General features: G+C 38.1%; 1 long non-coding RNA gene and 1 other non-coding gene across 3 annotated transcripts; both read right to left on the bottom strand.

Moving 5' to 3' along the window:
* Nucleotides 1-19,827: 19,827 nt before the first annotated feature.
* On the bottom strand, nucleotides 19,828-74,604 carry LOC106004499. Of its 2 annotated transcripts, none has more exons than XR_001177519.2 (4): nucleotides 73,350-74,604; nucleotides 55,765-55,848; nucleotides 48,011-48,125; nucleotides 19,828-19,972 (listed from the first exon to the last, which is right to left on the bottom strand). It is a non-coding gene; the product is annotated as an uncharacterized LOC106004499 (long non-coding RNA). The 2 variants fall into 2 exon arrangements; XR_006601422.1 differs by lacking the exon at nucleotides 19,828-19,972 and adding an exon at nucleotides 46,906-47,376.
* Nucleotides 61,946-62,091, bottom strand: LOC123387155. The gene has a single exon (XR_006601493.1). It is a non-coding gene; the product is annotated as a U4 spliceosomal RNA (small nuclear RNA).
* Nucleotides 74,605-129,658: the final 55,054 nt, after the last annotated feature.

Below are 129,658 nucleotides of genomic sequence, written 5' to 3'. Positions count from 1 at the left end.
GGTCTCGGCAGAGGCCAACCCAGGGGGGCCCCTGGGCTCATAGAGGGAGGGGCTGCGTTTCCAGAAAGTGCGGTGGCCACCTAGGTGAAAGGGAATGTGGGAGGTTGGACATCCTGGCCAACTACCTTTAAAAGGACCAATTCCAGGATTACCTGCATTTTGTGAAAATGAAGTGAGTGCTCCTCACTGCGCAGCAAAAGCTGGGCAACAAGCTCAAACCCGGAAAAACCAGGAGTAAGTCAGCTGTGTGCTGGAGGTTCTTGCCTCGGATTTCATTCCTAAGGCAGGGGCCCTGGCTCTGCCCCCAAAGCTGGCAAGTGAAATGACGCTTGATGGGGGATGTACTTTCGGTGGTACTTTACCAACATGAACTTCCTCTAAACTTTAACCTCTTCTGAACTACCCAACCAAAAGATTACCTTTATGTCAACCTGATTTAATCTAAAAATGTTGGATATAACCCAGCGTTTAAACTACATAGGTTATTGGCGGGCAGCTCACCCCTGGGTGGCTCAGTCAGTAGAGAGTGGGACTCTTGATTTCAGCTCAAGTCATGATCTCAAGGTGGTGGGATCAAGCTCCGTGCTCATCAGGGAGTCTATTTGGGATTCTCTCTCTCCCTCTCCTTCATCTGCCCCTCCCCACTTTCGCTCTCTCTAAAATAAATAAATCTTTTACATATATATAATATATATTAGTAATAATAATAAATACACACACACACATATATACACTATATCAGTTAATGGGGTTATTCTGGATAAAAGGAAACAATTCTATCCTGGAAGAAACCAGGGTTTTCTTTCTCTCCCTTCATGAATGATCCGTGAGAGCTTGAATGCTACTGGGAACTTAACCCCTTTCTATTATTATTTTGTAGTAGAAAGATACTTAATGAAAGTGTGAGAACTGTTGGAGGACATCTGGTTGTTTAGTTTTTAAAAGGCAGAGGCAACATAGATCAGTATGTGTCACCCCCAGGAATGTATCCATATTCTTTGCCTGTGGGCATTGTACCCTGAGGACAAGTAGAGTACTCATTAAAAGCTTTAAAGCCTTAAAAAGTAACATAGATAGAGAAGAAAATTGTAGAGCCTTGAACATTGTTAGTATTTATATTTTTAAGAATGAAAAAGATCATTAAGTTTGTGTGCTAACCACATATTTTATTCTATTTTGGAGTAGACATAGACAATTATGTTTGAGTTACGTATTTTGTGAAAACCTTAATGAAATGAAGAATTCTAAAGATAGTTTAAAAAAAGTTAAAATCCTAAGTATAATATAAATGAGACTTTAAAAAAAAAAGAGCAGCATATAATGTGTACTTCAATATGCAAAAGATTAAATGGCAGACATAACAAAGAAAAGAGATGATTGCACCTATATGTAAAATCTCCATTAACACACCAACATCAAAAGTCAGCTGATATAGAAGTGAATAGTATGACTAGCAGTGACATAATTTTCTGAACTTGTAGATAGCTACCAGTAAAGTTCTGTTCAAAAACCAAAATATAAGCTCCCTTTTTACACATAGTATATACCTGAAAAATTAACACCTTATAATCATACTTTAAGATTTTATATTAACTGTAGTTGGGTTTTAAGTCTAAGTGATTCTAAACAACGTTTACCCATAATAATATCCTGTGGGACATTTCATGGTAATAAATGACAGAAGAAAACTCTTTGAAGTCTTGACCTGGCTCATGTATTATTGGATACATAGCATGGCTGGGTAGTAATGCTTCCTATGTCAAAAGCATGGAATTATTTTAAAAAATTATATATACACACACACACACACATATATACCCACAATTTAAAAACAAGACAAAACAAAATAAAACTCTACTAAGAATCACTGTTTTAAAGGTTCCAGATCTATCTGTACTCCTAATCTTTATCTGAGCGATTATTTTAGGCCAACTGAAGTACCATTTCGGTGACTTCTTGGCAAGTTGTGAATTTTGAATCACTCCTTAGAGAAATGTCCTCAATTTTACCCTTTACAACAAGCCATATCTGCCATATTGAGGTAAATTACATTAAAACTCAATTCCATAACTTATATTTATTTTTGCTGAATTTCATTTTCTCTATTTCAGTCTATCTCTTCAGTCTATCATTTTGAATCTTGATTCTGACATATCATATTATCTCAGGTTGATTTTCATCACCTGCAAATTAGATAAGCATTTTTCATCTGTCTCTATTCAAGTTGCTACTAAAAATGAAGAAAAGAGAAACAATGACAAAGGTGTTGGAACTTGACTAGAAATTTCCACCAAGTTGATATAGCTCCTACCCTTTTATTTTAAGTATGTGGCTAAAAGTGACCATGAGAAACATGGTCAATAATCTTGGTAAAACTGAAGCAGACTACATCTATAGTATTTCTCTTATATGTGAAGTTAATGTTATCAGCTATGTCATAATTTTAGGGCACAATGCTCAATAAACTTATTTTGGCCTTTAGTGGCAATAATCCTCTTTTCTAAATTATTTCACAGGCTTAATCTCAATAACTTTAAGAATTCTGACATAAATACATACAGCCTTAAAATATTACCATATTAATTTAGCTACTATAACAGGTAGGCTCCGAAAACTCAGTGGTATCATGCAATAGAAGTGTATTTCTTTCTCCAAATTCAATCTGCCATGGGGTTAGAGGGTTCTGCTTCACTAAATGATTCAGAAAATGAAGACAAGGTAGGTCATCTGTGAAGCATAGCTCCCAAGCCTATCCTGAATTTGGAGATATATCCTATAAGTGTATGGGTTAGGTCAGGAAGTGGCATATCTCATTTCTTTATAAACAATTCACCAACTAGAACTCACAGGGTCACACCTAACACTAAGGAAACCTGGAAAATGCAATCTTGCTGTCTGCCTACAAGAAAAGGAAATGGATTTTCGTAAACTAATGGTCTGTGCCAATATCTTTCTTCGACCTGTGCTAGAGGGGCTCCTGCTCTGTGCCCCCATGCTTTGGGCATCCCCGTGTTTTGGAATGCCTTCCCAAAAATGTTCTAATATACTTTCTATGCCTGGAACTCACCAGGGCCAGCAGTGTTCTCTAGGCAGTGCACCTCGAGCCTACACTTGGTCCCAGGTGAGTATAATCGGAAGCATCAACCTCAAAACTTTCTAAGTCCCATTCCAGTAGCTCAAGCCTGCCAGAGCCAGTAGTACTCTCCAGTTGGGGTCCCCTGAGTCAATATCAGGGGCCATGTGGGCCACAGACTCTGCTTCCACCTCAGGTATTTGACCCTCTAATGAGACTATGGGATTGACTAGATACTCCAATGGGACTGGGCCACCAGAATAGTGCTGACACACTGGTTTGGGATGACTTTTATCCCATGAGAGAAGGCAGGAGACGCTCAGATATCTGGGCTAACAATGGTCCGCTGTAAGCCCTTGGGACCTACCCTGAATAAGTCCCTTTGTGGATTCTTACTCCTCTGTGTTGGACCATGGTTATGCCTCAAGTCTGTAGCAGCCAAGGGCAGCAGGGAAGGCAGCAGTCAATATTTATTGTTAGGATCTCCACCATCAGTACCTAGGAGGTCATCCACCTTCTTCACAAGTTCTGCACCATGTTCCAGGCAATCTCTAAGGAATGGCTTTGCCGAATACCTCTGAAGGCAATAGGATGTTTACTCCACAATGCCAAAGGGATTTTCTGATTACTTGATGTGGTGAGGTTATACCTTCATCAGTCAGGATTATACCATGCTCAATGACGGATGGATATTCCATGCATGAAGGGATCCATTCTTGTTTTGAACACTGGGTCTTTGCCTCTCTTCTCCATTGGTGGCAGTGTATGGAAGGCAGGGGTATGGACAACATAAAATGCGATCACATTCTAGGAGTGCAGCCTAAAGAGTTCAAGAGAAGATGCGGTTGGAGAGGTGTTGTTTTATGCTCTCAAATCATAAAGTTAATATGACCAGAAAAATAATTGTTTATACTTTCCTTTGTACTCTGCATAATATTTACCTTTGTGGTTATCATCAATGAAGCACAGTAACCACTTTTGAGTCATTGGGAAACAATATTCATGGGCTGCACAATGAAGATGCTGTCCCATGGTCAATAACACAACTGGCATTAAATAAATGGTATTAGGGAACTGCAGGAACAAGAAGATCATACTGTTTCCATACAAGCAGAATTCTAAGGGCCATGGTATTGTATTACTACCCTTTTCTCTCAGTGGGGCATATAAAATATCCAGGAATGATGCTTTTGACAATGAATTGCATTGACCCATCAATAAATTTAGAGAGTTTTTCATTTGGACCGTTTTAATTCCTCAGGACTATAGGATGTTGTTCTATTTTTTTTTTTTTTAAAGAGACGGGGGTGGGTAGAGGGAGAGGAAGAGAATCCCAAGTAGGCTCCACACCCAGTGCAGAGCTTGACACAGGGCTCAATCTCATGACATTAAGATCATGACCTGACCCAAAATCAAGAGCCGGATGCTTAACTGACTGAACCACCCAGGTGCCTCTGTTTTTCTTTTTATGTAGATATAATTTCTTTCAATAATGTTTTGTAGTTTTCAGTGCATGCCTTGTGTTTAAGTGTTTCTGAAGTATTTAGTTTTTTGATGCTCTTTAAAGTAATTCTTTTCCCAATTTCTTTTCCAGATTGTTCATTACTAGTATTCTGAAATACAACTGATACTGGTATATTGATTATGTGTTCTGCACCCTTGCTAGACCTGATTATTGTATGTTTAATATACATTGGGACTTGTTTTCATGCTCCAGGAGGGAGTTTATGACTCTGCATTAGTCTTTACTTCTTGTTCCTACAGAGCCTCAAGGTCAACCAAAGGTGAGAGATTGGGGCCCTCTCAGGTCTTTCCTGGACATGTGTATAGCTTTGCACATGTTCTCAGTTCTGTGTATGTATGTGACCTTCTAGATTCCCAGGAATAAACTAGAGCTTCTCCAAGCTTCTTAGGGATGGCTTATTCCCCAGGTTTTATTTTCCTTTCAAGGTTTCCCATCAGGCTTTTCATAGCCCAACTAGTAATGCTTCCTCAAGCAGCTTCAAATTAAACATTGACTAATGATTTTTTTTGTTTGTTTTTGTAAAATGCCTTGTAGGTAGCTCACTTAGAGAGAGCTCTAAGTCAGGTAAAATAAAAACATGATCTGAGAATGAAGCTTATCCAGAATGGTCAAATGTGGCAAATCTGTGGGAATGGGCTTTGGGGGTGCCCCAAATTTATTCTTCTGTACCCTCTGGATGCTAGGCTCTTGGTTTTCACAGCTACTATAGTTGTTTTTCAAAGTTACTATGGAGCTGGGCAGAAGGGATGCGAATAGGACAAGTTAAAAAAGCCACAAGAAAAAAAAAAAAAGGAGAATATAAATTAAAAAAAAAAAAAGCCACAAGACTCCCTGTTTACTAAGATTCTACTGTTTATCTTGAGTAAAAACATTACTCAAATTGCTTCACATTGTTCCAAAATTCTGAAACTACTGATTTTAACAGTTTTTGCCAGTGTTCTTTTTCTTATATGGAGGAGGACATTTTCAGAAAACCTTACTCCAACATTCTGGAAATAAGATAAGCCACACATACAATGCTTAGAAAGAAGTGAGAGACACACGAGTATACATACGATGTGAATTGATGTATGCAATGTTCAAAATCAGGCATAACTAATTATGATATTAGAAGTCAGAATAATGACATAATCCTTTAGGGAGAAGCACAAGGAGTAGAAGCCTCCTTGGGGAAGGCTTCTTATGTTCAGTTTGATGATTTAGATGCTGGTTATGTCCACTTATAATATTCAAACCTGCAGATGTATGATTTGGGCATCTTTCTTTATGTATTTTACACTTCAGTAATACCATAAACATAACCAAGAAATTAGGGATAGGTTTCTGTATACTAGTTGAACAGGTAAAAGTCCAGTAGCTACCTACTGGTAGCTTCAGTGATATTTGAGAATGTTCTAGTACTTACATTATTAAGTGGTTCATGCATGTACTTTTAATAATGCATCAAATTATACATACATGTGACAGATATTCTTTCTTGTGCATCCAGTATTGCATAATAAAAGTTATTTAAAATACTGTCAGTGTTGGGGTGCCTGGGTGGCTTAGTGGGTTAAGCTTCTGCCTTCGGCTCAGGTCATGATCTCAGGGTCCTGGGATCGAGTCCTGCATCGGGCTCTCTGCTTGGCAGGGAGTCTGCTTCCCTCTCTCTCTCTGTCTGCCTCTCTGCCTACTTGTGATCTCTGTCTGTCAAAATAAATAAATAAAATCTTTGTGAAAAAAAAAAAAAGTACTGTCAGTGTTGTCCAGTATCCTTTAATAGACTTGGAGGTTTGAAACTTAACAGCTGTCCACCTTTATTTGAATTTTTAGAGTATTTCCAATATTTTATTTCATAATGTTATAATTAGAATGCATATAAATAAATCCTTTCATATACATCTGATAGTTTCCTTAGGATATATTCCAAAAGTAGAATTCAGGGATCAAAGTATATGAATATTTTAAATACACTTAATATATAAAAGGTTGTCTGTTGGGAACATTTTACAAATTAACTCATCATTCTCCTCAGAAACATAAGAGAGATTCATTTACTGCCTCCTTTCAAACACCAGGATGAATATGTACACAAAAATATATCAATATACTTGGAGCACCTGGGTGGCTCAGTCAGTTAAGCATCTGCCTTTGGCTCAGGTCATGATCCCCGGGTACTGGGATCGAGTCTGATATTGGGCTCTTGGGGCGCCTGGGTGGCTCAGTGGGTTGGGCCGCTGCCTTCGGCTCAGGTCATGATCTCGGGGTCCTGGGATTGAGTCCCGCATCGGGCTCTCTGCTCGGCAGGGAGCCTGCTTCCTCCTCTCTCTCTCTGCCTGCCTCTCTGCCTACTTGTGATTTCTCTCTGTCAAATAAATAATAAATAAAATCCTTAAAAAAAATGATATTGGGCTCTCTGATCAGTGGGGAGTCTGCTTTTCCCTCTCCCTGCTCATGTGCTTTCTCTCTCTCTTAAGTAAATAAAATCTTCAAAAAAACCACTATGTTTATATAAAATATTTATGTATTCTATGGAATTTTTTGAAGAGTTTATTAATTTATTAGAGAGCGTGCATGCATACACACACATGTACATGCACATTAGCCAGGGAGGGACAGAGGGACAACCAGACTCCTTACTGAGTATGGAGCCCAATGGGAGGCTCCATCCTAAACTCTGACATCAGGACCTGAGTCAAAGTCAGATGTTTAACCAACTGAACCACCCAAGTGCCACTATTATATAGAATTTAATTTCAAGTTTTCAATATTTTAAAGGAAAGGTGTTATCTCATTTTATCTTGTATTTTTTTTATTAATAGCTATGTTAAATATTTTTCCTATGCTTTTTTTTTTAATTGGCTCTTTTGACTTCTGACCCCTATTTATTATCTTACTCTTATTTGAGTGTTTTCTGTTTTTCTTGTTGATTTGTAAAATCATTGAGCATTTTTTCTAAAGTCTATTATCCATATTTGACTAAACCTAATATTTAATTTTCATTGATACTTTATTTATTTTTTTAAAGATTTTATTTATTTTATTTGACAGAGAGAGAGATCACAAGTAGGCAGAGAGGCAGGCAGAGACAGAGGGGAAAGCAGGCTCCCCGCTGAGCAGAGGGCCCGATGCGGGGCTCGATCCCAGGACACCGAGATCATGACCTGAGCCGAAGGCAGCGGCCCCATCCACTGAGCCACCCAGGCGCCCCATTCATTGATACTTTAATCTCAAACATTGCTTGACCACGTTTAATAAGGTTTCAACTACTTCCATTTCACTAAGGATCTTTTCACTGATGTTCAGAATGCTGTATGGAATAGTTTTCTCATTTCCTTTCCCTTCTTAAAAATTTTCAGCCTCAATACCATCAAAAGTAATGGAGCTCTCACAGAGTTCTGTATGTTGTGACCCCTTCTGTGTTCTTAAAACTACCTTTGAAGAAGATGCCAAAGAATGAAAACAGGACTTCGTGCGCTCCTGCCACTCTCCTGTATGCTCTAACAGTTGTATCAACATCTAAATCTGTCTTGGAGACCATCAGCAACAATTCCACCAAGCCCTTTATGCTTGTTTGTATCAGTTACCACAGAAAATACAGACCCCCCAGATACCCTCATTTAAAGATTGTTCTGCCTATATGGCTTACCCACTCTCACATCCCACCCAAAACCTCAAACTGAAACACTGAGCCTTTTAGACCAAATGATGAGTCAACAGAAAAATCCACTGTGTCCTCAGCGTCTTCTGTGAACAGTCCCAAAACATGACTCCTCCTGGGGCTGCTTCTTCCCATGCCATTCTTTCAAGAGTTGCACAAAGATCACTATTCTTCATTTTCCCTTAAAACCTATGGTTGTAGAGATTAGCTTCATTAATTCATATTTTATTAAAGGGATACCCATGTGTCCTGTCGATGAATTATGTCTTCTCCCAGTTTCTTCTCATATGTAGTCAGTGACTAAATGCCATACACTCAGCCTCTCTTTAAGACTTTGACTTTTCTTTTCTTGATTATCCAGTTCAGTAACCTTCCACTTCTTTCCTGGGACATTGTAATGTATATCATCCTGCTTCCAATTTTTCTTCCCCTATTTTTTCCACACTTGAAAAATATGATCCCCTCATCTGTTTTTGTTTGAAAACAGATTTTATCAAGCCCCTGACATAAAACTCAAATGTGACAATTTCATCCCTAAGTACTTAATATGCACTCTATGCCATATACTCTAATATATACTCTATGCCGATATTAGATAAACACCATGCATGCAATACCTAAACTACCCTTTAGTAATCTTTGAGGGACATAGTATTAACATCAAGAGAAAGATTAATGAACTTGCCCCCAATCATAGAGTTAGTGAGTGATAGAAGTGACAGGTGCAATTTAAACTCTGATCTGCATCCGGAGACCAGCAAAGACTGCTGAACATACTGAAAAACAGAAAACCTTCACTGGCTCTTTATTCAAATCTAAATTCCTAAATTGGGTATTCAATTTCAGTCATCAGCTGCATACCACTTATCCCTTTCAAGTTTAAGTTTCTCTTTGCAACCTTATTCTTCCTGCAATAAGAGCTCATATAAAGGCAATAGGTACATAATATTTCTTTAGGCTTTCATTTCTACATCAGTGACAGCTATGCGGAGTAAATAATCTCTGCGAACACATCCAAATCTAACATTATATGATGCTATTGTACTTTTCATGCTATAAAAGTCTCAAACTAATGTCTCTGCCTTACTAAAAATATGAAACAACAAACAAGCCTTGACATTCCTTTCTTTGGTTCATATTTTACCCTTTACCCAGAAATTGCGTCTCTATAACCCTCCAAATCTTTTGCTAGTCTTCCAGAGTATTCTCACATGTTACTTTCCCCATAAAGCATTGCCTGACACCACAAAAATAATTACAATATACCTCTCTCTCTGTATCCGCTATTTAGCTGTTGCTTGTCTATAGTTCTGGACACACCACCTCACATTTTAATTAGCTTCGTACTTTCCTTTCTCAATCATTGGATAAAAAGTTCACCTACTTAAGCAACTATATTTTATCTAGCTTACTATTCAGCCTACTTTGCTATGATTATATCACAAATAATAGTCACTTGGTAAATTTTTAATAAATGAATTGATTACCAACTCACTAGCTTGATTCACTTTCACATGTGCTTAGCTAAATGGGAAATGAGTTTAGCATAGTGGTTAAGGGCTCATATGGTGTATATTTACATCCTGACCCTACTACCTATTTAAACTCTCTGAGTCTTATTTTCTTCCTCCATCAAATGGTGAAAAGAACTGTACATAACTCTGAGGGTTTTTGTGAGAATTATTTGAGTCAATTCATAAGAAGAATTGGAAAGTATCTGTCATGATTTAAGCACTCAGTAAATGTTAACTGTATTACTGTACATTATAAAACAAAAATAAGGATTTCAAAAAGAGATCTAAAATAATTTTCAACAAATGTACTTTCATATGCTTTGTATGGGACTTCCTGGCAGGTGAAAAATAACAATAAACTTAATTAAGGGGTGACTTTTCTGGTCAGCGTAAAGGACAGAGCAGTTTTAATCCTGGCAAGAAGAAAGGTCTGGAAGCTTTTCATATTCAATCATTTTCTTTAACATGAATAAGTCGAGTGCTCCATTAGTTCTGGAGAGGAGAGCATAATAGAATCAGTTCTATAATGGGGGCATTAAGCCCTCTTACATTATACGAAATTATTGAAAAAGGCTGCCAGGCTCTGATTTCCTTGCCAAAATATGGCTATGGATATTCAACAGTAGCATCAAGCCTAATAAAAACTTTTACTTTAAATAGCTAGAAACCCAAATGGCAGCATAGAATGTGAACGTCAGTCTTGAGCAAGAATAGGGCTGAAAGGAAATAGATACAACTCTGTCTTAACGCAGGTGCCTATAAGTAATCCCACTTACCACCTTCTGTAGATGCTTTCATTAAGATGAAATGGTATTTCCATTGTTTGTCTTCTATTTACATAGCAACTATACATAAGAAATGAAATTTAGGGGCGCCTGGGTGGCTCAGTGGGTTAAAGCCTCTGCCTTCAGTTCAGGTCATGATCCCAGGATCCTGGGATGGAGCCCCACATGGGGCTCTCTCTGCTCAGCGGGGAACCTGCTTCCTCCTCTCTCTCTCTGTCTGCCTCTCCACCTACTTGTGGTCTCTATCAAATAAATAAATAAAATCTTAAAAAAAAAGAATTGAAATTTAAGTCAACAACATCAGCAGTCTATGTAAAATAGTGACATTTGTATCTTTTAATGCTGACACGAGAGAGGATCAACTCCATCGTAGAAAATTGAGGAAAATTTAGCTCACCATTCTTTTTATTACCTTTCTTGAGAATTAGCTTATTTTCCTCCTAGTACGCTCTTTATTACCACTCCATTTCTTAAAGGCACTAATTTGCCTGTCCATTATACACTGTTTTCCAATTTGAGAGGGATAATTTTGAGTCAATCTAACACCCACTAGGAAAATTTTCATAGTGGCATTTCCTGTCTGCCTCAACCCTTTATTAGTGATACTCTGTCCAGGGCTTACACCATAGAGTAAAGAAGAAGGCAGATCACTGTCCAGGGACAGAGAAGCTTCTCTGCAACAGTGTCAGAAATCCACAGGCATGGAGACTATGTTGAAATGACTTCTTCTAGCTTCAAACCGAGGGACCAAAAGCAAACAAACAAAACAACATCAACAACAAAACAAGACAAAACAAGAAACAAAAACAAACCATAAGTCATTGACAGGGTACATGGGCCTTCTTTAATAAAATACAAGTTAGTGAAGCTGATCCCTACAATCATCCTTTTTTCTCTTCTGATTACTTCGACTGATTACTATTGATGATCACAATTCTCACCCACACTGTTCATATTCCCATCGACAGAAATGAAATAGAAACACCAGGGTATGTCCAGACAGAGTCATTCCCTAGCTGGATTTCCCAAATAAATTTATATCACCAAAGCCTCCAGATAACTAACACCAGCCCTCTCTCCCACATCACATATGCATGAGCTATTGCCCCACCCTTCGGCCTCAGTGCACTTTTATCAGTCCAAACATCTCATTATTCACAGATACACTTTAAATATAAAATTCAGAAGTAAAAGTAAAATTATGCAACACTGCTACAAACACGTATCTTCCCAAAAGCTTAAATCCAACAGTTCTCTTATTTAACCTTGCATTTCATTTAACAGTCTGAAAAGCTTTTGATAACAGTGTCCCGTGTTCCCTTTGTGTATCTCTTAAGCAAGAACCATCCCTGCCTTTTCAGATTTGTTCTTCACTAAGCATTATCAGATCTTAATAATTCAAAAAGCGGGAACAATAAAAAAAAATCAATTAGAGAGGCACTTAGAGATATGATTAAACTGAGATAAATGTAGAGAAGTTTAATCCCCGCTTAGTATGAGACATATCTTCCCAAGAAGGAATGTAAGAGGTAATCCTTAACAATGTCAATTCATGCTAACTATGTCCCTTTCTCTGTTTTACGACTTCCTGCCCCTCACTTGTCCACCCCCAAATCACTGGCTCTAAAAAAGCCTTTACTTATTAATAAAGGAAATCTGGGGTGCTTGAGTGGTGCAGTCCAGTAAGCCTCCAACTCCTGGTTTTGGCTCAGATGGTGATCTGAGACCTGAGATCGAACCCTGTATCAGGCTCTGTGATCAGAGTGGAGTCTGCTTAAGACTTTCTCCCTCTCCCTCTGCTCCCTGGCACCGCCCCCCCCAACCCATGTGCTCACACGCACGTTCTCTCTCTCTCTCAAATAAATAAAATCTTTAAATAAATAAATACATAAATAAAACCTAACTTGAGACAGTGATTGGGAAGTTAGAACAAGTAAGAAGTAACAATTCAAAGGAGACTTGAGCCCCATGCACACAGATAATATCATGTTTTATGATATACTAAGGATATGTTTCTATTAAGTGGTGAAATGCAAAAACAGAATGTAGAATTAAAGTATTTTAGTTTATTTTATATTTGTTCTTGCATCTGTGTTATTACTCTCTTAAAAGGCAGAGACTGGAGAATGGAGAAACAGTGCTATAGAATACTGTAGAATTAGAGTTAGGGGTTAAGAGTTGCCTTTGGGCAAAAGAAATCATATTTTTATGTAAAAGTTAGATCCATGAAACTTGGAAATACAGTTCCTATCCTTCACGTAGGAAAAGTGACCTAAACTAGTTCAAGCTAGATCTACAAGGCCCTTCCTATAATGACCTCCAGTCACTGAGACAGGGATGAACAGAAACACAGAAAGAAGGAATCTCAGTCCACACACTGTGTACCTCTTCCTCCTTCCTGCCTACCCTTCTTCCCTCCTTCCCTGGGTCCTCCTTCCTTCTCTGTCTCTCCTTCCTTTCTTCCCTTCCTGTGTTTCTATTTAGCACCTTTATTCAACTGGAGTTTTGTCTCTGCCAAAAGGGGTCTACGTAGATATCAGATATAAGAGATTATATGCATGTATTTCTTGGTTTGTAAACTTGAGAGTTCCCCTGGTGAAATCTTAAACAGGCTTCTCTATACAGGTGACAGGGAGAGACAAAAAAGAACAGACCTTCCCCAGATTAGTAGGTGGAAAGGAAACTTACTTACAAGGCTTGTCTTGGATGCTGCAAGAGGATTAGATCTCTGCACCTGCGCTCCAGAAGATTAAGAGTTTATATAGAGGCCTTAATGGGATTGGGTCACATATTCAGTCCAGATGGTCTCAACACCTTGCTCTCTCAATGCTAAATTCTTGAAAATGGCTCCCACTGTAGGACAGTGGGCAGAACATAAATTCTAAGGATAGACAAGGGGATGGGGAGTCTACAATTGCCTGGGTCCAGCTCTTTGGTCAACCAGTGGTCACATTCTCAGGATGACCTCCTCTGACATTACTGGGGGTAGAGGAGGAAATTGACCACCAGATGATCAATATGGCCGGACCAAACACGAATCCACTAAGGCACCTGTCATCATTCCTGGTCCCTGAAGAGCTGATCACACCGGCTGCTACAGAAATGCTACTTATTTCAGTTCACATGGCACCTTCGGGTTGATTGTACCATGTCTCTCCCATCTTAGGTATGAAGCAACTATTTTGCTACTTAGACAATGTGCTAGGGATTAGGAGATGTAAGCTTACATGAAACCACCTGCACCCAGACGCATCTGCCTGCCATTTCTTCTCCAAGGTCCTAACATCTTCCCTTGGAGCTTTCATCAGGAAATGACTTCAGTCTTGTTCTCAGATCCCAGAGAACTCGTGGGGAATTCTTCCTCATATTAGGCTGTATCCAGGGGGATAGCCAGTCTGGAGAAATTGAGGATTTGCCTCCAATTGGTTCTACTTCACTCTCCCAATTCTCTTACCTTTGTTGGATGTGCTTTAGTTTTCCTCAGCAGCTAGGCTTTTAAAACACAACTTGGAGAGAAAGTCTTTTGTTATTTGAATTATATTGTTTTATCTATCCCTGGAGACAAGGAACATAGAGTGACTGAGCCATTTTAATGGTGGAAGGGTAATGAGGTAATAAAAAAAGAAAATAAGTACCACAAAAATTATTTATTTATTTACTTACTTACTTATGTTGGAGAGAGTATGCGAACTGGGGGACGGGCAGAGAGCGAGAAAGAATCCTGAAGCATATTCTCCACTGAGTACAGAGCCTGAGATCATGACCTGAGCTGAAATCAAGAGTCAGCCACTCAACCAACTAGGCCACCCAGACACCCCAGAAAACAAGTACTTAAAAATGAGACTAAAGATCATAAAATTCAGGTAGGTCTGTAAAGCAATTTGAAGTTATGCTATCTTTCCTAAAACAAATAGTTTACTCTTGTTTTTCTTACAATTTTTTGTAAGTAGGTGCCATACCCAGCACAGAACCCAACACAGGGCTTGAACCCAGAACCCTGAGATGAAGACTTGATCCAAGATCAAGAGTCAGATGCTTAACTGAATGAGCCACCCAGCCACCTCATGGATGTTTTACTCTCTAGCTAGGGCTCCTGGTTAAGTTCTTTTTATGGCTCCCTATAACAGATGCTTTCTTTAGCACTTACCATCTAAAAACAACTGCCCCAACTTCTGCGTGCTCTGAACACTAAATATGAGAGTAGGGAACCCAGGGATTAACGAAGGCTTGCCTTGTCAATGTCCCCTACTTGATCCTATGACTTATCTAGATTGTGTGGAAATACTAAGACATAACTTTCATGAAGTCTGGAACCTTATCTTTTTTTGCTTATTACTGATTGCCTGCATTTAAAACAGAGCCTGGCTCATTGTAGCTGCTCAACAAATATTTATGGGATAAATATTATAAGATCCCTCTTTTGTATGTCTATCCCTAAAGATATATTTTAGTAATTGCTGCTAAACATTATTATTTCAAAGCCCTCTGAGGTACCAGATGAAAAAGATAATAAATGAACAACATAAAAAAAAAAGGTAGAAAATTACTTGAGGAGTATAAGTGGTCAGTTGGGATGAGGACAGGGATAAAGTTTCTCCTAATAGCCCAGGGAACTGGCTCCCTCCATGACAGCCTAGAGATCTATAGATTTCCCTCAAATATCCAGTGAACTCTGAAGATGCCCTAATCATATAACACGTGTGTTGGAGGGAAAAGCCTTTTTCAGAGATTTTAATCTATCCAAATAAAAGCAATAGCAGCTACAGCCCCTCCTCTCCCTCCCATATATTCTGAACCATAAAGACAGAAATAGGCTTTCCATGGGGAGGGTTCACTGAACTGACCATTCACAAATGTCGTCTAAACCTGCTCCATTAGTATCTCTCCATATTATATACTGGAAAGAGAACACAGGAACAGAGTTGGGATCCAAGTGTGTCCTAGACAAATTCCTTATCTGAATCTGAGGCCCATGAGTTTTCTTATTCAGCTGATAGATCGTGCATGTGATACTGAAGCTTACCTCGTAGCTGAGTACTTGATCACTAGTTCCTGGTACCAACCCTGGTTTCTCTTCTCCCCTAACTTTTCTCCAAACGTTTACCTGGCATGACTCAATAAAATATCCCTTTTAGTCACAAAATTAAATTCACTTCAGTAAACTTAAATTTTTAATGCCAGAGGAGTGAGTGTTTTTATTTTTCCACTAGAGACTGTAAATGGGATATTTTTATAGAATATATCTCTTGAGCTATTTCCCAATATTACAACTAGAATGCCTTTGCCAGTGGAGAATGAAACATACATCCATTATTAGTTCTGTAATAATGCTAATACCATGAGCCAAACTCAATAAACCTAACCAAATATGGATCTACAGAGTAATCTCCCAGATATGGAGTGTTACACACAATGATTCATTTTAACATGCAACAATGCAGAACAAGCTCATACAATGAGGTAGTTATGTTCCAAGGATATTGCAGCTTTCATTAAAATGCTTTGTTTAAATGAACACATGCAAAATACAGAGCTATATTTCTCATGACTGGAGAAGACCCAAAGCCATACAGTGCTACAAAACAAAAGATTTAGCCCATTAAAGATCCCCAAATTAATCAAAGCACTTTTGAGAAGCTCGGTTACAGAGTGCACTTCCTGAAAGCAGCCTGCTCTCTTGTCACCTCAAGGCTCTGCCGATTTTGCTGTTTTTTCCTTGGAACAGCCTTCTGGTCATTCTCCAAATGGATGGCTCCTTCCCTCTATTAGAACTCAGCTGATATACCAACTCTCACATGATTTATCTAAGCTTCTGTCCCCTGGCCATGCTAGATGCCTGTCCTCTGAGTTCCGAATCATTACTGAGTATACCACTCTTCTAGGATTTACCAGAATATTGTACTGTGTGTTCATTTATTGTGATGCCTCACTATGTCCATAAGCTATTTCAAGATAGCAACCATGTCCTTTATTTCTCTGGTCCCTGATCTTGTATGTAGCCTGGTATATAGCCATTGTATACAGCCATGTGTTGATACCTTTCCTTGGCAATATCTTTCTCATAGCTGAGTTCTCAGTTTAAATATGACTTTCACCAAAAGGTTTTCCTTGATTCAGAGTAAAAAGATAAAGAGATCACAACCACTAGGCAGAAAGAAAACAACACTCAGAAGAAAAGGCAATGGATCCAATTTATGGAATGTTAAAACACACAGGAGGAAAACAGTTTTTTTCAAGTATGAGAAAAAGTTCCTGAAATAAAAGAAGACCTAAAGAGTCAGATTCAAAGACAAGACAATTGAAAGCAATGTGAACTAAACCATATCTCAGTGAATTTACAGAAATCTTAAAACAAAGAATTTCCTAATCACCCAAGCAGTATGTGCATATAATTCAGAAAGAAAACTGAATAAAGCTGACCTCTGACTTTTTCCAATGTTAGATGCCAGGATATTGATCTACAACGTGTTGGGAACAAAAATATGTAATTCAACAATTCTACAACTATTTTAGTTTGTATTCCAACTGGAAGATATTTTTCATAAGCTGGAAAACATTTTCCTAACCAAACAAAAAAAAAATCAGAAACTATAACAGTAGTTTCCTTATTTCACTCCTATGCGAAGATAGAAAATCCTGGGAATTGAAAGCTGCCTTAGAATACAGAAATTTTAATTGATTAAGTAGTTAAATTATGGAAAGAAAAGGGCTCCTGGGTGGCATAGTTGGTTGAGCATCCAACTCTTGGTTTCAGCTCAGGTCATGATCTCAGGGTCTTGAGATTAAGCCCACATCAGGCTCGGAGCTTAGCAAGGAGTCTTAAAGTTTCTCTCTCCCACTTCCTCTTTCCCTCCCCACATGCTCTTTCTCTACAGTGAATAAATACATCTTTTTTTTTTTAATTATAGAAAGAAAGTTCTGGCAGAGAGCATTAAATCTGAATAAATGTGTAAGAAGATCAATAACAATATTCCTAATAAGGATAGATAGATATTTTATAAATCCCTAAAGAAAGCTGTGTATTTAATAGAAATAATGAATTGTTGGTAATGGACTAGTATTAAGATCATAGACATGCCTTTCAGAAGTGGAAAAAGAGGACAAATTAGGTTATATCAATGAACTAACTTTATTATGGGTTATGAAAGGAGTCAGTATATTTGCTTTTATGTTTGACATTACACACATATATGCATACACATATGTAAGCCCATTTATATTTGAAATATAGCTTTAAATGTACCACTTTCTTAAGTTATATAAGCAACTATCAGTCGAATTATATAGTTTCCAAGTAAGAAGAGAATATAAGGGGTGCCTGGGTGGCTCAGTGGGTTAAAGCCTCTGCCTTCGGCTCAGGTCATGATCCCGGGGTCCTGGGATTGAGCCCCATGGCAGGCTCTCTGCTCAGCAGGGGGCCTTTTTCCTACTCCCTCTCTGCCTGCCTCTCTGCCTACTTGTGATCTCTGTCTGTCAAATAAATAAAATAAAAATATTTTAAAAAATAAATAAAAAATAAAGATCAAGTAGCAAAAGACAGAAAACTAAAAGAAGCAGCAAAGAGGAATAAAAATATTATTTCAAATTATTAATGCCTACTATTAATTATTATTTTAAATGTATTAATTTGAGCTACTGAATGTCTACTATGTATCAGACATGGTATAAAAATCTGGGAGTGTATAATACAGATTAAAAAAGACACTTTCCTCATCCCCAGGAAATTTAATAGTCCAAGAGCTTATACACGTACATATACAACACAGCCACACACACACACACACACACACACATTCAGACTTGAGATTACAATCTTCATTGTTTTGAAGGTTGCCTTTTTAAGTTCCAGTGCAGCTTCAGGGAAATCTACCTGTCAATATGGTATTTATAGGGAGCACATGGTCATGCCCATCATTTACACTAATCAATCAAATCCTTCATTCATAAATATATACTAAAAGCAAATATTCATTGCATATTTAAGATAAATTGCCTACATAAAACAATATACAATAAGCTAAGCAAAACTGATCCTGGGTGAAATAGGCAATTTAGACCCAAATTGATAGATTTAAGATAGATTTAAGACAATAACCCCTTCAACCTTTGATAGACACATCACCAAATGCAAGGGAAACAAAAGTAAAAATGAACTATAGGGACTTCATCAAGATAAAAGCAAACACTGGATGTCCATTGATAGATGAATGGGTAAAGAATATGTAAAATATATATATATATACACACATATACATACATATATACATATATATATATTTAGCTAATTGAATTTAAATTAAAAAAAGGAATAATGTGGTCAGTCTGAAAGGAGATACGTCATAATTGTAAACTACACAGGATATTTTTTTAAAAAATATTTTTTATTATGTTCAATGAGCCAACACATAGTACATCGTTATTTTTTTATGTAGTGTTCAACAATTCATTAGTTTTGTATAACACCCAGTGCTCATCACCACACCTGCCCTCCTTAATATCCGTCATCCTGTTACCCCATCTCCCCAACCCCCTCCCTTCCATAACCCTCCCTCAGTTTGGTTCCCAGAGTCCAGTCTCTCATGGTTTGTCTCCCTCTCTGATTTCTTCCCATTCAGTTTTCCCTCCCTTCCCCTGTGGTCCTCCATGCTATTCCTTATGTTCCACATACAAGTAAAATCATATGATACTTGTCTTTCTCTGCTTGACTTATTTCACGTAGCTTAATCCCCTCCAGTCCCATCCATGTAGATGTAAATGGTGGATAGTCATCCTTTCTGATGACTGAGTAATATTCCACTGTATTTATGAACCACATCTTCTTTATCCGTTCATCTGTTGAAGGGCATCTCAGCTTCTTCCACAGTTTGGCTATTTTGGACAATGTTGCTATGAGCATTGGGGTACATGTGCCACTTCTTTTACTACACATCTGTATCTTTGGGGTAAATAACTAGTAGTGCAATTGCTGGGTCATAGTATAGCTCTATTTTTAACATCTTGGGGAACCTCCATACTGTTTTCCAGAGTGGCTGTACCAGCTTGCATTCCCATGAACAGGGTAAGAGGGTTCCCCTTTCTCCACATCCTTGCCAACACTTGTTTCCTGTCTTGTTAATTTTTGCTATTCTAACTGGTGTAAAGTGGTATCTCAATGTGATTTTGATTTGAATTTCCCTGATAGCTAATGGTGATGAACATTTTTTCATGTGTCTGTTAGCCATTTGTGTGTCTTTGGAGAAGTATCTGTTCATGTCTTTTGCCCATTTATTGACTGGGTTGTTTATTGGGTGTTGAGTTTTAGAAGTTCTTTATAAATCTTGGATACCAGCCCTTTATCCATAATGTCATTTGCAAATATCTTCTCCCACTCCATGAGTTGTCTCTTTGTTTTGTTGACTGTTTCCTTTGCTCTACACAGGATACTTCCAAAGCTTACTATAAATAAAAAAAGTTGGTTCATATTAAAATTCAAGAAGCAACGAAAAAAGGTGAGAGAACTGGAGAAAACTCTTTAAAATTTAATGTCTCATTAATAATGTTAACGTTGTTTATATAGTAAAATTGTTTTACATATTAAAATGATTTTTGTTAGATGAGGCTAAATATAATATTTAAATTCTTTTCACTTGTTTCATTTTAGTTTTTTTTTTTAATATAAGTACTTGAAAACCTGAAATTACATACGTGGCTTGCGTTATATTTCTATTGGACATTGCTAAAACAGTTTCAGAAACAGAGGATGAAGAGAGAAAAAGGGACCAGAGATTACCAAGAAAGTCAGAGGATATTTCCCAGAGCTCATGAATGACAATGTTCACATTGAAAGAGGCTTCCTAGTGCTGAGAAAAATAGACTCACGGCAAGACATATACTTTTGAAATTTCAAAACCCCAAGAATGAAAACAAACTATTAAAAGCTTTTTAAAAAATGATATAATATAACTTACAAAAATAAAAAAAGCAGCCTGACATCAGACTTATCATCATCATTACTATATGTTAAATATAATTTGTTTGAGCATGCTTTGGCTTTAGAAATATATACGGAGTTAAACTGTCGATCAAATATAACATTATAGTAAGACATTTTTAGTAAACAAGGACACAAAAATTTACCCAAAAAATTATCAAAAATCTACTTGAAGGAAATTCAGTGGAATTTTTTAAAAGAGGGAATATTTAAAAGGGAACAACATGGGATAGAAGAAATAGTAGGAAATAAATAATGATATAGATCAAAAGAGTATGAGCTGCAAGATTTAAACCCCTTTATGTGTACTGCCCACCCCAAACTCTGGCCAAAAAAAATGAAAAAAAAATTCAGAATGTCTGCCGATGAGACTTAGATATCAGTATTTTTCAAAATTCTCAAGGCCACTGCCAAATGCAACTAAGTTTGAGAATCACTGATGATTCAAAGGAATATAAAGGTAATCCATTTGAAAAATGAATCTTCAAAATTCACTTTTGAGCAGTCAGCCGTACCTAATGATTTAATATTACAACCACATTACATTGGTTCTGCTGTGTATAATATTTTATCATCATGAAAATTCTTTATCTTTTCTAATGGGCAGTCAGAAGATGCCATATAAACTTGATAGATTAAAAAGAAAAGAGACCAAGGTAAACAAGTGGGAAAAATGTCCCAGAGAATAATTATGAATTGGGAGGAAATTGTAATTTTTAAAAGGCTCCAATTAGTTTTTCAGCTGATTTTGAAAAGTTGGTTCATCTCAAAAATCAAGAAGCAATGAAAAAAGTCCAGAGAACCCAAGAAAACTCTTGAAAATTTAAAACATGAGTAGTAAACAACAACAACAACAACAACAACAACAAACCCTGTGAGTGGTAAAGAAAAATAAATACATGTTTTAGAATAATGAGAAAATCAGGGCCACATGGGTGGCTCAGTGGGTTAAAGCCTTTGCCTTCGGCTCAGGTCATGATCCCAGGGTCCTAGGATCAAGCCCTGAATCAGGCTCTCTGCTCAGCAGGGAGCCTGCTTCCTCCTCTCTCTGCCTGCCTCTCTGCCTGTTTGTGATTTCTGTCAAATAAATAAATAAAATCTTTAAAAAAAGAATATTGAGAAAATCATCCATAATATGAAAACAAAAACACAGAGGGGCGCCTGGGTGGCTCAGTGGGTTAAGCCTCTGCCTACAGCTCATGTCATGATCTCAGGATCCTGGGATCGAATCCCACAACAGGCTTTCTGCTTGGTGGGGAGCCTGCTTCCTCCTCTCTCTCTCTCTCTCTCTCTCTATCTGCCTGCCTCTCTGCCTACTTGTGATCTCTCTCTGTCAAATAAATAAATAAAATCTTAAAAAAACAAAACACAGAAATAGAAAAGACAAAAGGTAAAAGCCAGAAAATTAATCTAGGAGAACACCTGCCTAAAAGGGAAAAGAGAAAAATGCCACCAATATTATTAAAGGACAAATAACTGAAATTTTCTCAGAGTTTCCAGATTGAAAAGGCCATCCACACAAATAAAGGAAGACCTAGCTCTAGGAATATTATTGCAATATTTCATAACATCCCAGATAAAGGAAGATCCTAAAACCACAGGGAAAAAAACAGAAAGAAACAACAGTCCAAAAAGAAATAATCAAACTGATGGCATACTTGCCATCAGTCACCCTAAATCCAAGAAAACAATACAGCAATGCCTTTGAAGTTCTTTCAATAAATGAAAATAATTTTCACCAAGAATTCCATATTCTATCAAATTATCAGTCAACGGTCATCGTGGGCTAAAAGTAATTTCAGATACATAAGAACTTGAAAAATTTCTCTCTCACACACTCTTCCTTATGAAGTTGGCTAACAAACCAAGGAGCAACCTAAGAAATAAGAAATGCAATAAATAGTATTTTCACAGGTCCTATAATGTCAGTGCTGTTCAATTTAGTTTTTAGAAATTCTAGTATCAATCCAGAGACAAATCACATACTCTAAAAGGACTTCATGATAGCTATATAACATAATATAAATAACATCAACTTTAGGAGCATTAAAACAAAAGTAGAAATGGCCAAAATTATGAGATAGGACTGCAGAACAAGTAAAAGAAGGGTGGAGGCACTAATTTCCTTATCTTCTAAAGTGAAGTATCAAAAGTAGTGGTATTTATTTGCCAATAAAATGGTAACTGTGTCCCAGTCACCTGTAGTAGTCTCTTTAGTTTTTCCCAAATAAGACACAAGGAAAGGATATCCTGTAACATGGAGAGGTGGGGTGAGATAAACAGAAAACAAAACAAAACAACTGAGCAAGTGTCATTAATATGTGAAGCAAAACAGTAATGTCAACTGTACGGATTAAACATCTCATGCCTCCATGCCCAAATTTACCTTTGACAATGATGGTGCACCAGTATTTGGTTGTTCTTAAAAATGTTAATGCCACCAGTTTATTTTAGTCTGTGAAATTTCCCCCAACTTCTAAATTAAAATAAGTTCCCAAACTGAAGATATTATCCAACCAAAACTATTCATGCAATTCAATTAGAGTCATAATTGTATTCTATGAGAAGAGATGTGTGTTTTTTGAGCTTCCTTTATCTCATCCAAATCAGTGTTATGTCTTGTTGATCTGTACTATACAATAGGAATGAAAGTCTTCTACAAAGAGATTCCTCCTCAAAACATATCATCTCAAAACATAACTAATAGGATTTGTATAATATGTTTTGAGTGGTAACACAGTAGAAATTAAATCTGTTTTATAATACATTTATTGACATAGAGTGTCTCTCTTTGCCTTTTTTTTTTTACTTCTACATTGTCTGATTAATAATATGGACACCTCTTTTCTTGTTTATATTATTGACCTTTCCTGTCAGTTCTTTCTCTATATTTGTGTTATGTATCTTGTTATGTATCTCGTGTTGATATTAATACAATTCCAAAAAAAGTAGGTTCTACCATTTAATATTTTGTCATAATAGTTATACTTGCCTAAATTTTACACTTAAAATTTTATACTCCTTTAATTTTTCCTTTGTCATCTACCTTGTGTTATAGTCTAGGTTTTATATACTTCAATTCCTCAGTGATTAGAAATTTTGATTTCATTTTTAAAATAAAAAACTTAAAAATTGTCAATTACCAACTTAAGGACTGTCAAATGTGTGCTTGAGCTTCCCATAATTTTGTGGGATGACAAAGAAGATGCATTCTAATTTTGTTTCTTGCTTTGTGGAACTGTATTTCAAATAAGTGCAATTTTTCCCAAATACTCAAGTGGCTGTTCCTTGTTAGTTACAAAAATTCTTACTACCAACCCTACACCATTCATCTGTCTTTAAATTTCATGGTTATCCAACTATACAAGAATTTTTACTTTAAAGAAATTTAATTAACTGTAGTTCTTCTTGACCATATATGGTATATCTCTTGAACAAGTCCTTTGTTGAGGTCTCTCTCATTTGCTGATAGCTCCTTCATCTACATAAGGTTTCTAAGGATAGGCTACCCCATTGTGTATGGTTCCCAACTGCTTATTTATGTTCACACATGCCCTATTTTGTTCCAGGAATTGCTTTTTCTAACTAAGTGCAGGAATAGCATCTCCCATGAAGTATAAATAGTATACAAGGTACAAAGAAAAAACATGAATGAAAGTTCAGAAGACAAATTCTAAATTTCTACCAAGCAGCTGCTCAGTATTGGGTTTCCCTTAAGTCAAGTGTATACAGTATTTTGTTGACTAAACTGATAATAAGATGAACTTAATGAACTAATTGTGATTTCTGCATAAAAGCTGATCCATGTATAACAAACAGTAGATATTTTTCCCAGTCCAATTGTTGGCCATCACCCAAAATTTCCAAATATAATTGAATATCCTTTTCTTTTATTTATCATTGTTTGTTTAATGAGAAGTTAGAAGAGAATATGGTAGAGACTGTTAATCTAACTCCGTCATATCTCAGATGGGCTGAGGCTCTTCTTTAAGTATAGCCTGATGTATATATAATATTTAATTATCTTGGGACATGGAGTGGGACACTAGCTTTGTGAAATCCATAGTAGCATAGGAGCAGAGGAAATACTCACCTAAAAATAAAACTGGAAAGAGGACAACAAAACAGAGACTGAGGAAAAAAATATATAAATAAATCAGAGAAATGGCAAATTCCTAAAAACTGTCACTGAAGGATAGAGGTTTACTTTCCTTTCAACAGTCCTTGATGGACATTGAGGGTGTTCTAGACCTGAAATGCATCATCATTACAGTAAGTGTCAGTGGTTGGAAAAGTAAAGGATATTGGATAACTCATTGACCTCATTAATCACTTAACAAGTGCCAACTATTAGCCAAAAAGTAGATATAGTAAGCCTCTGGAGCCTTGGAGTTGCTGAAATTACAAGCATTCAAATAAAATAATCTGATGTAAAAAATGTTGCTAAAGGTAGCCATAAAAACAACTAATTGTAATTAGGACACCTTAGCAGATTTCAAACCTCACAGTTTATATACATTTGAAGATGAAAGCTATATCAAAGGGCTTTGTAGGCAGAGGCCATTAAGATCTAGATGCTTAGAGGTGGCATGTCAATATTTGATCTTTCAGTTAAGGTCAATACTCTCATCCATTTAATGGAAAATTCTTTGATCAGCAATTCCTTTTGAAAAGATTCTGAAAGCAGAGTTTTTCAAACCACCTATTTAGTGAGAATAACAAAATAATAATAAGGACAGCTGACCCTACCTTGTCCAGCTTAGTGATGCTAAGCCCAAGATCTGGAATTCAGAATCATTTCTGGCAATTTTTCAGAAATAGGTGACACTCCACTTGTTCAAAAAAAAATCTTTGATGGTTATGGTAATGGCATCTGGTAGTATGGGAAGGCAGGAAGATAAATACAACCCATTTAGTGAAATTAGCTGCACCAAGCATGGCTACTGAGATGGTGAAAGATGCTTTCAGATTGCTTTCAAATCCTAGCAGAAGCTGCTTCTAGATCCTCTATATTGTTGTGTTCCTTTTTGGAAAAAGGTGTCCAACAAATTTTTTTTAAGAATTATATTCTGTAAAAGAAGTCATGTTGATGAAAATGAATTGGTGATAATACAGTAATCACTGCTCTCACAGAACAGTAATGAATCTCAACATAACTGCAGTTGAGATAAACAATGAGGTCTTGTTTTACGCTCATGGGTACTAAGCACCTGGAGTAGAAGGACAGTAACTTTAGCTCCTGCCTGCCTCTGGCTGGGTCAGGCATTCTCCTCCTCTACTTCCATGTTACACTTCACGGATCTTCACCACTGCACTTACTGTGTTGTGATGTGCTGTCTTTATGCATCTTTCCCCTCCCCTAATGCCACTAAACTGGATCTCCTCGTAAGTGGGGGCTGAGTCACAATCATCCTCTCAACACTCAGCACACCATCTAAGGCTATGCCTCAAATATAGTCTGTCTCTCATTCCATAAGTATCTGTTGAACTAGGACAGGAAATCATAATCTTGTGGTAGAGACAAAGCATGCAACAACAGTAACCATAATAGAAAAATAAGGCAGTGATTAGTGCCATAGTAAAGGTGAAGCTAAGTACAAACGGCTCTTTAGAGTTTTTTCAAGCCCAGAAGTATAGCTCTGTGCAAATAGATTTCAGAAAGATGTTACTGCATTTTCACATGTCACTGAAATAGTTGGAGATATTCAGTACTGTGACTTCTTACTGAATTTGGGGTAAAAAAAAAACAAAAAAAAAATTTTAAGTGAGATAAATGAAACATAAGAGGGGAAAATATTCTAACTTGTGAAAGCAGTAAGTGAAGTCACCATGTTGACATCCATCATGGCACAAAAATCCTTGGTGTATCCAATTGAGCTCATAAGTATGAATATTACAAAAATAATATATGTTGGGAGAGAAATATGCTACTATATTTTTATAACCCTAACTAACTTCCTTTTTTCCCCCATACAATACCAAATCTACTGGAATGAAGTCAGAAGACTTCTGTCTACTATTTCATGTATTTTGTCATCCTTTAAACCACAGAGAAGCAACATTCACTTAGATGTCCCCAGGAATTATCTACTAGCATAATCCTTGAGTGAATTCTTCCCCTTAAACATCTGTCATAAAGACTGCAATCAAATGGAGATAATGTATGTTAAAGCACTGAAGGAAGTTCAAAATATCATACAAATGTGTGATATTTTTATCATAATTTGAATGTATACTAGCCTCTCTGATTACATAATTTGGGCACTATTATAGACATGGAACACAGGGTCAACAACACATTAAACAAATGTCTAATCTCAAACTGTTAGTTTGGTTGGCTGGGATTTTACAGTATTATTATTATTTCTTAGCAGTAGACTTATTCCACAATCCAAGAAAAGTCCGTAAGAGCAACCCCAAGTTTCATCTTTGAGTATGAAACCAAGTATTTAACCATAGTCCTCTTTCTTGGTTAATTAAAAACCTTTTCTTTGCTTTAGAGAGCAAAATATATATTCATTTGGCTCTGAAGGTGCCTCCTCTTGTTCCTTCAAGGAAGATACTCTGATCTCTTGACCCATTAGAGACAATGGTCTCTGTTTACAACTTCTTCAATATTCTGTATATAAACATGACTCTGGGAGATCAGAAAGTAATGACATCATCAGAGATGAGCAGTCTTTGAAAAAGGGTAAGAATCCAAACAAAATGGGTACGGGCCAAAGAAAGGACAATATAAGGACCAATAAACAGAATATGTGTCATAGATAGAATCTATGAGGGCATAGAGATACTAAACACAACACACACACACACACACTCCACTGGTCACTTTTGGGAGATACTAGAGAACTGCTTCATTATTTTATGACTGACATATAAAGGGAATTGACTATCTACCCTACTTTTCTTATGAAATCTGTACAACATGGCAACACAATAGTTGAAGGAGAATGTTTCTTTTTATGTAAGTTCCAGCTAGTAAATGGAAATGAATGATATAATTAACATATGAACATCATACAACCTCTAATGGAATAATAGGTTTACGCAATGATTTTCAAGGGCTTCTAATGTCCCAGAAAGAGAGGCTACCTCCTGATAGCTAAACACAGCCTAGCACCACCTATGAAGTAGTCTTGTGAAAGTAAACAAATAAATAGCAACATGAATCTAAACGAATCCATACATCTCACTAATGAATTGTAGGAAATCCCAGAGAAACACAAAACATATTAAGTGATACCATGTGGATGCAGTCAGAAAATTCATATTGTGGGAAAAACTACAAGACCAAAAAATATATATATGGTCCCTTTAAAAACAACATACCAAAAAAGAAAACAGAACACACACACACACACACACACACAATGACAGAGATGAAGAAAGACTTAAGAGACAAGAAATATACTAACCAGTTGCCATACATATACTGATTCAAAGAAACAAAATGGGGGTGGGGGAGAGAAAGAAAGGAAGAGGGTGGAGGGAAAAGGAATGAATGAATGAATGATGAAAAATGCAAAGAAAAAATATGTAAAAGGTTATAAAGGATAATTCTGTAAATATGAACACTGCTTGAATATCTGATGACACTAAGGAAGTATTGATAATGCCTTTCAGTTATGACAATGACATGGTGGATTTGTTAGAATGAAGAGATATTATCATTTAAAATATATAATAAAATGTTTAAAAATAAAATATGATTTCTAAACTTGACTCAAAAACAATGCAGGTAGAGTAAGTAGAGGTACAGAGTAAACAAGATTGGTCAGGTATTAATAACAGTTGAATGCAAATGAATTGTCAAAGAATGATATGTTGAATTTATTATACTGTTCTTTTTGCTTTTGTATATATATAAAAATATTCACAGTAAAACACGTTTTTAAAAAGTGTAAGACTGTAGTCAAGCGTCTGAGAAATACACTGGGAAATCCTAAAAGCTTCATAGATCATGGCCCTTAGTGAAATATCCTACTTTGAACACACTGGTGAAAAACCAGAAGAAATCAACATCGTCTCCCCAAATGGCCATAAGAAACTAGAGAGTCAAGAGCCAAGTATTCCCTCTTGTCCTCTGGGAGCATTTCATGTTCACTTTTGATCCAAAGATATCTTTAATAAAATGGGATGGTTGATAAAATCTAAAAGGAAATTAACAGAAATCTAGGTAAGACAATTCACTTCTGTATAATTCTAAGTCAACATAATAGATTTTGGAAATAACATATGCAATAGGAGATAGTATATAATAGGCAGTAAACCCAAAAGAAGTCTACCAGAGAAGTCTACCAAAAAGAAAGGGAATATTGCAGTGAATTCATAGTGAAGTATCAATCGGGACAAGGTAACATGTCAGTACCAGTCTAATCTCTGTCAGAACACACCTCTGTATCATCCCCACTGAAGGTAGTTTACCACATTGGAAAGGTTCTTTCTAGAACCTTTCCAAACATCATATAACATATAACCTTTACAAACATCTAAACCAAAAAGGTTTAGAAAGTCTGAAAGATCTGCCATGTCAGAAAAGTTTGAAGTAAAAATATGCTTATTTTAGCGGAGAGAGGCTTCAGTGGGGGTGGGGGCCTGATATGTCCAGGCAGAGGACCTATTTCCATTGTCATAGAAAATGAGTGTCTCCTCCTTGTTAGTTTAGGTCCAATGGGAAAGGATTATAGGCAGCCCAAAGCCAGAAACCATGGAAAATTTCTACTACAGGTTTGGTTGCCAAAAATATCAGAGGTCATCTCTCCCTGGAGGCATGCTCATATGCAGTGGACAACCTCTTTGCCTTGATGTCATAAAAGGAACGATATTCAAGTCCTTATGAAGAACTATATCATAATCATTCTGCTTATTTGGCTCCCCCCACCCCATTCTAAATTGGCAGGTACTTCAGGGATTATTACTAACCTATTTGTATCCAAATCACAGCTTCTATTCTTTAAAATTAGCCACCTTTCCCTCCTCGTGCCTGATGTGTTCACTGTTGTCATGATGAGAGGCTTGGAGTATAACATTTGATCCCAGATAGGCGGTTGTTACCTAGTTTGAGCTCAGCAAGAGGAGATGGGTGATGAGAAAGGAAGAAGCTTCTATATATACACACCTAAGCATAAATGATGGGGAAGGGAAGAATCAAGATAAAGAACATGGCAAGTAAATTGTAGCCATTACTTTTAAAGTTTTTGAGTGGAAATAAAAGGCTTACATTGCAGTAGGTGTAAGTGGAAACTCTACTCTGGAGATTTAGGTTTCTAATTTACAAAAAAACATCAGGAACTTTGAGCCCTTGGGTATACTTTGTCTATGTCTTTTCCAGGATCCTGCATTATTCCTTGTCACTCCTTGACCTAAAGATGATGGGTGACTACTGTCAGTCCTCTAAACACAAAGGAATAAAATTAATGATATTGACTAACATTGACGTTATTCTGACAGGATGAATTTCCTGCCCTCAAAAGCCCTTTGAATGTTGCTTTGAAATGTGTAGCATCACAATTGAAGATTCTTTTTCCCTTTTCCCCCCAGTACACTAAACTAAGCAATTTGCTGAAATGATAGATACCACGAATTTTCTTCCCAAGCAGGATTCATTCTGTTTTTATATTACTCTAGATATTTGGCCAGATTTTACGAATGCATGACATGACTAAATCTAATAAAATCTAATGCACACTGGAGACAAAATATTAGACTTCTATTTATGTAAAGTTATTTCTTTAATCATGTCATGCCATCACTAAAGCTAAACTAACCCAAAATGAATAATATAAACAATAATTGAGTTTTATAAATGTGTTTCAATTTCAGAGCAGAATTTAGTTTTATCTAGAGACATCAAAAACCAAGCTCTGGCTCTCCACTTTATTAGGTATGTAACGTTCGTGTAGTTTCGGTTTCTCAGTAAGTAAAATAGACATTCAGAATGGGATCACCTTCTTGGTCCCTCCTAGTTTCAACAGTCTTTGAAAGTGAGTTGAAAAATTAGAGCTAAAATGCATCCTATATATTTTTTAAAAATGAGTAAAAAATGTCATAGAAACACAATATGTGGAAAGATATTAGATGAAAATGTACCCAAAAGATAAGACCCTGCTTTGGGGGAGGGAGATGGAGAATAACTCACACATAATTTCTTTTTCTTCTGTTTATTTTTATTTGTCTTTTCTAATGGGGAAGGCACACACCTTTTCCAATATTTAAAAAGCAATATTTACTGCAGGCTACTACTTTATCTAAAAGTGTGATATATCAAATGTTGTCAGCACAGAAAATAAGGTTTGTTTCCCATATGCTCCTTGTTTAAGATAATGTTCCAAGCAGAGCACCGCAGCTATACAGTGTTAAAGAATAAATTTAACAATATTTGTAGTGTCATTGGGCTAGTTATGAATAGGAGAATCAGAGGCTCAAATGGATCAAACATGTCATTTAGGTATCACAATATTTTATGTTATAATTTAAGCATGTAACACTTAAGTTCCCATTCAAGATACTTAGCTGGATTAAAAATAATAAACCAGTAGGTTTGGCTTTTAATATATTTGTCTATATCCCACATACCACTGAGGCTTATCATGGGGGTTGATTAAGCAGGATTTTGTTATTTCAAATATTTATTTGGAGTCTGAAAATTTATTTCTATGTCTATATCTGAGGTCCAGGACTCAGTTCCAAATTTGCCATTAAATAATGCACAATGCCCTCAAGATGAGTGAAGAGGTTGGTAATACATCTTATATTCATATTGCTTTAGTAGAAAGGAAAGGATGGTCAATTCTTCTGGCAGAGACGGCGATCATCAAAGAAGTAATAGAGGATGTGATGCTTGTACTGAATCCTGCCAGAGAATGACTATTTCAAGGCAATGACAGATTCAGAGTCAAATTTCACAAAGATGACTAGGACAAGCAGTATAGAAAAAGAATTGAGGGGCTGGGGAAAGAAAGAAAAGAAAAGAAAAGAAAAGAAAAGAAAAGAAAAGGAGAGAAGAGAAAAGAAAAAGAAAGAAAGAAAGAAAGAAAATAAAACATAAAATATTAAAAAATGAACCCGAGGCTCAATTTTATATTCCTCTCATGGTACTCATCTCTCAACTGAGAGATCATATCAGTTGGAAAATACATAATGAATATTTCCTTATATTTTGCCCAACTTCCAGGATCCATCCAGCAGACACAATCATTCCATGATGGGACTGGTTCTCTTTCAGCATGAGCTTCCAAACTGTAGTATTAACAAAACTCATTGAGCAAAGATTTCCCATTCCTCTCTTTCCTTAGAATTCAGGAATGACTATAACACATGGAAAAGTGGAATATTCTGTTGTAATGAAGAGGATTCTGAAGATGAATCTGGGCAAACTTTCTATTTTACTCTCTGTGGTTGAGATAGAACATCCAATGTAGGAATGTAGAGATAGGGAATGTTCTGGACTGTCTGAAGGAACATAGGTCATGAAAAGCGTAATCATGGAATCACTCAGAAGAAGAAAAGTAGTAAGGGAAAACACATCAAATTCATGAAACATATGCTTTCAGAGAATACAAATGAAGGCCAAGAATAGGGGGGAAAAAAAGGAAAGAACAATGACAGAAAGTAGACCAGATAAATTAATGTTACATTTTGAGGTGAGTCTGCTCATGCTAAAGACTGGCAGTAAAGATAGGATTCTGAGGGATCCAATTTGTGGCATGAGGGCAAGAGGACACCTGAGCTTATTTGAATGCATCTAGGACCCCTGCAGAAACAGTTTAGTAATAAAAGCCCTGGAATTAGTAGAAATAACAGAAGTGGGGCCACATCAGGAGAAAAGATCCAGAAAGCTGCTGGAGAAGTTGGTGCATAACAATAGGAAAGACATAACAAGACTTGGAACGGGATGGTGGGGGAGGGGGAATTAGCAGCCGGACCATTGTGATCACAAAAAAGGGCCAGTCTCATCTGCATATTTGATAGAAAAAAAAAAGTAGCACCATATGCTAGGGTTTGGGGATAACTGAGGACTCCCTACATGAACTTGGACAAATTCATTTTACCTTGTTTGCTTCTGCACCAAACAAGGAAAATAATTATATCTTCTACAGCAGGGCTGTTGTATTCCCTCAGTTAGAACGAGGGAAGGCATTGAGACCATAGATGAAAAGCTCTCTCACAGCCCAACTTATAAGTCAGGAAGAGGATGTGTGGTCCCCCAGCTGCAGCCATTAAACAAACCCTGTTCCCAGCACAGAGCTGAGGTCAAGGGCTGAACTGGGTACACAGAGAAGGACTTTGGCAGCAGCCAGAGCTGCATGAATCAAAGTTGTGAAACAAAACGACCATCAGCTGCATTCAAGCCCCATTGTGGAAGAGAATCAATATTTGACAAACATTTTGCAGAGGACACAAATTAGAGAAGAAAAACACTTAAAAATACTTCACAGGAGCCAAACAGCAAGAAATAATATATGCAAGGAAATGGTCTTAAGCATCTCTGACGGCATTTCTGGGCACAAAAGCTGGCAAACTCATGCTCCGTAAATGAGAACCTGAAGCTGGCTGTGAGAGGGCTCTAATATTTATGATAGATCCTGCATTATCTATATCAAATACTCCATCACAGTGAGAGGCTAACTATATCCAACAAGCAGTCCAGGCAAAGCCCTGTGGTTGCTGATGCTTATTCAATAAACAGGTATGATACATAATTCTAATTAGTATGAAGCAACTGCATGTAGGCATTCAATGACTCTGTCATGGGCTGAATGTACAGCAGGAATAAATATGTCTTGGTAATTCACTGAAGAATAAAAATAACTTCCGCTTTGGTATGTCATTCAGACGCTTAGTATATTCCACACTATGACACATGTTATTCTTTTTTTTTTTTTTTTTAAGATTTATTTATTTATTCAAGAGAGAGAAACAGAGTGCATGCATTCGTGAGCGGGGGGGGGGGGGCAGAGTGAGAGAGATTGAGAATCCATAAGCAACTGCCCGCTGGGTACAGAGCCTAATTTGGGGCTCGACTTCTCATCCCTTAAATCATGACCAGGATACCTGTGTGGCTCAGTCGGTTGAGCGTCTGCCTTCGGCTCATGTCATGATCGTGGGGTCATGATTGAGTCCCACATTGGGCTCCTCCCTCAGTGGGGAGCCTGCTTCTCCCTTTTCCTCTCCCCTACCCCTCGTGCTCATACTCTCTCTCTGACAAATAAATAAATACATAAACTCTATCAAAAAAGGGAATTTATTTAAAAAAAAAATCAAGAATCTGACGCTTAACCAAGGAGCCACCCAGGCATCCCAGATACATTTTATTCTTAAATTAGGGGTCAGCCAACTTGTTGTGAAAAGGACCAGAGAGTCAATATTTTAGCTTACAGACCATATAATCTCTTTCTTATCTGCTCAACCCTATAGTTTTTGTATAAAAACAACCACAGACAACATGTTAACAAATGCATTTGACTGTGGCCCAATTAAACTTTATGGCCACAAACAAATGACAGGTTTAACTTGGCTGGCTGTAGTTTGCTGACACCAGTACTATTGTGTAAGCCTAACTATCCCCAGGGCCGCAACATGTCAAGTGAATATCAACACTTAATAGCTTTAATAGCTTTGTCCTCTGTTTCATTGCCTGCCCCACACTCTCCAGATTACTCATCCTGTCACTTGATAGATCCCCTGTTTTAACTCTGCATAGTTAATATGGATGTGAACTTGTTATTTTCCTATTTATTTCCTATTTCCTGTACCTTCTCCCCAATCTCCAAGAATATATAAACATAACAAAAGCAAAGACCTTGAAATGATCCTCAGTCCCTGGAACAGTATCTGGCACTCAGCAGAACTAGTAAATGATGTTGGTTTATATCATATACTAAGATATTGAGGGGTTTTCCTCTTCTCTCAGACTTTTAGCTAGCTAATAGGCAACTGAAATGCCCATATTCTAAAGAGACATCAGCATATGTAACCTCATAGGATTTATTGAAATGTGGATGAAACTCATCCCCTTACTACCCACACCCTAGAGAGAGAAAAGACTGGATATTCAATGGGAAGTCAAAGAATCAAGGAACCATAGGCTTGGGGGTGGGGGAGTACGTCTACCATATTTCTGTCCTACCTTCCTCCAAACAAAGTGAAAGTGGCTCCAAGAGATCTACCCTTCAAGATAATGGGAGGTCTGGAAGAAAAGAGGACAGATGCCTCATTCCCCAACCGGATTATTACTGAGCTTCAGAAACTCACAGGCCTAAGCCCATGTATTGTGAGAACTGTACATTTGATACTGAAACTTGGGGACAAAGAATGTCATAGAGACTAATGCCTATGTCTAGCCCAGAGTATTCTGGAAGAGGATGTTCTTGAGCAACCTGATGGCAAAGCAAGAAAAGAGGGATTTGATGTGCACTTCTGGTAGTTGGAAGAACCAAATGAATGAGACCAGGCTCAGGATGTCTTAAACACACCCCCTGAAGATGCTGTTTGGTGAGAGTGAGCCATGAGAGGACAGAGACTAGACTTTTGCTTGATTTTCATCCAACTTTGCTTTGCTCAGGCAGGACCTGAGTGGGATAGACAACTATACACAGTCAGAGAACATATCCTCCATGTCAGAAAACCACTGAAAAGAGAGAACTTTAAAAAGGGCTGACCACAGGGGGCACCTAGGTGGCTCAGTGGGTTAAGCCGCTGCCTTCGGCTCAGGTCATGATCTTAGGGTCCTGGGATCGAGTCCCGCAGGGAGCCTGCTTCCCTCTCTTTCTCTGCCTGCCTCTCTGTCTACTGTGATCTCTCTCTGTCAAATAAATAAATAAATAAATAAAATTTAAAAAAAAAAAAGGGCTGACCACAGAATCCCAAAATATATACTTAGGAGATAGGCACTTTTTGTGTGCCTTGTTAACAGATAGGTACACAAAACCTCAGCCAGGTAATAGCTTACCTCCTTTTACTACCACCCATCTGTCCTCTTAACCCAACATAATCTTGAGGGCTGGACCATTGGAGGAAAAGTGAAACATAAGAAAAGGTAAGGGGACAGATTGTACCCTTTCCTATGCATCCCTAGGGCCCCAAAACGGTGAGAAGTAGAAAGTGCAATCGGATTTTCAGACTCTACTTTTAAATCATATAGAATTAGATTTTGGTATCTGAAAGAGAGTTTTTAAATGACCAAAATGAGATTCTTCTAATAACCAAAATGATTAGGAAACCATGGAATCTGTAATGAAATGTCATCAAATGACATGAAAATGAGATCTACAGAATATTTAAATATGGTGATTGCAGAAAAAAAAAAAAGTGAAACCAACAGCACATTAAAAAGATTATCCACCATGACCAGGTGGGATTCATCCCTGGGCTACAAGGATGGTTCAACATTTGCAAATCAAGCAATGTGATAGAACAAATTAATAAGAGAAGAGAGAAGGACCACATGGTCCTCTCAATTGATGCAGAAAAGGCATTTGACAAAATCCAGCATCCGTTCCTGATTAAAAGGCTTCAAAGTATAGGGATAGAGGGAACATTTCTGAACTTCATAAAATCTATCTATGAAAGACCCACAGCAAATATCATCCTCAATGGGAAAAAGCTTGTAGTCTTCCTGTTGAGATCAGGAACAAGACAAGGATACCCACTCTCACCACTCTTGTTCAACATAGTATTAAAAGTCCTAGCAACAGCAATCAGACAACAAAGAGAAATAAAAGGTATCCAAATTGGCAATGAAAAAGTCAATGTCTTTCTCTTCACAGATGACATGATTCTTCATATAGAAAACCCAAAAGACTCTACCTCCAAACTACTAGAACTCATACAGCAATTCAGCAATGTGGCAGGATACAAAGTCAATGTACAGAAATCAGTGGCTTTCTTATACACTAACAATGAAAATACAGAAAGGGAAATTAGAGAATCAATTCTATTTACTATAGCACCAAGAACCATAAGATACCTGGGAATAAACCTAACCAAAGAGGTAAAGGAACTGTACTCGAGGAACTACAGAACACTCATAAAAGAAATTGAAGAAGACACAAAAAGATGGAAGACCATTCCATGCTCTTGGATCGGAAGAATAAACATTGTTAAAATGTCTATACTGCCTAGAGCAATCTATACTTTTAATGCCATTCCGATCAAAATTCCACTGGTATTTTTCAAAGAGCTGGAACAAATAACCCTAAAATTTGTATGAAATCAGAAGAGTCCCCGATTCGCTAAGGAAATGTTGAAAAACAAAAATAAAATGGGGGGCATCACGTTACCTGATTTCAAGCTTTATTACAAAGCTGTGGTCACCAAGATAGCATGGTACTGGCATAAAAGCAGACACATAGACCAGTGGAACAGAGTAGAGAGCCCAACTATGGACCCTCAACTCTATGGTCAAATAATCTTTGACAAAACAGGAGAAAATATACAGTGGAAAAAAAGACAGTCTCTTCAATAAATGGTTTTGGGTAAACTGGACAGCTGTATGTAGAAGAATGAAACTCGACAACTCTCTTACACCATACACAAAGATAAACTCAAAATGGATAAAAGCCCTCAACGTGAGACAGGAATCCATCAGAATCCTAGAGGAGAACATAGGCAGTAACCTCTTAGATATCAGCCGCAGCAACTTCTTTCAAGATATGTCTCCAAAGGCAAAGGAAACAAAAGTAAAAATGAACTTTTGGGACTTCATCAAGATCAAAAGCTTCTGCACAGCAAAGGAAATAGTCAACAAAACAAAGAGGCAAACCACAGAATGGGAGAAGATATTTTCAAATGACAGTACAGACAAAAGGTTGATATCCAGGATCTATAAAGAACTCCTCAAACTCAACACACACACAAAACAGATAAACATATAAAAAAATGGGCAGACGATATGACAGACACTTCCCCCAATGAAGACATACAAATGGCTATCAGACACATGAAAAAATGTTCATCATCACTAGCCATCAGGGAGATTCAAATTAAAACCACATTGAGATACCACCTTATACCAGTTAGAATGGCCAAAATTAGCAAGACAGGAAACAACATGTGTTGGAGAGGATGTAGAGAAAGGGGAACCCTCTTACACTGTTGGTGGGAATGCAAGTTGGTGCATCTATTTTTGGAAAACAGTGTGGAGATTCCTCAAGAAATTAAAAAAATAGAGCTTCCCTATGATCCTGCAATTGCACTACTTGGTATTTACCCCAAAGATACAGATGTAGTGAAGAGAAGGGCCATCTGTACCCCAATGTTTATAGCAGCAATGGTCATGGTCACCAAACTGTGGAAATAACCAAGATGCTCTTCATTGGACGAATGGATAAGAAGATGTGGACCATATACACTATGGAGTATTATGCCTCCATCAGAAAGGATGAATACCCAACTTTTGTAGCAACATGGCCAGAACTGGAAGAGATTATGCTGAGTGAAATAAGTCAAGCAGAGAGATTCAATTATCATATGGTTTCACTTATTTGTGGAGCACAACAAATGGCATGGAGGACAAGGGGAGATAGAGAGAAGAAGGGAGTTGAGGGAAATTGCAAGGGGAGGAGAACCGTGAGAGACTACGGACTCTGAAAAACAATCTGAGGGTTTTGAATGAGCGGGGGGTGGGAGGTTGGGGGAACCAGGTGGTGGGTGTTAGAGAGGGCACGGATTGCATAGAGCACTAGGTGTGGTGCAAAAACAATGAATACTGTTATGCTGAAAAGAAATAAAAAATAAAAAATAAATAAAAACAAATGAAACCAAAATAAAACCATTTTTGTTTATACCAAAGTTGAACTCATTAAATAAACTCAAAAGCATTTGTCTTTTCTTCCCCAATTTTACTAGCCATTCAAAAGTCAAATGTATGTGTGTGGCCAGCAACATACTTAGCCCAGGGAATGTGGAAGGAAACTTGCCCTTCTGATATATCCTCCTTCTACACAGTGTCAGTCAGGCACATGGCTTTCTCACCTGCGGGATTGCTACTATCTCTTTCTTTTTTTAAAGATTTATTTTATTTATTTTAAAGAGAGAGAGGTGGAGGAGGGGCAGCTGGAAAGGCAGAGAGTGAATCCCCAAAAGACTCCCCACTGAGCATGGAGTTCAAGGCAGGGCTCAATCCCAGGACCCTGGAATCATGACCTGAGCTGAAATCAAGATCCCGCCACTTAACAAACTGAGCCACCTAGGCTCCCTGCTACCATTAAAAAATAAATAAATAAATAAATAAGTAATATTTATGTTCAAAACCAAGCCTTTCTCCCTCCCAAATAAAATACCTCTCCCAATCCCTCTATTGTCCCTAAAGCACAAGCTTTAAGAATTGTCATTTTCTTGGTCTCTCTCTCCCTTGCTCCCTAGAGTCAGCCATTGTCTTTCACTTAGCACTTCTTCCACGTGTTTCTTGCTTTCAACCATCACAGTTGCCATCCCCAACCAGGTGGGCTGGACTATGGTGATGAACAACACTGGTTTTGCTCACCAACTAATGCCCACTGCAACTGAGTCATCTTCCTATATGAGTGCATACTATCAAACTTCCACCAACACTATTTCCTGCTGCCAAAACCTGGCTGCCAAGCCTTGCACTGACAGCTCTTTGGAGCCTGATAAACTGGTATATTTCCTATCTGATTACCTCTCACGACTGTATGTTGTGAGGCCAAGGGCAGGTTATCCCGCAATGTGCCACTTTGACATATTGTTTTAAATTAGATTTACTTAAGAAACAGCAAGTGCAGGGGCGCCTGGGTGGCTCAGTGGGTTAAGCCGCTGCCTTCGGCTCAGGTCATGATCTCAGGGTCCTGGGATCGAGCCCCACATCAGGCTCTCTGCTCAGCAGGGAGCCTGCTTCCCTCTCTCTCTCTGCCTGCCTCTCCCATCTACTTGTGATTTCTCTCTGTCAAATAAATAAATAAAATCTTTAAAAAAAAAAAAAAAAAAAGAAACAGCAAGTGCCACACTGCTCTGACCTCATTTTTTTCTCCAAAATGCAGAAAAATCATTTTCCCATAGGAAAGGTACCATCTCTGTACCAAGAGGTAAAGAGACATCCTTATCACCAGAGATAGGGAATTCAGGGCCAAGAAAATTGTATAAACAAACCTTGTCGCTTTTATTAATTTATTACCCCGGCCCAAATTCTGTTTAGAATTCCTTACTAACTATAGCTCCCAAACATAAATTTTCTTTGTCCTGTCAATTCCTCACAGATCTATTGTTTCTTTGTCTAAAAAGTATGAAAGCTGCCTGCCTTGGTCATTTCCTTGATCTCAATGTTATTATTGGGTCTCTGTGAACATGTAATTAAAAAATTTTTTCCCCTTGTTAATCTGTCTCACATTGATTTAATTCTTAGAAGGCTAGAAGAATCTTGAAGGATACAAAATATTTTTTCCTCTCCAACAATGTAAAACAACTTTTTACCTATTCATCTTTCCCTAAATGTGCCTTTCCTTCCCATATTCTAACTTTGCCCACTGCATCTCTCTCTGCCTCTGAAGAGCCTTTTGAGAAAAAGTACAGCCATGAGACTGAGAGAAATATTCCATACCTACCTAAAAATCATCTGGACTGAGAGTCCCATAAAAAGGGGTAACATTAGAATGCATTACATGCATTCCACAGGATTCCTCTAAACTTTAGAATCACAGAAAAAGGAAGCTAAATCCTAAAAATAATTCCTCAGGAGCAGTAGTTCCCAAGCATGCTATGATTCTGATTTAGTGGCTCCAGGGTAGAACCTAAAATCTCTAGTTTAAGAAAATTACTAATTAATTATGTTTATCAGACTGGTATGGGAATCTTGGTTATCTGCCCAAAGGTGATTAGCCCTGGGGCCTAAGAATCAGTGAATAAAAAACCCAATATAGCTCACCACCCTGGTATTGTCCCTAATTGTTTTCATACCATGAGGAAGATCATACTGTTTTTACCTAGCCATATACTACATCTTCTAAGAAACATATAGCATCCTTGTAGCTTACATTACAGGTTTTTTGTTTTTTTTTTTTTTCTTGTAGATCAGGCACAAGTGAATAATCCAAAGGAATTTAGTCCATTTGCATGTCTACAAAGTTCTAATCTGAATAAATTATTATTTTCTTTCTGAAGAGAAAAAGCAGACATTATTAAGTACCCCCCCCAACACACACAGTAACTTCGGCACATAAAATCCAAATCTAACAGAAGGACCAATGAGAAGAATTTTCAGCTCCATGACAAAGTGGAAAGGGAAGAGGATTAAAGGGCCTAATCAGAGTCAAAATTCCACCTAACTGGGAGAATGGTCCCTGGCTAGAGAGTATTCACCCTTCATCTTGTGAAGTCAGCCAAGACACTGCCACAGAGTCACGGGCTGTTAGAGGAACAGCATCCGTGAAGGGGCATCTCCAAAGCTAACAGGTGTCTCAGCACCACAGCAGTAGACTGAGAGCGTAGAACAGACAACATGCTGAGCCTTCCCTTTACCTCTTCACCTTCCCACCCCCATCTGTTAGGTAGGACAGGAAGTTCAGAAACAGCTCAATGAAAAGCTTCTCTACTTTTCTCTCTGGAGAGTGCTTTGTATTTCAGCTAGGCTATATTGTATTAGTGCTGTCATAATATTGTGGTAATTGTCATAGCACTTGGTGATTAAAAAAAAAATCAGTTAGGCAATTTTGCTTGTGGCTGTGAACCAGGTGAGACTAATTAGCGCTTAAGAAAACCAGACTGTTCTCGCTATTCTTGATGAGTTTGCACCAAGAGATGTTCCTCTGCTTCCCTATGGAAACAAAAGGCCAAGTTTTACTCCTTTGGGGAAGCAAAGGCCACACTCCCAAACAAATTGGGAAAATAAGTGTCCAGTGCTTTTATTATTAACAAAGACCAAATATACTTTCATAATGGATTCAAACTCAACTATTTAACAACAACAAAAAAAAAAACTAAGAGTGACTGAAGTAAAAGTTGTTTTCTTAAATAAATAGAAGTCCAAAGTTAGTTCCACAGATGATTCAGTGGCTTAGTAATATCAGGGCTTTGAGTAATTGTCTCTGAAATGACCTCACCTTTCCCTCATGGTCACAAGAGGGCTGCAATGTTACCAAGCAATAGATCTTCATAGAGCAATATCCAAGGTAGAAATAAAGAGGGTAGAGAGAAAAGCAGTATTTGTACCCTCTCTCTGAGGGAAGAAAATTATCCCCAAGAGACCCAAGATTCCCTTATGTCACTATGAGAATTAGCCACATGTCCTTCCCTAGTCAAATTACTGGAAAATAAGAATTTGATTACCACAAATGGCTTAAATCAATCATATTCCATATCCTGTGGCTTATAATCTTGCTGCTAGAACAAGGACTAATTGGGTAATGGTCCCTTCCGTAGGAAAATGATGATATTTATACAATTAGCAAGGCAGTGTCCTTCACCTGATATGGGTTACAAGGGGATAAGCGACGCTATCTACTTACACCATTTAGTTTTCATCAATAGTTGTTAAGTGTTAGCCCAAGTTTTATGATGTTTGAAGTAAATAAAAGGTCCACCACTGGAATGTTGAGATAGAGTTGCCAGGAACAGTTTTTAGGATACAGCTAAACTAGGAATGTAAATAGTAGAATGCCTGAAATTGCACTTGGAAGGAGTCACTAATGAAACATCTTCCCCATTAACTTCAAGACACCTTAGAGGATGTAGGGTGTCAGAATTTCAAGGGTGGGAAGTTATTTTCTGGAAGACATCAACAAAAGGTTACAAGATAATAGAAACCTAGCTAGGCATGCTAGCTCCCTTTAACAGAAAAAGAGCCAAGGAGCCTCAGTATTGAGAAAAGCAGAAGGTATCAGGGCAGAGAGAGAGGAAGCACAAGTCCAAAGCCTGTACATGAAAATAAGGAGATAGGACATTACAACCATACCCCACTCTCCTACCAGTGGCTAGGAAAGCTCTGAGCTACCATGAAAGGGCAAAGAATTAAATGCTTCCTTAAAAGATGAATGGGAAGGTAGGTGGTGTTGCAATCATCTCCATACGACAACAACCATAATTAGAGCATCTTAGCAAATTCATTCTTCACGAGGCGTGACCAATGAGCTTATTAAGACCAGGCCCTCATAACATTAAAAATAATAATAAAATTAAGCATACTGAAATTAAAATAATAAAGATACCAGGCCCCCAAAATTGTAGTTCTCTAAGCCAGTGGTCTCCAAGTGTGGTCCACAGAACAGCCACGTGACTGTCACCTGGGAACTTGTTAGGGATGCAGATTCTCAGGCCTCATCTCAGCTGTCCTAAATCAAGCTCTGGTGATGGAGCCTGCCCATCTCAGCACTCTAAATGACTTTTCCAATGCTTGCTAATGTTTGAGAGTCATCCCCAATTAAAAGTATTTTAATCAATTTTTAATACTAGGCCAGAATTGAAGAGTTGAACTGACCAGTTTGGCTCTAATTGTTGATTTGGTTTTGGTTCTCATTCCATAACACATTCCCCAACTGATATTTCCATGCACTAAGCTGGTTTTGCATGTGACCTACAACTATATTGGGAACTGAATCTGGAGATGAACTTGCCTAAAAAGTAGTGGTTTTACATTAAAATGAGCTCACTGTTGCACCGTGAGAAATCATCAAAACTAGAAATGGTCAAAGCAAATTAAGTAGTAAACAGTTCCCTAAAATTCATCTAAGAGTGGCCTTTCTCTGTTTGGCAGAAACAAATGAACTTGTTTTTCCCGCATTTTCTTGACAAGATTATTTAAGAAACTTGGGTCCAGCTACCTTGTCTCTTTAAGAATTCCTATGTGAGTTCTTGGCTGTGCTATAGAAAGGGGGATACTGTGCTTATCTCCTTTCCCCAGGAGAGCATAAACCAAGGCTATCATCAGTGCCAGATTTATGCTCTTTTCCAAAAAAAGCCATAGTTAGGAAAACCTATTTTCTTCTCTCCCAATAATAATGCCTAAAGATAAGGATAGTTAGCTAAAGTAAGTACTTACGTGTTACAGAGCTTAATTTTCCCTCCTCAAAACTAGGATTTTTTTTTTTAAAGCAATGAAGATTACCCTACAACTAAAATATAAAATGCACCCCTAAATGTGAGAAAACTTCAGCATTGTTTCTCTTGCCCTTAGCCCAACTGCTCTATTTAACTGTTTTTTTGGAGATAGCTTTGGGTGTTGGTGGCCGATAAAGATGGTATTCAGAAACAGCTCTTCAATGATTCTGATGTTGACTTCTATCACTTCTTATTTCCCTACTCCTACTTCCCCCACCCACTTGCCGTCCTATTTCTAGTAGCTAACAATCTACTGGGCAAACATGTGGAATCCAGAGAAACACAGGTCCCAGTTGCAATACAAAGGACTCCAGGAAAACAGTCCAAAGGAGAAACAATGAATCCCATCTGAAAGCGAGATTTTAGAATCAACGATCACATCTCTTCCAGTCTAAGGAATTCAAAGACAATATCTTGTATACAAAACCTCTATCTTGAGATACACAACCACAACAATTCATCTTTGCCTTACACATCCTAAAGTTCTAGGGGGCAGCTAAAGGAACTAAGACTTGAAGACGAGTGGGGAGAGAACTAAGACTCAGGGGCTTCCACTGAAAACAAATGGACTGTAAGAGCTGACTGAGGGGCAAGGGGAGAGGATGGGACACCAGGAGACACAAGTTATCATTCTAGCCAAAATATGAGTTGTTGAAGCTATGGTCCAATTTCAGATGGATTGCCTTGTAGCTCAGAACTGTTGTGATCTGTTATGGCTTCTCTTAGAGCTTTAAGAAGTCTTATTCAAACATTGAAACAAGGGGCACCTGGGTGGCCCAGTGGGTTAGGCCCCTGCCTTTGGCTCAGGTCATGATCTCAGAGTCCTGGGATCAAGCCCCACATCAGGCTCTCTGCTCAGCAGGGAACCTGCTTCCCATCCCCCACCCCACCCCCACCTGCCTCTCTGCCTACTTGTGATCTCTCTCTCTGTCAAATAAATAAACATAACAACCTTAAAAAAATAAATAAAACTTCAAACATTGAAACAGAACAGCTACTGACTATGTGCATCATTTTTTTGGGGGGGGGGTAGTGAAAAAAATCTTTCACAGATTTCTGTGAAAGCAGATTTCTTCAGTCTTCTGTACCATAATGTTATAAAGAAAGCAGCAATAATTACAGTTCCAACTCTAAAAGCCAATTGCTACTACAGTACTTCAGAATCAATTGTCCCAAGATGTGCATGCAGATTATTTCAAGCTGAAAATAACCAAGGTCTCAAGAAACGAGGAAGAAACTTTAGCCTTCTGTCTAAATGCCTAAAACAATTTAGATAGAGGACCTGACCCAGGAAAAGAGTTATCACCATCGAGAGCTACAGCGTAAAATGAACTAGGTATGGTAGACAGGGAGGAACCTAGGAAGGTCTGTTCGATCAAAGTTCAGTCTATGTTCCATTTCTTCTGAATGGCCAGAAAACATTTATTTATCAAACATATACTCTTTATCATTTTCCTGTGAATTGTTTTCCTTCCATTTGAAGTCCCAGACCCCTACCCACCTCTCCTTAGTTCAGGATGACATTTTGCCCGTTTTTGGACTCATGTTTGTGTGGATTCTCCATACGTACATACTTAAATTTGATTTTCTCCTGTTAATCTGTCTCATGTCAATTTGATTCTTAAACCAGCCAGAAGAATCTTGAAAAATAAAGGGAAATTTTTCCTCCCCACCATCATACAATATTTGGTTCACCTTTCTCCCCGTGGCTTCAGGCCAGTTTTAGTGAGGGATAGGACTTTGTACAAGTCTCACAGCAGTTACAAATTCCTAAAGCAAGCACTATCTATATAGAACATTTAAGAAAAAACTTAAATAGCTTCAGATTATAAGATTCAAATTATAGAAAATTAAAGAAAATTAAAGAAGCAAATAGACAAGGTTTATATCAAATGACTACGCCAAGGTAAAAAACAAAGGAAAGAATGCAATAGAGGGCAGAAAAAAAATTTAATGTGAAAAGCAGTTTCTTCTTTCTTCCTTTCCTAAGGAAAAAAAAAAGGTCATTCTGATACTTCCATGAACACAGTGCTAAATTTATCCGAAAAAGAAAGAATGGCCCATGTTAAAGAGAACTCCAAAATATTCTACATGTTACTTCAAGCCTGGAGTTCCACTGAGCTAAACTAAAACTCTAAACATATTCTATGGCCAACATAAGACAATCAGTTGATTATGGGGCTCAGTACCCAGAAAATGGAGTTCAAACTAGATATTTAGAATCTTACCCTGAATAAGTTGTGGTAGGAAGGGAACTTTCCAAGATAGGAAAGCTGCTCTGAGATTCTACCGCTCATATTCATTGCTTTGACCCTCTTATAGCTAATTGTAATCCTTTATCGGGTTGATCATCTTTTCTCATCTAGAAAACAGGTGCAAACTTTGCTGAAGTGATACTAAAGGTTAAACTTGGAACACTAAAGAAACAAAGCTTCTAATAACCTTTAACAAGCTTGTAGTAAGATTAAATTGGAGCAAAATAGCAGATGTCACCTGTAATATGACAGATTTAGGTATTGCAGATTTAGGTATTAGTTATACTAACTAGCTTTGATTGTTATTCCAAAGCTTCGTATTAGTGAATGAGGTATGATTCAGTGGAAAAAAGTATCTATCAATTTAGCCTTTCCTGAAACTACTCGTTAATTGTATTTATTCTAGACCAGAATTTCTCAACCTTAGATGCATGTTGGAATCACATGGGAAGCTTCAGAATTATTTTTATTAACATCTGGGTTCTACACTCTAAAGTTCATGATTTAGTTTTTTGGGTTAGTGTCTGGGGTAATCACATTTTTAAGAGCTTCCTAGGTGATATGCCATGCAGCTAAGGTTGAGAACTCTCCTCGATTCTTTAATTAGGAAATAATATGGTTTAAGAGACATGGGCATTGATTGAAAGCCAAATTTTCCAGTTGTCTTAGTTATTATTAGTAACTACTGATTATGTACTTGAAAATGATCTACATATTATATTAAAATTATCATGTAAAAAGCTTAGTTCCTTGACATAGATATAGATGGTTAATGTTAACTGTGGTCACAAAATAAAGCTTTATTCTTCCCCTGCCTGTTCTAATACCTGAGAAAAATCTAATTCATTTTATATAGCCTTAATGGTCTACTTCTTTCTTAACAACTTTCTACATTTTTACTAAATTTGCCTCTATTTTGACATAGTTTATACCTGAATTTGTTAAGTGTCACTGGCATTCAAATGCTCCAATAGCTATACTCATACATTGTTTGATCTATTGAAAGAGCAAGTCTTTTTTAAAGATTATTTATTCATTTATTTATTTGAGAGAGAGAGAGAGAGAGAGAATAGGCCAAGGCAAGAGCAGAGGGAGATGGATAAACAGACTCCCCACACAGCAGAGAGCCTGATTCAGGACTCGATCCCAGGACCCCAGGATCATGACCTGAGCCGAAGGCTAACTGAGCCAACCAGGTGCCCTGCAAGCAAGTTTTGTTTAAAGAATCTGATACTTAGCTGATCCTTCAATAGTCTTCAAATGACATATAATATAGATCTAGAGAATAATTTATAGCTGAAACTTAGATTGGACTCAGACATTTAGGATATTAATGCTAGATAACCACAGAGAAGAAAGAAAAATAACTCACCACGTTGTTAATGACACCAGAAGATGTAAAAGCATCAACTCTGAACTGAAGAGTATCTACTTTGAGCCTTGGTGACATGAAGGCTGAAGTAGCATCTGACTGGCTATCCAACCCAGCAACTAGATTTTTAAAGAGCACTGGTTCATGGATTACTTTGCATTTGGAGCTGACAAGGGAGCTTCATGTAATTTACCTATTGAAATGAATAAATAAGGGCATGTCAAAGAATAGATTCTGGGGCACCTGGGTGGCTCAGTGGGTTAAAGCCTCTGCTTTCGGCTCAGGTCATGATCCCAGGGTCCTGGGATCAAGCCCCACATCGGGCTCTCTGCTCAGCAGGGAGCCTGCTTCCTCCTCTCTCTCTGTCTGCCTCTCTGCCTACTTGTGATCTCTGTCTGTCAAATAAATAAATAAATCTTTAAAAAAAAAAAAAGAATAGATTCTATGTTTAAAGTTAGCATGGTTACAAATAAATCAATAAAGAGCCTTAGAGAAATGTGACTCTCAAGGTGGACATTCACTTGAACACAAATAATATCTCTAAGTATGAAGCTAGTATAATTCCTCTCAGAAGTCCAAAACTCTGTATTGAGATATCTCTCACCCATAGAGCTACTGGCAGTGAAGGGTAGCCCCTAATTTACTCACACCTCCATCTACCACTCTTCAGTCGTATGGTGAACTTCAGTCTCTGATGAGAGGACACAGTGGAACTAAATGGAATCCAGCTGGGTTGGATGGTTTTGCTGTTATATTAATAGTAAGCCAGTTGAGTGAGGTGAAGTGAGGAATCAGGGCAGGCCAGGAGGAGCTATGAGACACCTTACCTGAGATAAGAACATTTCACCAGCACAACAGATTAGTTCTCGTGATATTAGAGTTGTTGGCAGGCAATGGATTGTAGTGTAGAATTATGGCATATATCAGTGTATCAGGACTCATCTAGAAACAATCAGACAAATATTTGTTACTTCAGTAGGATGATTTCTTGGAAGGAGAGCTAGTTATGTTGTAGCATGTGCTCTCTCTCCTATATATATATACACACACACACACACATATATAAAACTTTCCACCATCTTTTAAAATGAAGAAGCTTTACATATAGCCAGCTGGTATCTATAAGTTAATGCCATATGAAACTTATATTCTACACTGCTTTCTCCAGAGACTCTTAAAAAGGAACTGTGCATAAATCAAAGATTAAGGATATAAATTAGACAAATCTACGTTTTAGTCTTAACGTTGCTAGGTTATTAGCAGTACGGTCTCAAATTACTCAAACTTCTTAAACCTCAGTTTCTCCCCCCTATAACATAATGAAAAATAGGATTTGCCTCAAAGGGCTGAGGAAAATTAATTGTTAGCACATTGCATCCTACGCTCTATTCTATGGGTAATTTGTCCTCATAATTATATTATGAAGCTTATAGAAACTATTACTTCTAGCTTGATCTATTTTAATGAAATAACTCTTTTTCAAGAGAAGAAAACACAAAACTAAGCACCTTAAATGTTATTCTCAACATGTTCCACCATTTCGTTAGAATCGTGGGAGCCAGACATTCTTCAGATCACCTAAAATGACGCCAACAGAGGCAGCACAAGAGTTTGGGTCTTCAGCTTTGGTTAAACCACTGACATTATAGATCAAAACAACATGACAGGGGCGCCTGGGTGGCTCAGTGGGTTAAGGCCTCTGCCTTCGGCTTAGGTCATGGTCCCAGGGTCCTGGGATCGGGCCCCACATCGGGCTCTCTACTCTGCAGGAAGCCTGCTTCCTCCTCTCTCTCTCTCTCTCTGCGCCTGCCTCTCTGCCTGCTTGTGATCTCTGTTTGTCAAATAAATAAATAAAATCTTAAAAACAACAACAACATGACAACTTGCATTTTCACACAAATATGACTTGTTATGCTTGGCAAATCTAGTCTCAATTCTCAAGGAAAGTCTGTGGGCTCCCCCATAGCAAAATAGACTTCATGAGGTCACGTGTTAGACTAGCATAAGGCCCCTCACTTCAAAACACACCAAGAATGCGAGTGTTGATTCAGCCATGCATCTCACATTATCTTTTGCACAGAGAAGTTGATTTGGTAGGTGAGGAGAGTAAGGTAGTTAAGTAGTTGGACCAAACTCTCAAAATGACTCTCAAAAGCAACTAATAAAAGCTGCCGCATCTTTCAAACAAAAGTACTCTAGGCTTTGCTTTACCCCTCCTGTTAGCTTAGTCAAGTGAACAGCATACTGACAAACACGCAATGAGGAGTCCTACCTGAATTGTACTGCTGCATTTATGAAACCCACCTTCAAAGACAGCGGTATGATTTACTGAGTCTAAACCAGCTGGGCCAAGACTCAAATGGGATGGGTTAACCAACTGCCCTTTCCTAAACAACTCTCTGGTTACCACCATCTCTCTTCCTTACACCACTCTCTATTAGGCAACTGTAAGGAGGCAGCCCTGAGAAGAGGAGTCTCCTGAGGGGCCCAAGAAAGAGAAGAGATAGGAGAAGACTCATAAGTGGTCTTGCTATCTCTAATTGGGGACTGGGTAGAAACAGGACCCAAAATAGGAAAACCCCAAAAGGCAATGTACCCCAAAGTGTGCACTGCCAATCAGACTAACAGAAGCCCCAACAGGTGCTGCTTGCCCAACTCATCTGCTTGCTACAACTCGCTTCTTAACAATCTAGAGGATGCGACCTTTAGAGCCCTGCCAAATCACTTGGCGGGCCCTGAAGTCAGGTTGGAAATAATGGAAGCAAGAATAATAGTCTACATCTGGAATTCAGCCAGCCTCTCTGATTTAACAGAGTTGTAAAGAGGAAGGCATCAAATGTTGAAAGATTTTCATTTTTCCTTAAGAAGGCATATGTTGTATTTCTTTTGAGAAGTTTGATGAAGATTTGAAGGGGGTTGCTACTTAACAAAGATTCAAGGTATACTTTCCTGTAATCAACAGCTGTCTTAGATGGTAAATTATTTCATTAAATGGAGTTTTAAACCAAAGACATGAGAGTTTAATTAGGGACTCTTCTTGTCCTACTGAAGTTACCAGGCAGCTGTGCTGATTTTTTTTCTTTGCCAGGATTTTCACAAACTCACAGGGGAAGAGACTTTGAAAGGAACATTGAACTTACTGTGAAGGGAGACACAGCTACCACTCTAATTGGCCACTGGTTGTTTTCCAAGCCATCCAGGAGCACTGGCCTGGTAGAGGGAAAGGTCCAAGAGAAGAAAGCAGGCGCCCTGGCTAGTGATAAAAATTGCCCCATACACTTAGAACCTGGGGATACCCCCTTCCACATTTTGCTTGCATAATTTTTAGCACCCCATTTATTTAACCCCTAGGTCACTTTTTCCTGTCTCCCAGTATTTCAATTCTCTGACTCCTGAATTTCTAGTCTGACAACTCTCAAATATCACTGTGAACAGATTTTTTTGCAAAGTTTTTTAAAATGCAGATTGTTCCCACTCCTGCCCTGAACGTGGCTCAAAAGTTCTGGATATCTTTGGGATATCCAGTTTAATAAGTTCCCCCCAGGTGACTGGATGCAATTGAGATGTTTCCTGATCCCAGTGTTTCTATTCTTTCTGCTGTGTCATCATGATTTCCTCTGTCCTGGACATACACTTCGATTCATCTATTACCTGCTTTTCTAATTCCCATGTTTCAGGGATCACCTGATAAACTAGGAATCTTTGATTGAAAAGACTTTAGGGCATATTAACATACAGAAAGAAAAGCAAAACCCAGGTAGCAGTCACAGTCCCTAAAAGGATGCTTGCATTTTTACCAAGGAAGGTCAGACCCATGTCCCTCCAGATGCTGGGGAAGCCACCCAATTCTGGAGACTCTTGAAATTTTCTCTAGGGAGTCTTTACAGTACCAGAAATTTAAGATAGAGGTGGCTCTATCAGCTAGACTAAACCTTTGATCACAACACTATGAAGGGCCTTTGAGATACTTTAGATCTTATGGGTCAGAAAAGCAGCACCCAGAGAGATGAATAAAAAGCAGCACTCAGAGAGATGAATAGAATTAATAGAATCACGACAAATTCATTAGTTGGTGGTTAGTGACATTCCTGAAGATAAAATCCAGGTTGGCTGCTGTCTTTCTACGAGTACTGTGTGTAGGGGGAGGGGGAGGAGGACTGGATGCTGGAAACTCTGAAGAACTTTGTTGATGCTTGAACAAGTCTGGTTTTCCTGCGGTTGAAGCCAATTTGTTTTGTGTCCCCTCCACTCCCCACCACCATATATAGGCCTGCAGAGATCCACACAGGCCTTCAAAAACTGGAAAAAGGCAAAAGGATCTGAAGAACATCATGCCTATAAAATCAATTTGCTATGGCATTGCCTGAAAAAATGTGACTTTCTACCTAACAACCTAACACAAAACACTGAGGTCCAGGGATTGGATGAGGGAACTCAAAATCACCCCATGTGTTCAGGATCAGAATTATGTAGAAACCCCCATCCAGTTTCAAATGCTTAGCTAATTGACTGTTGTTGCCTTTCTTGTCCAACATAGCTATGGTCATGCTTGAGTATTCCCCAGAGACATAAGTCTACTAATTTCAGATATTTTCAGGAGGCTTTTCTCTAATTGAAAAAAATTTTCATAAGAATAAAGAAAATTTAAAAGTAATAATAAAACTAGTGCTATTTAAAGCTGTGTGCCTCAGTTATGAAGTCTTACTTTGACTTTGCTCTCCTGGCTCTTCAAGTTAGCGCCTTCGAAAGCAGCCCACCAGCTCCAATCTCCTCCCCTAGAGGCCAGTTTTCTTGTAAAAAGTGTGTGTACTATTGTATGCACCAGCCAAACGTAAGCAGTAAATGCCATCTGACTTTGTCTGGTATGTCTGTGGTGTGTGTATCTGCAAGTGTGGGTATATGAAAGAGAGACAGAGAGAGAGATTGAGTCAGCTTTGATTTGAGTGTCTTTTAATAATTGAGACTCTTGAAGAGGAACCCCCCCATATTATTAATATTATAATTAATAAATACATGAAAATCATCTCAGAACCAAGGAGGTCTTGGGTGAAACACTTGCCCTGCTTTCCGTTTCCACGGGTGGTCATTTCTATCCCAGCCCCACTCTTGGTCTCTTGACTCACTCCTTGGGGAGGTAGGGAGACTTTTCAGATTACTCAACCAGAGCATAAAAGCAGAGCCAGGCTGGTGCACCACAGCTTGTGTCACTTGGGAGCGTCTGTCCTGAGAGGTCTCCCTGCTTCTCTATGGTAGAAATCTTCCTGTGTATTGGCAGGCCATTCTGTTCAATTCTAGAGTCTAGTATTAGTAAGCTAAATTGGGAGCAGATCTCAAGACTTGTTATTTTTCATTTGTTCCATTTCTTTTCTTTTCTTTTTTTTTTTAGTGTTTCCAGCTACACTGGGTTTTTCTGAGATGTATTTCATATGGAGTACAGAAAACCTCCAGAAAGCCTGTGGGAGACAGGGCAGATCGACACACAACTCCTGCTCATCCAAGTGGAAGAGAAAGTCTGGTCCTTGATTACATGGCAGCTGCTCCAAGATTGTTCTTGGGCCACCTGGCTTAGTAACTCCTGTGCACTTCTTTTAAATCCCATTCTGGAGCCTCACCTAGGATCTACTGAGTCAATATTGGTGGTAGGGTCTAGGGATTCACATTTTTTAAATTGAAATATAGTTGTGGGCGCCTGGGTGGCTCAGTGGGTTAAGCCGCTGCCTTCGGCTCAGGTCATGATCTCAGGGTCCTGGGATCGAGTCCCGCATCGGGCTCTCCGCTCAGAGGGAGCCTGCTTCCCTCTCTCTCTCTCTGTCTGCCTCTCTGTCTACTTGTGATTTCTGTCAAATAAATAAATAAAATCTTAAAAAAAAAAAGAAATATAGTTGTGATGAGCACTGGATTCGTATGTTAGTATTGAATCACTAAATTGTACCCTTGAAACTAATATTACACTGTGTGCTAACTGGAATTTAAATAGAAAATTAAAAAAAGAAAGAAATGTAGCTCATATACATATTATTTTAATTTGGGGGGTACAACATAGTGACTCAACCTTTATATACATTATGAAATGATCACCTCATCTAGTTACCATCTGCCACTATGTCAAGTTGTCACGTTATTATTGACTGTATTCCCTATGCTGTACTTTGGAGCATATACTTTTAACAAGCTTCACAGGTTATTCTCTTTTATTCAAAAGCTGGAGAACGACTACAACAGAAATAACTTCTTTACTCCACAACACTGTCCTTACATAAGAACACTTGAGGTCTCTACTGGGGCACCTGGGCGGCTCAATTAAACATCTGCCTTTGACTCCATCATGATCTCTGTCTCAGAATCCTGGGATAGAGCCCTGAGTTGGGTTGGGCTCCCTGCTCAGCGGGGAGCCTGCTTCTCCCTCTGCTTCTTCCCCTACCCCCAACACCTGCTTTCTCTCTCTCTCTTTCTCTCAAATAAATAAATTCAATTTTTAAAAAAAGAACCCTTGAAATCTCTCAAGGAAATGTCAAAAGCCCTCCTAAAACAGGTATTGCTTCCAGCAAATCTGTCCTGATTAATACATTTAAATAAATAAGCAAATAAACAATTATAAATAATATATAAACATAAAATTAATAAATATATAATTATATGTTAGATATATAATATATAAGTTAATAACATAAATAAATACATTTTAAAATAAATAAATTAAATAAATTTTCATTTTCTATCCCAGCAGTGTTTCTTAGCTGTACGTTAGGTATAAACTAATATGGGTCTGTGGAATCTCCGAAATACATTAAATTTTGCAAGTATGTGAATATATGCATTCTCCCAGAAAGAGTGTAGATTTCAATATTCCCAGTGTTCTACAATTCAAATTATTCTTGGAGTTGCAACATTAGAAAATAACGTCCATCCAGAAAGACTGATTTGTTCTCAACCACTCTTTTGGGTGCCAAAGCACAACAAAGTACAAGCCTTAGCAGTTAAACTTTTGTTGAAGAGATTATTTGTCTGCATGTTAGTTCTCTGTAATTAAGCATACTTTGATTAATTTGAATTAAATATGCCTACATCTTAACTCCCCATGTTATTTGCCTTATACAAAGAGAGAACAAAAGAACAGGAAGGTCTGAGCTCCTTTTTCAGTGTTAGCCACCTCTGTGGAGCATAGGTGTCTTTGCTTTTCTGAGGAATAAATTAACTCTAACATTTTCTCTAATGAGAGTCACAGATTCATCTGATACCAGGTGCAAAAAAAAATCTTTGAAACTCTCGACAGATTACGAATAAAGGAGGACCCCAGGGCACAAAGCAGATGCTGTAAGTAATCATGGAGACAGAAATTTTAATCAGTTCTTCTGTTTTTCAGAGACAATTCTGCTTCTTGGATCAATAGAAAGTTGTTGTAGTGTTGAATTGCCCAGGTGTGGCAATATACTGTCTTACCCTCCTAACCTTGGGGAGCTTAGAGCCCCGCATCTACATCTTTTTTATAAAGTCACCTAGAAAAAACTACTTGTTTATTTTTTAAAATAATAATCTTATTAATATATAATTTGTTAGGCTTTGGATTTAAACAAAGGGATTTTTGCGGAGTTTTTAAGGGGTGGGGAAGGTTATATTACTTCTTCCAAATTCTCAATATGGCAAAAATATTTAATACATGAAGTTGATGAGTATCATAGGCATATACATGTAAAACAATTTCTATTTTGTACATATTTGATGTTACTTCCTTTCCCTTAACCATGTTGAATGGAAGACTAAACATCCTTTTTTAAGGATCTGAATTTCATTCTAATGGCATAGTAGGCAGTTTCTAAGATGGCCCCCAATGATCCCCACCTCCTACTACCTATGACCTTTTGTAATCCCTGCCCTGTGTGTTGGCTGAACACAGGGACCTCCTTTTAAATGATAGAATATGGTAAAAGTGATAGGATGTCACTTCTATGATGAGGTAACAGGGGACAGTGACATCCATCTCTTTCTCTCTCTGTCCCTGCATTAGAGGAAGCAAACTGTCATGTTGTGAGTAATGCTATAGAGATGCCCACATGTCCAGGAATGGATTTCTGCTCAACTACCAGTAATGATCTGAGTGAGGCCTGCCAACAGCCATGTTAGGCTTAGATAGAGGATCCACCCTAATTCAGTATGGAAAGGGCTGTGGTCATTTGATTATGGTTAAAGCCTAATGAGAGACTCAAAGCCACAGGACTCGACTAAGCTGCACCATTATCAACAGAAACTGTAGGTACAAATTACTTGTTGCTTTAGGACACTTAGGCCTGGGGTATTTTGTTATATAGCAGTAGTTAACTAAAATAAATGGAAAGAAAGCATAATTCACCATCATGAGGAAGAAAAAGTTCTGTTTCTCCAGACAGTGGTAACCCATTCAAACTTATTCTATAAATCTGTGGGTTTTACAACAAAAACTATTACAGAGGCATTGAAGTTGAAAGAATGAGATGGACATACAAAATCAGTGAGGTAGCTTTTCCAAGCAGCACTTGTATTACTACCCCACCTGCCAGGAAGTAAATGATGATAGTTTAATATTTACTAAACTGTTAATATGTACCTGACTCCATATAGTGCTTTCTATGGATCATCCCATTGAATCTTCACACTCACTTCAAGCGTTACTACTATGGACATTTGACAGCTGAGGAAACAGAGATAAAGACAGGTTAAATATCCTTCCCAATCTATAGAGCTGGCATTTGAATACAGAGCCTCCTTTTTTTTTTTTAAGATTTTTAAAATTTATTTATTTGACAGGCAGAGGCAGAGATCACAAATAGGCAGAGAGGCAGGCAGAGAGGGAGGAGGAAGCAGGCTCCCCGCCAAGCAGAGAGCCTGATGCGGGGCTTGATCCCATTATCCTGGGATCATGACCTGAGCTGAAGGCAGAGGCTTTAACCCACTGAGCCACCCAGGTGCCCCTGAATCCAGAGCCTCTTAAAACTAAGCTTGTACTTTGAGGCAAAGAACTCTAAAGTGACCTAGAGAGGACTAGCATCAAGTGAACACACAGCTTTCTTTGCCAAGACCATTCAATGATAATGGGAAAAATAATTTTTCAAAGTGCAGAAAGTCCTAATTAACTCTAGTAAATGAACCTGTGATTGCTTCAGTTCACTCATAAAAATACATACAACAGCAAAAAGAAATACATTCCATTCCCATGTAACATCTTTGTGTACTACAGTTGTAGTCACATGCATCCAAGAGATTTCAGAATTATATTAACTGGTGCATAGGACATTTACATAATGACATTTAAACTTTTTTTCCTTCTCTGGATAAAAAGAACATTTTTGACCAGAATTATAGAATCATAATTGAAAGAGAATAGGTCTTTTCAACAAGTCCAACAATTTTGACAAGTAAGAAAATGGAGGCCTTTATTTGTGGATAGCCACATAACTAGTTAACAGTAACAAGACTCAGAACCAGATCAACTGAATCATAGTTCAACTTATAGCCCAGTACTGGGTTACTCCAGTAAAATTTATACAGTACTGAAAATTCATCAATTTCATTTTTTTCCCAATCAAAAAGTGGAATCACATTAACTAAGAATGAATTATTAAGCTCTCTTTGGAGGCCAAAATAAAATTTAGAATTTATATCAAAAGACCAACAATAAGGCTAACAGCTAATTATTCAAGAGAAATAATGGAATTTTGACAGTAATAGAAAGTTATCTTTAAAGTGCTTAAAAAAAAATACTTCCCAACATAGAATTTTACATTCAGTAAAAAAATCCTTCAAAAATGAAGATGAAAATTAAATTCTTAAATTCAGAAAGCTAATAACTTATCACTTGCAGGAATACTGAAGAGAGATTTTCAGGCAGGGAAGAAATAGTTCTAAGCAGAAGCACAATCATGTAAGAAAGAATAAAGACAGAAAAGACTAAATAAACTGGTTTAAAAAAAATGAGTCTTGACTACATAAACAATCCTAATAATGACTTCAAAGGTCTAAAGTATATTTAGTATAAAAATGTGTGACACGAATAGTACAAAGAGCGGAGATGATAATTAGAGTGAAAGTGCCCTAAAGTTTGCATTTTTCTGGTACTTGCTAACAAATATATTTAAGGTGGATCTAATAAGTCAAAAATACATGTGTAATCTCTAGACTAACTACTAAAAGAATGATAACACAATGTATAACCATATGCTAAAGAGAAGGGAAAATTGAGAATTTTTAAATATTTGATTATTCCAATATTTATTAAGAAGTTAATTTGTTTTTTTAAAGTCTTATCATAATTAATAAGCCCAGATGCCTTCACTGATGAATCCTTCAAAAACATTTAAGGAATTAATAATTTCAAGGAGGTATTTGTTTTAACATTTAGGACTCAATCAACATAATTAAGTATATTAATAGAAATAAGAAAAATAATATATTCATCTCAAAGGTGAAAAAAAGTATTCATTAAAATTCAATGAGCACTTATGATACTTTTGGCAGACTATGAATAGGAAGTTATCTTTAAAAGCAACTTGCAGAACATATAATACTTAACGTTGAAATTTTGAAAGCTTAATCTATTAAATCCTAGGTGAAATAAGGATCCCTCATTATCATAACTTCCATTTAACCTTGTGCTGGATGTCCTAGATAGTGCAATAAGGCAAGAAAAAGAAATAAAAGTAAATGGACTGGAAAGAAAGAAATAAAAATGTGATTATTTGCAAACAACATAATTTTTACACATAGAAAATCCCCAATAACCTGTAAGTTATTAAAATTTATAAATGAATTCAACATAATTATGAGACCACACAAACACAAGACCACTATTAAAAAGTAATTGTTTCTATAAACTAATAACAAATAGAAGATGAAAAAGTTCAAAATCTGAAATAAGCCTATCAAATAACATCAAACACTTATGAACAACTCTAATAAAAGATGTACCAACACATCTTCAGAGAAAACTACAAAATATCAAGGAAGTTTAAAAAGATCTAAATGAATAAAAGATTATATTATGCCATGGATTAGAAGGCCCAATTTTATAAACATATATTTTTATCCCCAGGGGTACAGGTCTGTGAATCACCAGGTTTACACACTTCACAGCACTCACCAAAGCACATACCCTCCCCAATGTCCATAACCCCACCCCCCTTCTCCCAACCCCCCTCCCCCCAGCAACCCTCAGTTTGTTTTGTGAGATTAAGAGTCACTTATGGTTTGTCAGAAGGCCCAATTTTACAGAAATGCCAAATACCCTCATAAATATTTATTCAGTGCAAAACCAACCACAAACCCAATAATACTTTTTTTGTCAAACTGACAAGGCAATTATAACATTTACATGGAAATCTAGAGTCAAGAATATTGAGGGCAATTTGGTAAAAGAACTACCAAAGGAGGACTTACTAACAGATATCAAGACTTCCGTTAACGTGTATTGAGACTTACGTTAAAGCTATTATAATGAAGATACTGTACTACTGACACAATGTAAGCAAAAAGATCTATGCAGAGTCCTAAAACAAATCTCCACAAATTCAAGAAAGGTGTTGACTACAGTTCAGTGGGGGAAAACTTGCCTTTCCAATAAACAGGGCTGGAAGAATTTGCTATTCTTATGGAGAAACATAAACATCATACACAAAAATAAATTACATATAATGCACTCAAATGTAAAGTAAAGCAATACATTTTCTTGAATATCAGAGGATATCTAAATAGGGCATTAAAAACACTAACTAAAGGAAATATTGATTAATTACATTCCAATCAGTATTCATAATTAGACGATTACTAAACTAAAATCATGACATCTGTTCTATTTGAAAATGAAAGGATAAGTCAGAGTGGTAGAACATCTTTATAATATATATGAAAAAATACTCAAATCTAGATTGTATAAATAATGCATCAATTAGAAATTGATTGGCAAAGGACCTGAGTAAGTACTTCTCAAAAGAAGATATACAAGTAGCCAATAAACATATGAAAAGATGCTTAACAACAGTGAGTCCACACTCCCTTGAATGGCTAAAATTAAAAGTGATCCTGAGAGGGTACCTGGGTGGCTCAGTGGGTTAAAGCCTCTGCCTTCGGTATCCTCTTTGATATCAGCCACAGCAACTTCTTTCAAGATATGTCTCCAAAGGCAAAGGAAACAAAAGTGAAGATGAACTTTTGGGACTTCATCAAGATCAAAAGCTTCTGCACAGCAAAGGAAACAGTCAACAAAACAAAGAGGCAACCCATGGAATGGAAGAAGATATTTGCAAATGACAGTACAGACAAAAGGTTGATATCTAGGATCTATAAAAATCACCTCAAACTCAACACACACACACAAAACAGACAATCATATAAAAAAAATGGTCAGAAGATATGAACAGACACTTCCCCAATGAAGACATACAAATGGCTATCAGACACATGAAAAAATGTTCATCATCACTAGCCATCAGAGAGATTCAAATTAAAACCACATTGAGATACCACCTTACACCAGTTGGAATGGCCAAAATGAGCAAGACAGGAAACAACATGTGTTGGAGAGGATGTGGAGAAAGGGGAGAGCCCTCTTACACTGTTGGTGGGAATGCAAGTTGGTGCAGCCACTTTGGAAAACAGTGTAGAGATTCCTCAAGAAATTAAAAATAGAGCTTCCCTATGCTCCTGCAATTGCACTACTTGGTATTTACCCCCAAAATACTGATGTAGTGAAGAGAAGGGCCATCTGTACCCCAATGTTTATAGCAGCAATGGCCACGGTCGCCAAACTGTGGAAAGAACCAAGATGCCCTTCAACGGATGAATGGATAAGGAAGATGTGGTCCATATACACTATGGAGTATTATGCCTCCATCAGAAAGGATGAATACCCAACTTTTGTAGCAACATGGACGGGACTGGAATAGATTATGCTGAGTGAAATAAGTCAAACAGAGAGAGTCAATTATCATATGGTTTCATTTATTTGTGGAGCATAACAAATAGCATGGAGGACAAGGAGAGATGGAGAGGAGAAGGGAGTTGAGGGAAATTGGAAGGGGAGGTGAACCATGAGAGACTATGGACTCTGAAAAACAATCTGAGGGTTTTGAAGGGGTGAGGGGTTGGAGGTTGGGAGAACCAGGTGGTGGGTATTAGAGAGGGCACGGATTGCATAAAGCACTGGGTGTAGTGCAAAAACAATGAATACTGTTACACTGAAAAGAAATAAAAAAAATAAAAATAAATTAAAAAAAAAAAAGCCTCTGCCTTCGGCTGAAGTCATGATCCCCAGGTCCTGGGATCAAGCCCTGCATCCAGCTCTCTGTTCATCAGGGAGCCTGCCGCCCACCCCCCACCCTGCCTGCCTCTCTGCCTACTTGTGTTCTCTGTCTGTCAAATAAATAAATAAAATCTTTTTAAAAAATGATCCTGAGAGTATCGAATATTGGCAAATATATGAAGCAACTTAAATTCATTAACTACTAGTGTATACTGATAAAACCTCTTTCAAAATAATTTGACATTACCTACTAAGGTTGGGCATGTGCATACTCTATGCATACTAGCTGTTTTATTGCCACAACTTAGCAGCTTAAAACTACACACATTTATTATTTTATACTTTTAAGATCAGGAATTTGAGAATAACTTTGTTGGGTCTTTGGTTCAGGGTCTCAAAAGGTTGCAGTCAAAAGTATCATCTGTTTTCTTTCTCTTTGTTGTCTGATTGCTGCTGCTAGGACTTCTAATACTATGTTGAACAAGAGTGGTGAGAGTGGGCATCCTTGTCTTGTTCCTGATCTCAACAGGAAGGATGCAAGCTTTTTTCCCATTGAGGATGATATTTGCTGTGGGTCTTTCATAGATAGATTTTATGAAGTTCAGGAATGTTCCCTCTATCCCTATACTTTGAAGTGTTTTAATCAGGAACAGATGCTGGATTTTGTCAAATGCTTTTTCTGCATCAATTGAGAGGACCATGTGGTTCTTCTCTCTTCTCTTATTAATTTGTTCTATCACATTGATTGATTTGTGAATGTTGAACCATCCTTGTAGCCCAGGGATGAATCCCACCTGGTCATGGTGGATAATCTTTTTAATGTGCTGTTGGATCCTGTTTGCTAGGATCTTGTTGAAAAAAAAAAAAAAGTATCATCTGGACTGTGTTCTTATCTGGTAGTTCAACTGGGGAAGAATCCACTTCGAAGCTCATTCAGGTTGTTGGAAGAATTTGTTTCTTTGTCACTGTATAACCAAGTGTTCCTGGGTTTGCTGCCTTCTTTTTTTTTTTCCCCCATGGAAACTAGCCTCAAGTCTTAGAGGCGAGGGGTGTTTTCTCAACATAGTTGCTCACTTCATCAAGCCAAGTAGAACCTCTTGCTCCACTCTGTTTGTATGTACCATGACATAATCACAAGAGTTACATATCACCTTTGCCATATAATGTAACCTAATCAATGGAGTGACATCTCATAACCTTTGCCATATTATATTTATTACAAGCAGGTTATAGGTCCTATCCTCATTGTGGGAGTGCTGGAGATAACAGAAAGACATGCATACCAGGAGGCAGAAATCACTGGGTGTAATCTTAGGGTCCATCTGCCATATTGTGCCCAAATAATTTGACTACTGGACTTGTTATAAGAACATTTGCAGCAGCATTATTTGTATATGTCAAAAACTATAAATGACCCAACTGTCTATCAACAGTACAATGTATAAATAAATCATGGTATATTCTAATAATGGAAAATACACACCAGTGAAAAAATAAACCATTGCTTCACTCAAAAATATGGCTAAATCCCTCAGACAAAATGATGAGCCAAAGACACAAGACACATGGTATAATTTCAATTGGCAATAATCGCACCTCAGATAAACCTCATTGGCTACGATACTGCCACTGCACAAAGCTGATACATGGTATAATTTCATATATATACAACTCAAAATGAGACAAAAATAGTTATAGAAATAAAATCAAAATTTTATAGAAATTTAAAAATTTAAAATTTATAGAAATAAAGTTGTGGTTTTTATGGAGAATGACTGGGGATGGCCATAAAAGAGGGTTCTGAGGTGGGAGAAATGTTTATATCTTGGTCTGAGTGTTGGTTACATGGATGTGTACACCTTGCAAAAATGTATCAGTGGGGCACCTGGGTGGCTCAGTGTATTAAGCCTCTGTCTTCAGCTCAGGTCATGATCTCAGGGTCCTGGGATCGAGGCCAGCACCGGGCTTTCTGCTCGGCAGGGAGCCTGCTTCCTCCTCTCTCTCTCTCTGCCTGCCTCTCTGCCTACTTGTGATCTCTGTCTGTTAAATAAATAAATAAAATCTTTTTAAAAATCTATCAAGCTTTATGCTTAGATTTCTGTGTTTACTATGTATATCCTATACTTCTATATAAAACGTCTCCAAACCTCTCAATTATTTTAAGTCCCTATACAAAAACATCAACCATTTCTGATTCTTCATCTCTTTAAGACTTTCCCTCCTTAAAGTTTTCTGAGAAAAAAAAAAAAATGAACAGTAGACTTCATGAGTGGCCAATACGTGACTTGGAAGAAACAAAAGGAAGAGGCAACTGGCTACAAGCTTCTGTCTCCTGTTGCCTTGGATCCCTTGTTTCAGGCACGAGGATTTCTCTTGTCTCATAATCTTCATTCCCATGTCCCAGAGAGCCCATGACCCCATAGTTATGGTCTCCCACTTGGTTGTTCAGCGAAGTGACCATTCAACCCAAAGCACTATGACTAGTCTTCGAGAAGAACAATATTATCAAAAGATGAAACAAAATTTCTCTTTAGAGGCTTATGGATGAATGAAAAGGAGAATTGTTAAGTGTTAGGAAACATGAATTAAATACTATAAATGATCAAGGAAGGAAACAATTTATATAGAGCATACAGAACTGTCTTCTCAAAGGAAGTGTTATGCAAACTGGTATTCAAAGATGAGTGGGAGATTCTCTCAAAGAGATGGTTTTAAAGAGACCTTTAACATCTACTACTTGCTGGGCACATTTCCAAATGCTTTATATACGCACGCACGCATGTGTGTGTGTATGCACATATATAAGATATATATATATATTAATGTACTTGATTTTCATATCGTTCTAAGAGGTAGGCACTATACTGTCAACTGTACTTCACAAATGAGGAAATCCACAGACGTAAAAAGAATTTGCCCCAGGACACAAGCTGGAAGCAGATACATAGGAGTTTGAAGAGGAATTCTGCAAGTCTGTGCTTCTAACTGCACTGCAACAGCAATAATAAAAGCACCTGCATCTAGGAGAGTTGAGGGCCAGCATCAGAGCATGGCAGCGCAGTGGGAGATGAGGCTGGCATGGGATGACAATGTTGTTCCACAAATGACGTTTTGGACTTGATTAAATGGGGAGCCATGAAATCACTTTAAGGTATTGAGTCATGATACGATTTTTATTTAGAAAGATTATTTTAGCAACAACTGGGGTAGGAGGTAGTGACATTACTACGAAAGTAATAGTCTGGGCAAGAAATAATTAAGACCTCTTGAAATAAAGCAGTGAGGATAGAGATGAAGAAGAGCTTCCAGTTGTGGGCAGCTTTACCTGGAACCTCTGACAGAAATTACAAGTAGGCAGAGAGTCAGGCAGAGAGAGAAAGGAAAGCAGGCTCCCTAGGCAGAAAGCCTGACATGGGGCTCAATCCCAGGACCCTGAGATTATGACCTGAGCCAAAGGCAGAGGCCTAACGAACTGAGCCACCCAGGCGCCCCTAGATCATTAGTTTTTAATCCAGAGTCCACAACAGACTCACTGGGCAGGTGTTCAAGATTCATTTTCCCTCCACCCACCCATTCTAATTTAGTAAGTCTGGTGCAGTGCTCCAGCATGTGTATTTTTTTTTTTGAAAGGTCCCCAGAGAATGCTGTTACACCCCCTGATTAAGAATAACTGGAACAAAACTGGAATTTGATCTGGTTCTATATTCCTCCACCAATGAATACTTGCCCACCTTTCCCAGAGTGTCCCCTGCTTCAGAAAATGAAGAGTCATGTCGGCACTAATTTCTGCACCTGAGATTGTCTCTAAATCTAAACTTTTATCTGGGGGTGTCCTTTTGTGTCTGCCTATGTGCCCAGGGATGATCCTATCCTCTGATTCATATGCTGTATGACCTTTGGATGTTTGTGGTCCATGCAGCAAATAAAAACAGGAAGAGTGGCACATCTACTAAATGTTTATTTCTGAAATGTATCAGATAATGGTTTCAGAGTGAATGATTCAGTCTCCAATAATAACACTCTATTAACTAATGAATCCAATTTAATCTGAATTCATGGGAATATTCAAACAGTTTTATACTTGTCAGTACTGAAATTTAAAAAGCAAACAAACCAGCAACAGAAGCATGGCAGGCAGCTGTACAAAGCATAGTGCCAGAGTGGCCTCATTTCATACCTGTCCCCTTCCATCACCGGATTCATCTTTCAGGGCTTCCTTCGGCCATCTGAGTCTCTTTCCTCTAGGCATACATCCCTGTCTGCTCTTGAAACATGCCGATATAACTACCCACTAACTATCATTCCTTTGGTTGCTGAGAATTTCAGAAACCCTACTAAATCTGGGGCTTATTCTTCTTCCTCAGAAGCTCTCTGGAACTTTTGGAATAAAGTCCAAATACCCCAAAGGCTTAGAATAGGGTGACCGTGTTATTTATCCTCCAGTTCAAATGATTTGAGAATGAAAAGGGGTGCTAATGATAATTAGAGTTGGATAACAGGGTACACCAGGACAGCCTTGTCAATAGGGATCTCCATCAGCCTCCACACGAGGCAATCCATGATCTGGCTCCTCATTACATAACCAGCACTTCATTAATGTCTACCTTGTGTCAGGCGTGACGCATACCTTCTTTCCCATCACTACAAAAGTTGGACAATGCTTTGTTACCATTATTTCACCTATGAGGTAAAAAAGAAATCCAAGAGTTTGTAGAACCTCTTACAAACAGAAAGAGGCAGAATCAGAAATCAGAAACTGATCTGTTTGGCTTCTGTGTCTAAACTTTTCCTCAGATGGATGCTTTCCTTAACAACCAATAACTTTCTAAAATAGAATAAAAGAGGATTATTCAAACCCTAATGTATACCAAAGCCTATTTCTCAAAAGTGCCTATATAGCTGTTTTCCTGAAGAACAAATCATTTGTAACAAAGCTCAAAACACATTTGGATAGAAGTGTATAAAGTAAAAAATAGGAGTTCTCCCCTGCTGCTACTCTCAACTAACACAGTCACCTTCTCAGAGGTAAATGTCGTTGGCAAAATCCCATTTATACTTCCAATAATTTTAAAGATGAAAACAGAAATGTGGGTTTGTCTTCTTCCCCACTTCACTTGGCATGTACCATGTGAAGAACTTTCTGAATGCTTAAGAAATCTAGACAAAGATACAAACTACTTCTGCGTATAAATCTGCTGACCAACAAGACAGTTCACATTAATTCTTTAAAGATGAAAGGACACTTAGCAATACACTTAGGACAGTTGAAGAAACAACATACATTTCATGCTTAGTAATTTTGTTCCTGAAGTTGGCAGCTTCAAAGGGTTCAAACCATAATCACCAAAGTCTGCTCCATTTGGTAGAAGTTGAAATATATATTTTTGACTCCTGGACAAGGGTGATCAGGAAGCCCCAACTCCACCATGAATAACCTGGGTCATCACACTACTATTCACTATATTACACTATTATTAACACCATTATTATTTCTGACTGGCAGATGCACACCTTCTTGCTATGTTTTTACATGGGAACAAACCCTTTTATGTCTCCCCTTAGAAGAGCATCTCCCAGCCCAACCATCATGACTTTACCTGAACTTAATTACTTCCCAAAGGCCCCATCTCCACAGACCGTTCACTGGGGGTTAGGGAATCAACCTGTGAGCTTGGGAGAGCACAGCATAGTTCAGTCCATAGTAGTGTGCTCAGCTCAGTCCTTTTCCTGATCTTGGGAGTGAGCCTGCCCACCAAAATCGCGAGTCTTCTTTTGTTCCTTCATGCTATAGTCCTCCTGTACCAGGTGGGATAACTTGCCTGATTCTTGAGTTTGGTATTAATTCCATTTGGTTTATAAACCTAAAGCTAGGCCCTTCATCCTGGTCTTTAGCTCCCATAAAGGTGATATTCTGGCCATATTTCCAGAATTAACCAACACCACCAATTCACCCTTCCTCCAACACATATAAGGTGGTGAATGTCTTTAGCCATATGCTCCAACTGAGCATTTAGGTTCTTTGAGGGGATTTTCCCCTCCCTATGAGCACATTCTCACATCTCTCTCTCTCTCTCTCTGTATGTGTGTGTGTGTGTGTGTGTATGTGTGTGTGTGTTGGAGAGAAAATTGGTGGTAGTGGTTCATCCCTGAGTTCATCCTGTACATAACTGTACTTGGCTAGTACTCTGCACACACACCACTACCGGCACACCCATGGGCAGCAGTCCCACAGTGTAGCACGAACTTGCCTTTCATGTACTACATCCTCCACAACACATGCCTCTGTAGCAATGAAAGACTCTGTGCATGACTCACCAATATTCAGGGGGAAGGTCACAGGCAGAAAAACTGAGTAAATAAGGCACATCCTTCAAAGAAAGGACACAGCTGCCAAGAAGAATCTGAAGGGTCAATCCTATCAGTAAGGATGCGTTCAATCAAAAGTCACAGAAAAACCTTCACTCAACAGCTTAATAAATTAAGAAATATTTTTATATGAAATAATAAGATGGGGGGGGCAGCTCCAGGATTGAACCATTCCAGCAGTTCATTTGAATATCAAGAACTCTGGATCTCTTTCTCTGCAACCTCTCTGGTGTACCCACCACTGTAGTCTCTCTCATGATCACCAAGTGGTTACCATGCTCCAAGCATCTCATCCTCCAGACATGACAAGATTCAGTGGGAAAGAGGGGCACATCTTCTCCTGTGTATCCTTTTTAAAAAAACAAAAATTCTTTCACCCAAAGTCCCTCAGCCAACTTCTTACATTTCAGAAGCCAGGACATCCTGATGTTCCCCTCCCTGAACCTTCCAGTGAAAAAAGGTAATGAAATTACTACGGTTCACTTAGGCAAATCAACTTCTATACCTGAGATACAATGAAAAGTCAGGATCTGACCAGCAGGAAGGGGGAAAGCCTATTGGATTGGCAACCAGTAGTGTCTGTTACATTTCCTAGTCATGATGGATGGTGGATGGATAATGTAGGAATATATTGATTTTGGTAGAATGGTGGCTAACTTCTAATCCCCCACCCTACCCTCACTCCCCTCATGTGTGCCTTGGGACTTCAAGGTAGATTGGAGACAAGGACTTAAAAACATTTGGGATGTTATCAACTGCATCAGCATATTGAGATAGGAAGGCAGTGATCACATTTAATTAAATTATGTAAATCCTTTCCCAAATGGCTGGTGCTCTTGTTTCCTTTCATAAATGGATAAAATGAACAAATAAATTATAGGACTACTCAGATTTCCTTGGGAGCTGTCGCAGGGTCCTTGCCAATGAACATGGAGAGGCAGATATAAAGCATTGACTTTAATAGAATTTCAGTAAGACAGTGGCCCGGCCAGCCTATACTGAGATTTAAATTAGATGTGCTGCTGCCAACACAAGAGAAAATCAGTTTGCTGTTCTGACAGCTCCTTTGCTGCAACCATTTATGTAGAATATACACAATTATTCAAGAAATGTTGGTGGTGATGTTATTCATATTAATTAGATAAGAGCCATCTGATGATACTAAAATACATCCTATTTTCAGCTAATAATTAAAGACTATTGCATAATAATCAGGCTCTTGAAACATTTCCTTAAACATTTCAATTTCCATTGACCATATTAATTATGTTTAAGTTATAATAAAAATATCTGATGTTCCTGCTTTTTTTTTTAGCTATGATGTTAGGAGCCAATTTGTAGATTGCTTAAAAGATAAGGGTGGTAGCACTCATGGTGTGTGGAAGGCAGAGTGATATGGTGTAAAAGTAAGATTTCAGGAGAGAAGATTGACTTCAGGTTTCATCTTTGCTGCTCAACTCTTCCTTACATGGGTCAATCAATTACTTCCAAACTGCTCGCCTATAAGGTGAGAATTATCTATTGCGTAGGTTATAAGACACTCTGTGCAGTTCCTGGCACATAAGGTGTGCCAGGTACCTGGGGATAATAGATATTAGCATTTATAATGGGTTTAAAAGCACTTACATACACTGTGTACTAAGCTAAGTAATCTAAATGTAGAAAAACAGGTAGTATCAACATTATTTTTACAGCCATATGAACTCAATTTTCTAAATTGGCAAGAATTTAGACCACACATTCAAAAGATTAAACTTAGAATCTCTTGTGATGGTTAATTTTATACATCAACCTGGTTAGACCACAATGCCTAGATATGTGCTCAAACATTATTCTGGATATTTCCATACGGATGTTTTTAGATGAGGTTAATATTTAAATCAGTGGACTTTGAGTAAAGCAGATTGCCCAGCAAAATGTGGGCTTCATCTAATCAGTTAAAGGCCTGAATAGAACAAAAGACTGAGGTCTTTGAGCAAGAGGGAATTCTGCCAATGCATGACCCTCAGACTTCAACTGCAGTATCAGCTCCTCTTGGGTCTTCAGCCCACTAACTCACCCCGCAGACTTTGAACTTGGGTACTTCCATAATCACCTGAGTCAATTCCTTAAAATAAATCTGTTCTACATATAAACACATCTTATTGGGTCTGTTCCTCCAGAACCTTTACTAATATACAACCTCAGGCCAAAAAAATCCTATTCTGTGTTAGACCAAGACAACACTTAACAATATACTATTAGCATCACGGTCCCTCATACTAGTTCTGCTAGGTTCTGCTCCTACCAGTTATATTCCTTGACAGTGGATAAAAGACAAAGGAAATTTTGTGTACCTTCCATGGGAACAAGTCATAACCTCCAAGTCTCATGAATTCCCTTAAAAAGAAAAATTTAGTCTTTGCAATACCAGATGTTTATAGCTCTATTTACTAATTTCCCCAAAATATATATCTAAATTAAAATATCCACTCATTTTCTCTCTACTTCAGAATTCATTTAGGCTTCCTTGTCAAAATGTATTGTCCCAATCTCTTAGGTTCTCCATTGTCTCCTGCCCTCTATCTATTGTCTCTCTATCTGTCTATCTATCTTCTGGTGTATGCCAGGGCTGTTTCTATTAGTTTCTTTCTTTCTTTCTTTCTTTCCTTCTTTTTATTTATTTTAGAGAGAGAAAGAGAGAGCATGAACAGGGGAGGGGCAGGGAGAAAATCTCAAGCAGAATCCCTCCTGTGCTTGGAGCCCAACATGGGGCTAGATCTCATGACCCTGATATTGTGACTGGAGCCAAAACCAAGAGTCAGGTGCTCAAACAACTGAGCCATCCAGACTTCCCAAAGTTCTTTTTTTCCCTAAGGAAGAGAGGAACTCAAATAGAGTAGAGAGCCCAGATATGGACACTCAACTCTATGGTCAAATGATTTTCGACAAAGCAGGAAAAAATATACAGTGGAAAAAAACAGTCTCTTCAATAAATGGTGCTGGGAAAATTGGACAGCTATGTATAGAAGAATGAAACTCAACCATTCTCCTATACCATACACAAAAATAAACTCAGAATGGATAAAAGACCTCAATGTGAGGCAGGAATCTATCAAAACCCTAGAGGAGAACATAGGCAATAACCTCTTCGACATCGACCACCATAACTTCTTTTAAGACATGTCGCCAAAGGCAAAGGAAACAAAAGCAAAAATGAACTTTTGGGACTTGATCAAGATCAAAAGCATCTGCACAGCAAAGGAAACAAGTCAACAAAACAAAGAGGAAACACACGGAATGGGAGAAGATATTCACAAATGACAGTAGAGTCAAAAGGCTGATATCCAAGATTTATAAAGAACTCTCAAACTCAACACACATAAAACAAATAGTCATGTCAAAAAATGGGCAGAAGACATGAACAGACACTTCTCCAAAGAAGACATACAAATGGCTAACAGACACATGAAAAAATGTTCATCATCATTAGCCATCAAGGAGATTCAAATCAAAACCACATTGAGATACCACCTTACACCAGTTGGAATGGCCAAAATTAGCAAGACAGGAAACAACATGTGTTGGAGAGGATGTGGAGAAAGGGGAACCCTCTTACACTGTTGGTGGGAATGCAAGTTAGTGTAGCCACTTTGGAGAACAGTGTGGAGATTCCTCAAGAAATTAAAAATAGAGCTTCCCTATGACCCTGCAATTGCACTACTAAGTATTTACCCCAAAGATACTGATGTAGTGAAAAGAAGGGCCATCTGTATCCCAATGTTCATAGCAGCCACAGTTGCCAAACTGTGGAAAGAACCAAGAAGCCCTTCAACAGACAAATAGTTAAAGAAGATATGGTCCATACATATAATGGAATATTACGCAGCCATCAGAAAGGAAGAATACACAACATTTGTATCAACATGGATGGGACTGGAAGAGATTATGCTGAGTGAAATAAGTCAAGCAGAGAGAGTCAATTATCATATGATTTAACTTACTTATGGAGCATAAGGAATAACTTGGAGGACATTGGGAGATGGAGAGAAGTGAGTTGGGGGAGGGGGAGACAAACCCTGAGAGACTGTGGACTCTGAGAAACAAACTGAGGGTTCTGGAGGGGAGGAGGGTGGTGGGTTGGGTGAACCTGATGGTGGGTATTATGGAGGACACATATCGTATATGGCACACTGGGTGTGGTGCATAAACAATGAATTTTGGAACACTGAAAAAAATTAAATTAAATTTTAAAAATAAAAATAAATTAAAAAAAGAATGTGTAATTTCTAATGACAAAAGTGGGTCCATTTATCTAACCCTTAAAGACAGTAATACCTACTCTTTTGGAAGTAGACTATAGCAGAGCAAAATAAAGTTTATGAAGTTAAATTGGGTTACTTCACTGAAAAGACAGACCAGGGGGAAAAATGGTTATTTTTTCCTTCTTACTCCAGGGAAGAAGCTAAAGGGCTTAATGTTTATCTAGTCCTGGAAGTTTATCTTTTTGAACTCAGTTTATGTCCATAAAAACACAATTCATAGTAAAACTGTGTATCCTGGCTAGCGTAATGGTGATAAATGCAATTCAGATGGAGACAAATGCAGAGAAGTAGGTCAACGGTCAGCTGCACTTTGAACTGGTGTTCAGACTGTGGAACTACAAGCCTGTGTGATAACCAGGCCACCTGTGTATTAACAAGGTCCCTTGACCTTGGTATTTTCCCTTGAATGTAGGCTAAACTCCATGAAATAGTCTTTTATTTGGGAATAACACATTGGTGTTCCACTTTACCAGTAAGGATGAACATAGACACTCATGCAAGACCACAAAAACCCCATTTTGAAATATCTATCAGAAAAAACTACTCAAGGTGTGGACTTGGGGAACTATCTCTCGGACCATCTGAAATGTATCAACTGTTTAGGTATTAGCTTTGGGGGTTATCAATACCATATTAACCTTTTGAAAATAGTGTGAATACTCCTATTCCCAAGTTTTACTTGCAGCAGGCAAAATTTTAAAGATGTTCCCCCAAGATTCTGTCTCCTGGTTATTCAAATACTGTCTAGATAGGGCTGTGAAGGGGTTTGCAAATGTAATTGAGGTTACGGATTAAATTAGGGAGAGGAACCTGTCTTATCTGGGGGAAGCCCAATCTAATTACTTGACCCCTTAAAGCAGAGGAGTTTCTCCAGCTAGAGGCAGAGGAGAGTTGGGGTAGAAGAGATGAGTCAGAGACACTCAAGAAGAGTCTCAAGGAGTTGCCCCAGGCGACAGCCGGCAAGCCAACCCCGACCTCATTCCTACAACCTGAATGAGTCTGGAATCAGGTTCTCTCCCAAAGCCTCCTGACAAAAGCCTAGAGCATTGAGAACCTTGATTTCAGTCCTATGGGACCTGGAGTACAGCTCTTGGATTCCCTGGATTCTTGACCTACAGAACTGTGAAACAATAAATCGGCGTGACTTTAGCTTCCAAGTTTGTGTCTTCCACTCCCTCCATTCGTTCTCTCCTGTGCAGAGTAGCAAATGTGGTGTTCCAAGGATCCACAAGAGGGTCAGTCTTTGCTTTGCAGATGTATCTTACAAATTTTAATTAGCCAAGAAAAATTATCCAAATTAGTATTTTTCCCTAATAGGTGATTGGTGAAAGATTATGGTGAATAATCTTTCACTTCAATAATCTTTCACCAATAATAGATTGGTGAAAGAAATAAGCGCTCATTTATATTGAGAAGTGCAGCTCCAAATTCTCACTCTGCCACTTACTAGTTTCTAAGGGTTTGGACACAACTTAATCCCTTATAACTTACTTACCACGTGGGAAAAAGGGGAAAAATATACCTACATCACAGTATCATTGTGAGCATTAAAAGCAGTTTTTAAAAATGTATCCCTTATTTATGAATGATTTTTAAGGATTTTTTTTTTATTTGACAGATAGAGATCACAAGCAGGCAGAGAGGCAGGCAGAGAGAGACAGAGGAGGAAACAGGCTCCCTTCTAAGCAGAGAGCCCTATGCGGGGCTTGATCCCAGGACCCCAGGATCATGACTGCAGCCGAAGGCAGAGGCTTTAACCCACTGAGCCACCCAGGCACCCCTATGAATGATTTTTAAATGGTTTTTAAAGAGACAAAAGGATAAGACTCTATTAACTAAATTCATCATTTTGTTATTACAGAGGTATTTATTGTAAAACTAAAAATAAGAAAAACAGGATGAGACAGATCTTTAAAAATAAAAGAAAGAAAGAAGATCAACGCATAATTGGACATCTTAGAATAGTTCCTCTTAATAGTTTGGAGTATATTTCTTTCCAGACATTCAATTTTTGCATCATATAATGCATATGTAATAAATTATGCGCATTATAGTATTGCAGGAAAACTTAATCATGGTTTTTCTTTATTTTTACCACTATAAGAAGATGAGGAAGAATGAGAATGGCTTCACTTTTTCTTTTCCAGGGAAATCAGAAATTGAGTCTCACAGATTCCATTTGCCAACCTGTGACTTCTCTTCCAATCTCCTAAAAAGAAAAAATTTTACCTTGACAGGGAAGAGAGGGTCCCCTCGGTCCCTTGTGATGGGGCTCCTCCTAGACAGTGGAGAACAAGGCTTGGCACCCAGGACTGCATTGCCTGCTCGGAAGGTCTGAACCAGGTCCTGCAAACATCCTACTCTAAAACAAACAAACAAACAAACAAACACACACAACCCTGGTGACAATGTCAGATTACCTGCCACCTATAAACAGCAGTGGAATTTTAAAATGTGACATTTCTTATGTCCGGAGAGTGGAGGAAAAAAATCTTACTCATGTAATAGTTTCATAAAAATGCTATAACCTGCTTTTTTTCATTGGATATCAACATTTTTCAAGCCAGTAAACAGAAAGGTATGAAATCATTTTAATAGCTGCACATTCTTTTGGATAGATGTTCCATAATTTTTTTATTAATAACATATTTTTGGACATTTCATTTAAATCCAAATTTTCATTCTTGTAAACAACTGTGCTGTCAAGCTTCATTGTCTTTAACATAATGAAAAAAATACATCAAGGTGACCTGCGCTTTACAAAGACCAAAGCTGGGAAATGGAGAGGCATGACTGACGGAAGTCACAGCGAGGCCACTTACCTGCATCGCAGTGAGGAATGGGAGGTCTGTACCTTAGGTCTGTCACTGACATGTGGTCTCATCCAGCTTTGTCATATCTCATTCTCTGTGACTTATTTTTCGGGGCTTTTTAGTTTGGTTTTCTCAAAGAGGTGGCATCTTGAGAGCAAGGCAACAAATGCATCACTTTTTGTAGACCCAGGCTTTCTCCAGTGCTCAGCAAAGAGTAAGTGTATAAACCTATAGAATGACGACTACAATTACACAGGTTTTCCCCACTGTCCAGAAGGAGAGTGCACCTATGAAAACCTCTGTGGGCTGAAATGGCATAAAGCAAAGAAGCCATTGCCATTTATGTATATGGAAAAAACTTTGAGCATTCCTAGACCCCAAAATCACCTCTCTTAAGCTTTTCTGATATCTTAGTATAATCTCGTTTGTGTATGGACAAGAGAAGCTGAGATAAAGCAGGCGCTCACAGATGGTTCACAGCTCCAGGGGCTTGATGCTGAGAAGCTGGGCAGCTTTCCTGGGGAGGGGCGCGGCGGGACGGCCTCACTGTGCAGGGTATGCACTGCCTCTATGCGGGCTAACCGAACTCTTGTTTATGCTTTTTATCTTTTTTCCCTGAAAGAAGAAGTCCTCTCCAGGTTTCTTTTGATTAGCGAAAACAGGTGCTAATGTAGGTCTTTCATAAAAGCAAAGTGACGATGGAATATTCCTCAGCCATCAGAAAGGATGAATGCCCACCATCTGCGCCAATGTGGATAGCACTGGAGGGGATTATGCTGAGTGAAATAAGTCAGGCAGAGAAAGTCAATCATCATATGGTTTCAGTCTTATGTGGAATGTAAGGAATAGCACAGAGGACCATAGGGGAAGGGAGGGAAAAACTGAGTGGGAAAGAAATCAGAGAGGGAGACAAATCAAATGAAATTCTTGAGTCTGGGAAACAAACTGAGGGTTTCAGAGGGGAGGGGAGGGGGAGGGGGAGGATAACGGGGTGATGGGTATTAAGGAGGGCACGTGTAGTGATCAGCACAGGGTATTATACACAACTAATGAATCATTAAACACTATAACCAAAACTAATAATGTACTATATTGGATAACTGAGCACAGTATAAATAAATATAAATAAATAAATATAAAGCAAGAGATACCTGCATATGTTTTGTTGGCTAAATCCATGTTAAGATGATGGGATTGCTTTATATTCTATTTATTCTTTTGAATTAACATATAATTCATTGTTTCAGGAGTACAGGTCTGTGATTCATCAGTCTTACACAGTACACAGCACTCACCATAGCACATACCCTCCCCAGTGTCCATCACCCAGCTACCCCATCCCTCCCTCTCCCCTCCCCTCCAGCAACTCTCTGTTTCTTGAGATTAAGAATCTCTTATGGTTTGTCTCCTTCTCTAGTTTCATCTTATTTCATTGTTCCCTCCCTTCCCCTATGATCCTCTCTCTTATTTCTCAAATTACTCATATCAGTGGAATCATATGATATGTGTCTTTCTCTGGTTGACTTATTTCACTTAGCATAATAACCTCTAGTTCCATCCACGTCGTCGCAAATGGCAAGATTTCGGTTTTTTGATGACTGCATAATATCCCATTGTATATATATATCACATCTTCTTTATCCACTCATCTGTTGATGGACATCTAGGTTCTTTCCATGTTGTGGACATTGCTGCTATAAACATTCGGGTGCACGTGCCCCTTCCAATTACAATGCAATTGCTGGGTCATGGGGTAGCTCTATTTTCAACTTTTTGAGGAACCTTCACACATTTTTCCAGAGTGGTTGCACCAGCTTATTCCTACCAACAGTGTAGGGGGGTTCCCCTTTCTCTGCAACCTCGCCAGCATCTATCATTTCCTGACTTGTTAATTTGAGCCATTGTGAGTGGTGTGAGGGGGTATCTCATGGAGGTTTTGATTTGTGTTTCCCTGATGCCAAACGATGTTGAGCACTTTTTCATGTGTCTGTTGGCCATTTGGATTAGACTTACCTTTAAAATGGTATTATGACTTGGCTCTCCCAAGACCACAAACCAGTGATGCTTCAGTGCTCCTTCCAATATCTAAGAGATGATTCTGTGACACATGTTTTGCCAACTGCAGTTTATCAAGGCAGCTGAGGTGCAAATGGACCTTCTAGCACCAGCAACGATGTCCAGTTTGGCTCAGGAGGCTGTATATCTGGGTTTTTAAAAATTCTTCCTCTTCTCTTTCCCCAATAAATTCAATAAATACATGTGATATAATGTGATAGGCCCATGGTTTACTATATTTTATTATTCAAACATTTTTGTTTTATGTATTATCAGTTCCAAGTGGTTGATTTATATGAAAGTGGTTACTTATATGAAAGTATGTCTCCAAGCGGAAACTTCATATACATTTAAATAAGTCCCCATGTTGAGCAAAAAATTATTTGGAGGAGGGAAATCCCATGTATTGAATATGGGCAACAGGGCCAGAGCAAATCAATGAAATATTTCATCCCATTGTTTGCTGGTCAGATGTGGTCCCATTCTCCCTTGGCTGGTACACTTACGCTTTTTTACTGGAATGGCTTGTTAGCTAGAAAATTTCAAATGGACAGCCAGTGAGCACTATTGCCGGGCTTCTGGCTTCTTTATCCCCCAACCCTGAGGGTGAGCAGTCACAGCAAGTTCTCAAGATTGGACAGTCACTAATTATCTCTGAATAGATAGGAATAAGGCTGAGTATAGAATCTAACTTCATCATCAATAAAATATATCCTATAAAACCACAGTCTTGCTAAAATGTCTTAAAAGTTCCATGTAAGAGAAGAGAAAAGCAGCCAAGAGAAAATCAATAGCCTCGGAGGACCAGCCTTGCAAGCATAGCACTGCGAAGTGATCCCACCGCTCTCCAGCAAAAGTGACTCTCTGCCCCTCACCTCTTTGTGTCCCCTTAGTGGGGTCTCAAAAGTCCATCTTCACACACATTCTTCAATGGATGTGGAAGTCAGGAAAAATCAGCATTCTCCCTCTCCCTCTGGACCTGTTATAGGTGCATTTTCTGTTCTCAAACTGAGGAGAGCTTTGAAAGGGAGAAAATGTTCTAAAAAGGAAGTAATCCAAAAGGATGTGTATAGCACGGAGAGAGGTGTGAAACTGAGCCTCAATTCCTGCTGGAATAAAGAATAGAGAGAGGACCACCACCTCCATATGCACAGGCACACCGGCACGCAGGACGCAGCATGCACGAGAGTGCGCACACAGTATTTTTTTAATCGCCAATTTTACAGAAGCCCGGATGATGAAACAGTCTGTTCCTCAGAACATATCCACGAATCACTATGCAGTCACCAGTAGCTTAGAGCCCCACAAATGTCATCATCCTGGTCTGTCTCCTAAAGAAGCAAAAATCATAAACTAATACAAAGACCAGCTTTGAGGGTGACTATAATTATGTGGAAGATTTAAAAAAACAGCTAGTATTTTAATTGACTTGTAGGATTAGTGGAAGGAGAGAAAGAAGATACTGCATATCTACCTGGAATGCCACATACGTGCATTTGATCTCCTTCGACCTCTTAGGCCTTCCACATGTATGTACTTGAATACCACTGGAGACCCAGTATGTTTTGTCAGGATATTCTCTAAGGGGTTGGAGATTGAGTCCTATAGCATGGTCAACATATGCCTATTGAGTGATTGTGAAACACATGATACCAAGAAAAAATTCCACCGAACTATTTGATTCCCTGGTTTGTCTCAGGGTAGGCAAATAAAGGGGACACAGAAAAACTTACTTGGGGCCAAATAGAATTTTAGCCTTCTATAGGAGGGGCCAAATTAACAGATAGCCAGAGTGAATTTCATATTAGTAACATATATAACAGGTATATGACCTCAAAATAGCATTTTATGCAGAAAAGTTGGTTTCCGTATTAACTCATGAGTGAGATATCTTGTAAGCCTTCAGACAAAAAAATTAATATGTGATGTGCTAGATTCTGTTCCGTGAATCATTCAGTATGACTGTAACTGAGCATGACAAATGGAAAGATGCTGTCATTCTTCCTATTTTCTTCTTTGCAGATGAAATCTTTGTTTCAAATTAAAAGAAGAGACCTGCCCTTGAGATTCTGAGAACTGGTCTTTGGAGTAGGTGGACTGCATTGTACAAAGTACAAAGTAGATTCCCAAGTAGGAAATTCTTCCTGTGCTATTTTGGCAAAGTAACATATCCAGAATTATTTCTTCTGCATGTCAAGGCAGCATGGGGCACCTATATGTTTTGTTTTTGTTTTCTGGTAATAATGTTTTGTGGGGAGTATTGCATACTTCCATGAAAAGACATGTCATGTCTGTTTGTCTCTCTTTTTTTGATGTTAACAATTCATAATGACTGCCTAGATTCATTATTTCAGTATGAAGTTGCAAAAATAGCAATATTCACTTCTGTCATTCCTTCTTTATTCACTTGCCCAAATGCATCTACGAAGAGAAAAAAGTTTTTCCAATCAACATTTGATTACATTGAAAGCATAATGCATAAAGGAAAGACAGCAGAGGGTTTCCTTCTCCCTCTGCCTCTGCCCCCCCACCTGCTGGTGTGCTCTGTCTCTCTCTCTTTGTGAAATAAATAAAAATATATAAAACAAATAAAATTTAAAATTTAAAAAAAAATAATGGAAATTAGAAAATACTTCCAAGTGAAGAACGACAATTGTGCTGCATATTAAAAATACATTAACGTAGTTAAAGTTGTTCCCAAAGGAAAAAAATGATCCTCAAAATCATATTTGAAAATTTCAAAAACCTGAAAAACAGTAAACTATGCATCCAATAAAGAGTCAAAATAACAGAAAAACTCCAAATACAGGGGAAGGAAAGGGATTGTTATAGTCTAAATATTTGTGTTCCCCAAAATTCTTTTTTTTTTTTTTTTTTTTTTTTTTATTTTAATTTTTTATTTTTTATAAACATATATTTTTATCCCCAGGGATACAGGTCTGTGAATCACCAGGTTTACACACTTCACAGCACTCACCAAATCACATACCCTCCCCAATGTCCATAATCCCACCCCCTTCTCCCAAACCCCCTCCCCCCGGCAACCCTCAGTTTGTTCCCCAAAATTCTTATGTAAACCTCCTAACTCCTAAAGGGGATGGTATTAGTGAGACCTCTGAGAGGAAGTTGGGTCACAAGGGTGAAATCCTCAAGAATGGAATTAGTGCCTTTATAAAAGAGGCTGCAGAGTGATCCCCCTCCCTTCCATGATATGAGGTCATAGCAAGAAGGTTCCAGTTCTGCACCAGGAAGAAGCCCTTCACCAGAAGGCAACTATGCTGCTGCCTTGACCTTGGACTTCCAGCCTCCAGAACTGAGAAATGAGTTTGTTTTTTTATAAGCCACCCATTCTGTAGGATTATGCTATAGCAGCCAAAATAGATTAAGACAGGATTTTTTTTTAAAGCTGCAATTAATGAAAAAAAAAAAACCCACAAAAATACAAAGATATAAACTGCCAAACCAAGCAAACACAGACACTGAGACAATTTTGGGTTGTACATGTGCAACATGATGAAGTTAATGAAAAAGTACAATTTGCCAATATGTAAAATAAGAAATAAAAATAAATTGAGGATAGCTGAGCTAATATATTTTCATGAATTTGAAGCCTAGTGAAAGAGGGACTAGTCTTTGTCTTCTTACCCTTAAATCTGGAAATGTGGTCATTCAGACCAGAAGCAGTGAAAGGTCAGCCCTGGATGGGAATCGCATTAGTGTTGGAATGTGAGATACCCAGGGGAAAGCAGGAAGACAGAGGATGGCCAGGGCAGCAGGAGGACTCCAGGTGTGGGGAGAAAAGCCACTGAAGGGAACATGTTAAAGATACACTTTCCGCAACCTCTGGATAACATGCAATCATGGTGCCATATTACGCAGTGGGCAGATTCCTGTTCTGTGGTCTGACAAGATTATAGATGTGAAATGCAGAGCTATAACTTTTAACATTTTCTCCTTATTCAACCTCCCTGTCTTTCTTCTATGCTTTCAAATTCCAAATCTTGAGAAAAATAATTGTCATATTGTTCCCAGTAGTTGAGGTAGTTGGCAAAATAGATCTCTGAGAAGATGAAACTTTCTAATCTGATCCTGGAAAATGTTGAATATGGCTTACTGTCAAGATGAGTTACAGCCTTTAGTAACTAAAAGAAGAAATCATGAAGAGATGCTAAAAATCTTCTGTACCGAACGTTGCATTTTATTAATGAGCTCGGTGAAATCAGTCCAAGAAACCACAGAGAGATTTTTTCCCCCTAATTCAGCTTTATTGACTTCTTTAGATTCAAAACACTAATATTTATGTGGCAGAAATTTCCCATTGTCTCTTAAAAACTGGTTTATTTTGTCTCATATGAGAGATGAGGCCATGCAAATAGTTCAGTGAATAAGCATTTTGCACACATTTTCATGGAGTGGTAAACATATTCATCTGGTAGCACCCCTGCCTTAGATGTACTGTCAGGAGAATACTGGATAATTCTCATGCTCAGAAAGAGCAGATACGTGCCATCCTAAACAAAAGATAGGGATTGAAAGAAAGATGGAATAGCTATTCAGTAAAAGAGAGAAAAGGAAAGAGAGAGAGTTTGAGATTGCCTGGGAAGAGATCTGAACAAACAGTTCACCAAAGATATGTGGATGGCAAAACCAAAACAAAACAATGACGCCTCCCAAGGTGCTCGCCATCTTTAGTCAATCAGGGGATTGTGAATACAAACTGTAGTGAGTTACTACTACACGTTCATGGAATGGCTAAAAGGGAAACCAAGTGTTGGTGAGTGCTAAGGCAGCCGGTGATGTGGGGGGCAAAGACTTGCACCAAGAGTGGAGCAACGGGGACAACAGAATGTAGTCGCGCTCAAAGGTAGGAGAGGGGCCAGACCCCAAGGGAGACGGTGGCTGGAGCTTCTGTCAGGCTTGGCCTTTGAGGGGTTTTTGAAGGATGCGAGAAGGCTGTAGCTATGCCCATGGTGGGCAGTTGGTGGTTGTATAAGAAGGGGGTCAATTCTCGGCCAGGTAGAGCAGAAGGTGGCAGGTTTTGTGAGGGTCTTGGTCTGGGGTTCATCAGGGATGTGGGTGGTGGTCTGGCCAGAGAAGAATATGTTTTGTAGTTGTGGTCTGTTCTCTGAGAATGGGAGGCACCAAGACCAAAACCCAAGAGTTAGGGCCAAGTAGAGACACCAATGGGTTTTGTCTATAAGGCTGGCTTGGGTGGGAGGGCGGAGGCTCTGCATATTCCCTTCAGCAAGGATGTAGAACAGCTAGATCTCATCTACACTGCTGGTACTGTATGGTGACTTAAAAAATAATTAAAAATTATATATAAAAAAAGATGTAAAATGATATGGTCATTTTGAAAGAAACTTCAGCAGTTTCTTATGAAATTAAACATATGACTCAGTAATTCCACTTCCAGATTTGTACCCCAGAGAAATGAACACATACATCCAAGAAAGACTTGTACAACAACGTTTATGGCAACTTTATTCATAGCAGCTTAGAATGAGGAACAACTCAAAGGCCATGCATGAGCAAGTGAAAGAATAAACAAATTACTCAATGGAATGCTGCTCGTCAATTAAAAAAAAAAAAATGAACTGCTGGTACAGGCAATGTCATGGACATATCTCAAAAAACATTCCGGAAGCCAGATACAAAAGAGTACATACGGCATGATTCCAATCCTAAGTAACTATAGGAAATACAAACTAACCCAGAACAGAAAGTAGATGGGTGGTTGCCTGGGGACACAGGCCAAGGGGTATTATGTGCAAAAGAGCATTAGTGATGAAAATGTTCTGCACAGTGAATGGGGCAATGGCTACATAAATGTTGACATTTGTCAAAACTTAACAAAATTCACACTTAAAATGGGTGAATTGTACTTGAGTGTGAATTATAGCTCAAAAATACGAAAAAAGTTTTAAACACATACGCACACACCAAAGGCACTTGGGAAGAATGAAGAAGATGATGAGGGAATTAGAACAAGTATTGTTTGTTTTGAAAATATCTACAGATGCAATAATTGTCATAAAGTTTTAGGCGATGTAGAAAGAACAGAAGGGGAAGGAGCCAACTCTTTGGCTCTGAAGCAGATGGGCAGAACACACCCAGTATGTCCCCAGAGGTTTTCTTCTTGGTTGTTCTGATCAACAATTTTATCATGACTTAGGTTCTTCTGCCTGATATTTTATAATTTTGTATTCTTCAATAATGTATTGAAATTTATTTATCAAAACTACAGAAAACTTATAGCTAGAAAGGACAGGCAGCTAATACTTTAGGTGACAGGTTCAGGATTCAAAATCATCTTGACATCCAGGAACACTGGACTAAAACCAACATGACAAAATTGGAAAGGACAAGCGTCTTGAAATTGGGCTTAAATGTATAATGCTGCAAATACAGTTTTGAAATAAGTTGACTTCCTTGAAGAAAAGAACTTATATTTTCCAAAGGAGAAAAATTCTCTGTGATAGATTATATATGTGCATATGATCTCATTTATTAAAAAAAGTTTTGGAAAATGCAAACTAAGCAATAATGACATAAAACAGGTCAGTGGTTGCCCTGGGTCAGAGGTAGAGAGGATATTGACAGAAAATGAGCATCAGGGAACTTTTGGGGTAGTAAACACATACTTGTTTGTGGCTAAACAAACAAGTCAGATTGTCAAAGAATGATTAAAAATTCTATGCAATATTAGACTACATGAAGAAAAGTCAACATCCAGAACTTTGCAAATCATAGCCTTATTGAGCTCTGAACCAGTCAGACCACTTGAAATATTATGTTCCATCATGAATGGCAAATTATAAGGAGGCTACCTATAAAAAAGAGACAAATCTGATGAGTGATTCTTTGAAACATGTCACGGACTAGAAGACTAAAGTGCAGGGAGTCATAGTAGTTTCTAAATATTTAAAACATTACAACTTAAAAGAGAAAGAAAAACAGAAAGTGTATTGTTTTAAAAATTAGGATCTATATAAGTTACACAGAGGTGGGAATACCTTGACATAAGAAAGGAGTTGGATATAGCAGCTAGTTCATGATGGTCTGGGCCATCTCTTTTTTTAAAACTACCCTATAATCCAGTAATCACACTACTGGGTATTTACCCAAAGAGTACAAAGACACTAATTCAAAGGAATACACATACTCTTATGTTTATAGCAGCATTACTTGCAATAGCCATATTATGGAAGTAGCCCAAGTGTCCATCAACTGAAGAACTGATAAAGAAAATGTGGGGGGCGCCTGGGTGGCTCAGTGGGTTAAAGCCTCTGCCTTGGGCTCAGGTCATGATCCCAGGGTCCTGGGATCGAGCCCCGCATCGGGCTCTCTGCTCGGCAGGGAGCCTGCTTCTTCCCTCTCTCTCTGCCTACCTCTCTGCCTGCTTGTGATCTCTCTCTATCAAATAAATAAATAAAATATTTAAAAAAAAAAAAAAAAAAAGAAAATGTGGTGTGTTACTCAGCCATAAAAAAGAATGATATCTTGCCATTTGCAATGATATGAGTGGAGCTAGAAGGTATAATGCTAAGTGAAGTAAGTGAATCAGAGAAAGACAAATATAATGTAATTTCACTCATACGTGGAATTTAAGAAACAAAACAAAGGAGTAAAGGGAAAAAGAGAGTGAGACAAACCAAGGAACAGACTCTTAACTATAGAGAACTAACTGATGGTTACTGGGGGGGAGGGGTAGGAGGATGGATTAAATGTGTGATGGAAATTAAGGAGTCCACTTGCTGTGATGAGTGCTGGGTGATGTATGGAAGCATTGAATCACTATACTGTACACCTGAAACTAATATTACACTGTATGTTAACTATACTGGAATAAAATGAAAGAACCATCTCTTGATGTACCATATAACTTGTTCTTGGAAGTAATTGTGCAAAAGATATGAGACCGAATTACAGAGATATCCCTATAGGAATCCTACCACTGGGGAAGAAGTGGGAGTGATGTCACTGGTTAGAAAGCAGAGAAGTAGAATTTAATCCACCTTAGTGGTGGAAGATCTGGAGAGGCCAAGAGAAAGGGCAGGGGAAGGGAGGGAAACTGGCAGGGAGAGGGGAAGATGGCATATGTAACGGTGCCATGATGTGAAATTTTGAGGAAAAAGAGTCAAATATGTGTAGCATCCCATGATTCACCAACCTTTCTAAAATGCAGTGTTCTGGTTGGAGACTAGCACCCAATTAGCCCGCATAGGTAAGAAAAGACTTGATAGTAGGATGGATAGTTTAACACTTGCCTATACTGAGCCAGAAGCTAGAGTCTACACTGTAGACTCAAATGCCTTGGTCCCTTATTCATACCATTTTAAAGGGAGGTAATTTAAGGGAAGACAGACACAGGATTTTCCCATGAAATTAAGAAGGAAAACAGTTCTGTGAAAAAGAAGGGAATGTAGGAAGAGTGTTGAGGGAGAAAGAAAAGACTGTGAAGATCAAATTTATTGTCAAACCTAAATCCTAATTTGAGTTTGATAAATTTCATGCTCTGCTCTAACTTGTGTGTGTCATGGAAAATTGAGAGGAAGTAACTGATGGGCTAATAAAGAATTTGCGGACACTAGGATAATGTCAACTATCACAGCAACAGCTGAAGAGAGAAAGAAGGGATCTTCTAAGGAAGGGCTGGTCTTTGAGTTGATTCCATGAATAGACTCCAGGCACTTGCCAGACTCCAAGTTGATGTTGTGGGAAAGAGAGAGAGGGGACACAGGCATGTCTGAGGTTCTTTTTGTCACTCTATTTGTGTTTCTCTGTGTTTGTTAAGATGGATGCATTCTCTGCTTCAGTGAACACAATAAAGTAAGTGAAAATTAAATGTTGACTTGGTCTGATTAAAACATAAGTCTATACACAGCCCTGAGAGAGAGAATCAGAGAATGAGAAGAGAGATTTACTAAATATTTTATATGCAGAGATTTGGCTTCTAACTATCCTTATAATGGGTTGAAAGTCGTAAAGTCATAGGCATGACAGTTTTACTTTAAGAGCAAGTTACATCCTATGCATTTAAAATTCCAGAAGCTGAACTTACTAAAGCCAAAGGAAATTAAACCCTTAGAGCTTAAGGCAAGAGGCCAAAAAGTCCAAGCTCTTCCTACTGCCTTTTATAGAGAGGAAGAAGTGGAGGTTGTAGTCATACAACTGTATGCTCAAATAGCTAAGACGTGTATGAAAATATGTAAAACTTCAGCCTCAGTCAAATAAATGCAAAAATATATGAGATATTATCTATATAATGGGTTGGTAAAAATAATGACCATGAATAATATTCATTGGTAATAGGGTATGGCAAGATTGGCACCGAAGAGAAAAAAGTTTGCAACTTTCCCAAGTACAACCTCATATGTTATACATATGTTTCAATCCAGTCATTTCTGGAAAAATAGTCTAGGGACACCTGGGTGGCTCAGTTGGTTAAGCAGCTGCCTTCAGCTCAGGGTCTTGGGATCAAGCCCTGTGTTTGGCTCCCTGTTCAGTGGGAAGTCTACTTCTCCTTCTCCCTGGGCCCATCCCCTCCACTCGTGCTGGGTTTCTCTCTCTCAAATGAATAAATAAAATCTTTAAAAAAAAAGAAAAATATTCTAAGGAAATTAAGAAAGAGTACAGAAAAGTGAATACAAAAATGTCTAAGAAATGTCTCATAAGAGGGAACTGTGTTCAATAAACTATAGTTCATTCACAAAGTGAAATGCTAGAAAAACTGTTTAAAAGGGTGAGTTTATCATTACATATAATATACCATTTTGTATTATTAAATGAAAATGAGATTGAAATGTGTTGACAGCATGCTATGGTATACTATATATTTCATATCTTCCCACTTGGGTAAATAATCTGTGCCAAACTCTATGTTTGTAACTGTTAATTATGTCTGGCTAAAATTATGTCCATTTTAACTTTCTAGTTCATAAATAGAGGCTTTTACTTAATGAATTAGGAGCTGGCATTATTCCGTAATCTGCAAAATCAAGGAAATGATTCAATGCGGTGGACTCCAGTATTCCCTAAGTGAGGGTGTAGTCACACAAGCATGTGGCAGAAGCAGAATGCAGGTGAAGGTTGCCAGAGTTGAGAATTCTAAGCATCTCTGAGGCTACATAATTGGATAATCACGTGCATGACAATTGCAAGAGACTGAGGGGAAGAAAGAGAGTGAATTCTATTATGAATTTAACAAACAATCCAGAAAGTGATGGACAGCAAGAAAGTCCATAGGGCTGCCTTGAGGTGACATGAATCTCAAATGACTGAGGCTTCTGCTGTGAAGTTGGAAAAGTGATGGTCAGGAAGGCACCCCAGGGGGCTCAGAGAATATCCACACCACCAGACCCTGCTGCTCAGGGGTTGAGTGGCCTCCAAAGGCAGGGCTACCTGGGAGGCCCTGCTCTCCGGGGAGATCTAGTCAGAAGGGCCCTGCAGGGATATTTCAATTCAAATCAATACTTATTGAGTCTTTTGCACATGCCAGTTACTGTGCTAGTTTTTGAAGAACAACTCAATGCCCACAGAAAGCACTAGGGAAACGGTCTGAGCAAGGAGAGGAAGTAAGGGGAGAAGCAGTAGATAGTAGCATAGGGATAAAAGCTCATCATCAAGATGTCTGGTCTGGATGTTTTCTTCTGAATGGTGAAGGATGGTGATGATCATAAGATTCCTATCCTAAAGGTTGCCCTGTAGGATGCAGGGACAAGTGCAATAACGAATAACAGGTTTGAAAATGCCAAAGTACTGAATCAACAAAGATGGAAATGTCAAGGCATAAATATATCCTAAAAGCTAGAAGGCCAGATTTTGTACCTGGCTTTATCATTCTCTAGAGACTTGCTACTCAGAGTGTGGTCCACAGACCAGCAGCACCGGCATCTCTTAGAAGCTTGCTAGAAATGCAAAATCTTCAACCTCATTTCCGGTCTATAGAATTTTCTTTTTAACAAGTTCTCGAGGTGATTCACAGTCATGTTAAAGTCTGAGAATTATTGCTCTAAAAGACAGATTCCCAACTACTCATCCCCAGCAGGTGGAATGAGAGGTGGAGTTACAAGCAGGTCCTAGGAATTACACATAAGCCTGTATCCTCTTCTGTCTATGCAGCAGTCTGTTGAGCTGCCCATTGGTGGGAGTGTGCAGGGCTAGAGAAACTCATTTCCTCTGTGATTCTTTAGAAAAACAAGGTGGGGGGTGGCTATTAAAAGAGGACGCGAGAAAAACCGAAATGCAAGGCTGTGACTGCATACTCCAGGGGACATTTGTGAGAGGTTGTTGGGAGAGCCATAAGGACTTATGTCCTATTTAAGAGGGAATTCTGTTTTATAGAGAAATCAGTAATGTGTACTTAGACCATATGCATGAGTTTCATAAGGCAGGCTGGCCTCTGCTGCAGCCAGAACCTTTAGGGACCAGCAGGTCTAGAACCATAGGATTAGAGAACGTTTCTCATCAAGGACTAGGAGAGCACTGGAAAGGGGGAGGGGCAGGGTTTCTTGCCCCACCTGTCCCATGGTGGACATTATGGCTCTGGCAATATAAGTCCACTCTTTAGGACTCAGGCCAAGACACAGTTTATAAGTGTATTGTTAAGTACAGTATCAATCTGGGTGATGAGATGGGAGGACAGTGGGGAGAGGGTTACTCAAACTCACCTCCGTTTCTGAGAGGGCCACAAGACTTTTTGAAGATTCAAACTCAGCCCACAGGAAGCCACTCCAAGCTCAGGAAAGACAGCATGAAAGGAGCAGAGAAACCTACCCTTCAGAAGCCAACTTATGATAGGCTCCCTGTCATGTGCAGAGGGGCAGGTGATATTCCCACAGCTGCAGGAGAGAAGTAGGGCTCCACCCATTCAAAAGCCAGCTCCTCTTCTTCCCACCTTCTACTAAGGAATGGCCTTCTCGAAGAAATATTTGGGAGAATCTACCCCTTGGGGCAGTGAGCATTCACAGCTCATTGGACAGACACCTTAAGGTGGTCTTAAATTCCCAGAATCCTTGGAGAAGCAAAGTAAAAATCACTACCCTTTGTGTCCAGTAGAGGGCCAAATGGCATCTGGATGAGACAAAGTAATTGGACCTGTGTCAGATCTTTTCCTGAATCTTCTACATCATGAATCTTAATTATACTTGTCTTTTCTTTGACTTCATGACAACCCATCGAAGAAAAACTAAATTATGCTAGAACAATAGGTAAAGAGTGACAGCCCTGAGTCATAGTCAATTCATTTTCTTCACTGAAATAATCACTGATCCTTGCAACATCAATTGGATTGAAATATGGAAGATTTGATTTGTTCCTGGAGGTTACTAAAATAGCTAAACCATGACATATCTGAAAGAATTATTCCTGTCATTGTAAAAACAGATTCAGATAAACTGAGCAGTGATCTACTTCATTATTTGGCCACTGTTTATCATGATAGCTGAAATAAAAATTAATGACAGAACAGTTGATTTAGATGTACTATAAAAACAAAGCTTGGACGTATCTGCCATAGAGATGTGTTATTTTTCCAACTTTTATAAATAATGGATCGATTTGCTGGCAAAAAGTCTCTACAGGTCAACTACCTTATCAGTTTACAAACCATTCTACCATGGGAAAGAAAGGGAGAGAGATGTTTTTCCCAAGCAACGTTGACAAGCATGTATGTAAATACATGAACAGCTAACTAAATAAATAAACTTACATTTTCATTTTGCAAGGCCTCCTGGAAAAATAGAAAGTGTGTATTATGTTTTTATGATAGAAAGTATTGGCAAGTGTTCAGCCACTTAAGATTCTTCCCACTAGTTTTTCAATGCATTTTACATCTACCTAGCATTCTGGGCTATATACATAAACTAGAAGACCAACAGCCAGAACAGAACATGGTGTCTATCCAACAAGTGAACCAACTGGCAATTGTAACCTACAATCATCCTTTTCATGCTTCCATCCCAAAAAATGTGTGTAGTCAGGGTCACTGATGGGGCAATAACAAACTGTTAGCCCCCAACAAGGAACAGAATCAGGATGTGCTACCCTTTGTAAACATTTATAATGACATAAAACTCATATGAAATCTATTTTATGAATTCTATAATTGTAATTATTTAAACGTTAATTCTTTAAATGTCAAGCACTATATTGCACAGATTTGTTGGAATAATTATCAGTAGTATAAATGAACGTGAAGGTGCAAGTAGGGAAATAAGAGGAAATCATTTAGAGGCATTTAAAGGTTCAATTAGATAGTCATATTTATACCCTCTTATGCCCTTGTTTTTCTTTTGCTGAAAAAGAATTAGTAAAACCGATTTGCATTTGTATGAGATTATAGTTTCTGAAATGCTTTAAACACATTAAACTGTGAATATTTTGAGTATGCTTAGAAGCAAACATCTATACAATGTCATATTTTAAGCAAAGAAGTAAGAAACTAGCTAAAAATTTTTAAGACTCACGTAGATCTACCCTTAAGTGTCAATGGACAAAGAACTGGAAAAAAGGGTGAGTGGCTCCCAACATCTAGAAAGACAACAGGAATCTTGCAAGCCAATTCATACACCAAATAATAAGACTACATGATTTACTGATAGATGATAAATCAATAGAATGACAGATCAACCAGTCCATTGATCAGTAGATAGATAGACCTCAACAAGAATCAACATAAGACATTTCATAACCCATTAAAGATTAATCTGATAATGACTGACATCATTATAAAATTGTCCCATGGCTTGCATTTGGGGGATGCTCTAAGACAAGGATCCAGCAAAGATACACAGACTGTCAGATTATAAGACTGAACTGATATAAAGTACAAGCATGTAACAGGGCCAGTGTTTCCCAACAAGTACAATCTCCTTCTTGGAGGTTCCCCAAATGGCTAACATAGCATATGGACATTAAATAGCATCACTACTCCCATGGCCAAAGTTAGTTCCTCTCTGGTCAATATGATTAAGTCAAGGAGCAAATCTCATTGTAGTGCTGTTGTGTCATCCAAAACTCACAGCAGGAGGCAGACTACCTTTAGTAAACAAACAAATGAAAAACAAAACAAAATAAAAAAAAATAGTATGGAGTTGTGTGTCTAACAGGCATCCGAACACACTTGTACTTCTTCCTGTGTTGTAAATCTAGAGGTTTAGATCAGGGTATTTCACCAAGGATTCTCCTGAAGGGTATGTCTTCCTCTGTGTGGATTTAAAATAAACCTCCACCGGGCGCCTGGGTGGCTCCATCACTTAAGTGTCTGATTCTTGGTTTAAGCTCAGGTCGTGATCTCAGGGTCATGAGATTGAACCCTGCATTGGCTCCGTGCTGGGCTGTGGATCCTGCTTAAGATTCTCTCCCTCTGTCCCTCCCCACTCCCTCTCTTAAAAAATAAATAAGATAAAATAAAATAACATAAAATAAAATAAAATGTGCTTCCACACTAACTCGACTTCAGAACTGTGTGATGTAAGGAATGTTCTTCATTTTCGGGACTTCATACTTCTGTGGTCAGGCTCCTTATCACATCAGAAACGCTTTAGTTTTGGTGTGCCAACACAGCTGGTGGTGATATTTAAGTTCCATTTGGGCTTTCTCTTCTCTCAGATTTCCACCTTCAGCCAGCCCTGATGTTACACAAGGTATACCTCTAAGGTAGGTTTCCTCTCATTTCTGCCAACTGGAAGTTGGTCTGGATGTCATACCACAGGATGTGACAATGACATATTACCTAACCAGAGAGAATGGTAACCACTGCACTTTAGACTTATTTATAATTAAAATAAAATGTAATAATATATTAGTTAATTAAAAGATGCTAATAAATATTTTCCAAAGGGCATATGACAAAGATAAGTATCAAGTGAGTTTTGTAGACTTGTCTGGTCAGCTTCCTGAAGTGCATCACTGGTTCATGGCCAACCTTGCCCTCAGAGACCATGGCCCCCCAGAGCCCTTCACCTCAGTGAGTCCGCAGGGCCACAGGCGCCATATTGAAAGGAGCCCAGTAGTCCCGCCCATGCTGCCCCTCTTCCTGAGTGATGTCTCCTGCCTCCTTCATGCCAGAGCCTCTGCTGGTGTTTGCTCCACCTTCTCTAGGAAGCCTGCTTCACCAGCCTTCTGAAGCTGTAGGCTTTCTCTCACTCTGGTACTTTACATGTGTTTCTAAATTATAGCCTAAAACTTTGTGCCTATTTGACATGTCAGTTTCCTGAAAAAACACCCTTCTTTCAGCGTGAAGTGACGGAGGACAAGCCAGTCCTGCTGACCTCGTGCCCATCTCCAGCCTCAAACCGTGGCTTCTGGGAGCTGTGCAGCACACACACGTTCAGTGGATGCATTACTGGATGACCTCCCTAATTCACTGCGACTGCCTGTCCCAGGGGAAAGCCGGAAAAATCCCTTCATCCTTTATCCATGCTGAGAGGTAGGGGGAGGGTCTGGTTATAGGTTCAAGAATATAACTGAATGCATCTCCCAGGTGTATGCGTGAGGAATCCAGGATGAAATGAAGCCCTAGCTTCTTGTGCTTTAAAAAATCCTTATCTCCTATTTTAAATGTTTAGCTGAGAACCCTGTACTACTTTCAAGGAATTTGCTTGTACTAACAGCCTTGCATTTGTCATTTAAATAGGACCCTCGATCATTTTCCCTTAGTTTGTTAATGGCTGTCACATATAAAATTACAACAAATAAGAGAAAGAGGTAGAAAATAAATGTTCAGAGGCAACACAGCATGGCAAGGAGAGGAGCGGAAGGAGGTTACCCAACACGGAGGTGGTTCCCCAGGGGATGAGGAATGTAGGGTAAGTCCCACCAGGAGCCAAGTGACTGTTCAGCCCACATATCATGTATATATGTATGTGTATAATTTTTTTTCTTGCAGGTGTAGTCTTTTAGAATTTTCGTGATTCACTATGTGGTAGAGGCCTCTGCTGCTAATAATTTAAAATACCATCCCTCTTTTTGCTGCATTCCTGCGAAATCTTCCTCAGCGTCTAGGTGCTTAAACCACAGGAAAATTTAACTTCAGCAAAGTAGGGGGGGCAGGCCAGAGGGGGCGCTTCCCAGGAGGGAAGGCCAATGAGCAGGGGAAGAGGGAAAGAACATATTCTGGTTCCATAAATAGAACGGTTCTTTTCTGAATTGCACTTAAACAGCTGTCAGGATGGACTGTAGGGAGCTAATAAAGAATTTTCATCAGGGGAGGAATATGAGCCCATTTTCTTTGGTGGAGGGTCCAGCTCGCTGCATCAATATTTGGGGGATGAGTTGGAAGGTGCTAAGCATGGGGGTGAAAAAGGCATAAGACAGAGATAGGAGAGAGTACAAGAGGAATATACTGGGGAGGTATTTAAAAAAAAAAAGATAGGCAGTACTTAGAAAGGAATTAGAGAAAGATTAGAAGAAAAAAGTGTCCCGATGACTCTCGGGTTTCAGCAACCACTTATACTGTGGACTCATTACTTATAATTTTTGACTGCAAGTCTAATGAGGCGTCTGCTGCTTTATATAATGCCTGTTCTGACATCTAATTTCGAGGCCTTGGATGAATCACACAGCCCTTCTGTACTTCTTGCTCATCAGATGAAAAAGGCAGTAACCTTCAGTGATTTCTCCGACCCTGACCCCATTTCCCAAGCCATCCTCTCTCAAGCAAAGGGGGATTACTTCACTCATCAGAAGGATCAGATAATCTCGATCCTGGGAGCTCTCCACTCATGGAGGTGAGACTGAGGAAGAATACATCTTTGGGACAGTCTTGGGAGAGTAGGCATGGGATGAGATGTAGCCATAAGAGAGGGGATGCAAAAAAGCTCTCCAGTTTTATCTATCTGAGGACCAACTGATTTGGTGCAACACAGTATTTCCTGATGGGAATTAAAATGTATGTCTACAATACACATTATCAAGACTCTATTACTAGGCTTTTTAACACGACAGAGTCAGGCCACTGTAGGATTGTGTGACCAGTGTCACCAAAACACTTGTGCACAAGTTTGTGGATTGGATGGGAGTGAGTGAACCTAAACCTGGACTCTGGGTCAGCCTCGGTTCAGATATCTGAGCCGCATCATTAGCGGCAAGTCATTTCCCACACAGAGACTTAGTTTTATTATTTTACAAACTAAGGAATCTTTATAAAATAAAGAATAAAATAAAATAATGCTGATATTCTGTACCTCAAAGAGCTACTATAAAATGTGCCTCATGCTCTAATTTTCATCAGCTCTAGCAAATGGGAACCACTGACTCATTCAAGGTATAGTAATTTAACTAAAATGTGTTAGGTCAACAGAAATAATGTGGTTAAAAAATGAAACTTATAGTTTCCTTCTTCTCGCCAATCCAGCAAACATCAGAGAGAAGGGAAAAAAAAAATACAAAACAAAAAGCTTTGCTTAATAGTGAAACAGCATGTTTTAACAGATGCTGTGATTTACAACATACATCATAGGGGAAGCACTGCCAAGCAGGGAAAAGTAAAACTTTTATTTTTTCCACTGGGAATTAAAAGTGTGTTTCATTGCATTCTATGCCCACGGCTTTAGGCTTTCAACCAGGTGTTACAAAGCTGATCAAAGAGAGCACAGAGCGTTTGATGACACTGCATTACTTCCCTGGGCCTTACTGCTGGACGGGGAGTTCAGAGTTCTGCCCTCTAGTGGAGAAACGCTCGGATTACAGGTTTCTTTTACTAGGAAGGACAGTGGATCTAGATCCTTTCTGTGTGTGTGAGAGATTTGTGCCTTTCATATAGAACAATAAAGAAAATATAATGATGGTTAGTTCCATCCTGGATGATGGCTTTGTGATTTCTTCTGTGTGATAGAGCATAAAGAGCACAGGACTTGGAGCCGAAGGGCCTCAAGTCTAAGTGAGATCCAGCCCATCATGTAATTCTGTTAACTTAGGGACTCTCTGAGGGTCCCAGTGTTTCCAGCAATTATGTGAGGGTCACCTTCCATGCCAGGTGGTTGTGTTAATTAAATGAAGTCCTACATCTGCATGTGCTTTCTAAAATGTAAAGTAACAATTTCTGTTATTAGTAAAAATTTTACGAAAATGTTTAGTTTCTCGGATACCTAAATCACTATTAATATGAAAATACATCTCTGAATAATAGGTAAATCTGTGTATATTTAAATTTTAAAAAGCTTCTTCCACATCCCTCCACTTCATCAATCACCTCTCACATTTATCTGGCTTTTTCTCTGAATTCAGAGCTGCACTATCAAGTCAAATATCTTAGATGAATTTTGAATGATTGACTGAAGAAACCACAAATCAACTGAAGAGTTAATTAAGAAATCTGCCAAGTTCCTGGACTTCAATAAAAAGAAAAATTGCAGTAGGTCACAAAAATCAAACAACTTAAGAAAAGAAATACAACCTCTAAGAAACCCACTTTAAATATGAAGGCACAGAGTCGATTAAAAGTATGGAAAAACATGCCATTTTAGCATTAGTGCCATTGAAGACAAAATTCTTTCCCAAAGAGTTTCTCTACAATTTACTTAACTTCTCTGTGGTAAAAATCCCTAATATATCAGTGACTATTTATGGAAGATCAAATTATGTATCATTTTATTTTCTTCTTTTTATTATTCTATATTAATGATATATCACAAACTGATCTTTGCTAAGATAAAAGCTTTATCTCAAACCACTTAAAACTAACCGGTAATTCTGAGAAGTGAGAAAGCGGTGGGAATTGACAGAAATGTTTGTCATTTCATTTAGTGTTAAAAAAGAATATTTACTTACTTATCTGAGAGAGAGAGAAAACTCGCGCATGAGGGAGAGAGAGCTGGGGGAGGAGCAGGAGAAAAATCTCAAGAAAACGCTGCACTGAGCAGGGAACCCCCTGCTGGACGCTGAGATCATGATCTGAGCTGAAACCAAGAGAAGGTCACCTTAGGGGCTGAGCCACCCAGGTGCCCCAAGATGTTTGTCACTTAACAACCTCACTTAAGGAACAACTTACCCATTTTGCACCTTTTTCTGAACTGCTTAATTCAAAACTAGATAGAAATTACAGTAAGGAGTAGGCACAGTTAGGCACTAAAACTCACCTTAAACAACTTCGGGGCATCTTTTGTTCTTGGTGAGCTGTATACAGGTTTTCACTTTGAGCTACTAATTAGCTCCTCCTGAGAAGCCTATAAAAGTCCCAGCACTCAGACAGCACCCAAGTCAAATTAAATCAGAACTTCTTTAGGTATGAACCAGACATCAGTGAATGTGCAGTGAAGGCTGAGAACCATTGCTATGTCTCTTCCTCTACTAATGACCCTTATGCCTCTCTTTTTCTTCTTGTTGGTAACAGGGATTTCCTAATCAACTCATGGCACGGAACCCAGCAAAAGCAAGGAAGGTCGAGGGAATGGAGAGAAAAAAAAAAAAAAAAGTTGGGCTTGTAGGAAGCAGACCCAGTGGGTGGTAGCAGTATGAGCAAAAGTCTTGTGCAAGAAATTTTATTATAAAAGAGAAGCACATAACACTTTGATTGAAATTGCATTGATCTTACAAGACAACGTGTGACAGGAGAAAAGGTAATGTTCTGAAGTTCAGTGGAAAAGTCAGCTGACACATTGAGGGTGAGGGAGAGCTGACTGATCATGAATAATCAAAGTTGAGAAAATTGGGGGGTCTTCTTGGGCTTTGATAAGATAGCATAGACTGCGCAGCTCAGACAACAGAAATGTATTTTCTTACAGTTCTACAGACTGGAATTCCAAGATGAAGATGCCAACATGGTCATTTCTGGTAAGTTTCTTGATAGGTGCTCAAATGGCCTTTCATCTTTCATCTGTGTGTGTGCACAGAGAGAAAGAGAGAGAGCTCTAGTGTCTCTTCCTCTTACAAAGAAGCCACCAGCACTATGGGATTAGGGCCCCACACTTAGAATCTCACTAGACATTTACCAACTCGTTGCAGACCCTGTCTATAACCTATGGATGGGGATGGGGATGGGGATGGGGGAGGACAAAATTCAGTCCCTAACAAGGTGTTGTGGCTGAGACTAGACAAACTATAAGTCAATGATGATTGCTAAAACATGATTCTATCTCAAGGTACATAAAAAGAATACTGCTTACTTATTAAGGTCTACCTGGTGGCAGAAACCACATTACAGTAGAGCACACATCACACAGGGCCCTTACTAAAGATTGTATCATTAAGTGAACGGAGAGAGACAAGCAGGGTTTACAGAGAAAGCTTCTGGGAGTTTGTGATGACTGAGAAAGGGGATTTCCCATTCCCAGTAAGAGCTGATTGTGTCCAAATCAACTCACCACAATAGCAGATCCCACATCCCCCCATGTCCTGAACTCAGTCTCTCAGAAAGTCTCCAGGTTCTTGCAGCTGGATCCCAAACGCTTCCCTGCAGCTGCTGTTCTAACCCTGACAGCTGATTGGAAACCTAAGGTCATGTTCGCATTGTAGGAAGATAGCTCAGGGGGCAGGATGCCTCCCCTGGAACATAAGCCCCTCCCAGCTGCCTATGGGTGTCTCTGTGACATGGGACTTTGTGCCTCCTCTTCCTTAGCTTTGGCTGGTCAGCTTCTCAAAAGCAATCTTTCCCAGGGAAAGCCAGTTTCTTAGCCCTGGGCTTCTCAGATTTGTAGAGGCATATCAAACACCTGGAGGATTTGTTAAAATGCAGATTCTGAGGTTGATGGCTTTGGGAGGGCCCTGAGTATCTGCATTTCGATCAAGCTGCTGGTGATGCCAATGATGCTGCAACTGGAACCCCATTTTTGAGTGACATCTATGTTTCCAGCAACATCCTTTGAGATGTGGCGGGGCATTTCCCACTTCCCCATGTTGGTATTGATGATCATCCCTCCAGAAGTTTTCTTGTGTGGGATCATCATCACCATGTTGTGTCTCAGAAAATTAAGGCTCAAAGAGGCCAGGGAATCATAGAGAAAGACGCAGGGGGCTCCGTTATGGTTTAGTGCTTTTTTTTTTTTTTTTGAAAGTGACCATGTCCCTCTTCTGTCTTCTCTCTCTCTTTACAAATTCATTGCTTTTATTCTGAAGGATTATAATTCTATCTGATCGTGCAAGCTACTCCTGGGAAAATCCTGCATTTTGATCTGAATCACAACTCACCAGTCAATTCCCTGTCTTTCCCAGACCCAAGTAGCTACCATTTAAGGGGCGACAGCAGGGACCAACTTCAGAAACAGCTAGGAGGCCACCAGCCTGGCACCACTGCGACTTTTAACATTTTCCTTTCTTCCTATTTTCATACCTCTTGGCACCCAGGGTGTAAAAGAATGGATATAAAGGAATTAATGAGTGGGTAGGTAAGTAAATGAGCTTTCCATGTTCGATCTAAAGGTTGAATAACGTTGTTTTCCTCTACGAAAACCAGGGGATGGATGGATTGGCTGGAGAGGCAGGTGGGCAGGCAGACAGAGAAACAGAAATATCACACAAACATATATGTGCATCTCTAGATACACACATGAAAATACATTTGCCTTTCAGGATCATTTACATATTCAAATTTCAGTGCACGTGTAATGTACATAAAAATAGATAGGTGTGTATCATACAAAATAAGCATAAAGAAGCCTTTTTATCCCTCATGCAGGTCCTTGAATGCACTCATCAGAAGCACTTTAGAATGATGCCAAAAATCCCATGATTCAAAAAATAGAGAAACTCCTGAGCTGGACTGTATCCTGCCCACTTAGAATAATTTAACGTAGGTTTCCAAGTGATACCGTCACCCACCGGGCTCACTTCACTGAACCTATTTGCATATTCATCTGAATGCAAAGCCCAAGATTAAAGTGAATTACTGTTTAGCTTTCTTCCCCTGACTTCTCTGCGGGACCCAACTCACAGACATGCATGCGAAGCCCCTGGGGAAGCATTTACCAAATGGGTTTACAAATTTGTTTATGCATAGAAGCCTCGTCCCCCAAACAAAAAAAGTCACCATGATCATGCCACTAATTCAACTCTTCCCATTAATCGGCCTCTTCCAACCATCTCACTCTCTCCTCTGTTCTGTACTGCTTTAATCTTAAACTGGATCATTATCCTATTTAACATTTTATAAGTCATTTCCCACGCAGAGCGAGATATCCAATATTCATTAAGTACCTCTTCTCTGCTTAGCTCTGTGTCAGGCGCTAGATAGACAGAGATAAGTTTCCACGATGTGCTTTATTATTGTAAGAATAAAACATTGCACACATTACAATTTCAAATAATATGGAAGAATATTAAGATGACTCCATTCGGCCTGTATCTCTTCTGCTTTAACCACTTTTAATTATTTCTTCTGTTTTCTCCCAGAAAGTGTATGTTTCTCTGCGTGTGGCTGAGCATATGCGGCACATGCTTTAGCTATATACACAGCTTTCTATATTTTCCGAGTAAATTTAATCCTTCCAAAATGAAACACACAACTTCTCCTCTCTGGGTGTTATCCTCAAAATAGCACATGACATTGATTCTTGAGTATACTGAGTGTCTGGTAATGGACTTGGTAACATGCCAGCCTATGATATTCTATTCCCATTAATCCGTTCTAGTTCGGAGAGTTAGTTCTGCGTAAGACCTTTCCCCTCAACACCTACTACGTTGCACTACATTTGGTCAAGTTCCAATAAAAACATATTGAATCAACTTATTTCTGAAACATGAGTCCCCCTCTTGAAAAGGATCATTCTGTAATCTATTCTATACTTCTGTGTCGTGCTGGGTTTGTTTAAAGTTGAGGCAATTGTTCTGGTCACTTGCAACAATGTGGATGGAACTAGAGCGAAGGAGGTCAGTAAGAGAAAGACAAAATATCAAGTGATTCTTGACAAAATATCAAGAGAAAGACAAAATATCAAGTGATGTGGAATTTAAGAAACAAAACAGAGGAACATAGGGGAAGGGAAGGAAAAATAAGATGAAATCAGAGAGGGAGACAAACCGTAAAAGACTCTCAACTCTAGGAAACAAACTGAAGGTTGTTGGAGGTACGGGGATGAGGTAGCTGGGTAATGGGCATCAGGGAGGTCGTGTGATTTAACGAGCACTGGGTATTACATGCAACTGATGAATCCCTAAATTCTACTCCTGAAACTAATAATATATTGTATGATAATTAAATTGAATTTAAATTTAAAAAATAAATAAATAAAGGAAGGAAGGGCAACTGATAGAACTAGAACCAGCCTAACTGCTGATTTTAACATGGGACCAGAAATGTGAGTAATGTTTCTAAAATTCCATTTGTACCTCATCCGGTCCTTGATTCATTTACTTGAAAATAGCTGCAGGAATAGGCTCCATCCCCAAAGAGCCATGGTCCTGGGAGGAATGCTTGCTTTAAGAAGGACAAACAGAGGGGGATACCTGGGTGGCTCAGTTGTAAAGCCTCTGCCTTCAGCTCAGGTCATGATCTCAGGGTCCTGGAATCGAGTCCCGCATCGGGCTGTTGCTCAGCGGGGAGCCTGTCTCTCTCACTGCCCTCTCCCCTGCTTATGTGCATTTGCTCTCTTTCTTTCTCTCTCAAATAAATAAAATCTAAAAAAAACCAAACCAAAACAAAAAAAGGACAAAGAGAGGGAGGGCCGGCCAGAGCTTGGAAAGGTTCAGGAGGCTGGGCTGGGCTGGGTCAGGAAGTAACCACACTTACAAATATGGAAAGCAATGGTGTGTGTGCAAAATCCAAATGGGAGTAAAACCCAGAGGCAGCCCTTTGGGAACAAAGAGCAACCTAGCTGGTCAGCTAAGTGTACCTAGGAGAGAGGGAGGCTGCTTGAGTGGAATCCAGATGTTAAGAAAAAATGAGGCTGTTTGGAAGTTAGTTCAGCTGCCTTAAAGGATGTGTATCTCTTTTCTATGACATGAAACATTGTGGTTGCTGATATTAAAAGTACTGCCTCCTTACATGATCCTATAGTAGATGAAAACGAGCTTTAAAATAATAACACTAGGGGCGCCTGGGGGGCTCAGTGGGTTAAGCCGCTGCCTTCGGCTCAGGTCATGATCTCAGAGTCCTGGGATCGAGTCCCGCATCGGGCTCTCTGCTCGGCAGGGAGCCTGCTTCCCTCTCTCTCTCTCTCTCTGCCTGCCTCTCCATCTACTTGTGATTTCTCTCTGTCAAATAAATAAATAAAAAATCTTTAAAAAAAAAATAAAATAAATAAATAAATAAAATAATAACACTAATGTCATCACAGACAACCAGAAGACTGAATAAACCTGAAATTGTGTTAGTAACTTTACACCAAATACATGTCCTCAAGAGACTGTTTCTAAAGCCACATGAGATAATTCAAGCTCTCTGGTATTAGTACCACTGACCTGCTATGTAGTAAAGTTCATTCATTTCGATCTTTTAATTTGTAGGAGTTACTCAATTGTATGTTTTCAATTTGATTTAATTTTGCAAATGTAAATTATTTCTAAGTTTCAAAGGTCAACATTATTTAACAAGATATTTTCAGGAAGATTTTGCTTTTATATCAGTTCCTCTTTTGACTCCAATATTTTATTATATACATGCACAGATGCATACACAAATGGTTATGTATTAAATTTACTCTTTTGAACCTTGTTTTTTTCACTTAAGAATACATCCTGGAGATCATTCCCTATCAGCTGATGGAGAGGGTCTCATTCTTTTTTTATGGCCGCATAATATTCCATTGTGTGACTGGACTCTTTGATAATCAGCCAGAACCCTATTAAACTATATCTACAATGTCTCTAAGCTCTTCGATTAAATCATTATTTTTAGCAGGTAAATTACATGGATGGAACATAGGCAATTTAGCTAATACTTTGTTTTCAAACATTTATTTCCAGTATTTTGCCATTACCACAAAAAAAAAAAAAAAAAAAAAAAAAAAGCTCTGGCAATAATCTGTTAGCACAATCTATAAACAAGTCCATAGTTATTTTCTTAGAACAAACTTCTAGAAGTGGAATTTCTGGGTTAAAATCTTTATACTTATTTAATGTTTTACCTCTATTGATTTGGGTCCTATTGATAACCTATCACATATTATGCTAAACTGGGTAATAATTCCTGATTTTATCATGCAGCAACATCATTCTGCCTTCCTAAATATAGGTATTTTTTTTTCCAAATCTAAGATTTCTACACATCAAAAAGTCAGTTTGAAAACAGAAGTAAAAACTACTCCAACATAAAAGTAGGGACCACTATGGAAAAAATAACATTGGATTTTATACCAATAACATGGAGCTTAGTTTGGTTTGTCAAACTGACTGACTAAATAAAAGCTTTGATTGAAAATATCATACAAATAAATTTTATCCACATAGATCACTTCTATTTGAGTAGATGTTGGAGTACAATTCAAATATTTACTTTGGGTTTTAAGGATAGGTCTTTTTCTATTTTATACATGGCCTATTGCACATGGTACAAAGGTAGAAAACCTTGAAAGTATTGCTAAGTTCCTTAGAAACCTAAAGTTTGATGTTGCTGAAAAAAGAAATGTGTTCTCTACTATTTTCATTAAAAAACCTCCAATAGGGATAAAGTTAGCTGACTCTGAGTCAAGAATAAATTGAAGAAGATAAGAGAGCTGGGATTGCCTTCCTTCCGCTAAACAATCATAAAGACCTTGAATAACTTCCCCCAGAGAGATATCCCCCAAAAAACCTCTACAACATAGAGGAATTAACTCTGGAGGATTCCATGGAAGGCCATTTGTACATAAAGATCTAGAGAAAATGGAGATGACTTGTCAGTGCTTTGATTCTGACCAGGGAAGCAAAAAATGAACCTAATACATACTAGGAACTGCATCTGAAGTGATAAATTTTGAACGTATTAGCCAGTGCCAATGAGGAGAGCAGGGATAAAGATTAAAAAAACAAAACAAAGCAAAAAAAAACAAACAAACAAAAAACAAACAAAAAAAACCCTAAACCCTACTATTTACCACAGAGAGATTTGATAGAACAGAGATTCCTGGCCAACAGAAACTACTGTTACTTGGGATTCCAGAAAACCATCTATGGAGCCATCATACAGAATATGAAGGCAAGGAAACGATGGTATTAGGGATCCCACTGGGCTTTACAGCATGTCATAATTAATAAGAGATGGTAGGGGACAGAAAACAGACACCCCAAGAAAATGGGCTGTGGAGAGCTCCACTGAATGGAGACCTCCTCCCCCTGGTAGGTGGAGCTCTAGAGATAAAGATTCTATGTCATAATGAGTACATTCAGTTATCTTACAGGACCAAGCACATAAGGTCAATGACTTGGAAGCCAAACCAGAGGACAGGGAGTGATGGGTAAGACGAGGCCCAAAGGAGCACTCTCCCACCTAAAGACAACGATGGATACTCTGTCTCAGCTAATGGTTGCCACTAAGGAATTGGCACTAGAATTGTCATATTATCTGATTTTTCAAGAAAAGTTGGAAAATTTTTGTGTGAAATCAAACTCTTCCATTAGCAACATTTTTTTTTTTTAATTTTTAAAAATTCTCTGTAGGCCAATCAAAACATGTCCACAGGCCCCCGGTTTGTTATCTTTAAAATATGTCATCAGGCTCCTGGGCCTGAGGACGCTGTTCACTCCTACTGGATCTTACCATCCCCTTCTCCCAAGAGGAATGAGAGATGCGGGAAAACAATGACCATCACAAGGGAAAGCAATTTATTTTTTAGGGGTAAGACATAGTCCTCATTTACCTTGAATTTCACAAGTTCTACCACCACCTAAGTTAGTGATGTTAGCTCGAAATACACTTCGAGTTTCTTTTACTTTTTAAAAAATGTAAAGCTAAAATAGGACTATAATTTGCCAAATTCCAAACTGGTTCATAATGGTGCAATTCAAGCTTTTTGCATCATGTTAATGAAAATGGCATACTGACTGGGCATTTCACGCATTCAAAGATGCTGATGCAGCCCTCTAAAAATAAGTGAAGAGGAAAGACCCAACCACTGCCCTGCCCCCAATAATCAGTTGATTAATCTTCCCACTGAGATGACCAGATATTTTGGTGCCGCATAGATAGAGACAAGACACCACTTGCAAGGTCAGTCCAGTAATTTTCGAGAGCACAGATTGGAGTTGATATTTTATAGTTCCCAGTGTAGTATTAAATGTATTTCGATCTCCTTTCAGAAGCCATAGCTACTTTTAATGTGAAAAAACCTTTTCTTCTCTATGGAAAATCACCTGCCTCTTACCACAATATTTCTACAAATGCGATTTTTTTCTTTTCTCTCTTTATCTCTCTCTCTTTCTCTCTTCCTTCCTTTCTTTCTTTCTTTCTTTCTTTCTTTCTTTCTTTCTTTCTTTCTTTCTAACAATGAGGAAATTTCTAGCTGGAAAACACATTGGAAGTCAGCCTGGTCAAATCTCTAAATTCGGTCAGGAAATTCATGCTATAGAACCCCCAACAAATGAGCAGTTGGTTTCTGCTGAAACAACTGGTGAATTCTAACCAGTCTCTAAGAATTGCGGCTAGGATGGGGAATGGTAAACATGTGACTTGGAATCCTTCCTTCCACCTTCCCCCATCTCAGATCTGTGCATAATACAAGGAAAGATCCTTGCGTTAAATCTCACTTACCGTGCTCTGCTCTCTCCTTAGTAAGCCTCAGCACCAACAAACACCCAACAGGCTGGCATCCCAAGCACCATTCGTGACTCACAAGTATCTGATTATTTAAAGCAGTGAAATATCACATTTGGCAGCTCTCCTGAGAGGCAGCTGCTGTGTTTAGCTAGTGTGTGAGCAGTTGGTGGGTCCTGCCCACTGGCAGGCCAAGTCAAAAATAGTTTGTGCCCACGTCAACAGTCAAAACCGCATGGTTTAACTGAAATCCCAGAACTTGTGGGGCTAACTTGGCCAAAATGAGGAGTAGAAAGCTGTATGAAATTCAGGCCCATAACCTTCCTAGTTTGTTTGCCTTTCTGTCTTCTGAAGAACAAATCAGTGGTGTGATAGAAGTGGCCTGAATTGCTTGAATTTGGGATGAAGATACAATCCTATCATAAATCAGATGAATTCATTATGGACAAAGAATTTCAACAACTAAATAATAAATTATTTCAGTATTTTTTATAGAAAAATAGATTTGCTGTGGAAATTAGGTGTGTTTTTAAAATATTTGATTCAATGTGGTGTAAAGGTACCATGGCTTTTAGAGCTCTTCAAATAATGTTCTGGAAGCTGGTTATCTTAACCTTCTCTGCATGTGTCCATCACACAGCTCTTAATCCTTGGTTGGTTACATATTATTTAAATATCTCCCAATTAATGTCTTATCTTTTCACTTCTTAGCTAGTAAGTTCACATCAAAAAAAGAGTGCTTAATTTGATGCAGTGTGATTAAAATTTTCTTATACATTTTGTTTCTTATGTATTTTGTTTAAGAAATATTTGGATCATAAAGTTTAAAAAAAAAAAGCCTTTTTCCTAAAAGGTTTACAATTTTTTTTTGCCTTTGAGATATAAACCAAAATCATTTTATGTGTACGGTGTGAGGTAAGAAACTAATTTCATTTTTTCCCAACATGATAAATTGTTAGCATTTATTTTCTACTAATCTAGAGTGCTACTTCTATTGAAAACCAAAATGTCACAAATGTAGGTTCTGTTTCTAGGATCTTGATATCTTGATCCTTACTCATGAGTCAGGCTGTGTACCAAGCACAAACACTGCAGCAATGAACACAGCAAATACAGAGTAAGTTGACACTCTATTGAGCAAATTTCCATACCAGATTGTTCTTAGGAAAGTTTTGGCCATTGAACTTCCCTTAAACATCTGGAATCAGCATGTCAAGTTTCTCAAAATTTCCTATTGGTATTTTTATTAAAATTGCATTGAATCTCTAACTTAACTTACAGAGAACCAGGTATCTTGTGATGTTAAATTTTCTGATTCATTCATTGGATTCATTTGTTTATTCATTTAATTCTTCCTTAACATCTTTCAGAAAGTTTTCTAATTTTTGCTAAAAAAGTCTTATGTAGTATTTGTTAATTTAATCCTATGCACCCTTATACTTTTGTGTATTACATCTTTGTTTGTAGATAGCATACAAAAATTCAGTTAACTTTTGTATGTCGTATAGCCAAATGCATTGTTAATATCTCTGCGGTATTAATTCTAACAAGTCTGAAGACATTTTGGATATTTCTATCTGGACAACTATTTTCTGCAAATAATAGCAATTTTTTCTTCATATCTTTCATTATTTTTCTTTTGTGTTATTCTGGCTATCCTTAATACACTAAAACCAAGAAAATAACATTGACTAGAGACAGTTTTATTGTTTATTCTTGTCTTCTCCTTAATTTTATAGAGAATGCTTCTCTTTTTTTTTTACTAATAATAATGTTTTAAAACACATTTTAATATATAACTTTTTTCATGTTAAGAAAGTTTTCTTCTGGGACACCTGGGTGGCTCAGTGGGTTAAGCCTCTGCCTTTGGCTCAGGTCATGATCTCAGGGTCCTTGGATTGAGCACTGCATCAGGCTCTCTGCTCAGCAAGGAGTTTGCTTCCCTCTCTCTCTGCCTACTTGTGACCTCTGCCTATCAAATAAATAAATAAATAAAAATTTGAAAAAAAGAAAGGTTTCTTCTATTCCTACTTTGAAAAATATTTATAATAAATGAGTGTTGAATTTTATCAATTTTTTCCATCGTTTGGGAAAATCATGTTTGGTTTCTCTTTTGATCTGTTGATGTACTGAACTTACTTTCTAGAATGTATAAAAAAATAAAATATTCTTGTATTTCTGGGGAAATAACACTATTTATTAAGGATATGTGATCTTGCTATGCATAGCTGGATTTAGCATTCCAATGTTTTGCTCTGGATTTACATACATCCATGTTCCCAAGTAAGATGGCCTATTATTTTCTCTTCTCATGGTACTCTTGTGTGGTTTTAGAAACAAGATTACATTAACTTCCTAGAATGTGTTGAGAGAATATTCTTTTATTTTTCTATTACCTGGCAGGTGTCAAATATTAGAACTACGTCTTGAAAGTTTGGTAGAATTCTTTTGGGACACACCCTGCAGCTAGTATTCTTTTCTTTGTGGGAAAATTAAGATTACTCAGTTGATTTAATGGTTACAGAAATTTTCATGCTTTCTATTTCTTCTAGAGCCAGTTTAGGTAAAAATATATGTTTCTAAGAATTTGTATGTTTCATTTACGTTTTTAAATCTATTGACATAAGCCAAAGCTTGGTGTTTTCTTATTATTTTTTGATACAGATACTTCCTGTATCTGTAATTATAACACTTTTCTATACTTAATCTTAGATATTTTTGTCTTCTTTAATTTTGATTGATCTCATCAGATACCTATTCTATTAATCTTTTCAAAAAACTACTTTTGGTTTTGTCAATCTCACTTCTTTATCTTTGATTTTCTTTTATTAATTTATGTTTCTAACATAATTATAGACTTTTTTGTATATTCTGAGTATACTGTGCTGCTTTTTTACCCTCTTCTTAAGATGACTAATTAGCCCATTAATTTTAATTTCTTTTACAGTAGTAAAAAAGCCAAACTAATATTTGCAACTAGTAACAATTATAGATATTTTCATATTATATTTCTATAGTTTCATAATCTCAAAACATCATGTACATTTATAAGTACTTTAAAATTATAGTTATTAGAGTGACCACTAGATACTATTATTCAATAAATGAACAAGGAAAGCACATATATTACTAAATCCCAAATTAAAACAATTACTTGATAATTCTATTTTAGGTAATTGGTTTTCTTCATACTTTTATGTATTTTATTTTATGCACTAGGGATCAATAGTATGTGAAGAAAACTATGGATTTCACCAGATTTCCAAGGAGAAAAAAATAAAGTTTAAAAAAGTTTTTTTAAAAAGCACTCTTTGGTAGAGCTTAATGCAGGATTCTCAGGTTTGGCTTCCTCACCTTACGAGGGGCTGACTTCTGGATCCCAATGCTTTATAGATGTTTTCCTTCATGTAACCATACCTTACCATTCCCTCCTTGCTTTCCTTTTTACAACTAACTTCCCTTTTCTGTTCACCGGATTTTATTTTTGTTAGTTGACTTTTGCTCTTAGATTTTTTTTTTCTAACTTCATGGCAAACCTAATAATGAATTAAATATTGTGTTTTGGGCAATATATCAAAGATCTCATTGTATTTTAGCAGAAGATTATGTAGCCTGGTTTCCTACTCGAAATAAGAGTCTTGTCCAAGATTTCCTAACTCTTACTTAAGCTAAGCTGGGAGAAATATTTACCATCTCTCATGAAAAATTCTGACCTCCATGTTTTTGTTCAAGAGGACTGTATGAAGAACAGCTTTCCCCAGTGAGACCTCATACCTCTGACACATAGAGCCCTGAAGCATTTTCTTAATTGCAAAATTCAACATGTTTATATGGCAGACTAGTCCTCAGGTTTTAAACATCCACTGCTGCCACCTGTTTTGAAAGGGACATGCACTGTTCTCTCTGGTGAGATGGAGTGTGTGGGAGCATCACAGACAATTCTGGAGGGCTCGACCCTCCATCAGGCAGGGCTCAGTAGCCATCAACTTTCCCTGCCCCATCAGCCCTCACAGCCAAAGCTTCAGAGTACTCCTCGGCTGACACTGCCATCTCAACCCCAGTTTCCCTTAGAATTTATCCAATGACCTGGAATCGATTCTCTCTTTTTTCTTAAACCCTACAGAATTCACTGATTGATTACTCTTACCGTAGCTTTTAAGATTCTGAATCTCAGTATCTTTTTTTAAAATTCCTACCTAAAACGTGTAAAAGAAAGAAAGCAAACTACTGATAGAAGAATAAGTCTCTCTTAAACTATAGAAACTCATCTAGATAGATAGATAGATAGATATATAGATAGGGATTACACAGACAGGCATATATACAGAGACACACGCACAATGTATTATACATACATATGTGAAGGACACCACTTCTTTCATTGATTTGTATCAAGGCTGTTCTCTGACGATTACTGAGGTTAATGAGGATGGTGATACTTGAGCCGTTATTTTCCTTCGCTTCTAAGTAATTCTGCATCGGCTGCTCTAACTTGCATTTCAGCACTCACTAAACCTTCATTGGCATTCGTTGCTATGTTCCCTTTAAACTGTTCAAATCGCACTAGCAAAACATTTTTCTTGTTTTAACTTATATTTCTGTGCCTGGTGATGGGGAGTATTTTATCTTGTTCTTGCCTAAGTTATCCTAATATAAACTCATTCTTCTTCCAAGATATGCCTTACTTTACAAACGGAGGCCAGATTGTGGCCACGGTAATAATTAATTACCTGTTTTCCTGTAGTCTTTTTGGATGAACTCTAGGGAGTGATTATTTTCCAAGGTGATCAGATCTAATTCCTCTTGCCTTTCTGCTCAAATTCTTTTATTGCTCCTAACTCACTTGTTTTAATTATCTAGGGATTGAACTAAATAAACTGAATAATTTCAAGTACCTAAATAATGGCATTAGTTCTTTCTGGGGTTGACTGCAGCCTTAGGATATTTTTGTAAGACTTCAAAACAGTCATTTGATTTGGTTGTAACTTCAAACATTTATAGATATTTGTCAGAGGAAGGTCCTTGAGGAGAGTCAAATCCAGCCCTGCTATTTTGTAAATCTGGCAACTCATATCCAGAAATGTAGACTGATTTATGAATATTACAGAGGAAGTTACTGGTAAATCTTGGTTTACAACCGAGATGTCCCAGTGCTTTTTCTACTTATTTATAACCATTATGTCACCATACACATATTTCCGAATTGGAAAAAGGAATTACGACAATACATTTCATCTATTCAGATAGACATTGGTATGTCGACTCCAGGAAATGTCAGTTTTTCTCTGATCAAGGATATCAATCTTTGCGATGGGAGGAATCTGTTTATCCCACACTCAACTTGGTTTTTGCTTGATACTTTTGAACTATTAAAATGAAAACAAGGAGGCGATCACTGGTTTGGGAAAATTGTCAGATAGGCAGCTATAGATTGGGTCTGATTTAATGATGTTTCTAGTATCTTTTTAAAAGAAAGACATTTCAGGGCCAGTTCAAGAAAAAAATAGCTTTACTGGAGTTAGTGACTTAATGAGTGACATTTTTCTGCACAGAATCACTCTGAACATGAAATTTAGCTTCTAAAGCACTTGCCCCCAAAACTCAACCCACACAAAGAATTTAGGAGTATAGTAGATTTTTTTTTTTTAAAAAAACTGGATTCTGTTGCAGCTTCAAATTTCTGCATAGGAGGAGATTATGAATAGCAATCATGTTAGAAGAAGAGGTGGGTAGGGAACACGTTTTGAAGATGTTTTTGTGCACAAACTCACTATTTTGGCTGAGATTGTGTGGGCTTTTGTTTCCTTTTGTTTTTGTTGTTTGTTGTTGCTGACCAAGAAGGCATTTGAATCTAAGAAATTTCTTTATTCTAAAGAACCTTCTGGTCAGCCTGCTGGACCTTTCCTGCTACAGATCCAATATACACCACGTTATGCCTTATTTCTCTTCCATCTTTCTCTTCTCTCTGCGCCCTCACCTCTCTTCTCACTGCATGAAGAACAAAAAATCTTTTCCACTAGCATATTTGCCCTTCTCTCTGACGCCTTGGCACCAAAATGCCTTCTGCGAACACTTAAATAAAATTCCAGCCAAAGACAGCTCCCTCTATAAGAGCAATTCTACAGCCAGTTATTTAGGCGATAACATCTTTCGACCATATTATACAATAAGCAAAGAGTCAGCTACGAGGGCTTAATGGAGATGTAGAGTTTACCATTGTACTTTACAACCACTAACCTCTGAACACCTCTAAACTACAGCACTTAACAACCTTCAAGCTCTGCTTATCTTTCTCTACCTGCCTAAATTCATTCCCCTCCTGATCAAGTACTTCTCCATGAATAAAGTGAACATTCTCTTGCTAGTTGTACCTGATTCTCACCTTGTTCTAAGGCAAACTTTTTCTTAGGCAGTTTTTTTCAGCCCTCCTCTGCACTGAAGAGACCTTTTATTTCCAGTTTCCCATTTGGTCCCAAATGGCTTTCACCACTTACCTAGTTCTCCTATATAAAGCAATAATTAATAACCTGCAACTTCTACAGAATTATGAAAACATATTCTTCTCTTCCTTTATTCATAGTTTGCAATTCAACCCAAACACCCAAATACCTATTACTGTTCTGTTCTAGAGCTTTAGAGTGAAAATGGTGGCCTCCCATTCCCATTCTTCCATTAGCATATACTAGCAATAATTTTAAACTCTTACATTGAAAACACTCCTATGAAATTTTTTTCACTAAAAAGATGCCAAAATAATGACAATAGAGTATTTTCTTTAAAAATGTCCATATCTTTGTAATGATTTTAGAGATTCAAGATTAATAGATTTAATTATCCTATCAGATCCTCTTCTTTATCTACTTATCTATCTATTTGTTTGTTTATTTCACAGCGACATAGAGAGAGCATGCACAAGCAGGAAAGGGGCAGAGGGAGGGGGGGAGAAATTCAAGCAGACTCTGCACCATGCTCAGAGACTGTCGGAGGGTGGAGGCGTTCTTGATCCCATGACCCTGAGATCATGACCTGATCTGAAATCATGAGTTGGATGCTTAACCAACTGAATCACCCAGGTGCCCCCAGATCCTTATTTTTAAAAATAAATATTTAATATTCATTCTATGCTCTCAGATTACAATTTTATTCCCTCTGTTTTTCAGTCTCTGATAGAAGTCTCCGTTCAGTTCTTACATAAAACCATGTTGTAACAAGGGAATTTAATGTCACCAGGAGAATGGCTTCTGCTGAGCTCAGTTGCATCGTGGGGTAGACAAAGCCACATCTGTAAGAGCTCTTACAAGGGCTCCTGCTTCAGCATTCCCAAGTAAATTGCTTCAGGACTCTTCAGATCCATGACATACTTTGATTGTCACCCTCAGTCATGAAAATAATTTTCAACAGTTGATGTCTTAAAGTAAACACTGATCTCACAAAATATTCTCTGTAGTTCCTATTTCTTATATCTGCCCTTTAATATAACCATTTGGCTAGCCAAAGAAATAATTTAGTTCACATGGAGGGGGAAGGCAGGCAGCCAGGAGAGAGGATGGACATCAGATCAGAAGTGCATAGACTTAATTCTGCAAGCATCAGGACAGGAGGCAACATTATGCTTAATAAATGGGCATTTTCTAGAAAATACCACTTGGTTTTTGATAAGGCTGCAGCTACCAGCCAGTTGAAGTAGGCATGACATTGATAGACAGTGATCCCTAAGGTATGGTTGGGTGCAAAATAAACTCACATAGGGTGATGAGCAGTAAGGAGGGCACGTGATGTGATGACCACGGGGTGTTATATGCAACTGATTATTGAACACTACCTCTGAAATTAATGATGTACTATATGTTGGCTAATTGAATTTAAATTTAAAAAGAGAAAAGATTACTTCACCATATTGTTGAGGGTCCTTCTCTGGGCTCTCTACTCTGTTTGCAAATGACACTACAAAGCACTGATACCCAAGATCTATAAGGAACTCAAGCTCAACACTCAAAACACAGATAATCATGTCAAAAAATGGGCAGAAGACATGAAAAGACACTTCTCCAAAGAAGACATACAAATGGCTAACAGACACATGAAAAAATGTTCATCATCATTAGCCATCAGGGAGATTCAAATCAAAACTACATTGAGATACCACCTTACACCAGTTAGAATGGCAAAAATTAACAGGAGAGGAAACAACAAGTGTTGGAGAGGATGTGGAGAAACAGGAACCCTCTTACACTCTTGGTGGGAATGTAACTTGATACAGCCACTTTGGAAAACAGTGTGGAGATTCCTCAAAAAAATTAAAAATAGAGCTACCCTATGACTCTGCAATTGTGCTACTGGGTAGTGAAGTAGTGAAAAGTAGTGAAGTAGTGAAAAGAAAGGCCATATGTACCCCAGTGTTCATGGCAGCAATGTCCACAATGGCCAAACTGTGGAAAAAGCCAAGATGCCCTTCAACGGATGAATGGATAAAGAAGATACGGTCCATATATATATGATGAAATATTACGCAACCATCAGAAAGGATACCCAACTTTTGTATCAATAAGGACGGGACTGGAGGAGATTATGCTGAGTGAAATAAGTCAAGTAGAGAAGTCAATTATCATATGGTTTCACTTACTTGTGGAGCATAAGGAACAACAGGGAGGACATTAGGAGAGGGAAAGGAAAAGTGAATTGGGGTAAACTGGAGGGGGAGATGAACCATGAGAGACTGTGGACTCAGAAACAAACTGAGGGTTTTTTGGAGGGGAATGGGTGAGCCTGATGGTGGGTATTAAGGAGGGCATGCATTGCACTGGCTATGGTATACCAACAATGAATCTTGGAACACTGAAAAACTAAAATTAAATTTAAAAAAAAGAAAAAGAAAAAGAAAAGAAAGAAACTCACATATCTACCACATCATGAGGTTCTCTAGGTAAATTTTTCATTCTTCTCTAGACCTCAAATTATTGAAAATAATATTGGCCCTCTCCTGGTAAAGAAAAGATGTGGTTTTTTACTAAGAAAATACTGGGAAACACTTTCTTGGCCACTTAATTATTTTTCATAGCTGACCTCAATTTCTTCAGCATAACCTGTAACTTCAAACCAACAAATAAACACTGAATACCTAGACCTTGTAAGTTGGAGAAGCATTTTAGCTGAATATATGCTTAATATGGCTAAGCTTGCTGCTACAGATAATTTTTGTTATTTTTTAGTTTTCAGATCACTTCTTAGCCAGGAGCTAAGAAGGAAAAAAAAAACAGATGCATTGTCTTGAAAAGACAAGAACATGATTGACAAGCAGGAAGTGGCCCCCAAGCTAGTTCCAGTCAATTTTCTGAACAAAAGATTCATTCTCAATCTTTCTTCCCACATGAAACAGGCCTAACAGGGGGATTCTTATATAATCCAAAATCTGTAGGACGATTATAAACAGGAACTGAGATTTTCAGCCATCAGGTAAAGAATGAGGCTAAAAGTTTTCCACTTGGGTTATAAAGGAAACTACGGATTTAAAAGAAAATCTTGAGGGTACCAATTCTAACATCTTATTATCCTTAGTAAGTATGTTAACAGTTCCTCAGGTTCTTTAGGTCTTCAGGAATCTCATTTTATTTTGTTTTTATTATTACCATTCCTTTCCCATCCTTTAATGTGTGTGTGGGTGTATATTATGACCTCAACTTATAATCTAAATGCACATGATATTTCAATCCTATCAAGTACCTAGAAATAACCAAATCTGTCTCCAGACATTGAAAAAATCTGTGTCCATTTTTGTAGGTTAAATAATCCCCATCCCAATAGTCTTTTCACACAGAATTATTATTTTCAAAACTAAATGCCTGGTTAGTTTCTTAGAGAATCTTTAAAATGTCTACATAAGTCTAAGCTGGTGGAACCCAAAAAAAGACTCTAACCAGTCTCTAATAGTGAAAATTAATGTAAGTCTTGCAACTTCTTCTCCTAAATGTTTGAATATAGAAATGTGCAGTTGGAAGAATCTCATCTCCAAGTGATTCCCTTAGTATCCCACAAGTACAGAAGTAGGCTGGTAGCAACCCTTCTGTGAATTTCAACCATGTGGAAAAGAAACCATAACCTCCCACAACTACCACCCTCCATCTCTGTGGGAGCAAGCTCACAAGTCCTTCCTGCTCCCCATTCCGTGAGTTACCAAGGAAACTGTGTGTCACATAAATATACTTGGTACATGAGAGGTATTCCCTGAAGACCTACTCTTTCATTTGTTTTTAACTAGTTTGTTTTTTTTTTTAACTGACACACAGTTAAGTGACACAGAACATTCTCATCAATGGGTCCCCGAACTCAGATGATCCTTGTAGTCCCAGAATGTACAATGTCAACAACATGGGAAAATTTGGTACAAACAGGGGTCCCTTCTAGAAGGTAACCTGGTGTTCAGAAATGCCCAAGTCTGTCTAGGGGTCAGGAAATTCTGATAATGCAGAAAATCTTAGAAGACTCCTAAGAGTTAAATCATCCGGGGGAAAAAAAAAAAATGGAGCCAGGGAAACAGTCATTATCCAGTTTAAAAAAAAAAAAAAAAAAGGCCTTGTGCTCTTTTCTACCCTCATGGGCCCTCTCCCCACTTCCCCTTACTCTCCTCTACTTCCTCTCATCTCAAAGTCCCAACTCATTTGAAGTGCATCCTCCAGTGTGAGGTGTCCACCATTCATACTTCCATTTATTTCCACACTGAAGAAGGTGGGAAGGGTTTAGATCCTGAAATCTGAGTAAAGAGGGGATGGAAGAAAGCATCATGGTTCTTTGGGCTTCAAGCTGGATATCTGAAGACCAGTATGAGTTTATGTACTGAAAACATGATTCTACTACCAACATATCTCCTATATCTTACATTAAAACCATGTCTGTATCCTTCCTAGCTTCAAGCTCATTTAAAAAACTCTTCTTTCATAGTCAGGTGACTAGAAGAGAATGAAGGTATGAGGGCATGAGGAAAATTTTTCCAGCTTAAGTTAAACAATAAATTTATAATATTTATTTATCTATATAAATATTTTTGTTTATATCATAGACAATTTTAAATATATATACAAAAGTTGAGAAAATGGTACAATCATCTCTACATACCCATCACCGAGCTTTACCAATTATCAAACTCGAATTCTTTTGAAGCAAATTCCAATTGTTATGTCATTTGGTCCATAAATACATTAGTATGTACCTCTAAAAACAACATGACATCATGACCCTTTCTTTAAAAAACAGAGATAATGATATTACCTAAAATATTAGCAATAATTTCTCAGTAGCATCAAATATCCAATTAATCTTCAAATTTCCAATTGCCTCATGAATTTTTTTACAATCTATACACTCAAATCAGGATCAAACTGTACTGTACTTGGTAGACAAGTCTCTGAAGCCTTCTCTCCATCGTTTTTTCCCTCCTCATTACAGTTTATTGGTTGGAAAAAATGAGACTATTTGTCCTGTGTATTTGAACTGGTCTAGATTTTGGCGATTTCATCCTTGTTATCATTTAGCAAGTCCCTCTGTCCAGTATATATTGATAGTCTAGCTGGAGGCTTGATTGGGTTTGGGGTCTTTTATTCCTTTCCCTTTGGCAAGAATCCCTTAGAAGTGGTCTGTGTTCCTTAGTTAGATGACACCTACAGACTGAAAGTCTCTATTTTATGATTTATAATCCATTATAATAATTGCCTAGATTCATTCATTGGGGGAAATTCAAAAAGATTTAGGCAAGTCATGTGTATGCCCTAGAAATAGGAACAGAGGACGCGAATAGGAATAAGACCTGCTCTTGCTCAGAAAGATTTTATAGCTTAAGATGTAGGAAACAGGGGCGCCTAGGTTGCTCAGTGAATTATGCCTCTGCCTTTGGCTCAGGTCATGGTCTCAGGGTCCTGGGATCCAGCATCGGGCTCTCTGCTCAGCGGGGAGTCTGCTGCCCCCCACCCTCTCTCTGCCTGCCTCTCTACTTGTGATCTCTGTCTGTCAAATAAATAAATAAAATCTTTAAAAAATAAAATAAAATCTAAAAGAAAAGATTAAACAAAAAAGGTGTAGGAAACAAGAAACAAACACAGAAGCAAGCTATTATAATGGTGGATCTGCCAATACCAGGCGAAACCAGAGTGATGCTGTTATATAGAACAAAGGAGATGAATAAGAAGCAAAAGAAGGCACTCCAGGTAAAATCAACATTGGAAAGAAGCACTCATGTGGTTTACTGTGGGGGAGGGGGCAGCTACTCTGACCATCAATGTTCTTTCTAAGCTATGGAATGGCAAGCATGATCTGAGCGTTCTTTAAATCCCTTCTGCTTCTAAATTTCTAGATATCATATATTTGGGCCTTATTATGAGACAGCCACATTCCTTCATGTTTTTAAAAAATTATTAGAAGTCCAATGATAATGAAATTCAGTGTGAGATGATTTGTTACTCACTATTGAATTCAGCTTTTTCAATAAAAGTTTTAATCAGAGGAAGACAAGTCAGCAGTTAAGATATTTGAGACACTTCCACAAAGGATTTCTGGCTAATTCAGAGGACTTTAGAGTGTGATCACTCCAGCTCTTCACTGAGTTAGGTTTAAGGTCAAAACGTGATTTTCTAAGCATTCAATGGATTATGGGCAGGAGCAGAAATCAGAATAATGACCCTTTGAAGGGAAATTTGGAAATAATTGGTAAAAATAGAAATTTAAATATCTTTTGACCTAGCAATATGCTTTAAGCAAGAAGTTCTATACAAATACTCCTATAAACATGCAAAAATGGTAATTATAGTCTTACTTTTGGTAGTGGTAAACTGAAAACAATTATACCCATCAACAGAGGACTGATTTTAAAAACAATAATTTGTCACCAAAAGAATGTATAGCCCTAGAAATTTATATGAACACCATTTCACAATTTCAGGTCAAATAAAATTAGCATACTGATGTCTTGTTTAATCTTGTAAAAAAAAAAAATCTCTCCACATGTATATCTGGATGTTTGTATGTGTATTCGTATTCACAACAGAAAAATGCCTGAAGTATAAAAACAGAAAAACATCAGTATTTACTGTTAGAAAATATAGTTATAGTGGATTCCCACATACTACATTATTTCTAGATTATTTGAATGCTTTCTCTGTACAGATTGTTTTTCGAATCAGAGCAAAAACATTTTTACAAAGGCTTTTCTTTTCCTTGATACATTCCCCTTGTCCCCTTCCTCCCTCTCTTGTGATTGAATTTCCCCAACACAGAAGCTTGCTCTGTCTTCCAACACACTTGGAATAAGTAAATACTAAAATCTTTGCTTGACCCTGCATGGTCCCCTGGCTTCTCCCCTGTCTCCCCACTTCTCACAAGCATGTCAAATCCTGAGGCCACACTCCCTGCTGATTTGCTACACCTCCCTTTCCCTTTCAACACAACATCATTGGGTTTCTATCCCCACCATTACAATAACATTTTCTTCATAAAAGTCAGCGATAGCCCTCTGGTTGTCAAATGGTGTAGGCTTTGCTGAGTCTTCATTTTGGACCTCTCAGCTACACTTAACACTTTCTGGCACTGTATTCCCAAGACTTTCCTGAATTTCCTTCCTGACACTCTGTGACACCTCCACCACCACCATGATTTTACATGTGTGAGAACACCTTCAGATTCTCCTCCTTTGAATCCTTTTATTCGGGTCACTCCTAGAATGTTCTTCCCTCTGTTCTCTTGACTGCATCCTCTCCCATTACCTCAGGTATTCTGTCTACCTTTCATGCTCAAGTCATGTCACCTCAAGTCACGTCACAAGCATGCTCATGTCTCTCCGTGAAGTAAACACATACACATTCCTTCCTCTTATACCCTCTGTTCTCCACCTCCATATGCTGTAATTTTCCAATTTTTCTTCTTTCCTTTAAAGCCAAGGTTCTGGAAGAAAGAACTAACACTTGCTGTTTCATCATCACCCACCCATTCTTCAGCCCCAAAATGAATTTGTCAAAAAGTAATTGAAGCTGTATGTCAGGACCTCTCATTGCATGGACTCCCCCCAAGGCTCTATACATGGTTTTAAGTTCATAATTGTGTATCTTTTTTCTTATAAAGGAGGAGCCCCCCAAATTATACAGCTGAAGACAACCCAAAATTTGGACCCATTCATACCTCAATGCACTGAAAAATGGCTTCTAATGTAACTATTCCTCTGAAACTACAATGACACAGATTACAATTTAATCCTTTTTTTAAATTTATTTTTTATTTATTTTCAGCGTAACAGTATTCATTATTTTTGCACCACACTCAGTGCTCCATGCAATCCGTGCCCTCTATAATACCCACCACCTCCCACCCCCCCGCCCCTTCAAAACCCTCAGACTGTTTTTCAGAGTCCATAGTCTCTCATGGTTCACCTCTCCTTCCAATTTCCCCCAACTTCCTTCTCCTCTCTATCTCCCCATGTCCTCCATGCTATTTGTTATGCTCCACAAATAAGTGGAACCATATGATAATTGACTCTCTCTGCTTGACTTATTTCATTCAGCATAATCTCTTCCAGTCCCGTCCACGTTGCTACGACAGTTGGGTATTCGTCCTTTCTGATGGAGGCATAATACTCCATAGTGTATATGGACCACATCTTCCTTATGCATTCGTCCGTTGAAGGGCATCTTGGTTCTTTCCACAGTTTGGTGACTAAACCCTAGTTGCCAAACAAGGAGTTAACTATCTCTTCTTTCTTAAAATCTGCCCCTCATTTTAACTTCTATCCCTCTCTGGATCCCTATATATCTCCTGCATCTCCTTGTTCTCCTTCTCTCCTTGCTTGCCCATGCCCTACATTCAATCAATCCTGTCAAGTGTACCTCTAACAGTGTACTTCTCCTGTATTCTCTCCACGGTCATTCAGACTTGCTCTTGGCTTCTACTCTTGTAAGATCCAGTCTCTCTGCTTTCACCTATCCCCACCATTAAAAGCTTTCAAGGTGTCCCATAGCTTGATGATGAAGTCCAAACTCCTCACAATGACATACAAAATCCTTCCATGGCATGTTTTCTCCTTTTTCAGCCCCATTTCAAGACATGGCTCAATAAGCTCCAGCCAGAATACTGGCTGTTCCTAGAAGGCACATCTGTGCTTTAGACTTACTTCTTCCTACATCTAGGAATGATTTCCCATTTTCTTATGTTCACCCATCCATCATTCTATCTAACTCCTACTCAACCTTTAATATTCAGCTTAAGAATCACTCCCTGGAAGGGAAGGAAAAATAAAAGGAGATAATTACAGAGAGGGAGGTAAACCATAAGAGACTCCTAACTATAGGGACAAACTAAGGGTTGCTGGAGGGGTAGTGGGTAGGGGATGGAGTAACTGGGTGATGGACATTAAGGAGGGCTCATGATGTAATGAGTACAGAGTGTTATATGCAATGGATCAATCACTAAATTCTACCCCTGAAAATAATAATATACTATATGTAACTTAATTGAATTTAAATAAAAAATTAAAAGAAAAGAATCACTCCCTGACTATCCTCTTTTAAACAGAGCTGGTATTACTTTTGTATGTTGGAATAACATTCTATTGTCTCTGTTATAGTATTTATTAAAGTACATTGTAATTGTTGATTTAGCTATCTGCTAACCCTACTAGGAACATTCCTTAAGAACAAGTAATATGCTTAACTCATCCTGTATACTAAGTACCAAATACAATATTGGGCACAAAGTAGGAACTTGACAAGTGTTTGTGAAAGAAATGAGTAAATAAATTAATGAGTGTTTAATACCTTTTGATAGAATTATTTGGGGAGTTTTCCCCTCTTTTTCTGCTTAAACCTTTCTCTTTTAAACTTTGATAATAAGTTGAATATCCCATTCTCTATTTGAAATTATTAGTTTGATTCTTTTTGAATATTGTATGTCCATGAAATATTTTTTTCATCAATCTAATAAATATTTATCCAGTGCCACATAGTACCTATACTAGAGTCTTTGGAGTTCCCAAACTATGAAGAACCAACCAACAAAAAATGTCCCTACCAATCAGGTTGATATACTCTGTGAAAATCAGCCACACTTTCAAGTTTGAAGAGAATTTATTCATATGAAAATAATTAGAGATAGCACAAGTGAGTGCAATATCCACGGAGGTCTAATTTCAACAAATAGTGGTACAAATAGTAAGCAACAAAGTTAAGATACTGAAATAAGAACTCTGAAAGCCTGAGTTCGTACCGCCTCCACTCAGTTGTTTTTAGAAATTGAAAAGATAATTCCTTAACCTGCTGTTGATGTCACCTTCCCATCTCACTGAAGATTTAAGGTTCCCTGAAAAGCATCACATATAGTAGATGTCACAGGATAAGAAGGGATGGAGGGATAGGCAAAAGAAAAGAAATGACACATTTGTTGAAACCAGGATAGTAACAAAGCATATATTATAAACAGGAAAAAATAGCTGGGGGGTAAGTTCTTTTTGAATCATCCTCCAAAATGAAGCAGGTAGTTGATGGATATTCTCTTCTTTCTCTACCCTCATGAAGTGAAGTGATCATGACTGTGAAGATTCATGGGAGAGGGGGCTTGGGAGTCTTTTCCTATCTAATGTTGACTTTCTCCTTCTCCCTACCCCCCCCCCACCGAGGGTGCCTTTAGCTTATGAAGAAACTATATCTCTAAAGAGCACATATTAGTCCATTTGAATCCACAAAAAAAGGAAAAGAAACAAGTAACCATGTACTAGGACTTACTCTACATTTTTCTAGGTCACAGAATCAAAGGATAAAACTAAGGGCACTTATAGATTTTTGTCCAGCTTAATCTTTCTAATTAATCTGAATAAGAAAAATTCAGGGGTGGCACTATAATCTGGAGTAAATATTATTCATTTTGACAAAATCCTACTAAACAAATATGTCTACATATACTCATTCATGTCTTCAACAAATATTCAGTGAATATTTATTATGACTCAAGCTCTGTCCGAGGTACTGAAAAATGTAGAAATGGACAAAATATGCAAAAACACTGCAGAGAAGGGGATGGGGAGTGCTGAGCAGAGTGGGTCATTTAAAATAGTTTGGTTATGGAAGGAATCACTGAAAAGATGACATTTGACTAAGACTGGAAGAAGATGAGGCAATGTGTTGTGGGGATATTTGGAAAAAGAGGCAATGAGCCATGGTGGCATCTGGGAGATGAACTTTTCAGGGAAAGAACAGTAAGTATCAACCTCTTGGGAAAGTAAAACTTTTTAGAGCAACAAGAGTTTTAGAGAAACAAAGATGTGAGTTAGTTGGCTGGATACCAACAAATGAAGGATGAAATAAGGGAAGGCCAGAGGGCTGAGTTAAGGATAAATCACATAGGGCCTTGCAACTAGAGGCAGGCGGTAGCTCTTGCTCTGGATAAGATGGGAAAACACGAGTTTCCAGAAGACAAGTGGCCTGACCTAAGGTGAGTTTTAAAGAGGGAGGGTAGGTTCTGTGTACACATGCTAAGAGTACATTTTCAGCAATAAATGTGTTCCTCTAAAGTTACACTTTTCAGAATCAAATATTGCTTAAATTAATTAAAGGATAGCTATTTTAATTAAATCACTTCATTATGGAGATGTCATTGTAAAATTCAGAAAATGGGACAGTCCAAGGTCAAACGTCCAGGTTTTGTTTTGTTTTGTGTTAATAGCAAATGGGGAATCTACATATTAACTTGAAAAATTTATGAGACAATTGGGGATACTCAAAACACTGACTGGATATCGGTGATATTAAAGAATTATTATTTAATTTTTGACTTATAATTTTTTAGTTTTTCTCTTTTAGAGATAAATAATAAAATGTCCACAGATTAAATGATAGAATAGCTGGGATTTGCTTCAAAATAATGAAATGGGTGGGGGTGGGAGACGGGGTGAGGGAATTAGATGAAATGAGATTGAGATGAGCCACAGGTTAATTGTAGAAGCTGAGTGACAGGTACACAGGGGTTCCTTTTGCTATTATCTTTGCTTTTATACTTGTTTAGAAATTTCTATAGTATAAATTTTAAAGATAGAATCAATGGGATTGTTTTATAAAATAAAGAATAACCTAGTTCAAAAGAAATACACATTGGATACTTGAAAAAAAAAAACCAATGATGTTTAAAGGAAATCTTCATCCATTCATACCTGTGATTATCACTTCTTATGTCTATTTTTCTTAAAACGTTTTATTTATTTTAGGGAGAGAGCATGCACAGGAGAAGAAAAAAAGGGAGAGGGACCAGCAGACTCCATGGTGAGCATAGAGCCTGACGCAAGGCTCAATCCCAGGATCCTGAGATCATGACCTGACATGAAATCAAGGGTAGGATGATTAACCGACTGTGCCATACAGGTGCTCCCTTATGCCTATTTTTAAGGCATTCAGTATAGTAATGTGGACAGGGTATGGGCTGGAAGAAGAGAAGCAGGAATGATGGGTTCCTCTTTGCTACCAACTCACTTTGCAACCCTGAGCTGGTGACACAAGGACCACAGAGTCCCATTTTCTTCTTTAAAATACCAATAAAATACTCAGATCAGATGCTGACTAAGGTTTCTTCCAAATCTAAGACATAATCTTTGTGTAGTTGATTTGCATTAATTTCAATTTTAGTGACTGCCTTAGAGCAAACATATGTTACCAAAGGGTGAAATCCATTGGAACCAAGCTAGAATCCTGAGAGATCCAAAAATCTGCCTGAGAATTCAGTGCTTACATTATTTTAATTCCAGATTCTTCTTACAACAAAGTTCAATTATTAGAAGTAGAGAATAATTCTCTTTAGCAGGGGGTCTGTATACTTTTTCTGTAAAGGGCCAGATAGAAAATATCTTCAGCTTTATTGCCCATAAGGTGTTTGTTGGAACTTTTCAACTTTGCTGTTATTATGCAAAAGAAGCCATATGGAATGCATAAATGAATCTGGTGGCTATGTTCCAAGACACTTTATTTACCAAACAGGCAACAGGCAGCATTTGGACCACAGGCTATAGTTTGCTGATCCTGGCTATTTAGTATAATCAGATATTAATATGACAGTCTTAATAGAATCAGATAATAGTATGGAGATAGTAAGTCATATTCATTCATTCCATGTTTTCTTAGTTCTCATTTTTCCTGTAGCCTAATCGTCACAGTGAGTAGCAATGCAATCCAGTGCTATTTATTTTTATGTGATAAGTCTGGTCTCTTGCCATTATCTCCACTGTTTCTATGCTAGTGCAAACCCCAACATCTCTTACTTGGATTACAGGTATAACCTGTTTATTGTGCTCCACTTTATTGTGCTTTGCTGTGATTCTTACAAATTAAAGTTTCGTGCCAACCCTAGTCAAACAAGTTTATTGTTACCCTTTTTCCAACAGCATTTACTCACTTTGCATCTGTCACATTTTGGTAATTCTTGCACTATTTCAAATGTTTGTATTATTACTACATTTGTTATGGTGATCAGTGATCAATGGTTACAACTCACTGAAAGTTCAGATGATAGCGTTTTTAAGAAATAAAGTACTTTTTAAGTAAGACTGGACATCGTTTTTTAGACATAATGCTATTACACACTTAATGGACTACAGTATACAGCATACAGTAAATACAACTTCTATACGTACTGGGAAACCAAAAAAAGTCATTGGTCTCACTTGCTTTATGGTGGTGGGCTAGAACTGAGCCACAGTTTCTCTGAACCCAAGCTGTCTCTGCAGTCTCTGAGTCATGGCTGCCCTACAATAGGTCTCATTTTTTTTGTGTGCCCTGTTGTAATCACTCTCTGCACTCTAGCCAGAGAAAACTTTTTTTTTTAATTTTAGTTATTTATTTTGAGAGAGAGAGTGCACAAGTGGGGGGAGGGGCAGAGGAGAGAGACTCTCAAGCAGAATGCACATAGAACAGGGCTTGAGCTCATGGCCCTGAGATCATGACCTGAGCCCAAATCCAGAGTTGGATGCTTAACTGACTGAGCCACCCAGGCTCCTCTACCAGACAGATCTTTCAATGAAGAAACTCAGATTATGTCAATGCCTTGCTTAAAACCCTCCCTGGTCTCTAAAGCCCTTCCCTGTAGCTTCCAACACTCATGACTTCCAGAACTTCATCCCCCATTATTCTCCCTCTTTTGCTCAATGCTATAAGCATTCTTTCTCTGTTGAACATGCTAAGCTCAAACATCAAAGGATGTTTGCATTTTTCATCCCTTCTGCCTGGAATGCCTTTTTTTTGCAGATCATCATGGAGCTGCTTCTGACTCAACACTTATTTCTCACTTTAAAGATCCCCTCTTTGGGGTACCTGGGGGGCTCAGACAGTTAAGTGTCTGATTCCAGCTTTGGTCATGATCTGGTCCTGGGATGAGCCTGGTCAGGCTCCCTGCTCTGCAGGGAGTTTTCTTCTCCCTCTGTGTCTCCCCCAATTCATGATCTTTCTTTCTCTCTCTCTCAAATTAATAAATAAAATCTTGAAAAAAATCCCCTACTCAAAGAGGCTTTCTCTGACCACTATGCCCTCCCTTTCACCATTTCACGAACTATCACACTTTTCTATTTCTTCCTAAAACACCATTTGGAATGACTGTCTACTTGAATACTTACTGTCTGTTAATCCCATTGCATTGTGGGTTCTTTAAGCAGGCAACTTTATTCTATCGACTCATGTATCTCCAGCCCTTAAAAAAGTGCTTGTCATACAATAAGCATGCATTTGGTGTTGAGTAAATGAATAAATCACCCTTCAATATTTTTGCATTTTCAAAGGCCCTCTTCTTCCTTAAGATGAAATGATGCTGTACACTTATATTAGTTAGGGCTGCCAAACTATTCTAAGAAAAGAGTCCTCAATAGTATGAAGACTCTCACACAGTAAGAGTGTATTTTTGCTCTCACAGCAATACTGGGCAGATGGACAAGTCTGCAGCCCCTTGATCCACCTATTCAGGAATCCAGGCTAGTAGAGGCTCTGCCGTCAGCAGTAGGGGGCTTCCTAGCTTGTCCTGCGGTACCTTTAAGTCTAGCCACCTTGAAGATAAAAGATTATGAAAAAGAAAGAAAGAAAGAAAGAAAGAAAACTAGTTGAGAAAGAAAGAAAACTAGTTGCTATTTGGGGTAACCAACTTGGAGGCACAGGTCACCTGGGTTCACATTTCATTGGCTTGCACTCAGTCATGTGACTGCACCTAGATGCAAGGAATTCTGGGAAGTACAGAAGTTGCCTGCGCTGACCCTTCCCAGTGACAACTACTCTAGTGGAGTGGGAGCACAGATCTTTGTCAGATAGCTAAGCCTCTCTGCCAGAGCGCCCAGTGCTAAAATCCACCACCTCCACATTCAGCTGCCATCCAGGTTTAAACGTGGTGGCTACAGAGCTAAAGCCACAGGATAAATAAACCCAGATAAGTGGTTTTTCACAAAATCAAGAGCAATTCACACTTAATAAAATCAAATGTGTCTGATGTAAATCCTTATCTTACTACTAACTCTTAACATTTCTCCCTTTCTGGACTTCAGTCCAGGACTTCCTATATCACATCAATCATGCCTCACCTAACTTTGCCTAAAATCCCTTCACTATTATGTCCCAGCCCCCCAATTCTTTCACCATGTTTCATTGTTCTCTAACCAGCTAAGAAGTCATTCCTGTGATTCTGTAGGTTCATTCCTCATCCCACTTCCCTGATGTGCTTTTCTAAAACCTCCCCAAGATTTAATCTGGAAAAGTCACAATTCGCATTGGAAATATTCACAGAATAACTATTATAGATGTATATAAACCACCAAAATATCTTTTAGAAATCTACCTCTGACTTTTGTGGAACATGTATAATTTTTATGTTATTCCTTTTATTATCTATATTTTTCATACTCTGCATACACTTTTGAGCTAAAAATAAAATAAAAGTTAACTTCCAATTAACTTACAGTCCTTTGTGTACTTCCCCTTACCCAATTCCCAATACCTCATTTTTTTCCAATACCTCATTTGAGTTTGTTCTGCTTTTGCTGTATTTTTAAAGAAACCTTATTGCTTGAAAAAAGAGGAAAGTAGCTTCTGAAAAATCTGCATTTTGCATCTTTTCCTTTAATCATGTGACATCCTTGCCTGGTAAAGAGCTTTAATATAAAAAAAGATAGATTTTTATAGCTACAAATCCAGCATAGAATGGGACATTGGACAAGATTTTAGTTTGTCTCATTATATGACTGCTAAAATTTTATCCACAAACAATTCAGGAACCTCTTTTTAAGTAGCAACTTATACCTCCTCTCTCTAATTTGCTCAGATCTGCTAAAAAGAAGCAAAACTGAAAAAGTTTTGTTATCTTTTCCCTTTCCCCCTAAGGTATCACAGCTATTCCCAAACATCAGACAACAGAGAAAAAGAAAAAGCCAAAGGATTAAAAAAAAAAAGGACGATGGCCTTTGAATAATGGAAAATTCACATTACGTGACACCTGACATCACACAGGTCTTCAGGCTAAACAATGAATTACTGAACCATTAGAAGCTATTTCTCTATGTCCCTTTCCAGGCTCTATAAACAGAAGGCAAACAAGTCTCCAAATTAAAAAATGCATTGGTCTTAATTCATCCTCCAAATATAGGCCTTCGTTGCCCCTCCAAAAGTGAAGAAATCTCAGTGTGTAAACAAAAGGGAAATGTGCTTCTGATGTCCCTCTAATGACCCACAGAGACTTTGATTCTTTTGAGCAGTTCAGAGCCACAAAGGACAGGACCCCTTCCACACTTGGGTGCCACAGAGACAAGAGTCTAGTACCCACTCCTTAACCTCCCTACAAACACAGCTCTCCAAACCAAGACACAGTCTTTCCACCCAGAATTCTTACACACACACACACACACACACACACACGTCATTGGTGCTTTCTATTATAAGTCTGATTTAAGAATTTGATATTTGTTTTAACACCACAGCCCGCATCCCCAGAACTGCCCTCTGCTGTACTTGTTCAATCAATTCTAATTTTTCCAGATCATTTAAATCCTTTCTACTGTCTTACTCTTGCAGAATAACAATCACTCCATCTGTACTGCCACCATTTCGTGATCAAATGTAAAAGCTCTTTACAGACAAAAATTTTTCATCTTTTCAGTCTTTGTGTTGTAGCACGACACGGAGTGCTCCAGTGCACTGACTGCCATGGGATTCCCCAATCACATTTAAACGTGTCTGCCTAAGAGTGCCATGGGCAATAATGTTTCCTAGTGAAATACGATTTCCTACACTGATTTCTTTGTTTTCTTTCCCCAGCAATGAGACATCACTGTGTGGTTACCCAAGTGGAACTGGACCTTGAGTGCTACACAAATTGGAAGAAGGACTGGCTCCTGTGCACACATCCACAGAAACACCACCCAAGACTTGTAATGTGGTAAGCGTGTCATAGGGGCAGATTAGTGGGAGTTAAGTGACTGTAGAGAGGAAATATTGATTCTAGTTGACTAAGTCAACACAAAGTGTGAGCACTCACCTTAGCACCAAGTCAAACTTCATTGTAAAGAGTGACACCTTCCTGGAGTAGTAGTATTCACTTCACTTTTTTCCTCACTAGATGTACCTTCATGAGCACACTTCCCCTCATCCATCATCTGTACATCTAATTGCCTAGTGGTAATTCTGATTTGATGACTACTAAGCTAGGATAGTTATATATCTCATTTTCATGTATTAATCACAGCTACACTATTAGATAGTTATTTTCCTATTTTAGTGATGATGATAAAAACACAGGACTGTTGGCTATGACTGTATTCTTTCATCTAAACCACAGCTCCTGGCAAGCAGCCCTTCTCATTTGGCTGCAGCTCTCATCACATTCTCATGATCGTTCCTTCCAGTTGTCCCTGCAAGCCTAAGGGAGGTCCGGAGGCTTCTGACTTGTGCTAGTCTTAGATGCTCCCTCATAGTTGTCAAATCTCTCAACCTTGCCTGTTCCTTTCCATGAATAAATAGCCCCTTCATTCAACTCTTCTCATTAACCAAGTCAAAGAAGCAAAGAGTTATTCAACAGCACAAAGGTAAACACTAATAAAGATGATGCAATCAACTAAAAGATGGGCAGAGAAGATGGAGAGGAAAGAGGGGAATAAATACCCTAATTATATCATTGCTTCCAGTCAGGAGTCAATGGAGACCATCTAAAGCCAAGCATTAAAACTTTTTTAATAAAGTTAGAGTTGTAATGATAATTTATAGAGCAAAACCAAAAATACATATACACAACACAGTCTGAATAAGCAGGCCATACAGCAAAACAAGTTTTTAAAACAGAAAGAATACCTTCATAAGACAAAAATGAGACCAATCATATTTGTCACATGACAATATACTGAACTTGCCAGCATGAAAAGATGTTAATACTGAATCGCAAACTCCAAGAAAATCTCTGTTAGCCCAAGAAAATCACAAGACCAGTTCAGATTCAGGGGTGAGGAAGTGACTTAATAATCCACTGATGAGAAGTGGGAAGTACCTGTTGCAAATCATGTGGATAGAGAGAGAGGGTAAGAGTTAGGACCATTGCTCCAACAATCGACCACATAACTCACCAAATCACTTTCCAAAAGAAGTAACTATTTACTGTTTCCTCAACAATGTATCAGAATTGATTTTACTACAGATGGTGTATTGTTTTCTTTGTGGTTTATCTGTTGTTTTTTTCTTTTGCAGGTTTGTTTTTGCAATCTTGTACATTTTTGTTTTGCACTTTTATTGCAAGGTATATTTCTAAGTATTTTATCTTTTCATTTACTTCTGAACAGTAATTTATGCCTATCTATAGTACTAAGTTCTCTTATTGTTTGAGTAGTTTTTCAACATGGATTTTCACTTTTCAATATGGTCATATTATCAAAGAATAATTTTACACCTCCTTTCTAATTTTTTATCTCAAGTCCAATGTTTTATGCTGCTGTTCAATTGCATAAGTTAATATTCCCCAGAACAATGTTAATAATAGTGATGTTAATGAGGATATTTATTTTATCACTTACTTTAGTGAAAATGTGTCTAATGTTTCTTAATTAAGAAGTTGCTGGCTTTGGGATGAGAAAGATATATTTTATCATCTTAAAAGCTTTAACAACTTTGTATAACTCGTAATCCAGTTGTTCCTAAGGTGTAGGGCTATAATGGAATCATTCATGGATAACTCTTGGGAAAAATAATCAGAAAATATTCTGCTTTTTGAAACCAACCCTCAGAAGATCATCTCAACTGTACCAAACAATCAAATACAAAGATTTTTAGCACTGTGTAAGTTGTAGTAGGACAATCTAGTGCCATAAGCTAGAGGTCTTAGTGAACCAATAGTTAATGATGCCACCAACCAGAGGTAATAAAACAGTCATTAAGACATACATTAAGAAAGATGTGACAGAATTATTAAATTAAAAATATAAATTACATTATTAAGATAAATGTGCAAAAATACATACTTAAAAAATATGCACAGAAAAATACAACCCATGAGCAATTCTGTGTAGCTTTTACTAATAGAACTATGTTGATCTTTTTTCCTACTTTTCCATATTTGGAGAGTTCAGATAAAATGTATTACTTATAAAAAACAAAAAGTAAAATTTATTGAATGACAGGGAACTTGATATCAACAAGGAGGCCAAGCATGGGACTCTATCCCAACTCTGACATCACACTGGTCTTAAATTCAAGCAAAAGATGTGCAGCCAGTTTTCTGACAAATGGTATATTCAGTCAATTCAGTCAGTTAATTAGTTGAACTGATTTTTTTTTTCAAAATTAGTTGGCAAGAGCTGTGATAGAATTAGGCATACTAACTAGATATTTTGGCCTTTCATATGTCCAGCTGCAGGACAAGACTACAGAGGAGGTAATTGTTTTATTCCAGAAACCAGAGCCTGGTCATGTCCATTTGGTCGTATGGGGGAAGAGTGATGTCAAGTGTGTAGTGTTTATACTTCTCTTCCTCAAATGCATAAACATATCTCTATTTATTTGACTTCTTCTGCTTCCTCTCCCACTCCATACACTATAATTATCTAATGTAAG

This window comes from Mustela putorius, unplaced genomic scaffold (genome assembly GCF_011764305.1).
Source record: "Mustela putorius furo isolate JIRA1106 unplaced genomic scaffold, ASM1176430v1.1 tig00003845_pilon_pilon_pilon, whole genome shotgun sequence".
Lineage (NCBI taxonomy): Eukaryota > Metazoa > Chordata > Mammalia > Carnivora > Mustelidae > Mustela > Mustela putorius.
This window is presented reverse-complemented; position numbering and strand designations above follow the sequence as displayed.